The 134,418-nt window shown below is 39.5% G+C and overlaps 1 protein-coding gene across 1 annotated transcript; it reads right to left on the bottom strand.

The window, feature by feature from the left end:
• Positions 1 to 29,629: 29,629 nt before the first annotated feature.
• On the bottom strand, positions 29,630 to 78,268 carry LOC121464678 (vomeronasal type-2 receptor 26-like). Its single transcript, XM_041677701.1, has 6 exons — positions 78,048 to 78,268; positions 55,448 to 55,739; positions 53,381 to 54,190; positions 45,415 to 45,642; positions 42,546 to 42,669; positions 29,630 to 30,543 (listed from the first exon to the last, which is right to left on the bottom strand). The coding sequence occupies exons 1-6, from the start codon at positions 78,266 to 78,268 to the stop codon at positions 29,630 to 29,632; spliced, it is 2,589 nt and encodes an 862-aa protein (XP_041533635.1).
• Between the last annotated feature and the right edge of the window lie 56,150 nt (positions 78,269 to 134,418).

Genomic DNA, 134,418 nt, shown 5'->3' on the forward strand with positions numbered 1-134,418 from the left:
TGAATTGAACAATGTATGTTACTATTATTAGCAGTTCTATACCGAGTTTGAAGAATTTCTTTAAATTATCTGTTTTGTCACTGAAATTTGTTCTTTGACAAGCCATTCCACAATACCCTGATCTCCAGACTCTCACAGTCACCTTTCAAACTTATTTCAGGGGATTGACTCCTTAGGATCCAATTATGGTTGAGGTCAGACAACATTTGATTTCTGCTGATACCTATGTCACTGAATATAATTTCTGCACTGGTGTACATATTCAAAATAAAATATTGTCTTTCTTGAAAAGTTCAGTATCATTCATATGTATGTAGAAACCACATGGCTGGAGCTGCCAACTTCTGCTGCTTTTTGGGAAAAGAACATGGTACCCTCTTCAATTACAACTTTATAATCTTTATGTTTTAAATGGATATCCTAAGGTTGGATATTCTGGACCTTGATATGTAGATGAGGCTACCCTCAAACTCAAAGTTTCACCAGCCTCTGACTTCCAAGTGCTAGGATTAAATATTGGACCAACACACCTAGTTGTAAGCTTTTCTTTAATTGTTTTTCTCAAGTTTAAAACTTAGCTGGGTGGGATCTTGCCCCAAGGTCCATTATTCTTTTCCATTTCTAAATCTGTTTATCTCCTGTTCAGCATGCTCTAGTTTAGTAGAAATCCTCATAGGTTTTACCACTAATAACAGAGGAAAAAGCTTATACATGATGTTTACAGATTTCCTCTGCCAATGGAAATAATCCAAATTATTTTAAAATTCTTCACTTTAACCTCAAGCAGACTCTTTGGTCAAGATAAAAGTAACCATATTCTTTATCAAAGTATTACAAGCATGATCTACAGACCACATATTAATATTATTCTCCTCTCTATCATCTTGTGCAAGGCCCCCAAATTTCATCAAATCACATTCATCACCAATGTCTTCCATGCTACTGTTTCTGTGGCTAATTAATTAGTACTTCAAGCTTTCAACTGCAGAAACACAGCTTCCTACAATACAGAGAATATCAAGAGCTTAATGACCAGCTACCTGGTGGATACCCTACTTTCTAGGACCTCCTTAGTGGGGTAAAATCCAAGATCCCTACCCCATCTACCTCAGCTTCTATCGCCAGTCAGCAGGAGAATTTTCTGCAGGAAGGCTGCCTCAATACCAACCCCCCATTCACTGGATCCCACAAGCTACACGCCGCATTCCACATGATCATTGCATTAGATACTAAAAAATCACTCACAAAATCCAACACCACTTCATGATGAAGGTCATGGAGAAATCAGGAATACAAGGAACATATCTAAACATATAAAAGCAATATATAGCAAGCTTACAACCAATATCAAATTAAATGGAGAGAAAATCAAATTGATTCCACTAAAATAAGGAACAAGGCAAGGCTGTCTACTCTCTCCATATCTCTTCAATATAGTTTATATAGTTCTGGATAGAGCAATAAGAAAACAAAAGTATATCAAGGGGATTCAAATTAAAAAAAGAAGAAAACAAACTTTTCTTATTTGCCGATGATATAATAGTACATATGAGTAACACCAAAAACTCTACCTGGGAAATCCAACAGCTGATAAATATTTTCAGTAATGTGGCAGGATACAAGATCAGCTCAAAGAAATCAGTAGCTGTAACATGAGGGGCCTGCTTGTTGGAGTTTCTATTCTACCTGGTATCCTACAGCTGGCAAGTCTCAATTAAAAACACATAGAGTCTGCATTACTTATAAACTGATTGGCCCATTAGCTCAGGCTTCTTTTTAGCTCTTGTAGCTTATATTAACCCATTATTCTTTTATATGTCACCTTTTTCAGTGGGGCATGTCACATGTTGCTTCTTTGCTGGTCTGGGCTTCCTGTTTTCCAGAATACTCCTGTTTTCATCACCCCGCCTCTACTTCCTGCCTGGTCTGTCAGCTTTTATTTAAAACATGATTGACAGAATACAGACAATTCTCCCGCACCAAGTAACTCTCCAATATACAAATGAAAAAGAATCTGAAAAGAAATCAGAGAAACATCACCTTTCACACAGTCACTAATAACATAAGATATCTTGGGGCAACACTAACCAAAGAAGTGAAAGACCTATTCAGCAATAACTTTAAGTCTTTTAAGAAAGAAATTGAAGGAGATACCAGAAAATGAAAGGATAACCCATGTTCTTGGATAGGGAGCATCAACATAATAAAAAAGCCAATCCTACCAAAAGCAATCTTTAGATTCAATGCAATCCCCATTAAAATCTTAACACAATTCTCCACAGACCTTGAAAGAACAATACTCAACTTCATATGGAAAAACAAAAACCCAAAATAGCCAAAACAATCCTGCACAGAAAGGAACTTCTGGAGGCATCACCACCATAGACTTCAAGCTCTATTATAGAGCTACATACTGAAAACAGTTTGGTATTGGCATAAAAACAGAGGAGTTGGCCAATGAAACTGAATTAAAGACCTGGATATTAGTCCACACATCTATGAACATATGATTTTTGAAAAGAATTTAAAATTATACAATGGAGAAAAGGAAGTATCTTCAAGAAACAGTTCAAGTTCAACAAACTGGATGTCAACATGTAGAAAAATGTAAATAGATCCATATCTATTATGATGCACAAAACTCATGGTCAAATGGTTCAAAGACCTCATTGTAAATCAGCCCATACTGAACCTGAGAAAAGAGAAACTGGGAAGTAGTCTTCAATGCATGGGTACAGGAGACCAATTATTAAATATAACCTCAGTAGTACAGACACTGAGAGTAACAGTAAATAAATGGGACCTCCTGAAACTGAGAAGCTTCTGTAAAGCAAAGGACACAGTCAATACAACAAAGGCAGCCTACTGAATGAGAACATCTCCAACATCAGACAGAAGACCAATCCCCAAAATATATAAAGAACTCAAGAGCCTTCTTGAGTTCTCTGCAGGGCCTCCACTCCCTGCATACCTCCTCGTTCTTCCTAGCCCACCCAGCTTCCATCCAGAACCCTCCCCACTTTACCCCACCACCCTCTTTCTGCACATAACATCACCCAGCCCAGCCTGTCTGGGCACTGGGTCCGAATCCTCGGGGCACCCAAGCGGGTGGGAGTCTCTTTGTTTCTATGGTCTGCCTGCACCAAGCAGGGTATGCACTTTGTTTGCCACCTGCCCACCAGCATGGAGGCCTGATCTCTCGGCGCCAGGAGACCCAGCGTTGGGGGGAGTTTCTGGCCCCGCGGTGCCAGCCTGGGAAGGGGAGCTCAGAGGTTCCTTGGCCCCCTATCCCTCTTGAGCTCTCTGCAGGGCCTCCATTCCCTGCATACCGCCTCTTTCTTCCTAGCCCACCCAGCTTCCATCCAGAACCCTCCCCACTGCGGCACCACCGCCCTATTTCTGCACATAACATCACCCAGCCCAGCCTGTCTGGGCACTGGGTCCGAATCCTCGGGGCACCCAAGCGGGTGGGAGTTCCTTTGTTTCTTTGGCCTGCCTGCACCAAGCAGGGTAGGCACTTTGTTTGCCACCTGCCCATCAGCATGGAGGCCTGATCTCTCGGCGCCAGGAGACCCAGCATTGGGGATACACAGCGTTGGGGAGAGGCAATGTTGGGGAGAGCCAGCATTGGGTAGGCAAGGAGACCTGATCCGGTAAAGAAGATCCATAAGGGAGCATTTGGAAGAAGAGATGGGTAGACGCCAAGGCAAGAATTCACCCAACAAGCTGAAAAGCAACATGAAGCCACCAGAAACCAGCGACCTCACAACGGGAGGACATGAACACCTTAATCAAGAAGAAGTAGAAAAGATTGACTTCATGAAAGTGATTGACGCCCTTAAACAGCATGTAAAAAACACCCTTATAGAAATGGATGAGAAATATAACAGAAAGTTTGAAGAATTGAATAAATCAGTGAATGATACCCTAGAAAACCAAGGAAAAACAATCAAACAGATAATGGAAACGGTGCAAGACTTGAAAACTGAAATGGAGGCAAAGAAGAAAACACAAACAGAGTGCCGGCTGGACATGGAAAATTTAAGTAAACAAACAGAGTCTACAGAAACAAGCATAACCAACAGAATAAAAGAGTCAGAAGAAAGAATCTCAGATTCTGAAGATACCATAGAGAAAATAAACACACTGATCAAAGAAAACAGCAAGTCCAACAAACTCTCATCACAAAACATTCAGAAAATATGGGACACAATAAAAAGACCAAACCTAAGAATAATAGGAGTAGAAGAAGGAAAAGAAGTGCAGCTCAATGGTCCAGAAAATATATTTAATAAAATTATAGAAGAAAACTTTCCCAACCTAAAAAAAAGATATACCCATGAAGGTTCAAGAAGCATACAGAACACCGAATAGACTGAATCAAAAAAAAAAGAAAAAGAAAAACATCACCTTACCATATAATTGTCAAAACACAAAGCATACAGAATAAGGAAAGAATATTAAGAGCTGCAAAGGAAAAAGGCCAAATTACTTATAAAGGTAAACCTATCAGACTTACACTTGACTTCTCCATGGAAACCATGAAAGCCAGAAGGGCCTGGATAGATGTACTTCAGAAACAAAGAGACCATGGATGCAAGCCCAGATTACTATACCCAGCCAAGCTTTCGTTCACTATAAATGGAGAAAATAAAATTTTCCAGGATAAAAACAAATTTAAACAATATGCAGGGACAAGTCCAGCCTTAGAGAAAGTAATAGAAGGAAAATCACTAACCAAGGAGTCCAACAATGACCACAATAACTCAGACATCTAGAGACCCTTAACCAACACAAATCAAAGAAGGGAAACACACAAACTCTACTACTAAAAAAATGACCGGAGTTAACAACCACTGGTCATTAATATCACTTAATGTCAATGGACTCAACTCACATATAAAAAGGCACAGGCTAAGAGATTGGATACGAAAACAGGATCCAACATTCTGCTGTTTACGAGAAACACACCTCAACCACAAAGACAGGCACCTACTCAGAGTAAAGGGCTGGGAAAAGGCTTATCAAGCAAATGGACCTAAGAAACAAGCAGGTGTGGCCATACTAATCTCTAACAAAGTTGACTTCAAACTTAAATCAATCAGAAGAGATGGAGAGGGGCATTTTATACTCATAACAGGAACAGTTCAGCAGGATGAAGTCTCAATCCTGACCATCTATGCCCCTAATATAAAAGCACCCACGTACATAAAAGAAACATTGCTAAAACTCAAGGCAGCCATCAAACCGCACACACTAATAGTAGGAGACTTCAACACTCCTCTCTCACCAATGGACAGATCAATCAGACAGAAACCTAACAGAGAAATAAGAGAATTAATGGAGGTAATGAATCAAATGGACTTAACAGACATCTATAGAACATTCCACCCAAATAGGAAAGAATATACCTTCTTCTCTGCAGCTCATGGAACCTTATCAAAAATCAACCACATAGTCGGTAACAAAGCAAACATCCACAGTTACAAAAAAATATTAGTAACCACCTGTGTCTTATCAGATCACGACGGATTAAAGTTAGAATTCAACAACAAGGCTACCCTGAGAAAGCCTACTAATTCATGGAAACTGGACAGTCAACTACTGAACCATACCTGGATTAAGGAAGAAATTAAGAAAGAAATTAAAGTCTTCCTGGAATTCAATAAAAATAAAGAAACAACATACTTAAACTTATGGGACACTATGAAAGCAGTCGTAAGAGGAAAGTTCATAGCACTAAGTGCCCACTTAAAGAAAACAGAGAAAGCTCACATTGGAGACTTAACAGCCCACCTGAAAGCTCTAGAAAAAAAAAAGAAGCAGACTCACCTAGGAGGAGTAGAAGACTGGAAATAATCAAACTGAGGGCTGAAATCAACAAAATAGAAACACAGAAAACAATCCAAAGAATCAATGAAACAAAAAGCTGGTTCCTGGAGAAAATCAACAAGATTGACAAACCCCTATCCAAACTAATCAAACGGCAGAGAGAGAATTTGCAAATTAATAAGATCAGAAATGAAAAGGGGGACATAACCACAGACACAGAGGAAATTAAAGAATCATTAGATCTTACTACAAAAGCCTATATGCCACAAAACTGGAAAATGTAAAGGAAATGGACACTTTTTTAGATAAATACCATATACCAAAGTTAAACTAGGAACAGGTGAACAATCTAAATAGACCTGTTAGTTGCGAAGAATTAGAAGAGGTTATCAAAAACCTCCCTACCAAAAAAAGCCCAGGACCAGATGGTTTCAATGCGGAATTCTACCAGAACTTCCAAGAAGACCTAATACCTATACTCCTTAATGTATTTCACAATATAGAAACAGAAGAGGCATTGCCAAATTCCTTTTATGAAGCTACAGTTACTCTGATACCAAAACCGCACAAAGACTCAACCAAGAAAGAAAATTATAGACCAATCTCACTCATGAACATCGATGCAAAAATCCTCAACAAATTACTGGCAAACCGTATCCAAGAACACATTAGGAAAATTATCCATTATGATCAAGTAGGCCTCATCCCAGGGAAGCAGGGCTGGTTCAACATATGAAAATCTATCAATGTAATCCAGCATATAAATAAACTGAAAGAAAATAACCATATGATCATTTCATTAGATGCTGAAAAAGCATTCGACAAAATTCAATATCCATTTATGTTAAAAGTCTTGGAGAGATGAGGGATACAAGGGTCATACCTAAATATAATAAAAGCTATATACAGCAAGCCGACAGCTAACATTAAATTAAATGGAGAGAAACTTAAAGCCATCCCAGTAAACACAGAAACACGACAACGCTGTCCACTCTCACCATACCTCTTCAATATAGTACTTGAAGTTCTAGCAATAGCAATAAGACAACATAAGGGGATCAAGGGGATTCGAATAGGAAAGGAAGAAGTTAAACTTTCGTTATTTGCAGATGGTATGATAGTGTACATAAGCGACCCCCAAAACTCCACCAAAGAACTTTTACAGCTGATAAACACCTTTAGTAATGTGGCAGGATACAAGATCAACTCCAAAAAATCAGTTGCCCTCTTATACACAAAGGATATGGAAGCAGAGAGGGAAATCAGAGAAGCTTCAACTTTCACGATCGCCACAAACAGCATAAAATATCTTGGGGTAACTCTAACCAAGGAAGTGAAAGATCTATTTGACAAGAACTTTAAGGCATTGAAGAAAGAAACTGAGGAGTATACCAGAAAATGGAAGGACCTCCCTTGCTCTTGGATTGGGAGGATCAACATAGAAAAAATGGCAATTCTACCAAAGGCAATTTATAGATTCAATGCAATCTCCATCAGGGTCCCATCAAAATTCTTCATAGATCTTGAGAGGACAATAATCAACTTTATATGGAAAAACAAAAAACCCAGGATAGCCAAAACAATCCTATACAATAAAGGATTGTCTGGAGGCATTACCATCCCTGACTTCAAACTCTATTACAGAGCTACAGTGATGAAAACAGTGTGGTACTGGCATAAAAACAGAGAAGTCGACCAATGGAATCGTATAGAAGACCCGAATTTTAACTCACAAACCTATGAACACCTCATTTTTGATAAAGGAGCCAAAAGTATACAATGGAAGAAAGAAAGCATCTTTAACAAATGGTGCTGGCATAACTGCATGTCAACCTGTAGAAGAATGAAAATAGACCGATATCTGTCACCATGCACAAAACTCAAGTCCAAATGGATTAAAGACCTCACTATCAGTCAGAACACATTGAACCTGATCGAAGAGAATGTGGGAAGTACCCTATAGGAGATGGGCACAGGAGATCGCTTCCTATGTGTAACCCCAACAGCACAGACTTTAAGGGCAACATTGAATAAATGGGACCTACTAAAACTGAGAAGCTTCTGTAAAGCAAAGGACACTGTCACCAAGACAAAAAGGCAACCTACTGACTGGGAGAAGATCTTGACCAACCCCGCAACAGACAAAGGTCTGATCTCCAAAATATATAGAGAACTCAGAAAACTAGACTTTAAAATGCTAATTAACCCAATTAAAAAATGGGGCGCTGAACTGAACAGAGAATTCTCAGCAGAGGAAGTTCAAATGGCCAAAAGACACTTAATGTCATGCTCAACCTCCTTAGCAATCAGGGAAATGCAAATCAAAACAACTTTGAGATATCATCTTACACCTGTCAGAATGGCTAAAATAAAAAACTCCAATGATAGCCTTTGCTGGAGAGGCTGTGGAGGAAGGGGTACACTCATCCATTGCTGGTGGGAATGCAATCTTGTGCAACCACTTTGGAAATCGGTGTTTCAGTTTCTCAGGAAATTCGGGATCAACTTACTCCTGTACCCAGAAATACCACTTCTGGGAATAAACCCAAGAGATGCCCTATCATATGACAAGAGCATTTGGTCAACTATGTTCATAGCAGTATTATTTGTAATAGCCAGAAGCTGGAAACAACCTAGATGCCTTTCAATGGAAGAATGGATGAAGAAATTGTGGAATATCTACACATTAGAGTACTATGCTGTGGTAAAAAACAATGACTTCTCAAATTTTGCAAGCAAATGGATGGAAATAGAAAACACTATCCTGAGTGAGGTAACCCAGACCCAAAAAAATGAATATGGGATGTACTCACTCATAATTGGTATCTAGCCATAAACAAGGGTCACGGAGTGTACAATTGGTGATCCCAAAGAAGCTAAGTAAGAAGGTGAACCAAAGGAAAAGCATATAGTTGTCCTCTTGGCTATGAGAAGTAGACAAAATTGCCGGGGAGAAAATTGAGATCTTGGGGGTGGGGTGGGATGGGAGTAAAGGGAGATGGGGAGAGAAAAGGGAGAAGGGGAGAATGGGGGGAACTTGGGGAAAAAGGAGGATTGGGATAAAGGAAGGTTGGATAGGGGAGCACGGAATCACAATTCTTAGTTAAGGGAGCCACCTTAGGGTTGGCAAGAGAGTTGAACCTAGAGTGGCTCCCAGATGCCCAAGCCGAGGTCCCCAGTTAGTTCCTTGGGCAGCTGAGGATAGGGAACCTGAAATGACCATAACCTATAGCAATACTGACGAATATCTTGCATATCATCATAGAACCTTCATCTGGTGATGGATGGAGACAGAGACAGAGACCCACACTGGAGCACTGGACTGAGCTCCCAAGGTCCCAATGAGGAGCAGAAGGAGGGAGAACATGAGCAAAGAAGTCGGGACCACGAGGGGAGCAACCACCCACTGAGACAGTGGAGCTGATCTTTTGTGAGCTCACCAAGGCCAGCTGGACTGTGAGTGAAAAAGCATGGGATAAAACTGGACTCTCTGAACATGGCGAACAATGAGGGCTGATGAGAACCCAAGGACAATGGCACGGGGTTTTGAACCTACGTAATGTGCTGGCTTTGTGGGAGCCTAGCCAGTTTGGATGTTCACCTTCCTAGAAATGGACGGAGGGGGGAGGACCTAGGACTTACCACAGGGCAGGGAACCCTGACTGCTCTTTGGGCTGGAGAGGGAGGGGGAGAGGAGTGGGGGAGGAGGAGAAGGGTGGGAGGAGGGGGAGGGAAATGCGAGGCTGGGAGGAGGAGGAAATTTGGGTTTTTTTCTCCTTTTCTCAATAAAAAAAAGTTAAAAAAATAAATAAACTCCATGTTCACAGTCAAAAAATAAAATTAAATAAAATAAAATTAGAGGGTACCTAAAAAAGAAAAAAAAGAACTCAAGAAATTAATCATCAAAATTATAAATAACCAAATTTAAAAATGGTAGGTAGAACGTAACAGTATTCTCAACAGAAGAATCTCAAATGGCCAAAAGAAACTTAAGAAAATGGTCAGCATCCTTATACATCAGGCAAATGCAAATTAAAACAATTCTGAGATACCATCTTACACCTGTCAGAATGGCTAAGATAAAAAACACTAATGATAGTTTATGCTGAATATCTTATGGAGTAATGGGAACACTCATCAATTGCTGGTGTGAATGCAAACTTGTACAACCACTTTAGAAATCAGTATGGTGGTTTCTCAGAAAATTGGGAATCAACCTATCTCAGGATCCAGCAATAACACTCTTGTGCATATACCCAAAAGACACTCAATCACACTACAAAGACATTTGTGCAACAATGTTCATAGGAGCATTATTTGTAATATCCAGAACCTGGAAACAACCTAGATGCCCCCTATCCAAATAATGGATTAAAAAATATGGCATATTTACACATTAGAGTACTACTCAGAGGTAAAACACAATGATATCTTGAATTTTGCCTGTAAATGGATAGAATTAGAAAACACTATCCTGAATGAGGTAACTCAGACCCAAAAAGATAATAACGGTATGTACTCACTCATATGTGGATACTAGGCATAAACAAAGGCTATTAAGCCTATAATTCCTGATCCTAGAAAAGCTAAATAATAAGGTGAATCCTAAGGAAAAAAATATAGATCCACCTGAAAAGTTGAAATAGACAAGATAGATGGGCAAAATTGGGATCATGGGTGTGGGGTGAAAAGGGAGGATGGAAGTGGAAGAGGAGGGATAAGGGGAGTGGTGAGGGGATAACTTGAGGGAATTTTATAGTCAAGATGGAGGAGAGACAGATATGAGAGCAAGGAAAGAGATATTTTGATTGAGGGAGACATTATGGGTTTAGCAAGAAACGTGGCTCTAGAGAAATTCTTAGGAATTCACAAGGATGATCCCGGCTAAGACCCTAAGCAATATAGGAGAGGGTTGCCTGAATTGGCCTTGTCCAGTAATCAGTCTGATGAATTTCTTAAATATCACCCTAGAACCTTCATCCTGTAACTGATGGAAACAGAGAGAGAGACCTTCATTGGAGCACTGGACTGAGTTCCCAAATTCCAGTTGAAAAATGGGAGAAATGAGAAAGTGAGTAGAGAGGTCAAGACCATGACGGGTTAACTCACTCAACAGACTACCTGAGTTAATGGGAGCTCTCCAACACCAGCTGGACTAGGAAAGAACAAGCATAGGACCAAATTGGTCCATCTGAATGTGGTTCACTTTGCATGACTTGGGGAGACTGAGTGGTACCAGAATTTATTCCTACTGCTTTCTTTTTTTTAATTTTTATTTTTTACTTTATAAATAATACCAATCAAAATTTCCACTTCCTTCCCTCCTCATACTTCTCCCCTCTCCCTCCCTCTCCCCTTTCCCCTCCAGTCCTAAGAGAGGGCAGGGTACCCTGCCCTGTGGGAAGTCCAAGGCCCTCCTCCCTCTGCCCAGGCTTAGGAAGGTATGCATCCAAATAGAATAGGATCCCAAAAAGCCAGTACATGCAGTAGAGACAAATCCCTGTGCCATTATCATTGGCTTCTCAGTCTGCCCCAATTGTCAGCCATATTCAGAGTGTCCAGTTTGATCCCATGGTTGTTCAGTCCCAGTCCAGCTGGATTTGGTGAGCTCCCATTAGCTCACACACAATGTCTCAGTGGGTGGACCCATCCCTCGTGGTCCTGACTTCCTTGCTCATATTCTCCCTCCTTCTGCTCTTCAACTGGACCTTGGGAGCTCAGTCCAGTGCTCCAACGTGGGTCTCTGTTTCTATCTCTATCCATTGCCAGACAAAGGTTCTCTAGTGATATTCAAGATAGTCATCAGTCTGACTACAGGTCAGAGCCAATTCAGTTACCCTCTCCTACACTGCCCAGGGTCCTAGCTGGGGTCATCCCCATGAACTTCTTTGGATGAATACCTTGCTCAACCTAGATATAGTCAAGAGTGCCTCGGACCTGCCCTAAAGCAATATGCCTTATCATCTCTGAAGAGTGGATGGAGGTGGGGTGGAGAGTACATGGAGTAAATGAGAGGAGAGGATAGAGGGGGAACTTGGATTGCTATATATAATGAAAAAAAAGTTTCCTTTTTTAAAAATAAAATAAAAAAGAAAGAAAATTTATTAACAAGTAAGAGAAGAAAACAGGTTTCTCAAAGCTTGCTGATTAAAAACTAAGTGGAGACTCTTGTGTAAGGCAGTGAAAAAAGTCAAAATAAGCAAAAATAAAATATTAAAATGAGAAAAAGATCCCAAATCCATGATGGTGGTAAAAGCATGCTCAAAACAAGAGGAAAGGAAACTTTGGAAGCAAGTAGGTTGCCTGAATTTTCTCACTCATTGCATTCAGTGGTTCAGGAGGGGTCCTCAGGAGTTACTTTCAACCCGTAGAAGATGAAAGCCTGGATAGCCCCATTGGAGGCAAAAATGAGCACATGAGACTCCAGGCTGCTGGGTTTTGTTGAAGCAGAGATTCTGTCATGAGATGTGTGGACAGCATACAATGACATTTGGTTACATTGTGTTAAATTAAGGTCTATTGCTAAATGCCATGTTAAGAGAGAATCTGTTGTTTAAAAACCTGGCAATAAGCCATAACTGAAAGATGGAGAAATTCGTCTTTCCCAGGTATTATTCAATATTAAATGTTCTATGGTGTAAATTCATAAATGTGTAGAAATGCATACATGTGTATAAATGTGTACATAGGTGTAAATGTATATATGTGTAAGTGCATACATGTGTATAAGTATATACATATTTATAAATGTCTAAATGTGTATAAGTACCTATATGTGTATAATTCCCTACATGTGTATAAATGCATGCATTTGTTAAATTTGAAAGTGTGTATAATTATGTAATTTTGTATAAAAGCATGCATGTGTATAAATGTGTGTGACTGCATAGATAAATATTAATGAATGAATGTGTATAAAAGTATGCATTGTATAAATGCATATATGTATACAAACGTTTACATTTTATTAACGTATACATGTGTACAGTTATATGGCATTATTTTAAGATGTGCTACATTTGTTTATGCTATGGAAAATTTGTTTAATGGTACAAAGATGTTTTGCATTCTTTTATGTTGCATATGTTTAACTATGTGAAGCTGTCTTACTTTTCCTGTCTAAAACACATGATGTTATAGCAAAAAGCTTAGTGGACAATAGCAAGTCAAGAAAAAAGATAGGTAGGGCTGGCAGGCATAGACAATAAATAGAGAAATCTGGAAAGAAAGAAGGAGCAAAAAATCAAGGAGAGGAAAATGCTAGGGATCAGTCACCTAGGCACACAGCCAGAGATGAGGTAAGAAGTAAAGAAGTGAGATTAGGTAGTACAATTCATGGGCAAATTTTTATGGCTCCATCCAATGTGACATAGGTAAGATGCTCTTGGCCATGTTTCCCCCAGAATATCTCTCATTCTCCCATTTTCAATAAACTTCCAGTAGTTCCTCAGCTATCAAGAGGGATTTCAGGAGGTACCTCCTCAACCATATTGGAGTTTTGACCTACATGATCTTATATAATCATTCTATAGACAATCATTCCTTCTGTGAATTGATTTATATCTCTCATGTCATGGCCAGGATAAAGAATTTTAGTTCTCTATGTGCCCCTGACTTACTACATTATTCTTTTAGTTTTTATTTCCTTATTCTTAATTCATAATTTAGAGTTCTTTTGATCATTCAACGCACACACACACACAAAACACACACACACACACATATATATACATATATGATTTATTTTGATAATATTCACCTCCATTGTCTTTTCCTATTTACTTAAAAATCCAGTTGATAAACTTTTGTGCAACTAGTATGTTGTCATATGCTCATGTCTTTTTGGTGACCCACTGAATTTTAAAAGATTGTTTATATGAAAATGATTCAGGCATGATTTACTGGAGTATGACAAATATATCAATGACTTTTTGACTGAAAAAAAAATGGCGCCTCCTTTACATGCAGCCATCTAAGGTCAATTCTTTCTCAATGAAGTACAAGTCCTTTTAAGCCCCTCTTCTATCCAGAAGAGAATATTTAAAACTGGAATTTTGCACAGTAATTTTTTGGCTGTTGGTTTAAAGTTCATATTTGTATTAACTGTCTCATATCCAGAACACAGTATTTATATTTACCCCACCCAAATCCTTTTGCTCTTATATGATTTCTGATGTCTCTCTTGCAATGTTCCCTGGTCTTTAGAGGTAATATAGATATCCCACATAGAAATGAGCTCCCCGGCTATTCTCTTTCTTTCTTTCTTTCTTTCTTCCTTCCTTCCTTTCTTTCTTTTTTTAAAAAAGAGGAGGAAGTTGATTCCTCCCACTCCTTCCCAGAACACCAAAGCCACAGGATGTGACATGCCCCACTGAAAAAATGTACTGAGCCACATGGCTAACATAGATCAGAAAAATGGGTTAATCAAGGTGTGAGACTTAGCCAGGGAAAGGCTAGAGCTAATGGGCCAATAAGCTTTATAAATTTATAGAGATCTATGTGTATTTTTCTTTGGGGCTAAACAGTTGTGGGTACTGGGCAAGACAGAACAACAACAACAAATAAGCCGGCCCCCCTCGTGATACAGTTTTCTTTTGCATGTTATATCTATATTGAAATTTATTTGGAGAAGAAAATTGTTATATCTAAAATATTTTACTTTTAATACATTTATTAATGATTTAAGAATACCTTACAGTGTCATTTGACCAAGTTCAGCTTGCCACCTTTTCCATGTTTCATTTCCTACAGACTTCTTTGTTTTTTTTCTCTTCTTTTTGTTTTTACACTCACACAGTTCAATCTGTAATTCCCATAGAATCCTGAGTGTTGAGCATAGTATGCAATATAGTTGAACTATCAGGAGTTGCACATTATTGAAATAAACTTTATTCCCTTCACTAAGCATTTTTTTAGATGATAGGAGCTTGTCAGCAAGGCATGGGTCTCCACGTGCTCTTACACTTTTTTCCTAGGGTTACCATCTGATTTGAGCTTGCTCATATCTGATACATGCAATCCTAATAACTTGAGTTCACATGGACAACTGCCATGTTGTGTACATAAATACTATTTTCTTATAGTCATTCATGACTTCCTGACTAGGGGTGGTGCTGTAGTTGATTGTTAAGTTTCCATGTGTTTGTAGACTTTCTGGGAGTACTAATGTTGAATTCTTTTTTTTTTGGTTATTGAAGGTCCTTTACTATTACTTGTTTCCCCAAACAACATTCCTCTATTTTTTATTTTGCTTTTGTTTATTTTTTTTAGTTGTTGCAAAAAAAAAAAATTTCCGGGGTTATACATAGGAAGCGATCTCCTGTGCCCATCTGTTGTAGGGTATTTCCCACTTTCTCTTCTATCAGGTTCAGTGTGTTCAGGCTGATATTGAGGTCTTTAGGGTGGGCAGTTTAGGGTGGGCAAGAGACTTGACCCTAGAGGGGCTCCCAGGTGCCCAAGCTGAGGTCCCCAGTTAGTTCCTTGGGCAGTTGAGAATAGGGAACCTGAAATGACCCTATCCTTGAGCAATACTGACGAATATCTTGCATATCATCAAAGAATCTTCATCTGGTGATGGATGGAGAGAGAGACAGAGACCCACACTGGAGCACTGGACTGAGCTCCCAAAGTCCCAATGAGGAGCAGAAGGAGGGAGAACATGAGCAAAGAAGTCGGGACCACGAGGGATGCACCCACCCACTGAGACAGTGGAGCTGATCTATTGAGAGCTCAACAAGACCAGCTGGACTGTGACTGAAAAAGCATAAGATAAAACTGGACTCTCTGAACATGGCGAACTATGAGGGCTGATGAGACGCAAAGGACAATGGCACGGGGGTTTGATCCTACATAATGTGATGGCTTTGTGGGAGCCCAGCCAGTTTGGATGTTCACCTTCCTAGATATGGACGGAGGTGGGAGGTCCTAGGTCTTACCACAGTGCAGAAAACCCTGACTGCTCTTTGGACTGGAGAGGGAGGGGGAAAGGAGCAGGGGGAGGGGGAGAAGGGTAGGAGGAGGGTGTGTAGGGGGGGAGGAGGGGGAGGGAAATGGGAGGCTGGGAGGAGGTGGAAACTTGTTTTTTTTTTCTTCTTTTTTCTTCTTTTCTCAATAAAGTGTTTGTAGACTTTCTGGGAGTACTAATGTTGAATTCTTTTTTTTTTTTGGTTATTGAAGGTCCTTTACTATTACTTGTTTCCCCAAACAACATTCCTCTATTTTTTATTTTGTTTTTGTTTGTTTATTTTTTTTAGTTGTTGCAAAAAAATTTCCGCCTCCTCTCCATTTCCAATTTCCCTCCCCCTCCTCGCACACATTGCCCCCTCCCTCCACTGCCCTCCCCTCCCCCCCACTTCATTCCCCCTCCCTCTCGAGAATGAAGAGCAGTCCAGATTCCCTGCCCTGCAGGAAATCCAAGTTCCTCCCACTTCTATCCAGGATGAGGAAGGTGAGCATCCAAACAGGCTAGGCTCCCACAAAGCCAGTTCATGTATTAGGATCGAAACCTAGTGCCATTGTCCTTGGCTTCTCATCAGCCTTCATTGTCCGCCATATTCAGAAAGTCCAGTTTCATCCCATGCTTATTCAGTCCCAGTCCCACTGGCCTTGGTGAGCTCCCAATAGATCAGTTCCACTGTCACAGTGGGTGGGTGCACCCCTCGTGGTCCTGACTTCCTTGCTCTAAATTTCCATGTGTTTGTAGGCTTTCTGGGAGTACTAATGTTGAATTCTAACTTTACTCCATGGTGGTCCAATAAGACACATTGGATTACTCCAATTATTTTTTGCATTTGTAGATGTTTGCTTTGTTACTGAGTATCTGATCAATTTTAGAGAAGGTTCCATAAAATGCTGAGAAGGTTATTCGTTCTTTGGGTGGAATGTTCTATATATGTCTGTTAAGGCCATTTGATCATGACATCTGTTAGCTCTCTCATTTCTCTGTTAAGTTTCTGTCTGTTTGACCTGTCCATTGTCAAGAGTGGAGTGTTGAAATCTACTATTGGTGTGTGGGGTTTGATATGTGATTTAAGTTTTAGTAATGCTTCTTTTACATATGTGGATACTCTTATATTAAGGGTATAGATATTTGGGATTGAGACTTCATTTTGATGAATTGTTGCTGTTATGAATATAAAGTGTCCTTTTCCATCTCTTTTGTTTGATTTTAGTTTGAAATCAATTTGTGAGATATTAGTATAGCCACAAGCACTTGTTTCTAAGAACCATTTGATTGAAAAAGCATTTCCCAACCCTTTACTCTGAGGTATTACCTATCTTTGAGGTTAAAGTGTATGTCTTGGTAACGACAGAACATAGGATTCTGTTTTCATATCCATTTTATTAGCCTGTGTCTTTTTATAGGTGAATTCAGACCATTGATATTAAGTGATATTGATAACTAGTGGTTTTTTAACTTTGGTTATCTTTCAGTAGTAGTGTTTGTGTGTTTTGCTTCTTTGGGGTATATTGGTGGGGGTTTACCAGATGTATGTGTTATTGTGGGTGTAGTTAGTTTTCCTGAGTGGAGATTTTCCTTCTAATACTTTCTGTAAGGCTGGGTTTGTGTATATGTACTGTTTAAATCTGCTTTTTTTGCCATGGAATATCTTGTTTTCTCCATTGATGGTGAAAGAAAGCTTTGCTGGGTATAGTAGTCTGGACTTACATCCATGGTCTCTTACTGTCTGAAGCACATCTCTCCAAGACCTTCTGGCTTTCATGGTTTCCATAGAGACGTCAGGTGTAATTCTGATTGGTTTACCTTTATAGATTACTTGACCTTTTTCCTTTGTAGCTCTTAATATTCTTTCTTTATTCTGTATGTTTAGTGTTTTGGTTATTATGTGGTGAGGGGATTTTTTTTTTGATCCAGTCTATTTGGCGTTCTGTAAGCTTCTTGTACCTTCATAGGAATATTCTTGTTTAGGTTTGGAAAGTTTTTTCTATATATTTGTTGAATATATTTTCTGTGCCTTTGAGCTGTAGTTCTTTTCCTTCTCCTACACCTATGATTCTGAGGTTTGGTCTTTTCATGGTGTCCCAGATTTCCTGAATGTTTTGTGTTAGGAATTTGTTGGATTTAGTGTTTTCTTTGACCAATGAGTCTATTTACTCAATAGTATCATCAGCTCCTGAGATTCTTTCTTCTATATCTTGTATTTTGTTGGTTATACTTGTCTCTGTCATTCCTGTTCATTTTTCCAGATTTTCCATTTCCAGAGTTCCCTCGGTTTGTGTTTTCTTTATTACTTCTATTTCAGTCTTCAAGTCTTGAACTGTTTCCTTCACCTGTCTAATTGCTTTTTCTTGGGTTTCTTTGAGGGATTTATTAATTTCTTCCAGTTTTTAGTTTGTCTTCTCCTCGATTTCTTTTCTTTCTTTCCTTTTTTTTTTTTTTTGATTTTTGAGACAGGGTTTCTCTGTAGTTTTTGGTGCCTGTCCTGGAACTAGCTCTTGTAGACTAGGCTGGCCTCAAATTCACAGAGATCCTTCTGCCTCCGCCTCCCTAGTGGTGGGATTAAAGGCATGTGCCACCACCGCCTGGCCTCCTCCATTTCTTTAAGGAAGGTTTTCACTTTAAAGGTCTCCATCATTTTCATAAAGTTATATTTAAAGTTGTTTTCTTCTACATCTTCTGGTTTAGATAATCAAGTCTTCCTGTTGTGTGTCCTCTGGTTTTTGGTTTTACCCTGCTGTTTTTTTAGGATGTTCGAAGAATTATTGCATTGGTGCCTACCCATCTCTTCCTTCAATGAGGCCTATAGTGTCTTGGCTTCTTGGACCAATCCTTGCTGTGGCTGTCTCTTAGGTCCACTCAGTATTGTAGCAGGCTCTTAGGTATACTCAGTATTGGCACAGGCTGTGTAGTAAGGTTCTAAGGAGCTCACAGGGAAAAGCATGTTGGGGTCTGGGTGGTTTGAGTGCTAGCAGGAAAGCTCCCTACTGTCAGCTAGAAATGACGAGGGAGCTTGTGAGGGGCCCCTGGTTTTTCTCCCATGTAGAGGTCCTAGGGTGCCACATCCATGGCTGTCTCACCTGTGTGACAAATTGCCTCTCAGGTGGTGGCCGTCTCAAAATGAGGGGCTCGTGCTTCTTGGAGCTTGGCCCCCAGCGGTTCCCTGGCAGTCTGCTTGAGTTGAGGTGCCTGATTAGCCTCAACGACCTCATTCACTTTGTTCCTGGCAGTGGTTTCTTGCATTGACTCTGCTATCCTTTCTTCTGTTCTATTTTTCTCTTGACAAAAACTTAATCTGTTCAAGGAACCAGGAAACACTTCCAACGGCTCCTTGAATATGGAGGAACTGATATGTCAGTTCCCTCCCTTGATTCATGCCATTAATGTTATGATTAAGACTCTGGCTCACTCTCTGGGGGAATTTACAGATACCCTAGAACAGAAAGAGCTCATGATAGGAGATTTGGTAGAAGATGGGTAAATTATGAAGGAAAATGTGTGGAATGGCATGAGTTACCATTTATGGAGAGGCTAGCCAGAATGAGAAACCCCTGGTACATTTTAGATAGGAAAGAAAGGCAAGATGTTCTTGATAACATGAAGTCAGCCATTCAATATTGGAACAAACCCTGGGGGTGGAATCCTAAAGAATGGTGTTTGGGTTTCCTTGGTTACCTTGAGGGCAGATATGATTTAGGGCCATGAGAAAGCACAGTTAGTTAGTGGTGTGAGATGAATTTCAAAGAACAGCTCTGCCCACCTGGCCCTGACCACAAGACTTGTTAAGAATAATCAATTGTCTGTAATCATTTTTCTATGGAAACTTTTATGTCTGCCAACTTCCTTCTGTAATCTCTTAAAAGTGATGCTTGAATTTTAGTAAAGTTGCATCAGATTCAAATCTCATTAGAGTTGTATCTGTCTGTCATTCGCCGAATCCTGGATTCTCCTAAGCCTTCACCCCTGTTCTCCCTCGGTCTTTGATCTCCAAGAGAGTCAGTTCCCGGCACTAGGACAAGGGGCATCCAGGGTTACAGGCCACTGCTGACTCATGTCTTAGGTCCACTCAGTATTGGCTGAGGCTGTGTGGCAGGGTTCCACAGAGCTTGCCTTCAATTACATCTTCACCAAATTCCTGTCCTTCACTGCTAAGCTTGAATGCCCTGAACCTTGCTCTGTATATCAGACCAGGCTGGCCTCAAATTCAGAGATCTGCCAGCTTCTTCCTTCTCAGTGTGTGCCCCACCATACTGGCTCTAAGCTATTCCTTAGCTCCTTTTTACAAGTTGGAACCTTAGGTACATGGAATCTTGCCTGAGGTTACCACTCCCTTTATTCTATTTCTTAATCTGTTTATCTCCTTGAACACAGAATTTTGTCAGAGGCCATAGAAATACACAGCCTATGGCAATTGATAATTCAGATGTCAACCTAACAGAGGAGTGATTCTGATGGAGAGTGATCCTGTCCAGGCAAGGCCTACAGGATCATTGACTCTGGAACTGTTGCTCACTTTTGCTAAAGCAGCTTGGTGTCTACCCAATATCCACACTATAATGTGTAATCTCATGTAATGTTTACATGTAATCTCATTTTTATGTCTCAATCTTATGGGCACATATATCTGTTCAAAATCAAGAAGATGGCTGTTCATTTAGCTATATAATTTTGGTGTATAGAATGTGTTGGAACGTGCTTCATAACTAGATCTATTTGTCCTACAAGGATTGTAGACACTTAAAAGCCTTCTTTGTTCTTTTTTTCAGACTAACTACACCCAATTTGCTCACTTTGACCTCAGAATAATTTCTTAGGAGAATAACAGCTTTTTGTAAATAGATCATAAGTTTGGAACTTGATAGATTTATCCAAGGTCAGAGTCACAGATGTTCAACCAAGGTTGCAACACAAAAGCATCCTAGAAAAAACATGTCAAATTTTCACTTACCAGATTGCTGACAATAAACCAATGTCTTAAAATTTGTCAATGGCCACTGTGCCTCCCCTCCAATCTGGTCACACTCTTACTCCTGCAACATTGGAACCTTGTGTTGCTATGACAATGGCTCAGCTCCCAGTTGCTAACCTTGGGAAGTGCTCTTGATCAATGAGAGCTAACTCTTGTAATTCTTTTTATAGCTTCAAGACTCCTGTAAGAAGAGAGAGAGATTTTAGGCTAGAGTGGAGGAAGAAAAGATGAAGCTAGGGAAAATTAGAAGTAAGACAGGAAAATTAGAATAGAAGAAGAGAAATGAAGAGACTGATTTGGAAATGCACACAGTGAAAGAGTTCATTCATTTACCCCCAAATATCCCAAGAAAAACGTCCCTTTTGGCTGTTGTAGCATCCAATCTGAACCCTGAAGAGAGTCTTTCGGCTGGACCTCAAAGTCCCTCATTAGAATTTACCTTCATTCCACTTCCTAGGCTCTCTTTTTCTCCTCAAAATTTATATTTTGTATTTACCCTGATCAGCATGCTCATTTTTATTATAAATCTTTATAAGCATTAACATTGATAACCACACGACAGAGTCTAAGCTAGGTGGACTTGAGATTTCTTCTGCCAACAGAATTAATCCAAAACTCTTCACTTTAGTTTATTATCCCAAGACCTCCCTGGGTGACTGACATCATGATTGGGAAGTTGAGACATGAATGTGGGACAAGGCACCCAACCACAGTTGAATAAACCAACCAATGAGAACAGGATAAGTGGACCACAAACAAATGTTCTCAAGAAAGGCCCCTATCTCTGAATTACCTGTGGAAATTGTAACTGTAACTTGCACAAATGTTTGTGGCATTTGTGATTTCTATGCCTAAAAACTTGGTAGCATTCTGGCTCAGGGTCACAGTTCAGCTCCCAGGTCTGTTCTGCAGCCATAATTGAACAGTAGTGGCTTGATTACAATGAGGTTTTCCTTTCTTGTTCACTTGGTGTTTGAGTTGTGTTAGAGCCAAGCAGACCCCATAACATGTCTAGTTCCCTTCCCACCTTCTCTCCTTGTCTCTCATTAGAAAACAAATAGGCATTTAAGGGATATACTAAAACATAATAAAATAAAGCAGAACAAACACATAAGAATAGGACAAAAAAATAAGTAAAAAAAAAACCAAGAAAACTCACAAGGAACAGATATAGACAGAAAAACCCACTGATTTACACACTAAATAATCCAAAAAAAAATAAAAATTAAAGCCATAATATACAAAATCTTGTAGGGTAAAATGTATACATACATACACACATACATATGTGTCAAATAAAAGGATATTTTAGAAAGGAAGGAAGAAAAAAGAGAAAGAAACATAGAAAGAAAGGAATGAAGGAAGGAAGAAAGGAAATGAGGAAGAAATAAAGGAAGGAAGGAAGGAAATAGAAAGTCCAGATAGGACATTATGAGACTGGAACCTCCAAAGATACTACAGGGTTCATTTTCTGTTGACCATCTACTGTTGGGCATGCAGTCCACCTGTAGGAGTAATTTGTTACCCAGTGTGACTCCCTTGGAGAACATAAAATTTTCAAGTGCTTATCAGTTGGAGATAGCTTCTGGAATAGGGATAAAAGCCTGTGTTCACTTCTCATTTCATCTCTAGGATTCCATCTGGTGCAAACATGTGCAGACCGTACCTATGCTGTCACTTAACTGCAAATTTCATGATTTCATTTTTTTAACATCTGAGTAATGTTCTGATGTGTAAATGAACCACATTTTCTTTAATCATTTATTTGTTGGCATTTAGATTGTTTCCAGTTCCTGGCTGTAATGAATAGCGCATCTATGAACATGGTTGAGCAAATTTTTCTTGGTAAGATGAAGCATCCTTTGGGTATCTGCCTAAGAGTAGTATAGCTGGATCATGAGGTAGATCCATTCAAGGCTTATGGAGGAACTGCTACACTAATTTCTATAATGGATGCACAAGTTATAGCTCCAAGAGTGTTTGATGAGTGTTTCCCTTACTCCATATCCTCTCCAAAATGAGCTGGTATTTCTTATATTCATCTTGACCATTTTGACTGGTGTAGGATGGAATCTCAAAGTAGTTTTGCTTTGCATTTCCCTGATGACTAATGATGATTAAAGCCAGTTGAGTTTTCTCTTTTGAAAATTCTGTTTAGATCTATACCCCATTTACAACTGAATTATTTGTTTCCTTGATATCTCAATTTTTTGTTCTTTGTATATTTTGGATATCTATCAGATATGCAGGTGGTAGAAGTCTTTCCCAGTCTGTAGGCTGCTGCTTTGTCTGAATGATGGTGCCCTTTGCTGCACAGAAGCTTTTCAGTTTCATGAGGTTCCATTTATTAATTGTTAATCTTAGTGCCTGTACTACTAGTTTTCTGTTTAAAAAGTTTTTTACCTGTACCAATGAGTTCAAGACTATTTTCCACTTGCCCCTCATCACGTTCAGTGTATGTGATTTTATCTTGAGATATTTGATCTCTCTGGAGTAGAATTTTGTGCAGAGTGATAAGAATGGATTTTTTTTTGCATTCTTCCACATGCAATTTTACCAGCACCATTATTTGGAGATGCTGTCTTTTTTCTCATTTTTACATTATTTGTGTATTTGTGTCTTCTCTGTCAAAAATCAGGTGTTTAAAGATGTGTGGACTTATGTCTAGGTTTAAAGCTCAATTGCAATGATCAAAATGTCTGCTTTTGTGTCAATACCATGTTTCATTTTTTATTAATATAATGGCTATTTTATAATATGGCTATTTTTTAGTAATGGCTATTTTTAAAATATATTAATCCTACTGATTCTTGAGCTTAGAACATCATTCCACCTTCTGATATCTTCTTCAATCTCTTTTTTCAATCAATGTTTTACAATTTTTATTATATATGCATTTTTCTTGCTTAGTTAAAATTATCCTAGATCCTTTATATTATTTGAGGCCATTGTGAAAGTTTTTGTTTCCATGGCTTGTCGTTTGTGTATGGGAGAGCTACTGATATTTGTGATTGTATTTTGTATCCAGTTACTTTGTTAAAAGGTTTATACGCTGAAGGAGTTTCCCAGTAGAATTTTGGGATCATTAATGTGTACTACCATATCACCTGCAAATAATGATACATGGATTTATTATTTCCCATTTGTATTTTAAAGTCTAGTTTCTTGAGTTCTCTATATATTTTGGAGATCAGACCTTTGTCTGTTGCGGGGTTGGTGAAGATCTTCTCCCAGTCAGTAGGTTGCCTTTGTGTCTTAGTGACAGTGTCCTTTGCTTTGCAGAAGCTTCTCAGTTTTAGTAGGTCCCATTTATTCAATGTTGCTCTTAATGTCTGTGCTTCCGGGGTTATACATAGGAAGCGATCTCCTGTGCCCATCTGTTGTAGGGTATTTCCCACTTTCTCTTCTATCAGGTTCAGTGTGTTCGGGCTGATATTGAGGTCTTTAATCCATTTGGACTTGAGTTTTGTAACCCCTTGATCTCCTCAGTTGTCTTATTGCTCTTTGTTTTCTTGGGTTTCTTTGAGGGATTTATTAATTTCTTCCAATTTTTCATTTGTCTTCTCTTCCATTTTTTAAGGATGTTTTTCACTTCCTCTTTATAGGTCTTCATCATTTTCATAAAGTTACATTTAGAGTCATTTTATTCTACTTCTGGGTTAGTATGATCAAGTCTTCCTGTTGTGTGCTGGATTCTGGTGTTACCATGTTGCTTTTTAGGTGTTTGGAGGAATTCTTGCATTGGTGCCTACCCATCTCTTTCTTCTAATGAGGCCAGCAGTGTCTTTTCATCTTGGTCCAATCCTTGCTGTGACTGTCTGAGTATTTAGAGTTTTTCTTGTTCTGCTCTGTACTTTTAATGTCTGTCTCAGAAAGCCTCTAAGCTCTCTATATATCTGCTCTCTTGGTCTTCTCTTCTGGTTTGCTCTCTTGATGTTCTCTCTTAATCCCCTCAGTGTTGTAGCATGTTCTTCCTTGCCTCAATATTTTAGCAAGTGCTCAGCTCTTAGTTGGGGTGTGGTTAGTAGCTTGAGGGTTCCAGTGGATGGGTTTGGGTTTTGGGGTACCTAGATGCAGGAAACTCCATTCTGGCTGGCTAGAAAACCAAGGGTGTTGGTGAAGGTCCCCTGGGTTTTGTCCTACTGGGGAGGTACTAGAGAGTGGGGCATCTGTCTGTGTGACTGTTCACTCACTTCTTAAGTTTTCTCAGTATTTGTGCAAGCAGTGTTTCAGACTTCCACTGTGATTGCAGGCAAATAGTCAGGTTTGGAGATGTGGAGTAGCTAGTAGCTTGGATGGCTTCTGGATGGGTTGGGGGTGCGCCTAGCCACAGGAAACTTCCTGCCGTCTGGCTAGAAAAACCAAGGGAGTTAGGAAAGGGGCCCTGGGTTTTGTTCTGATGGGGAGGTCCTAGAGAGTGGGGCATTTTGCCATGTTCACTCCCCTCTTGGGTACCCTCAGTATTGGAGCAAGCTGTGTTACAGAGTTCCACTGAGATTGCAGGCAAATAGGCGGGTTTGGGACTGGGGTGTAGCTAGTAGTTTGGATGAAAGCTGGATGGGTGGGGGGGTTCCTAGACAGAGGAAACTCCCTCCTGGCTGGCTAGAAAACCAAGGGAGTTGGGGTTCCAGTTTTGATTTATAAAGCCATAAGCAGTCATCCCGAAGGCCCTAGGTTCTTCATAAACTTTATTCATCATAGCCAAGTTCTTTTCTGTTTCAGTTTGATTCTTTTGCCGAATCAGATAATCAGGTAAATTTTATAATCAGGTAAAAAAAAACCAATTTCTGCATTTTCCCCAAATTTCCCCAATTCGTTCATCAGTCAGGTTTTTTTCCCATAACTTGCTTTACAACTTCAATGCCTGCCCACTCTATCAGATCATATTATCATGCAGCACATCCATATTTTCAGAAGCCACTGGTGTGGAAGGAGAAAAAGAAAATGAAGAACAAGTACACTAGTAGAATTGTTATAACGAGAATCATCTGTATCATTGCCAAATGTGTAGGCAGATGCCATAGAAGCAGTACTCAGCACACTTTGGTGTTTTCCCCTTGACCCTCAAGGTAACATGCTCAGCTCATTTAGCTGCCACTGGGTTCCCTGGAGGGAATTGCTTCCTGCATCTCAGGAACCACATGTGGATGGGAGTTATCTATTGCCATCTCTGGCAAAAAAAAAAAAACAGTGAAAATGCAAGAGCAACCAGCAGAATCATTATCTCCCAGGTTCTTGTCTTTCTTTTCTCCAGAGGTTCAGAGTAGATCAGTAATTAGAAGAAAACTTACTTTATATCACTCTTTAAAACAAGTAATAAAGTTCTTTTAGCCTGAAAAAAATGAAATGTAAAGGGGGACACTGAGGAAATCTAGAGACTCATTAGATCATACTTCAAAAACCTGTACTCCACAAAATTGGAAAATCTGAAAGAAACCAGATAAAAAACTTAAATAGACTTATAACCCCTAAGGAAATAGAGGCAGTTATTAAAAGTCTTCCAACCAAACACGTTTGGGGCCAGATGATTGCAACATGGAAATCTACCAGAATTTTAATTAATACCTCATACCAATACTTCTCAGCTATTTCCATACAATAGTAACACAGGGGGCATTGTCAATTTCTTTTTATGAGGCTACACTAAAGCTGATATGTAAACCATACAAAGATGCAATGAAGAAAAAGAATTACAGACCAATCTTCCTCATAAACATTGATGTAAAAATACTCAGTAAGATACTAGCAAACAGAATCCATCAAAAAATCATCCACCCTAATCAAGTAGGCTTCATTTCAGAGATGCAGGGATGGTTCAACATACAAAAATCTGTCAATGTAACCCATCATTTAAACAAACTGAATGAAAGAAATAACTTGATCATCTCATTAGATGTTGAAAAAAACCTTTGACAAAATCTGACACTCCTTCATGGTAAAGGTCTTAGAGAGATCAGGTATACAAGGAACATACCTAAACACCATAAAGGCATTACACAACAAGCTGACAAAGTAAATGGAGATAAACTCAAAGCGATTCCACTAAAATCAGCAACAAGATAAGGAAGTCTACTTTTTCCATATCTATTCTATATAGTACTAGAAGTTCTAGCTAGAGTAGTAAGACACCAAAAGGAGATTGAGGGGATACAAATTGAAAAGAAAGATGTCACTTTCACTATTTGCAGATGACAAGGTAATATATATAAGAGACACCAAAAATTCTACCAGGTAACATCTACAACTGATAAACACCTTCAGCAATGAGGGGTAGTGGTGGATGTAGAATTAACTAAAAAACCAATTGTATTTCTTTATACAAATGATAAATGGGTTGGAAAAGAAATCAAAAAAGCATCAACCTTTACCCTAGCCACAAATATCATAAAATATCTTGGGCTTAACCCTAAGCAAACCTGTATGATAAGAACTTTTTGTCTCTGACAAAAAAAATTTAAGAAGATATCAGAAAATAAAAACGATATCCCATGTTTTAGAATAGGTAGAATCAACAGAAGAAAAAATGGCCATCCCATAAAATACTATATAGAGATTCAATGCAATCACCATGACAATTCTTCAAAGACTTTGAAAGAAACAAATTCAATTTCATAAGAAAAAAAAACCAAAATAACAAGGACAGTCAAAACACTCTTGAACAACTTGGGAACCTCTAGAGGCGTAACCATCCCTGATGTCAAGCTTTGCCACAGAACTATAGTAATAAAAACAACTTGGTATTGGCATAAAAACAGACACATAGATCAATGAAATTGAATTATGACACCAAAATTAATCCACATACTTATGAACACTTGATTTTTGCCAAAGGAGCCATAATTGTATAATGAATAAAAAGGCGTCTTCAATACATTGTGCTGGCATAAATGGATATTGACATGTAGAAGAAATCAAATAGATCTATATCTAATAGAATGCACAAAACTGAAGTCCAAGAGGATCAAAGACTGCAACATAAATCCAGGTACAGTAAACCTTGTAGAAGAGAAAGTGGAAGAGGCTTGAATACATTGGCACAGGGGATCACTTCCTAAATATAACCTCAGTAGCACAACACTGAGAACAACAACAATAAATGGAACCTTCTGAAACTGAGATGCTTCAGTGAGGCAAAAGATGTAGTAAATAAGACAAAATGGGAGCCTACTGAATGGGAAAAGATCTCAACTCCACATCTGGCAGAGGGTTGAACTCAAAACATGGAAAGAATTCAAGAAACTTGGCATCAAAATACCAAATAATCCTATTAAAAATTGGCCTTTGACATACCTGCAGCTTGATTTTTATGGAGGCATTTTCTCAAATGAGATTTTCTTTTCTCTGATGGCTCTGGCTTCTGACAAGTTGAGATAAAAACTAGCCAGTACAGTGCCTCTATTTGACTCTTATTTTATCAAATTAGGTCGAATTCTCTTTCTTTGAGTTTATTAGTCTAAAGTTTGTGAAGATCCTTAATCTTTTCAAAGAACTAATCTAAGTTTATGTCTATCATTGATATATTGAAGTGAGTGTCTTGAAGGCAGCAAAAATCCTAATTGAATTTATTATCAAATAATATTTGACATTTTGTTGTAGAATTGAATCTATTACCAGTGAGTTATTACTGAAAGATATTTATAAATTCCCATTATTTTGTTGTTTTGTGATATTTCTTTCAATTTTTAAAAATTGATTAATATTGGTTACCTTTTATTTCTTTATTTAACTTTGAGCATTTAATCTTGTTTTAAAAAGAAATATGATGCTCAGTCCTGAAAACATATATACTGGTAGCATTTTACAAACCAAACAGGTTATCTTTAAAAATAGATGTATGTATAAAGCATGAAATAACAGTTTAAAAAAGCCATGAGTTCCTATTGCTTATATTCCCAACTCCACTGGCCACCAGTTTACCGAGGAGATCTCTTTTATTTCCTCTTTCCAGGGATCTATGAATCCCTGTCTCTACGTATGTATAACAGTTGTGTAGCTCTATCTACTTGTGGGACTCCTAGTGGTGGAATCTGGGCCTGTCCCTAACACTTTGGCTATCTTCCAGGAACTTATTCCTCATACTTGCCCAGCCTTAATGCTTAGGGAGGAACTCAGTCTGACCTCAATATGCCATGCTTTGTTGACACCCATGGGAGGCCTGCCTCTTTCTGAACAGAAGTATATACTCCTACATATAAGTTTCTCCATCTTATCATATTATTGTTTCTGTTTTCAGAGCTGATCATTTGGTGTTGGATAACTAACTCATTATTGTGCTCCCCCCCGGGGAAGACTATTTCTTCCATTCTCAGCCGTGTAGATTTTTGTGTAAGGTTGAAGCCTGATGGTCTCTTCCTAGTCCAGTTCAGCATCTGTATAATCATTTCCTTTGTTCAGTTCATGTTCATGCAGTCATATTGGTAACACTTATGGGTGTTGCTTCTGACATTATTAGGATACACAGTTTCAGTGTAAACTCTGATCCTCTGCCTTTTACAATATTTTAGCTCTATGTTGTGCATGTCTGTGAGCCATAAATGTTATCACATAAAGCTCTGCTATACTCCAAAACTAAAAGATTTAGAGGAAAATCATTTAGTTAATGTGTTATTTATCTAGGTTAGTATCATATAATGTATATTGAATATTTATAATGGCTACAAGTTAATAAGTGACATGCATGACTTAATAACATGCATTTTTCATTAGTAGTTGCTATTCTGAAATAGATTGTCTCTATGTGAGATACAGCAAGGGACTCTTTCACTTTTGTTTAAACAACATTTCAGAAAAACACACTGAGAAGTAGGTAATAGTTTCACCTGACTATACTAAGATTTTATGAGAGAGACTTAGTTAATTCATCAAAATGATCAGTTTTTCCTAGATCGTGTTTTGTTCTTAAAACTTTTCAAAGAGTTCTTATCAGGTCTTAGGAGTATTATGTAGCACTTTGGGAAAAAGATGCACCCTAGCAGCCCTGCACTGGAAGCCAAGATGGAGAAGACTTCCACAGCCACCATGGTCTTGTTCTTGGTGCTGTGGTAGACAGGGAGGAAGGTGACCCAGACACTGCAAAACACCAGCATGCTGAATGTCAGAAATTTGGCTTCATTGAAGGTATCAGGCAGGTTCCTTGCTAGAAAAGCAACAGAGAAGCTGACTAGGGCCAGGATCCCCAAGAATGCCAGCACACAGTAGAGAGCAGTGACTGAACCCTTGTTGCACAAATTGATGATGTGACCATGTTCAGAGTGTACATCTTCTTCAATATAGGGAGGCGAGGTTCCCAGCCAGAGTCCAAGGAGAATAAGCTGGATCAGGATACAGATGGGGATGACAGAATTATAGAAGCCTGAGACAAAGAGTCTTCTCATTGTTTTTCCTGGTGTCATGGCTCGAAAGGCCAAAATTACAGTTACAGTTTTGGTCAAAACAGTGGAAAGAACTAGAGTGAACACCAGAGCAAATGTAATTTGTTGCAATATGCAAGAGGCGGTGTTTGGCTGGCCAATGAAGAGAAATGGGCACAGGAAGCAGAGGAGGAGGGAGATGAGCAGGATGAAGCTGAGAGTCCGATTATTGGCCTTAACTATGGGTGAGTCTTGGTGCTTGAGAAAGATTCCGAAAACTACAGCTGTGCTGACAGACAAGCACAGAGCTGTGCAGGCCAGAGCCATGCCTAGAGAGTCATCAAAGGACAGGAATGTCACTGACTTGGGCAGGCAGCTGTTTCTCTCAGGGTTTGGGTACTCTTGAATTGGGCAAGGGATACACTCCTGCTGATCTATGGGAAGAAATGAACCAACATGTCAGCTTCGACAATTATTTACCCATTTTACATGCATGCCACAAAGAATGTCTTCTACTATTGTCCTTTGTAGCCTGGCACATTCTGCTTTATGCCAGTGCCAAGAAGGATAATAACTATTTAAAAAGCTATTTCTACTATTTGTCATGTCTACCTCAAAATAAGCCATGTGCTGTCAAGTTTATTACTGTTTTTCTAGGGCAATGAGAGCAAAATAGTAATCTCCTTATTTAGAAGAAGTAAAACTGTCAAGCAATCCTTTAAATAATTATAAAATTAAGCCACACCCGCTTGTTCAAACTGTTGGTGCACAGGTTCAGGCCAAACCAGTCAGAAGAACACAAACCCCCTTCTGCAAGTAGAAACTAACCTCCAGAGATCACACCAGCCACCAGAAATCTAGGGCATAAAAAATAACAGAGAGGAAATAAAAATAAAAAAACACCCACCCAAGAAAGACAAACTCAGAAATCAGTAACTAGAGCTAACCATCCCAAACCCAGATGCCTAAATGTCCAGGTAAAAATAGAATCAATGACAGCCAGGGCAATATGACACCTCCACAGCCCATCTACTTTATGACAGCAAACATGAGTATTCCAGCACAGACAAAGCACAATAAAATGAACTTGAAGCAACTTTAATGAGGATGATAGATATCCTCAAAGGTAAAATGAAAAACTCCCTTAAAAAATCAAGAAAAAGCTAACCAAAGAATTAGAGAAAATCAACTAATGCATAAAAAATACCAAGAAAAGATGAGAAAAAGAATCAATTGAAGGAAATTATTCATGACATAAAAATCAAAATAGAAGCAATAAAAAACCACAATGTGATGGAATTCAGGAAATGAAAAATGGGTTCATGAACAGGAACTACAGATGCAAGCATCACCCACGAAATACAAGAGATAGAAGAGAGGTGTGGCTTTCTCAAACCCAGAGAGATAAAACATTTGCCCATCCAGGTGCTTGCTCTCTCTGGAGTATTCCTGAAGGATGCAGCAGAAGTTGGAATTCTTGTTTTCTGTTTTGTGAGTTTTCCCCTTATAATAACTAAAAATCTAATTGTTTTATCCTTTAACTAGCCTAGTTAGTTTTACACTTGGAGCCCAAAGTTTAGTATACAATTCATGGTCCTGTGTGCCCTCACATCCTCTGTTGGGCTAGATGTGTATTTAGCCCATGCCCCCTCTATCAGCCCACCTCAACCTTGGCCTGTGCTCAGAGCCAGCAGTTTATTTGGGTATAGAATTCTTGCACAGTGTTTTGTCTTGCTACAGATTGGCCTCAGTTCTTTATATGTCCTCATTACACACCTCAGACCAAGGTGCCCGAGGTCTTAGAGCTGCTTTGGGCTTCCCCTGTCTGAGCCTACTGTTCCACTGTTCCTAACAATTTGTCTGCATTTGCTATTCTACTGCTTGGGTGACCACCAACCAATCAGGGACATCCACAGAGCACACAGTCTGTGATGAACATCAAAGAACTGTTTTTAATTTGAACATAGTTCATCATTTAGCACCAGAATCAGATTCAAACCAACTACACAACTACAAGTGGGCTGACACCTACTGAGAGTTAACAGTTACTGCACCTACTTCAGTTAACTAACTAAACCTCAAGTAAGATTTAGTATCAAAAATATAAATTATAAATTTATAATTTACAAGATCAAAATGATGGACAATTTAACCATCCAGGAATTCACTAGCTTTTTTACTTATACTATGTATTATGTCATGCAAGGTTTATATTATTTTCCTCCTACATCATTATATTTGGTTCTGGGTATTAGTGCTGTTTTCCATAGTTTTTCCTTAAAAACATGGTATGACAATGGGCCCACGAATGAGGCACTTTTAGAAATAATACAGTCTTTACAGACTGACACTGATCAATTAAAAGGAAAATTCAAAATTCTGGAGAAGGATACAAACAAAACTCAGTCGAATGAGTTGCTTTTAGAAATGGTACAATCTTTACAGACTTATAGTAATTTACTAAAAGGAAAATTTAACACTCTGGAGAAGGATACGGCCAATTTGACAAACAAAACTCAGTCTGTGACAGAGGGTGTTGACATATGGAGAAAACTTGTACTGTTGAATGTATTATTTGGACTCTGTCAAAGGGATATGATAGACTGACTGATAGAATGTTTCTCCAGGAAGGTAATATGCATGCTATAAAAATTAGTTCAAGGATCATATATTATTTCTACTAGACATACTTCACATCTTGGAATCCTCAATGAGGGCATTAGAACTGAACAGTGGACAGGACATCCATACTTTACAAAAGGCCGTGGTAAATAGATTTGAAAAGATTGAAGAATTTATTGAATTTGAAGACCAGGGACAAATGGTACAAAGACAAAAAAATTAGCCTCATCAGTATGTACCAAACTTACCCAGATTTCTACCTGTCTTTCTGGTGATATCATCAGAAATATCATCTGGCACAAAATACCCTAAGGTAATCAAAGAATATGCATGGGAGCCCCCATGTATGACTGATCTAAAAGAAATTAAATAAGCCATTGTATTTTACAAAATACTTTTGTACTTTGTTACAGAAATGGTCAAAACATGGGCTTCCAGTAACAAAACATCACCACAAGACTGGACTCAGTTAATTTTAGTGGTCTTAGAAAATGGACCCCAGTTGCTTTGGTGGTGCTACTTTAGGGGAGAGGTTAAAATTTTAGAGCAACGGGGAAAAGCAAAATGACTTGAAATTTCCCAAGATCAAATTTTGGGCAAGGGACTTTACTCTGATCCCCAGGATAAGGCTCTTTACAATGAGCACACCTTCTCCCTATGTATCACAGCAGCTTTAAATGCTTGGGACAGGATTTAGAAACTAGGAAATAGAGTTGAATCATATGTTAAAGTTAAATAGGTTCAGAGAGAAACTTTTAGTGACTTTTTACAAAGATTAACTAAGGCTGTACAAGTAGGGGTATTTGACCCAGAAGCTAAATGTATACTAATTAAATCTTTGGTTTATAAGAATGCCAACTCAGTATGCAAAAGGATCCTTGGACCTTTAAAAAACAGATCAGTACCCATGGTTGAATGGGTCTTGCATACAATGGATGTTGAGACACTTTACTATGGTATAGACACATGGGTAGGAGAAGCAATATCCAATGGTAAAAGGAGACATAAAAATACCAAATGTTTTAAATGTGGTGGAATGGGGCATCTGAGAAGGGATTATAGACAATAAATTTCTAGGAATAATGTCTCCTCTGGAAATGGCAAGAATATGAAGACTCATCCTTCAGGTATATGTAAGATGTGTGGCAAAGGCCAACATTAGTCCAATGAATTTAAGTCAACAAAAGACAGTCAAGGCAACCCAATACCATTGGGAAACTTTTGCAGGTCCCCCATGATCAATGTGGTCTATTCATTCCCAGTTACTGTGGAGAACCTGTCTCACCAGGAAAATTAAAAAGTCCACGGCCTACTTTAAAAAACAATACTGGTCTGGATGACAGAATAAATGTAGATGACGAGTCAAAAACTTCAATAGGATATAGGAAACATATATTCTGGCAGACTTCTATAAATGATCAAACACCAAAGCTAAGAGTGTGTATGAATGGCATTTTTATTGAAGGCTTACTAGACATTGGTGCTGATATATTATTACTCCAGAATCTTGTTTAGACAAAAGAGGGGAGATGACGGGCAAGCTTGTTAGCCAATTATCTTTAAGAGGTGGGTCTTAGTTAAGGTGTGGCTTTCTGGAACCCAGAGACAAAAACATGTGCATGGCAAGGTGCTTACTCTTTCTGGGTGATTCCCGTGGCATGCAGTGGAACTTGTACTTCTAGTTTCCTGTTTTGTGAGTTTTCCCCTTATAATATAAAAATATAATTGTTTTATCCTTTAGCTAGCCTGCTTTTTTCTACAGATAAGGTCCCTACAAGCCTCCCTCCAGGCTGTGCCCAAACCCCTACCACCAACTGGACAGTGTTCCACCATCAGCCACTCCACCACCCAACCCCACTCACCTGAGCAGCCTTCTCATGGCCAGGCCTTACCTGTAGTCCCATCAGACTACATAGGCAAAGGCTTCAACCACACCAATTGGAAAATCATGTGAGTGACTGGCCTGTCAACTGTACTGACCCAAGTCGAGAACCTAATTTAACCCAAGGGCAAATACTATGCCCCTTTTCCTTCTATCCAGGACCAGCAAGGCAGCTGGACCATGCCACCACCTCCGATGAAATTCCCCATGCTCTAGTGAAATCCCTAACAGCCTGCAGGCAGATGAGAAACCTGTCTTCAGGCTGCATGCAAAGCACACCACCTACTACATGCTATGCCATGAAGACACACCCTACCGTGCAACCCCATGCACCTGAACATTCTAACCATGGTCAGCCCACTTCTGTAGCTCCAGCAGATTACACAGGCACAGGCACAAACCACACCAGGTGGAATATTAGGTGAGAGTCCAGGAACTCTCAACTGGACTGCTCCAAATCCAGTGTATAACTCAAACCCAGGGTACATTCTGTGCCCCTTCATATCTCATCACCAGCAAGGGAGCATGAACCTGTTCCCACCACCAGTGGAAGTCCCTGCTCTAGTATAGTTCCTGACAACCTGCAGACTGGTGAGCAGGCTGCACCAAAACCTCTGATAGCCACTAGATGTTGTCTACCATGACTCACTCTGCTGCCCAACCCCATGAGCCTAAACATCCTCCCCATAGCTAGTTTTCCCCCTCAGACCCATCAGATTATGTAGGCATAGGCTCAAATCACACCATTTGGAAAATCAGGCACAAGAATGAACCACAACAGTTGGAAGAACAGACATAGGCACAAGCCACATTGGTTGGAAGAAAAGATTAGTAAACACCAATGTTAGAATGCATGCAATAGCCAAAAAAGCAATTTTGCACCATCACCAGAACTCAGTGATCCTACAACAGCAACACCTGAAGATTACAATACAGCCAAACACAAGAAAGCAAAATTAAAATTACTTAAAGGAAGATGATAGAAGTTCTTAAAGAGGAAATGAAAAATTCTCTTAAAGAAGTCAAGGAAAAGACAAACAAAAAATTGGAAGAAATCAATAAATTTCTGAAAGAAAGCCAAGAATAAAAAACAAAAGAAGGAAATGGTTCAAGGCTTGAAAACTGATATAGAAGCAATGAAGAAAACACAAATCAGAGATATTCTGGAAATAGAAAATGTGAGAAAGAAAGAAGGAACAACAGATACCTCAGTAACAAAACACAAGAGATGGAAGAGAGAATATCAAGTGCTGAGGATATGATGGAAGAAATAGATTCATCAGTCAAAGAAAATGATGTTAAATCTAATAAATTCCTAACACAAAATATCCAGGAAATCTGGTATGCCTGAAAGACCAAACCTAAGAATAAGAGTGACAGAATGCTGTGGGAGCTACTTCCGCTCCTTCAGCCAATAGCCTTTAATATACCAGCCAACTTGGGTGTGGTCTCTTTTGTTTTAAAAAGAAGTGGTAGCCACGTGTTCACTCTCTTGCTTCTGGCTCTGCTTCTGGCTGTTAGACTTCGATCCTGATCACGCAGAGAGCTGTTTTCTGGAATGGTGATATGTAAGTTTTTCTCTCTTTATATAAATAACCCTTTTATTAATCATAATTCCAAACTGGTGTGGGATTGTTGTGTGACTTACTCCTTCAATAGAATAAGAAGAATCCCAACTCAAAGGCACCGAAAATATATTCACCAAAGTCCAAGAAGAAAACTTTCTTAACTTAAAGATGGACACACTTATAAAGGTATGAGAAGCTTACAGAACACCAAATAGGCAGGACCAAAAAAGTACCCTCACCACATAATAATAAAAACACTAAACATATAGAATAATGAAAGAATTCTATTGTTCAAAAGAAAAAGACCAAGTAATGTATAAAAGCAGACCTATCAGAATTATACCAGAGTTCTTTTTTTATTATTTAATTAAAATTTTCCACCTCCTCCCCTCCTCCCATTTTCCTCCCACTCCCCCGATCTCCCTTCCGCTCCCTCTCCAGTCCAAAGAGCAGTCGGGGTTCCCTGCCCTGTGGGAAATCCAAGATCCTCCCCACACCATCAAGGACAAGGAAGGTGAGCATCCAAACAGACTAAGCTCCCAAAAAGTTATTACATGCAGTATGATGAAAACTCAGTGCCATTGTCCTTGGCTTCTCAGTCAGCCCTCCTTGTCAGACACATTCAGGGAGTCTGGTTTGATCACATGCTCCATCATCCAGCTGGCCTTGGTGAGCTCCCATTAGATCAGCCCCAAAGTCTCAGTGGGTGGGTGCACCCTCACGGACCTAACTTCCTTGCTCATGTTCTCCCTCCATCTGCTCCTCATTTGGACCTTAGGAGTTCAGTCCAGTGTTCCAATGTGGGTCTCTATCTCTAATTTCATCCATCACCAGATGAAGGTTCTATGGTGATATGCAAGATATTCATCAGTATGGCTATAGGATAGGGCCATTGCAGGCTTCCCCTACTCAGCTGCCCAAGGATCTAGCTGGGGACATCTCCTTGGACACCTGGGAACACCTATAGAGTCAAGTCTCCCTCTGACCCTAAAATGGCTCCCTTAAATAAGATATAGACTTCCCTACACCCATATCCACCCTGCCTCCATCCCAATCATCCCATTACCCCAAGCTCTCCCCATCCTCCCCTTCTCATTTTTTCCCCATTTCCCCTTACCCCCACCCCATTTCCACCCCCAAGTTTCCAATTTTTGCCTGGCAATCTTGTCTCCTTCCAATATCAGGAGGATAACTATATGTTTTTCTTTGGGATCACCTTCTTATTTAGCTTCTCTAGGATCTCATATTATAGGCTCAATGTCATTTATTTATGGCTAGAATCCACTTATGAGTGAGTACATACCATATTCATCTTTTTGGGTCTGGGTTACTTCACTCAGTATAGTGTTTTCTATTTCCATCCATTTGCATGCAAAATTCAAGATGTCATTGTTTTTTACTGATGAGTAGTACTCTAATGCCTACATATTCCACATTTTCTTTATCCACTCTTCCGTTGAGGGGCATCTAGGTTGTTTCCAGGTTCTGGCTATTAGAAATGATGCTGCTATGAACATAGTTGAACAAATGCTCTTGTCATATGATAGAGCATCTTTTGGGTATATTCCCAAGAGTGGTATTGCTGGGTCCTGGGGTAGGTTGATCCCGAATTTCCTGAGAAACTGCCACACTGATTTGCAGAGTGGTTGCACAAGTTTGCATTCCCACCAGCAATGGATGAGTGTTCCTCTTACTCCACATCCTCTCCAGCAAAGGCTATCATTGGTTTTTTTGATTTTAGTCATTCTGACAGGTGTAAGATTATACCAGAGTTCTTTTTTTTTCATGGTAAAGAACTTGTGCCAATTTATTTGGAGAAATTAATAGCAATTATTCCAAAAGTGATAGACTTAAGCTTATAATAAGATTTTTTTTGGATTCTTCCCCAAATTATACGTGATGCTTTAATAACTGGAGCTTGTGTATTTTATACTGATGCAAATAAATCAGGTAAGGCGGTTTACAAATCAGGAGACTTAAGTAAGATGGAACAAAATCCTGAGGGGGGCACCCACCCACTGAGATGGTGGGCTGATCTATTGGGAGCTCACCAAGGCCAGCTGGACTGGGACTGAAAAAGTATGGGATAAAACTGGACTCTCTGAAAATTCTGGACAATGAGGGCTGTTGAGAAGCCAAGGACAATGGCACTGGGTTTTGATCCTACTGCATGTTCTGGCTTTGTGGGAACCTAGCCTGTTTGGATGCTCACCTTCCTAGACATGGATGGAGGAAGGAGGACCTTGGACTGCCCACAGGGCAGGGAACCCTGACTGCTCTTTGGACTGAAGAGGGAGGAGGAGGGGAGTGGGGTGTGGGGAGTAGGGGGAGGGGGAGGAAAAAGGGAGGTGGGGAGGAGGCAGAAATTTTTAATAAAAAATAAATTAAATAAATAAAAATCAATAAAAATATAAAATAAAAAATCTATCCTATACAAAAAATAATATGCAAGACAACTCTTTCTGCATATTGTAAATCAGTAAGTATATTAGGAGGTTCTTTAAAATCCCTAATCACCATGAGAATAGCATATAATTCTGCCTTCTGGACAGAATTATAAGGATTTTATGCCAGAGTTCTTAATGGAGTCTCTGAGAGCCAGAAGGTTCTGGACAGACATTTCACAGGTAATAAGAGAACATGGATACTAGCCCAGCAAAATTTTCAGTCACCATAGAGACAGAAAGCAAGATATTTCATGACAAAACTTGATTTAATCATGAATAAAAGATGAAATTTATGCCCTGGTAATGCTGAAACATGCATGGGTAGTTCACATATGGTAGTTCTGCTGAACTTGTCCATGTTCGGTTTCATGGTCTAAGTTGATGATGATGACTGACCTGGTCTCTTCCTCAAGAGGGCACCAGATCTCATTACAAATGATTATAAGCTACCATGTGGTTGCTGGGAATTGAATTTAGGACCTCTGGAAGAGCAGACAGTGCTCTTTATTGCTGAGACATCTCTCCATCCACAAATGCAGCACAAAAGAAAGTACTAGAAGGAAACTCCAACCCAAGAAACTCAGCTACATTCATGAAAACAAGGCAATAAATAATCTCACAACATCTAAACCCAAAGAAGGAAAACACAAATATTAGTATCACTACCACCAAAATCCAAAATAAGAAAAAATAACAATCACTGATCAATCATACCAGCTAGTATCAATGGACTCAATTCACCATAATAGAGACAGACTAACAGAATATATATGAAAAGAGGATATCTCCTTCTATTGTAGGCAAAAAACACACCTCAATCTCAAAGACAGACATTATCTCATAGTATAGGGTTTGATTTTCCAATCAAATTGTCTGAAGAAAGAAGTCAGTGTAGTTACTCTAATATCTAACAAAATAAGAATTTCAACTAAAATTAATCAAAAGAGATGGAAAAGTACACTGTATGCTGATAAGAGGATAAACCCATCAAGATGAAGTCTCAATTCTGAACATCTATGCCCAATATACAAGAGCACCCATATTTGTAAAAGAAACATTTCTAAAGTTTAAATCAAACATCAAACCCCATACATTAACAGTAGGAGATTTCAACACCCAGCTTCTACCAATGGACAGGTCTGATCAACAGAAATTTAACAGGGAAATAAGGGAATTAACAGATGTCATGACTCAAATGGATGTAATGAACATCTACCAAACATTTCACCCAAACACAAAAGAATATACCTTCTTCTTAGCACATACTCAGGAATCAGGAAAATCACAGAAGATACAAAAAATAGAATAACACCTTGTTATCAGATCACCAAGATTTAAAGTTAGAGTTCAATAACAACACAAACTACAGAAACCCTACAAACTCATGGAAATGGAATAATTCTCAACTGAATCACCAGTGGGTCAAGAAGAAATAAAGAAGGAAATCAAAGAATTCTTAGAATGCAAAGAAAATGAATCCACAACATACTCAAACTTATGGGACACTGTGAAAGCATTGCTATGAGGAAAGTTCATAACACTAATTACCTATATAAAGAATTTTATAAGCAACTTAACAACACACCTGAAAGCTCTAGAACAAAAAGAGTTAAACTCATCCAGGAGTATGGACTACAAGGAAATAGCCAAACTGAATGTTGAAATTAATAAAATGGAATCATGGAGAACATATAGAATCATTGAAACAAAGAGTTGGTTCTTTGAGAAAATGAACAAGATAGACAAACCTTTATCCAAAATAATGAAAAGGCAGAGAAAACATGCTCAAATTAAGAAAATCAGAAATGAAAAGGAGGATATAACACAGACACTGAGGAAATCCTGAGAATCAGTGTCATACTTCAAAAACCCTCTAGTCCACTAAATTGAAAAACCTAAAAGAAATGGACAGCTTCCTTGATAGGTACAACATACCAAAGTGAAATCAAGACCAGGTAAACAATTTAAACAGACATATAACTTCTAAGGAAATAGAAACAATTATTAAAATTCTCCCAACCAAGCCGGGCGGTGGTGGCACATGCCTTTAATCCCAGCACTTGGGAGGCAGAGGCAGGCAGATATCTGTGAGTTTGAGACCCGCCTGGTATACAAGAGCTAGTTCCAGGACAGGCTCCAAAACCACAGAGAAACCCTGTCTTGAAACACCAAAAAAAAATAAATAAATAAAATAAAATAAAATAAAAATTCTCCCAATCAAATAAGGCCAGGATGAGATGGTTTCAGTATAGAATTTTTCTAGAAATTCAAAGAGAAGCTATTATCAATACTCTTCAAATTGTTGCACACAACAGAAACAGAAGGAATATTGCCAAATTCTTTTTATGAGGCTGTAGATGTCTTGATACCCAAACCAAACAAATATGCAATAAAGAAAGAGACCAATCTCCCTCATGAACATTGATGCAAAAATACTGAAAAAGACACTGGCAAATAGAATCCAAGAATATAAAACAAATCCACTATGATCAAGTAGGCATGATCAAGAGATGCAGGTATGGTTCAATATACAAAAATATGTCATTGAAATTGACCATATAGTCAAACTGAAAGAAAAAAAAATCACATGAACATTTCATTAGATGTTGAAAAAGCCTTGATAAAATCTAACACCTCCTCATGATAAACGTTCTGGAGAGTGCATGGATACAAGGAACACACCTAAACCTAAAAAAAAGCAATAGACAGCAAACTGACAGACAACATCAAACTAAACAGAGAGAAATTCTAAGCAATTCCTCTAAAACTTAGGACAAGATAATGCTGTCCACTGTCTCCATATCTATTCAACATAGTACTTGAAGTTCTAGCTAGAGCAATAAGAATATAAAAGGATTACCTCACTCAATATGATTGTAATATTTTTCCCAACCATTTACTCTGAGACAATGTCTGTCTTTGAGGTTGAGGTGTGTTTCTTTTATGCAGAAGAAGGATGAATTCTGTTTTTGTGTTCAACCTGTTAGCCTGTGCCTGTTTATAGGTGAGTTGAGTCCATTTATATTAAGGGATAATAATGACCAGTGATTGCTATCTCCCATTAATTTAAATTTCATTGTTGGTGATGTTAATTTGTGCATTTTCCCCTTCTTTGGAATGTGCTGCTATGAGACCATCAATTGTCAGTGTTTTTGTTGATGTAGCCAACTTCGTTGGGTTGGAGTTTTTCTTCTAGATATTGAGTGAGGTAACGCAGACACAGAAAGACAATTATTACATGTACTCACTCACAAGTGGGTTTTAAACATAAAGCAAAGAAAACCAGCCCACAAATCACAATCCCAGAGAACCTAAACAACAATGAGGACCTTAAGAGAGACATACATAGATCTAATCTACATGGGAAGTAGAAAAAGACAAGATCTCCTGATTAAATTTGGAAATATGTGGACCTTTGGAAAGGGCTAAAAGGGAAGGGAGAGTCAGGAAGAGGAGCCGAGAAAAATGTAGAGCTCAAAAAATAAATAAAAGTAGTGTTGTATACTTTAATTCTATTTGTGGTATATTTTGCTAACAGCCCCACATGTTCTTGTCTTCCCAGGGATTATTTTCAGGAAAGAATTATTGAATTCATTTATTTAAGGAACACACAGGTAGCATGGTCATGTGCACACCTCACATTGCCTGAGCAGCCTCTAGTATGGATCACAGCTAGAGCTGAGGTGAAACTACCGTGTAAAGAAAGAAAGGTTTTGGGAAAATGGATGCAGATGACACAATAACATGAGGACTGCCACACAAATGTTCACACCTTGTGTGGAATCAGCAGTGATTACTATTGACTATGGGGATGAAGAAAAGAGACATGTTTCTCCATGCTGCATTACAAATCATGGTTACTTCTTATCTTTCTCCTTCTACATTAACAAGCAATTTGAGGAAAAGTATTTTATTACCAGTTTGATTGGAAATGTGTCTCTCTGGAAAAAACAAACAAGAAAAACAGCAGATAGGTTTGTCTTCTTCTAGAATTTTCCAGAAACCTGGACCACAGCTCTGTGTACATACAGATTCAGGAGTCTAATGGAAAAACAGAAAACCTGGTCATAATTTTGTACCTCAGTCACAGGCTTAAGGTAATTTTAAGCCAAGCAATTTAAACTGCATGAAGACTATGAAAGTTGTGCATATTTATGAGGCACGATGAAGTGTCCATACGGAAATGTAGAATGTAGAGTTGAAGTTGGCACACTTCAAGATGCTAAATGTTCAAAGTTTCTTTATGCTGACCAAACTGTGACTCACTTCTGCTAGCTTTTGTGAAATGTGTAGAACATTCATATAGTCTCTCCTGTGAAAGTGCAAGCCAAAACTCCTTCCTTGTATGAATTACAAATCAGTTGAATTGTCAAGCAGAAACCCAGTCACTCTTGCCTATCTGCTTCTACTTTTAGCTTCCCAAGTTTGTAGTCACAAGCATTCACTCTGATTGACATGTCCCATGAAAGAGAGTTTGGCCATTGGTAGGTGATCAAAGTTTCTCCTGACTTCATCACATGTTGATGTTCCAGAGAAACTGAATTATGATCCATTACTGTGAGTTTCATCCTTCACCCCCTGTGCTCAGAATAATACCATGCTTTTTCTTTCAAACATTAGTGACATAATCATTTAGCATTTTTAAACCATTTTACTTCTAAGTTAATTACATTAATCACTATACTTTTAACAAAACTTCAGTTTGTTGATATTTTTGGAAAATGTGTATGCAAAAAATATTTCTATCTTTCCTTTAGATATAATTTATCTAATATCTTTCTTCTTGTCATAATTTAGACTCAGTGTCTGCCTCATAAATATCTACATATTGGGATGGAGAACTTGCCCAGCATTTAAGAGTGCATATTACTTTTGCAGAGAAACCCTGAGGCCAGCTCCCAGCACACAAAAAGGTACTTTACAAACATTGGCTATAGAGATGATTTATTTATATATTCACAATTTACTTCTTTATGAGAACAATGGGCAAGTTTGAGTATGAATTGTGTTCAATGGAGAGATGCACTGAGCATCTACATGCATGTATAATAAAATGTGTATGTGTATACACATGGAAATATACATACAATCATATATATATACAAATATATAGCCATAAATACTGATCTATTCATTCATTATAATATGAATAAATGCATAAAAGTTCAAATTCAATTCAAACTAATTCTACCTACAGGAATTAGCTAATAATAAGTTCTTGTTTGTTTGTATATGCCTATGCATATGTTCATGTATATACATATAAATGACTTTGATATACAATATCACAGTCAAATTTAAAAGATTTATTTATTTTTAAATTAAAAATATCAAATAGAACAAAAGAGGTAGCCCAGTATTTAATGTGCTTCCCGCATAAGCACACAGTCCTGGATTTGATTATGCAGAATGGAGGTATAGAAAATTCAGGTGCCAAACTGTATGCCTGTTATCCAATTTTGGCAGTAATGGAGACAAGAATACAGCCTGTGGTATGGTGAACAGAAAGGAAAGCTAAATCAGAAGGCAAGGAGTTCAAAGAGAGATTGTGTTTATAATAAAATGGAGGGTGTTTGCAAATGGTATCCACTCTGACTATGGTTTCAGCGGGCACATGCACTCACATGCATAAGCATTCACACACAAGTTCACAACAGAGCTAAGAACTTATAATATTGGCAAAATATATACATAGATCCACCTCAAAAAAAGGAAATAGATAAGATTGACTGACAAAATTGGGAGCATGTGGATGGGGGAGAAGAGAGGGTGGAAGGGGAAGAGGAGGAGAGGAGAGTGTGAGGAGAACTTGAGGGAATGGGATAGTTGAGATGGAGGAAGGACAGAGATGAAAGGAAAAAAGATATCTTGATTGAGGGAGATACTATGGGGCTAGCAAGAAACCTGGCTCTAGAGAAAATCTCAGGAATTTACAAGGATAACCCCAGCTAAGATTCTGAACAATAGAGGAGAGGGTGTCCTAACTGGTCTTGACCTCTAGTCATATTGATGAGTACCTTAAATATCACCATAGAACTTTCCATTCAGCAACTGATGAAAACAGAGGCAGAGATCAGCAGTGGAGCACTGGCCTGAGCTCCCAAAGTTCAGTTGAAGAGTGGGAGGAGTAAGAATATAAGAAAAGATGTCAATACCATAATAGTGACACTCACTGAAAAAGCTTACCTGTGCTAATGGGAGCTCACCAACTCCAGCCAGACAGGAAGGGAAGCAGCATAGGACCAATCTAGACTCTTTTCTTGCTCTCATCTCTATTTTTCCTCCATCTCATCTATCCTGTTCCCTCCAGTTCTCCTCCTCTCTCCCCTTCTCCCATTCTCTTCCTCTTCCACTGTCACTTCTCCCCCGACCCCATACAACAATGACAGCTATATGGCTGAGGCAGACTGCGGGGCCACTGGCAGTGGCACCATGATTTATCCCTACTGCTTGTACTGGCTTTTTGGGAGCCTATTCTCTTTGGATGGATACCTTGCTCATCCTAGGTATAGTAGGGAGAACCTTGGATCTTCCCCAAAATAATAAACATTACTCTCTCTGAGGAGTGCATGGGGGTAGTGTTTAGGGTTAGGTGAAAGAAATGGGAAGAGGGGAGTAAGTGGGAACTGGGATTGATATGTAAAATGAAAAAAGATTGTTTTCTTTTTTAAAAATAAAATAAATTATAAAAAAGAATTATTTGAAAATTTCATAGAGACATAATACAATTCACAGAACACTTTGTACATATTTTTCAATATATTAAAGGTTGAAATTTTGTCAGACCTGATTGTAGTGGCTTGGCCATTTGATCATAACTTCATTAATAAACAAGCCTTGATCTTGTGGACTCTTGGAGACAAACTCTCCTACTTTAACTAGAAATGTATAATGATTAGAATGTTCCATAAAATTTTGTATGTCATATTTTTCCACATGATTCTTGTTCTCATTAAAGCATATTTGTTCTCCATCAGTGCTTGTAAATTGAATTTTTCTCAGGAATGGATGAAGCTGGAGAGAGACATCATTTGGACTTGAGTGGTGCGTACCAGTGTCTCACTGATGGTTCCTCAGAACAAGCCTCCTTCTCTCTCCCTATTGCGGCTTTCTTTTGAAAAGACTTCATTTGAGTCATTGTCTCCCAAGTAGTTCCAGGGAGATAAACTTTGCTCCTCATGAAACTAAAGTAGGAGTAGCTGAACATAAATAGAAATGGCATCTAAGGGGTAAAACATAGCATAGTTGGAAGCATGTTCTTAGTGGAACAAAGGCCCTGTGTCTCCAGTTAGAAAATATGCATGTTTTCAGAGCTAAACTGAAGTAAAAATGTAAACAACACTATGTATTTTGGTGTATAGGTATTAAAATATTTATATTTTTATAGCACACAATGAACATATGTGTGTACAGTTAGTTAAGTAGATAGGTATATGGGCAGATATACAGAGTATCTTGACCTTATAATATCAGCAGGAGTTCATGCAAAGTTCTTAATTTATAAAAATATATATTAAATATGCAGCAATTTTGTGTGTCACTTATGCTTCGGGCAACTGTAAAGAGACCCACTAACTGCCTCCATTCTTTCTTTATTTAGTTTGAATCACATAATTTTCTTTTTATATTTGGTATGAACATTACTGGGTGCAAATTAAAACCCAAATATTCAGTGCTTTAACCTGAATTTTAAAAGATTTATTCTTAGATTAATTCCTTTTAATTTTGTGTTGAGTTGCTTGCTGAAGAATAGAAGATGGTGCTGGAGCCTCCATAACCAGAGTTACAGACAGCTATAAGCTGCTTTGTGGATACTTGGAACTGAACCTGGGTCTTCCATAGAACAGAAAGTATGCTTAACCACTGAGCAATCTCTGGCCCCTAGATTTGTGTTCTTTTTATTTCTGTGTACTGTCTATATATGGATGCATATACACAAACTACATGTATGATTCCTACAGGGGACATAGTGTGTCACATTCCTTAGAATGGAACTTACACATAGTTGAGAGCCACCAGGTGGGTATGATCAACCCTGTAAGCTACACATCATGCTCCACTCCCATCCCCCCATCCAAAGAGCCGTGTGAGACACAGAAAGTGACTGCACAGAGCAGACAAAGAGCAGCTTCCTAGGACACACACAGCAACTGCAGCGGTTGGTCTAAGAGAGGATCCCTGAGACACATATACCAACTGCAAGGATTGTAGAAAGAGGCAAAGACACTGCTGACACCATTTTGAGGGAGAGATGGGTAGTTGTCAATGCAAAAATGCATTTAACAACCTAAAAGCAACATGGTAACACCAGAACCCAGTGGTCATAAAACAGGAAAACTTGAACAACCTAACACAGAAGATGTAGAAGAAAACAACCTTAAATATAATTTTATGAAGATGATGGAGACACTTAAAGTGGAAATAAAAATATTCTTAAAGAAATGGAGAAAAAGATGAAAATAATTGAAAAAAAATCAATAAATTTCTTTAAAAAAAAACCCAAACAGGTGAAGCAAATAGTCCAAGCTATTCATGATTTAAAAACTTAAAAAGAGGCAATAAAGAAAGACAAACTAAGGGAATTCTGGAAATGGAAAATCTAGGTAAGCAAACAGGAACTACAGATGCAAGCAAAACCAACACAATACAAGAGATGGAAGAGAGAATGTCAGAATCTGAAGATACAATAGATGAAATAGATTCATTGGTTAAAGAAAATGTTAAATCCAACAAATTCTTAATTCAAAACATCTCAGAAATCTAAGACACAATGAAAAGATCAAAACTAAGAATATTAGGGTAGAAGAAGAGGAATTCCAGTGCAAAAGAGCAGAAAATATATTCAATAAAATCATATAGAAAACTTTCACAACCTAAAGAATGACATGCCTATGAAGGTGCAAAAAGCTTACAGAACACCAAATATACTGGACAAAAAAGTCCCCTCACCATATAATAATAAAAACACTTAAATATAAGAATAAAGAAAGAATATTAAGAGTTGTAAAGGAAAAGGGCCAAGTAACATATAAAGGCAGACCTATCAGAATTACGCACTTGACTTCTTAATGGAAATCCTGAAAGAAAGAAGATCCTGGACAGACATGCTCCAGACATTAAGAGGTCATGGTTGCAAGCACAGTCTACTGTATCCAGCAAAACTTTGAATCACCATAGATGGAGAAAGCAAAATATTCCATGACAAAACCAGATTTAAACAACACCTATCCACAAACCCAGTCTTTTAGAAAGTATTAGAAGGAAAACTTCAACCCGAAAAAGCAAGCTACACCCATGAGAACACAGGGAACAGGTAACTTCATACCATCAAAATACAAAGAAATAATAGAACTAACAGATGTAAAAAAGCAAATGGACATAAGAGACATCTGATGGAGGAAGGTCATTGGCTAATAAAGGAACTGCCTTGGCCCATTTTATTGGTTAGAAGATAGGTGGGAGGAGTAAACAGAACAGAAAGCTGGGAGGAAGAGGAAGTGAGCTCAGACTCCACAGCTCTCCTCTTGGGAGCAGACGCCTGAGAGAGACGCCATGCCCCGCTCCTGGGCAGACACACGCCATGAAGCTCCGATCCAGGATGGACTAGGCTAGAATCTTCCCGGTAAGACCGGTTCTCACAGATTATTAGAGATGGGTTGATTGGGATGTGAGAATTAGCCTGTAAGTGCTAAAGCTAAAGGGCCAAGCAGTGTTTAAAAGAACACAGTGTCCGTGTAATTATTTCGGGGCATAAGCTAGCGGAGCAGGCAGCCAAGGTGCTGGGGACGCAGCCCCGCCACCCCTTATTACTACAGACATCTATAGAACATTCCACCCAAACAGAAAAGAATATACCTTCTTCTCAGAACCTCATGGAACCTTCTCTAAAATTGATCACATTCTCGGTAACAAAGCAAACATCCACAAATGCAAAAAAAAAAAAATGGAGTAACTACCTGTCTTATTGGATCACCATGGAGCAAAGTTCAAATTTAACAACAATACTGCCCCCCCCCCCCGCCGAAAGCCCACAAACTCATGGGATCTGAACAGTCAACTACTGAACCACCCCTGGGTCAAGGAAGAAATAAAGAAAGAATAAAAGTCTTCTTTGAATTCAATGAAAATGAAGGTACAACATATCCAAAACTATGGGATACAATGAAAGCAGTGCTAAGAGGAATGTTTATAGCACTAAGTGCCCACATAAAGAAAATGGAGAAAACTCACATTAGCAACTTAGCAGCACACCTCAGAGATCTACAAAAAAATGAAGCAGACTCAACCTCAGTAGAATACTGGAAGTAATCAAACTGAGGGCTGAAGTCAACAAAATAGAAACACAGAAAACAATATAAAGAATCAGTGAAACAAAGTGCTGGTTCTTTGAGAAAATCAACAAGATTGACAAACCCTTATTCAAACTAATCAAAAGGCAGAGAGATAACATCCAAATTAACAAAATCAGAAATGAAAAGGGGGACAAAACAAAAGGAAATTCAGAGAGTCATTAGAGCTTACTACAAAAGTCTTTACTCCACAAAAATGGAAAATGTAAAAGAAATGGACAATTTTTTAGATAGATACCACATACCAAAATTAAATCAAGACCAAGTGAACAATCTTAACAGACCTATAAGTCATGAGGAAATAGAAGCTGTCATCAAAAACCTCCCAACCAAAAAATGCCCAGGGCTGGATTTTTTTAGTGCAGAATTCCACCAGAACTTCTAAGAAGAGCTAATAATGATACTCTTCAATATGGTCCATAACAGATACAGAAGGGTCATTGCCAAACTCTTTTTTTATGAGGCTACAGTTACCCTGACACCAAAACCCACAAAGACTCAACCAAAGAGAATTACAGAACAATCTCACTCATAAATATCTATGCAAAATTTCTCAATAAAATACTGGCAAAAAAATCCAAGATCACATCAAAAAATTCATCATTATGATCAAGTAGGCTTCATCCCAGAGATACAGAGCTGACTTAACATACAGAAATCTATCAATGTAATTCATCATATAAAAACTGAGAGAAAAAAAACAGGTACTAATTTCATTAGATGTGAAAAAACATTTGACAAAATTCACCAGTCCTTCATGATAAATGTCTTGGAGAGATTAGGGATACACAGATCATATCTAAATATAATAAAAGTAATATACAGCAAGCCAACAGCTAACAACAAATTAAATGGAGAGAAACTCAAAGAGATTCCACGAGAATTAGGAAGAAGACAAGGCTGTTCACTCTCTTCATATCTCTTCAACATACTGGTTGAATTTCTAGCAATAGCAATAAGACAACATGAGATCAAGGGGATTCAAATTGGAAAGGAAGAAATCAAACTTTTGTTATTTGCAGATGATATGATAGTGAACATAAATGTCCCCAAAAACTCTACCAGAAAACTCCTATAGCTGATAATTAGCTTCAGTAAAGTGGCAGGATACAAGATCAACTCAAAAAAATCAGTAGCCTACCTATATACAAAGGATAAAGAAACTGTGTAGAAGGAGCTGCGGGCTGCTTCCCATCTCCCAGCTCCAGGCCACTGGCTAGCTTTACCCAAAATAATTACATGGAAACTGTATTCTTTTAAACACTGCCTGGCCCATTATTTCTAGCCTCTTCTTGGCTAACTCTCATAGCTTGACTAACCCATTTCTAATAATCTGTGTAGCACCACAAGGTGGTGGATTACTGGGTAGATTCTAGTGTACATCCATCTTGGGCTGGAGCTTCATCATGTCTGACCCAGAGAGGAGAGGCATGGCAATTGCCTCACTTTCTCCCAGCATTCTGTTCTGTCTACTCCACCCACCTAAGGGCCAAGCCAAGGCAGTTTCTTTATTAACCAATGAAATCATCACAAAAAAGAAGACCCTTCCACATCAAAACTGAGAAGGAAATCAGAGAAATCTCACCTTTCACAATAGCTGCAAATAACATAAAGTGTCTTGAGTTAACACTAACCAAGGAAGTAAAAGACCTATTTGACAAGAAATTTAAGCCTTTGTAGAAAGAAATTGAAAGAAGATATCAGAAAAATGGAAAGATCCCCCATGCTCTTGGATAGGAATGATCAACATAGTAAAAATAAAAAAAAACATAGTAAAAATAAAATGCTACCAAAAGCAATCAATAGATTTAAATCAGTTCCCATCAAAATCTCAACACAATTCTTCACAGACCTTGAAAGATCAATAATCAGATTCATATGGAAAAACAAAACACCCATAATAGCCAAACAATCCTATACAATAAAGGAACTTCTGGGGGCATTACTATCCATGACAGAAAACTCTATTACTGAGCTACAGTAATGAAAACAGCTTGGTATTGGCAAAAAAATAGAGATGTTGACCAATGGAATCAAACTGAAGACACAGATATTAATCCACACACCTATGAACACCTGAATTTTGAAAAAGAAACTAAAATTATGCAAATTATGCAATGGAAAAAAGAAAGTATCTTCATCAAATGGTAATAGCATAACTGGAGGTCTGTAGAATAATTAAAATTGATTCATATCTATCACCATACAGCAAAATTAAGTCCAAATACATCAAAGACCTCAATATAAACCCAACCACACTGAACTTAATAGAGGAGAAAGTGGAAAGTATTTTGCAATGCATGGGCACAAGAGACCACTTCCTGTGTATAAACACAGTATCACAGACAATAAGAGCAACAATGAATAAATGGGACTTCCTAAAACTGAGAACTTTCTGTAAAGCAAAGGACACAGTCAATCAGACAAAAAGTTAACCTACTGAATGGGAGAAGATCTTGACCAACCTCACATCAGACAAATGAATGATCTCCAAAATATATAAAGAACTCAAGAAATTAGTCATTAAAAATCTAAATAATCCAATTAAAATGGTGTACTGAATTAAACAGATTTCTCAACAGAAGAATTTCAAATGATAAAAAAATACTTAAGGGCATGTTCAACTTCCTTAGCTATCAGGGAAATGCAAATCAAAACAACTTTGAGATACCATCTTCCACCTGTCAGAATGGCTAAAAGCAAAAACACCAATGATAGCTCATGCTGGAGAGGCTGTGGAGTAAGAGGAACACTCATAGTAACACAACCTTGTGCAACCACTTTGGAAATCACCGTAGCAATTTCTCAGAAAATTGGGAATCTACCTACCTTAGCATCCAGCAATATCACTCTTGGGCATATACTCAAAAGATGCCCAATCATACTATAAGAGCATTTGTTCAACTATGTTCAAAACAGGATTATTTGTAATAGCCAGAACATAAACAACCTAGATGCCCGTCAATGGAAGAGTGGATAAAGAAAGTGTGATACATCTATACATTAGAGTACTACTCAGTGGTAAAAATCAATGTCATCTTGAATTTTGCATGCAAATGGATGGAGTTAGAAAACACTATCCTGAGTGAGGTAACCCAGAATCAAAAAATGAATATAGTATGTAATAACTCATAAGTAGATTCTAGCCATAAACAAAGGATATTGAGCATATAGCTTCTGATCCTAGAAAAACTAATAAGTTTAACTCAAAGAAAAGCATACGTAGATTCACCTGGAAATTGGAATCAGACAAGATTGCCTAACAAAACTTTGTAGCATAGGGTATGGGGGTAGAAGGAAGTGGAGAAGAGGAACGGGAGGGGAGAAGGAGAGGGTTGGGGAAAGCTTGAGGAAATGGGATAGTTGAGATGAAGGAAGGACAGATATGAGAACAAGAAAAGAGATATCTTTATTGTGGGAGCCTTTTGGGGTTTAGCAAGAAAACTGGCTCTAGAAAATTTCCCAGGAATCTACAAGGATGACCCCAGCTAAGACCCTAAGCAATAGAGGAAAGGGTGCCCAAACTGGCTTTTCCCTGTATTCAGACTGATGATTATCTTAAATATCACCGTAGAACCTTCATCCGACAACAGATGGAAAAAGATGCAGAGACCCACATCGAAGTACTGAACTAAGCTCCCAAGGTCCGGTAGAAAAGTGGAAGGAGTAAGATTATGAGCAAGGGGGTCAATACCACAAGGAGTTGACCCACTGAAAAAAATGTGCCTGAGCTAATGGGAGCTCACCAACTCCAACTGTCCTGGGAATGATGATCATGGGATCAAACTAGTCCCTTTGAATGTGGTTTACAGTTGGGTCAGATTGTGTGGCCAATGACAACAGCACTGGGATTTGTCTCTACTCCATGTACTGGTGTTTTGGGATCCTATTCTCTTTGGATGTATACCTTGCTCAACCTAGATGTAGTGAGGGGGTATCCTTGGACTTTCCAGAGGACAGGGTACCTTACCCTCTCTTAAGATTGCCTAGGGGAGAGGGGCAGGTGTATGGAGGATGCGTGAAGGGAGGGCAAGGAGTGGAGGAAGTGGTAATTTGTATTGGTATTTTTTAAGTTATAATAAAAAAAGAAAAGAGAAAAAATTGACTATTGAACTTAAAAATTTTGAGATTAATTGTTTTTGGATATCTTGCAGAATTTCAGGTCATACTATGAAAGCATTTGTTGAAATTTGTACAGAATTAATATCTTCAAAGCAAAGCTACCATCTCCCAAAGCGTGCACCATATTACAGACACATACACACACATTGTGAAAGAACCCCTTTACACTTTGCCTTACTCTTTTAATTATAAGGTGAAAATGTGTTATACGCTTGTGTACCATGAATTACTTACTAATAATGTAAGTGCCCAGTGCTTCCCTTAGTTATGAGTTGGCTTACCTGCCAAGGTAGAAGACTGTCCTTGTTTGCCGCTTTGTGAGGTGCTATTTCTGTTTTACTCAAAAGCATTTTATGGAGGGCATGGGCCACTGCATACACTGCATTCCATATGGAAACTCTGGGTTCAGAAGTGATCATCACAACCTTTTCTTCTTTAGTCTCTAGGGATATATTTGGTGGGCAGGGTATATATTTTCCACAGTGTAAAGGAGGAGGTGTGCAAGCAAATGTGTCAATCCAGAATTTACGGAAGTAAAGATCTTCTGGGTATTGGGAGGGCATAAGTGCTTTGATAAAGTGCTTGAAGCCAGGAATATTTTCATTTTTTGAAAATGAAAAGCTTCCTCCAAAAATGTACATCAAAATATTTAACTCATATTCAGACTCCAAGTGAAATAATTGTGGCTTTGTCATGATCCACACTTTCCTTCTGTTTGATATGAGTCCATTTTTGAAGCAGAAAAACAATATGTCATTTATATCACCATAGAATATATGTACATTTACTTGTGTATCTTGATTTAAACTCAGCAACCCAACTTCAGATACTAACTGAATCTTCCAATTAGTTGGGAGTTTTACTGTAAAAGCTACACAGATATCTTCTGATGCGATCTCCGCTTTCAAGTCAGAGATGAACTCCTTACCTTTTACATCATCAGACACAATGAGCCCCACCCATTTCCAGGAAAAGTGCAGCAATAAAGAGATCACACCTTGGATTAGTGCTGTGTCTTTTGGAGACATCTGGTAAAGGGATGGGAATGTATCTTTGTCAGTTAGTGCAGAATCAAAATTTCCATATGAGATCTGATGAAGCAAACAAAAAAAGTCATTCAGAGATTCTGGGTGTTGGAGTCATCACCCTTAGAGAGGAAATGAGTTTATTATTCACAGAAGAGAATCAGGAAACTGAAGGTTGGTGAAGAGAGTGTCTTCTGTGAGATTAGCTTTTCTCTCTCATCATGTGATGGCATATGGTCACTTTCAAGTACTATGGGCTCCAAAGTTACTAAGAGTTTTTGAAGCACCTAAAAAGTGACTGATATCATTTTCATGGCAGTTTTGAAAGGGACAATTGAATTCTATTGTTCAAATAACAATTGAACAGAGCATCTGTTGTAGAGAAAGACTGCAGAAGCATTACCAAGTGCTGTAGTCTGACTACATATCAATATCTTTACTAGAATCTTTAGTTTTAGGAAAGTAAATGACAAATTTGTTCATAGATTTAGCTCCTGCATTTAGAAAAGAGCAAGGCCTGAAGATCTGGGGGAACATCAGCAAGTTTTGTTGCCTTCTCCTTCCCTAATGATAGATTTGATGAGTCATCACTGAGCAACTGATATAAAATGTGAGTACCTGAAAATTACCATGTTTATCATTTTTTATATCAGGATCCATCACATTAATCATTTTTAACTGAGTGATAATAATCAGTGTTGCACTGTCCGATGTTCTAATCTTGTTTATTCCTGAGCATGGTCCACATCTAAGGTTTTTCTGTTTGTAGTGATGCCTTAATGATGGCTGTTTTGCTTCAATAGTGCCTGGTAAGAGCCCCTTGTGCGGATTTATCTAAGCAGTTCTTCTCTGTGAGTGCTATTCAGAGATCTACTTTTCTGAATGAGAAAATAAATTCCTTGTAACACTTTTATTAATAATATCTTTGAGGATTGTCCAAATTTATTTAAATGTCCCAAACTTTCTGTTGCTCTATCTGTCAGTAATAAACCATTGGAGGAACTATGAGATATTTATGACCTAGCTTGGGCAGTTATCTGTGCTGTAGACTCTGACTTGTGAGCAGCACTCAGCTATAATCTACCACAGTACATACTGCCAATGTTTGGACATAGAATCATAAATACTAGTAATTGATCTGTTTGGAAATTCAAGTACTTGCTGCTCACATTTTTCACCACACTCTTTCCCCTGTTGATTATAGCAAAATCCAGGTAATTCATTTACTTTTATTTTAAATTACTGGAGGTAAATATAGCAACTTCATCTTCTTTTGGTCAGGTCTCCTATGTGAGTATAGTCACCAGAACATTATTAACTTACTTGTGGAACTTTGTAGAGTTCCAAAAGTGTTCCAATTGCAGCAGAAAATTCAGGCCTGACTCCTGCAATGATTGCAAGAGCTTTGTATTGAGTTTTGCATTTGTAGTTAGGGATAAACTCACTCCTTCCAGACAGCCACATCTGAGGTCCTTCTAAGGTTCTGTAGTGATAGTCAAAAGCATTGTAGAGGTGGAAACCCAAGGTCACATTGGGAAGCAGTTGTGCATCTTTATTGATCTCCTCAATGGCAAAGTATAAGGTCAGCAAATAATGATAGTTCTTCCATTTCTCTCTAAACAGGAGGAGCAGAATGATGAGTACAATCAGGCCATTATTCTCAGAAACTCCATAACAGATTCAGGAAGAGGCCTTTAAGCCTTGACTTCTATTCTAACACATAAAGCTTGTATGAATGAGCTGCTGACAGCTCAGGAACATCATGGCATGGCTCATGAAGTTCTTGGTATTTGAATTATATTTTAGTATTTGTTTCTGGAATTACTTGCTACTCCTGTGTAGTATTCTGATTCAGGTTACAGAAGCCACTCTTTGGGCGACTATAGTTTGCAACACCTGTTTTCTGGGGATCCATGTCCTCCTCTGGCCTCTGTAGGCACCAGGCACACATGTAGACAAAACAATCTACAAACAATAGACAAAAAAATAAAAAAAAATATATTTCTAAAATTTCAGAAACTTGTAAACAAAGAAAAAATTGTTCTCTAAACTTGCAGATTAAATGACTGAATAGAGTCTCCTGCCAGGGAAGAAGAAATGTAAGTAAAATAATAAGTAAAATTAGAATATGAAAAATAGTAAAAGCTCCCAAATTCAAGACAGTACTAAAAGAATTCTCAAAATGAGAGGAAAAGAAACCTTGGAAGCAGGAAGGTGAGCTAAACTGTTTCACTCACTTATGATATTCAGTGATTGGAGAGGGGATTTTAGGAGATACTTTCAAAACCTGGGTTAGATGAGAGCCTGGTCAGCCCTACTGGAGCAAGCAAGAGAAATCATGTATCCACTGAGTTCTCTTAAAGGAGAGATTCTACATAGAGATCTGTTGGCAGCAGAAAAAAAAATATGACTTTTGTTTACATCATGTGACTGTGAGGTCTATAGCTAGATGCTATGTTAAGAGAGAATCTGTTGTTCATAACCAATGAATAGTCACTATTGAGAAAAGGAGAAATCCCTTCCTGCGGATTATTCAATACTGAGTGTTCAGCAGTATAAATGTACACATGTATATAAATGTATACACGTGTAAATGTGTGTATATGATTAACATGTGTATAAATGTATTCATGTGTATAAATCATACATGAGAACTCCTGGAAAGATCCGTGTCTACAGAGACTGGCTGATATCAACTTTAGTGATGTGGAGATGTTGGAATTTTGCAGATCTAGAAACTCATTACCTTACTCCAGGCTAACTGCACCAACATGAACAGCCATCTATGGACAACTTTGGAGGTGAGTTATTCTCCTATAACGAAGGTGAAATTCCCTTGAAATCTAGGAACTTAGTAGAGCACTGTCTTCCAACAACCTAAAAGCTAACCATGACATCAGATATCATATTGGTCCTGTAGCATGTATTTTTCTGACTTGCCTGTGACCTCCTGGCTGATGTATCCACTAATTTACTTGATTTACAACTTGCTTTATATTTTACTATGAAATCTTCATGAAACTGTCTCCTCAATGGAACATGGATCTTGGGTCACCTAAATCTGTGTTCACTGGCCATGATCACACTAATTTGATTCTAGAATAAATTTTTTCTTTTTCCATTTGAGTTCAGGGCTGAGGTTTTTGCAATGACACAAAACAATAGTATACAGCAAATAATTGATTAAGTTGGTTATATATGTAAACTTATTTATTTATATGTGCGGAATTTGTTAACTAACAATAATTATAAAAATGAATTTGATAGAAAATGGCTCTAAGAGACAAGACAGAGTTTGATGTAGGTAAAGAGGAGGAAATAAGAGAATTATATTTTAAATGTGGAGGTGTTGGAGAGAAAAAATGATCAATATAAATTGTCTGCAATTTTTTAGTAAAATAGAAAAAGTGTATAAAAATTTCAGTATACAAAAATTTTAAAGATTTAGCAATATAACACACCGACATGAAGGAAAACCCACAGGGTGTGGGTACTGTACTTAGTCTTCCACAAATTCTGAGTGGAAAGAACAAAATGTGGATTTTAGAAAACAGGCAATAGGAAAGTTATATACCAGATGATCAGGCAGCATATAAGCTAGTCTAGAAAGGACATAAGAAATAGAGTCCAGCCATGGGCAACCACAAATCAAGTTTCTTACTAGAGAATTATGCTGGAGTTTTTAATGAAACCTCTGAGCCTTAGCCCACTGAGGTAGTAAAAATATAAATCTATGAATCTGTTGATCATTACAGTGAAGCCGGATACCGAAAGATTATTGTGGTGTTTCTGAGATCCACACAGCATCCTCCTGCCTGTTGTTTAACAACCAACAGGTTTTCAAAGTGTCAACACCTGTACTGTTCTCATGCTAAAGTGGCTTTCCAGACTCATGTCAATATGGAGTCACCCAGTGGTTATACAGCATTGAGAGCAGTATGGTCAGGGGTAGTCCCAAAGAGTGAGAGAATCTAGCCAGCCCTTAGAATTCACAGCTCAATGTGGCTATAGAGTTCTGATGTTCAAAGAAGAAAAATGGCTCCCATTAACACAGGCTGGTGGACATCAGACCCTCATTCAGTATAGACACAGGAACAAGATAAGCCAAAGAAGGAGAAGTGTTCACACTGTTAACTGAACTCCTTCCATATGCACAAGTGGAAGTTTGCAATTACTGAAAACAGGGATATCCCTTTCTGCTAACCCTTAGCTTCTTTTTTTTATTTTAAAACTCGATTTAAATTTTCCCATAACATTTAAAAGAGTTTGTATGTCCCTTTTTCTTTTGCGAGGTCCTTCGAACCCCCAACACAGCTTGCTTCAGGGCTGAGGGGAGCAGAGAGCCAGCAGGGTCTTCTGCCACTGGGTCTTCTTTTTTCCATCATACCCTGCCCCCAAGCAGGCCTTTTCATCTGCAAGGTTCTTGGAACCGTGCAAGAGACCAAGCTCTCCTGCTGAGGGGACCAGAGAGATGAGTTGATGGCCACAAGACCAACAGCAAGAAGTGCCACTCTCTGGGACCTTCCAAGGGAGACAGAATCCAGCCTTCCCCAGTTCCCTAAGCTTTTCTGGCCATCCAGTGAGGTGTGTTTCTACTTCTGATTTCATTACCCCATCCCACCCTGCCCCCAAGCCCACCTTTTCTTCCACACGGTCCTTGGATCCCTCAACACAGCCTGCTTCAGGTCTGAGGGGACTGGAGAGCCAGAAGGGAATGCTCCTGCCACTGGGTCTTCTATCTCCCATCCACCCTGCCCAAAATCCTGCCTTTTCATCTGCAAGGTCCTTGGAACCCTGATAGAGAGGGGACTGGAGAGCCTGCCTTTTTGCCTGCAAAATCCTTGAAACCCTGCATCACAGCCTGCTCCAGTGGTGAGGGAACCTAAGAGACAATAGACCATGAAAAACTCCCAAGCAATCAGTCAGCCACAGCAAAGATTGGATACAGGTGCCAAGACTCTGCTGGCCTAATTAGAAGGAAGAGATGGGTAGGTGCCAATGCCTACATTACTCCAACACACTGAAAGCAACATGGTAACATCAGAATCCAGTGAACATACAACAAGAAAACTTGAACATCCTAACCCAGAAGAAGTAGAAGAAAAGAACTTTAACCACAACTTTATGAAAATGATGGAGACCTTTAAAAATGAAGTAAAAAACTCTTTTAAAGATATGAAGGAGAGGACAAAGAAAAAATTAGAAGAAATTAATAAATCCCTCAAAGATACTCAAGAAAATAAAGAAGCTTTTTCTTTCGCACGACCCAGCCCCCCCAGCACCCCTCCCCAACCCTGCCCTGCTGTATGCTAGGACCAGTGCTCAAGTACAGTTTTAAGCTCCTAAACTAAGGCTACCCACCCAGAGCGGTGAGTGCCTGCCTACCGGGCAGGCCTCAGGGTCCCCTGTAAGGGAGCCTGGCACCTTCAGCTTGCTCCATTCATCCTGTTGGCCCTGGATCATTGGGCTACCGGCGGCCCTGTTTAGTTGCTGAGGAATCCCATCAGGATGGGTGAGTGTGTGCTATCCAGGGGCAGACTGTCCCAGAAGAGAGCACAAAACCCCCTCCCCCAGCTCCTTCTGCAGGGCTGTCTTTCTTTCGCACGACCCAGCCCCCCCAGCACCCCTCCCAACCCTGGCCTGCTGTATGCTAGGACCAGTGCTCAAGTACAGTTTTAAGCTCCTAAACTAAGGCTACCCACCCAGAGCAGTGAGTGCCTGCCTACCTGGCAGGCCTCAGGGTCCCCTGTAAGGGAGCGGGGCAACTTCAGCTCCTGCGCTAGGCTTCCTGAGCGCACCTGGATACTGCTCCCCCCCCTTGCTCCATTCATCCTGTTGGCCCTGGATCACTGGGCTACCAGTGGCCCTGTTTAGTTGCTGAGGAATCCCATCAGGACGGGAACGGTTCATGCTTCTACACTGAAGAGATACCCAGAGAGTCAATCACAGCAAAGACTGGACCAAGACACCAGGCCTCTCCTGGCTCCATTTGAAGGAAGTGATGGGAAGGCGCCAATGCAAGAATTCCTCCAACAACCTGAAAGGCAACATGACACCACCAGAACCCAGGGATCCCGAAATAAGAAGAATTGTACACCCTACTCCTGAAGAAATAGAAGAAATCGACTCAAAAGTGAACTATATGAAAATAATAGAGGACCTTAAACAGGAGGTGAAAAACTGTCATAAACAATTAGAGATTACAAACAAAAAGGTAGAGGAAATGAATAAATCGCTCAAAGACACAGAAGAAAACCAAGAGAAACAAGAAAAAGGAATCAAACAGGTTAGGGAAGTGGTTCAAGACATGAAGAATGAAATGGAAACAATGAAGAAAGCACAAACCGAGGTAAGAATGGAGATGGAAAATCTGGGTAAATGAACAGGAACGACAGAGACAAGTACTAACAACAGATTACAAGAGATAGAAGAGATAATATCAGACACTGAAGATACCATAGAGAAAATAAACACACTGATCAAAGAAAACAGCAAAACCAACAATTCTCATCACAAAACATTCAGGAAATTTGGGACACAATAAAACGACCAAACCTAAGAATAATTGGAGTAGAAGAAGGAGAAGAAGTGCAGCTCAACGGTACAGAAAATATACTTAATAAAATTATAGAAGAAAACTTTCCCAACCTGAAGAAAGAGGTACATATGAAGGTTCAAGAAGCATGCAGAACACCAAATAGGCTGGATCAAAAAAAAATCCCCTCGCCATATAATAATCAAAACACAAAATATACAGAATAAAGAAAGAATATTAAGAGCCGCAAAGGAAAAAGGCCAAGTTCCTTATAAAGGTAAACCTATCAGACTTACACCTGACTTCTCTATGGAAACCATGAAAGCCAGAAGGTCCTGGATAGACGTACTGCAAAAACTAAGAGATCATGGATGCAAGCCCAGACTACTATATCCAGCCAAGCTTTCGTTCACTATAAATGGAGAAAACAAAATTTTCCAGGATAAAAACAAATTTAAACAATACGTAGCCACAAATCCAGCCTTACAGAAAATTATAGAAGGAAAATCACTAACCAAGGAGTCCAACAATGCCCACAATAACTCAGTCATCTAGAGACCTTTCACCAGCGCAACTCAAAGAAGGGAAGCACACAAACCCTATTACTAAAAAAGTGACTGGAGTAAACAACCACTGGTCATTAATATCACTTAATGTCAATGGGCTCAACTCACATATAAAAAGGCACAGGCTAAGAGATTGGATACGAAAACAGGATCCAACATTCTGCTGTCTACAAGAAACACACCTCAACCACAAAGACAGGCACCTACTCAGAGTAAAGGGCTGGGAAAAGGCTTATCAAGCAAATGGACCTAAGAAACAAGCAGGTGTGGCCATACTAATTTCTAACAAAGTTGACTTCAAACTTAAATCAATCAGAAGAGATGGAGAGGGACATTTTATACTCATAACAGGAACAATTCATCAGGAAGAAGTCTCAATCCTGAATATCTACGCCCCTAATATAAAACCGCTCACGTATGTAAAAGAAACATTACTAAAACTCAAGGCAGCCATCAAACCACACACAATGATAGTAGGAGACTTCAACACTCCTCTCTCACCAATGGACAGGTCAATCAAACAGAAACCTAACAGAGAAATTAGAGAATTAATGGAGGTAATGAAGCAAATGGACTTTACAGACATCTATAGATTATTCCACCCAAAGAGGAAAGAATATACCTTCTTCTCTGCAGCTCATGGAACCTTCTCGAAAATTGACCACATACTCGGTAGCAAAGCTAACTTACACAGTTACAAAAAATATTAGTAACCACCTGCGTCTTATTAGATCACCATGGATTAAAGTTAGAATTCAACAACAATGCTACCCGCAGAAAGCCTACAAACTCATGGAAACTGAACAGTCAACTACTGAACCATACGTGGATTAAGAAAGAAATAAAGAAAGAAATTAAAGTCTTCCTTGAATTCAATGAACATAAAGAAACAACATACTCGAACTTATGGGACACTATGAAAGCAGTGCTAAGAGGAAAGTTCATCGCACTAAGTGCCCACTTAAAGAAAACAGAGAAAGCACATTTTGAAGACTTAACAGCCCAACTGAAAGCTCTAGAAAAAAAAGAAGCAGACTCACCTAGGAGGAGTAGAAGATTGGAAATAATCAAACTGAGGGCTGAAATCAACAAAATAGAAACACAGAAAACAATCCAAAGAATCAATGAAACAAAAAGCTGATTCCTGGACAAAATCAACAAGAAAGATAAACCCCTATCCAAACTAATCAAACGGCAGAGAGAGAATACGCAAATTAATATATCAGGAATGAAAAAAGGAACATAACCACAGACACAGAGGAAATTCAGAGAATCATCAGATCTTATTACTAAAGCCTGTATAACACAAAACTGGAAAATGTAAAAGAAATGACACTTTTTTAGATAAATACCATATACCAAAGTTAAACCAGGACCAGGTGAACAATCTAAACAGACCTGTTGGTCGTGAAGAATTAGAAGCTGTTATCAAAAACCTCCCTACCAAAAAAAGCCCAGGACCAGATGGTTTCAATGCAGAATTCTACCAGAACTTCCAAGAAGAGCTAATACCTATACTCCTTAATGTATTCCACAATATAGAAACAGAAGGGTCATTAACTAATTCCTTTTATGAAGCTACATTTACTCTGATAGCAAAACCACACAAAGACTCAAGCAGGAAAGAGAATTACAGGCCAATCTCACTCATGAACATCGACGCAAAAATCCTCAACAAAATACTGGCAAACCGAATCCAAGAACACATCTGAAAAATTATCCATTATGATCAAGTAGGCTTCATTCCTGAGATGCAGGGCTGGTTCAACATACGAAAATCTATCAATGTAATCCAGCATATAAATAAACTGAAAGAAAATAACCATATGATCATCTCATTAGATGCTGAAAAAGCATTCGACAAAATTCAACATCCATTTATGTTAAAAGTCTTGGAGAGATTAAGGATACAAGGGTCATACCTAAATATAATAAAAGCTATATACAGCAAGCCGACAGCTAACATCAAATTAAATGGAGAGAAACTCAAAGCCATCCTGCTTAACTCAGGAACACGACAAAGCTGTCCACTCTCGCCATACCTCTTCAAAATAGTACTTGAAGTTCTAGCAATAGCAATAAGACAATATAATGGGATCAAGGGGATTCAAATTGGAAAGGAAGAAGTTAAACTTTTGTTATTCGCAGATGATATGATAGTGTACTTAAGCGACACCCAAAACTCCACCAAAGAACTTTTACAGCTGATAAACAGCTTCAGTAATGTGTCAGGATACAAGATCAACTCCAAAAAATCAGTCGCCCTCTTATACACAAAGGATATGGAAGCAGAGAGGGAAATCAGAGAAGCTTCACAAATCACGATAGCCACAAACAGCATAAAATATCTTGGGGTAAATCTAACCAAGGAAGTGAAAGATCTATTTGACAAGAACTTTAAGGCATTGAAGAAAGAAATTGAAGAGGATACCAAAAAATGGATGGATCTCCCTTGCTCTTGGATTGGGAGGATCAACATAGTAAAAATGGCAATTCTACCTAAGGCAATTTATAGATTCAATGCAATCCCCATCAAGATCCCATCAAAATTCTTCACAGATCTGGAGAGGACAATAATCAACTTTATATGGAAAAACAAAAAACCCAGGATAGCCAAAACAATCCTATACAATAAAGGATCTTCTGGAGGCATTACCATCCCTGACTTCAAACTCTATTACAGAGCTACAGTAATGAAAACAGTGTGGTACTGGCATAAAAACAGAGAAGTCGACCAATGGAATCGTATAGAAGACCCGGATTTTAACCCACAAACCTATGAACACCGCATTTTTGATAAAGGAGCTAAAAGTATACAATGGAAGAAAGAAAGCATCTTCAACAAATGGTGCTGGCACAACTGGATGTCAACCTGTAGAAGAATGAAAATAGACCCATATCTATCACCGTGCACAAAACTCAAGTCCAAATAGATTAAAGACCTCAATATCAGCCTGAGCACACTGAAAAGGATAGAAGAGAAAGTTGGAAATACCCTACAACAGATGGGCACAGGAAATCGCTTCCTATGTATAACACCAGAAGCACAGACATTAAGGGCAACATTGAATAAATGGGACCTACTAAAACTGAGAAACTTCTGTAAAGCAAAGGACACTGTCACTAAGACACAAAGGCCACCTACTGACTGGGAGAAGATCTTCACTAACCCCGCAACAGACAAAGGTCTGTTCTCCAAAATATATAGAGAACTCAAGAAACTAGACTTTAAAATGCTAATTAAACCAATTAAATAATGGGGCACTGATCTGAACAGAGAATTCTCAACAGAAGAATTTCAAATGGCCAAAAGACACTTAAGGTCATGCACAACCTCCTTAGCGATCAGGGAAATGCAAATCAAAACAACTCTGAGATATCATCTTACACTTGTCACAATGGCTAAAGCCAAAAACACCAACGATAGCCTTTGCTGGAGAGGCTGTGGAGGAAGGGGTACCCTCGTCCATTGCTGGTGGGAATGCAATCTTGTGTAACCACTATGTAAGTCAGTGTTTCGGTTTCTCAGGAAATTCGGAATCAACCTACCCCTGGACCCAGCAATACCACTCTTGGGAATATACCCAAGAGATGCCCTACCATATGACAAAAGCATTTGTTCAACTATGTTCATGGCAGTATTATTTGTAATAGCCAGAACCTGGAAACAACCTAGATGCCCTTCAATGGAAGAATGGATGAAGAAAGTATGGAATATCTACACATTAGAGTACTACGCTGCGGTAAAAAACAATGACTTCTCGAATTTTGCATGCAAATGGATGGAAATAGAAAACACTATCCTGAGTGAGGTATCCCAGACCCAAAAAGATGAACATGGGATGTACTCACTCATAATTGGTTTCTAGCCATAAATAAGGGTCACGAAGTCTACAATAGGTGAATCTAAAGAAGCTAAGTAAGAAGGGGAACCCAAGGAAAAACATATAGTTATCCTCTTGGCTAAGGGAAGTAGACAAAATTGCCGGGGAGAAAATTGGGATCTTGGGGGTGGGGTGGGATGGGGGTAAGGGGAGATGGGGAGAGAAAAGTTAGAAGCGAAGGAGGTCGGGCCTTGGGAAAACAGGAGGATTGGGATAAAGGAAGGTTGGACAGGGGAGCACAGAACCAAAATTCATAGTTAACGGAGCCACTTTAGGGTGGGCAAGAGACCTGACCCTAGAGGGGCTCCCAAGTGCCCAAGCCGAGGTCCCCAGTTAGTTCCTTGGGCAGCTGAGGATAGGGAACCTGAAATGACCCTATCCTAGAGCAATACTGACGAATATCTTGCATGTCATCATAGAACCTTCATCTGGTGATGGATGGAGATAGAGACAGAGACCCACACTGGAGCACTGGACTGAGCTCCCAAGGTCCCAATGAGGAGCAGAAGGAGGGAGAACATGAGCAAAGAAGTCGGGACCACGAGGGATGCACCCACCCACTGAGACAGTGGAGCTGATCTACTGGGAGCTCACCAAGACCAGCTGGACTGTGACTGAAAAAGCATGGGATAAAACTGGACTCTCTGAACATGGCGAACAATGAGGGCTGATGAGACACAAAGGACAATGGCACGGAGTTTTGATCCTACGTAATGTGATGGTTTTGTGGGAGTCTAGCCAGTTTGGATGTTCACCTTCCTAGATATGGACGGAGGGGGGAGGTTCTAGGTCTTACCACAGTGCAGAAAACCCTGACTGCTCTTTGGACAGGAGAGGGAGGGGGGAAAGAGTGGGGGGAGGGGGAGAAGGGTGGGAGGAGGGGGCGTAGGGTGGGAAGAGGGGGAGGGAAATGGGAGGCTGGGAAGTTGTGGAAACTTGTTTTTTTTTCTCCTTTTCTCAATTAAAAAAAAAGAAAATAAAGAAAAAGCAATCAAACAGGTGAAGGAAACAGTTCAAGATATGAAGGCCGAAATTGAGGTAATAAAGAAAACACAAACTGGGGGAAGATAGGATATGAAAAACCTGGTAAACAAATAGGAACTACAGAGGGAAATATTACTAACAGAATACAAAAGATAGAAGAAAAAATCTCAGGCACAGAGGATACAATAGAGGAAATAGAATCATTGGTCAAAGAAAATCCAACAAATTCTTAGCACAAACATCCAAGAAATTTCGGACACCATGAAAAGACTAAACCTAAGAATAATACAGTAGAACAAGGGAACAAATTACAGCTCAAAGGTCCAGAAAATATATTCAACAAAATTACTGAAGAAAACTTTCCCAATCTAAAGAAGGATATTCCTATAAAGGTACAAGAAACTTACAGAACTCTAAAGAGGATGAATCAAAAAAACACCCTCACTATAAAATAATCAAGACACAAAACATACAGAATAAAGAAAGAATTTTAAGATTTGCGAAGGAAAATGTCAAGTAACATATAAAGGTAAGCCTATCAGAATTACATTTGATTTATCAATGAAAAAGTTGAAAATCAAAAGATCTTGGAGATGTGCTGCAGACATAAAGAGACCATGGATGCAAGCCCAGACTAGTATACTCAGCAAAGCTTTCTTACACCATCAAGAGAAAATACAAGATATTCCATGACAAAAACAGATTTAAACAATATGTATACACAAACCCAGCCTTACAGAAAGTACTAGAAGGAAAACCTCAACCAATGGAAGCCAACAACACCCACAATAGCGCAGACATCTGATAACCCTCCACCAACACAACTCAAAGAAGGGAAACACACAAACACTACCACCAAAAAATAACCACTGGTCATTAATATCACTTAATATCAATGGACTCAATTCACCTATAAAAAGACGCAGGCTAAGAGAATGGTTATGAAAATAGGATCCAACATTATGCTGTCTACAGGAAACACACCTCAACCTCAAAGACAGACACTACCTCAGAGTAAAGGGTTGGGAAAAGATTTTCCAATCAAACAGACCTAAGAAACAAGCGGGTGAGGCTATCTTAATATCTAACATAATTGGTTTCAAACTAAAATCAATCAGAAGAGATGGAGAAGTACACTTTATACTCATAACAGGAACAATTCATCAAAATGAAGTCTCAACCCTGAATATCTATGCCCCTAATATAAAAGCACCCACATATGTAAAAGAAACATTACTAAAACTCAAATCACACATCAAACCCCACACATTAATAGTAGGAAATATCAACAGTCCTCTCTCACCAAGAGACAGTTCAACCAGACAGAAACCTAACAGAAAAATAAGAGAACTAACAGATGTAATGAATCAAATAGACATCTATAGAACATTCCACACAAAGAAGAAAGAATATACCTTCTTCTCAGAACCTCATGGAACCTTCTCTAAAATTGAACACATACTCGGTAACAATGCAAACATCCACAAATTCAAAAGAATTTGGAGTAATCACCTGTGTCTTATCAGATCACCATGGAGAAAAGTAAGAATTTAACAACAATACTACCCCCAGCAAGCCTACAAACTCATGGAAACCGAACAGTCAACAACTGAATTACACTTGGTTCAAGGAACAAATAAAGAAAGAAATGAAAGTCTTTCTTAAATTAAATGAAAATGAAGACACAACATACCCAAAACTATGGGACACATTGAAAACAGTGCTAAGAGGAAAGTTCATAGCACTAAGTGCCCACATAAAGAAAACAAAGAAAGCTCACTTTAGAGACTTAACAGCATACCTAAATGCTCTAGAAAAATAAGAGGCAGACTCAACAAGGAGGAGTAGAAGACTGGAAGTAATCAAACTGAGGGCTGAAATCAACAAAATAGAAACACAGAAAACAATACAAAGATTCAATGAAACAAAGAGCTTATTCTTTGAGAAAATCAACAAAATTGACAAACCCCTATCCAAACTAATCAAAAGGCAGAGATAGAACATCCAAATTAAAATAAGAAATGAAAAGGGGACATAACAACAGACACTGAGGAAATTCAGATAATCATTAGGTCTTACTACAAATGCATGTACTCCAAAAAATAGAAAAATGTAAAAGAAACGGACAGTTTTTTTGATAGATACCACATACTAAAATTAAACCAAGACAGGTGAGCAATTTAAATAGAACTATATGTCTCAAGGAAATAGAAGCTGTCATCAAAAAACTCCCAATCAAACAAAGCTCAGGGCCTCATGAGTTTAGTGCAAATTCTACTAGAACTTTCAAGAAGACCTAATAATTATACTCCTTAATGTGTTACACATAAAAGAAACAGAGGGTCATTGCCAAACTCTTTTTGTGAAGCTACAGTTACCCTAATAACAAAACCACACAAAGACTCAACCAAGAAAGAGAATTACAGACCAATCTTGCTCATGAACAAGGATGCAAAAATTCTCAATAAAATTCTGTCAAACCAAATCCAAGTTCACATATAAAAAAAATCATCCATTACAATCAAGTAGGCTTCATCCCAGAGATTCAGGTCTGGTTTAACATACAAAAATTTATCAGTGTAATCAATCATATGAATAAACTGAAAGAAAAAACCTTACAATCATTTCACTTGATGTCAAAAAAGCATTTGACAAAATATAACACCCCTTAAAGATAAAGATCTTGGAGAGATTCAGGATAAAAGAATCATATCTAAATATCAAAAAAGTAATGTACAGCATGCCAGAAGCTAACATCAAATTAAATGGAGAGAAACTCAATGAGATTCCACTAGAATTAGGAACAAGACAAGGCTGTCCACTCTCTCCATATCTCTTCAACATAGTGCTTAAAGTTCTAGCAATAGAAATATGAAAACATAAGTAGATCAAAGGGATTAGAATTGGAAATGAAGAGGTCAAACTTTTGTTATTTGCAGATGATATGATAGTGTACATAAGTGACCCCAAAACCTCTACCAGAGAATTCCTATAGCTGATAAATACCTTCAGTGATGTGGTAGGATACAAGATAAACTGAAAAAATCAGTAGCCCTTCTATACACAAAGGATAAAGAAGCTGAGAGTAAAATCAGAGAAACCTCACCTTTCACAATCGCCAAAGATAGCATAAGGTATCTTGGGTTTACACTAACCAAGGAAGTGAAAGACCTATTTGACAAGAACTTTAAGTCTTTTAAAGAAAGAAAATGAAGAGGATACCAGAAATGGAAAGATCTCCCATGGTCTTGGGTTTGTAGAATCAACATAGTAAAAATGGAAATCCTACAAAAGGCAATCTATAAATTAAATGCAATCCCCATCAAAATCCCAACAAAATTCTTCACAGACCTTGAGAGAACAAAAGTCAACTTTATATGGAAAAAAAAACAGGATAGTCAAAACAATTTTATACAATACAGGAACTTCCAGAGGCATTGCCATCCCTGACATCAAACTCTATTACAGAGCTATAGTAATGAAAACAGCCTGGTATTGGTATAAAAACAGATATTTTGACCAATGGAATTGAACTGAAGTCCCAGATATTAATCGACACACCTATGAAAACCTGATTTTTAACAAAGAAACTAAAATTATACAACGGAAAAAAGAAAGCATCTTTAATAAATGGTGCTGGCATAACTGGATGTCAACCTGTTGAAGAGTGAAAATAGATCCATATATCACCATGCACAAAACTGAAGTCCAAATGGATTAAAGACCTCAATATAAATCTGAACACACAGAACCTGATAGAAGAGAAAGTTGGAAGTAGCCTGCAATGCTTGGGAACAGGAGATCACTTCGTATGTATAACCCCAGTACCACAGACAAAAAGAAAAACAATGATTAAATGGGACCTCCTAAAACTGAGAATCTTCTGTAAATCAAAGGACACTGTCATTAAGACAAATGACAACCTATGAATGGGAGAAGATCTTCACCAACCCCACTCAGACAAAGGACTAATCTCCAAAATATTTAAATAAGTCAAGAAACTAGACATTAAAATTCTAAATAACCCAATTAAAAATGGTGTACTTGGTTTATGGCTAGAAACCAAATATGAGTGAGTACATCCCATGTTCCTCTTTTTGGGTCTGGCTTACCTCACTCAGGAGAGTGTTTTCTATTTCCATCCATTTGTATGCAAAATTCAAGAAGTCCTTGTTTCTTACTGCTGAGTAGTACTCTAATATGTATATATTCCATACTTTCTTCATCCATTCTTCCATTGAAGGGCATCTAGGTTGTTTCCAGGTTCTGGCTATCACAAACAATGCTGCTATGAGCATCGTAGAGCATACACTTTTGTTGGATGATAAGGCCTCTCTTGGGTATATTCCCAAGAGTGGTATTGCTGGGTCCAGGGGTAAGTTGATCCCGAATTTCCTGAGAAACCGACATACTGCTTTCCAAAGTGGTTGCACAAGTTTGCATTCCCACCAGCAATGGATGCGTGTACCCCTTTCTCCACAACCTCTCCAGCAAAGGCTATCATTGGTGTTTTTTTTTATTTTAGCCATTCTGCCATTGAGCCTATTATTAGTGATCCTAGAGAAGTTAAATAAGGAGAAACCAAAGAAAAACATATAGGTATCCTCCTGAATATTAACCTTCAGCAAGTGATGAAAGGAGACAGAGACAGAGACCCACATTGGAGCACAGGACTGAAATCTCAAGGTCCAAATCAGGAGCAGAAGGAGAGAGAGCACGAGCAAGGAACTCAGGACCGTGAGGGGTACACCCACACACTTAGACAATGGGGATGTTCTACTGGGAACTCACCAAGACCAGCTGGCCTGGGTCTGGAAAAGCCTGGGATAATACCAGACTCTCTGAACATAGAGGACAATGAGGACTACTGAGAACTCAAGAACAATGGCAATGGGTTTCTGATCATACTGCACGCACTGGCTTTGTGGGAGCCTAGGCAGTTTGGATGCTCAACTTACTAGGCCTGGATGGAGGTGGGGGTTCCTTGGACTTCCCACAGGACAGGGAACACTGATTGCTTTTCGGGCTGAGGGGGGGGACTTAATTGGGGGAGGGGGAGGGAAATGGGAGGCGGTGGTGGGGAAGAGACAGAAATCTTTAATAAATAAATGAATTAAAAAATTAAAAAATATAAATAAAAAATAAAAATAAAAATGGTGTACTGAACTAAACTGAGAATGACCAAAAGATACTTAAGGACATGTTCAACTTCCTTAGCTATGAGGGAATGCAAATCGCAAGAACTCTGAGATACCATCTTACACATGTCAGAATGGCTAAAATCAAAAACACCAATTATAGCTCATGCTGAAGTAAAGGTAACATTTATCCATTGCTGGTGGTAATGCAAACTTGTGCAAACAGTTTGAAAATCAATGTGGCAGTTTCTTAGAAAATTGGGAGTCAACATACCTCAGGATCTAGCAATATAACTCTTGGGAATATACCCAAAAGATGCCCAATCCTACTACAAAAGCATTTGTTCAACTATGTTCATAGCAGCACTATTTGTAATATCCTGGACCTGGAAACAACCTAGATGTCCCTCAACTGAAGAATGGATAAAGAAAGTGTGGCACATCTACACATTAGAGTACTACTCAATGGTAAAAGGCAATGATATTTTAAATTTTGCATGCAAATAGATGGAAGTAGAAAACACTATCCCGAGTAAGATAACCCAAAACCAAAAATATGAATATGGTATATACTCACTAATTAGTGGATTCTAGCCATAAACAAAGGACATTGAGCCTATAGTTCATGATCTCAGAGAAGCTAAGTAATAAGTTGTACCCAAAGAAAAACACATAAAGAACCTTCAGGAAATTGGAAGCAAACAAGATTGCCAGGCAAAAATTGGTACATGGGGCACTGGGTGGGAGTAGCTAGAGTGAAGGGGAGAAGGGGAGAGGAAACAAGGGAAGGGGAGGGGAGAGCTTGGGTGAGTGGGATGGTTGAGATGTAGGAAGGATGGATATGGAAGCAGGGGAGGAGATATCTTAATTGAGGGAGCCATTTTGGAGTTTGCAAGAGGCTTGGCTCTGCAGGATTTCCCAGGAGTCCATGGGGATGACCTTAGCTAGGACCCTGGGCAGTGGAAAAGAGGGTGCCTGTACTGGCCTTGTCCCATAGTCAGACTGATGACTACGTGTGGTGAAGGATGGAGACAATGACAAAGACCCACATAGGAACACTGGACTGAGCTCCCAAAGTCCTGTTGACAAGTGGAAGGAGGAAGATTATGAGCAAGGAAGTCAGGACCCGAGGGTTTGGTCCACCTGCTGAGACAATATGTCTGAGCTAATGGGAGCTCACCAACACTAGCTGGACTGGGAATGGACGAGCATGGGATCAAATTGTACCCTCTGAATGTGGTTGACGGTTGGGGCAGACAAAGGGGACAATGATAATGGCACTGGAATTTGTCTCTACTGCATGTGGCTCTTGGGGACCCTATTCTTTTTGGATACATACCTTCCTAAGCCTGGATAATGGGGGGAGGGCCTTGGACATCCCACAGTCCAAGGTGCCTTGCTCTCTCTTAAGACTGAAGGGGGTGGGAGAGAGGGTGTTTGGAGGAGCTTGAAGGAAGTGGGAGGAGGGGAGGAAGTGGAAATTTTCACGGGTATTATTTATAAAGAAATAAAAAATAGCATATGTCTTTATTATTTGAGAATATCTTACATGCATAGAATGTGTTTTCATCAAATCCATATTGCCCCTTAACCACTTTTTGTTCCCTTATCATTCCTGACACTTTCACCACCTAAATTCAAGTGCATTCTCTGTAAATCCCCATAGAGGGCACTCTGCATTACCTGCACATACATGGGAGGGAGGCCTTCTGCTGAAGAATGGGAATCCTCTCCGTGATCACATCCTGAAGAAAACCGATTTTCCTACCTTGAGCAGCTACAAACTGTCAATGGCTCCTTAGGCAGGAGCAGTATTCGTGATCCTCTCTCCCATTAATGCAGGGATTTTATTCATTTCTTGATGGTCCTGTGCAGTCAGTCCATGTGTGCCATGGCCATGTCATTTAATGAACAAACAATTTCAACCCAATTATGCACTACCTCTGACTCTTAGAAAGTTCTACCCTCTCTTCTGAGTTTTGAGGGGAAAGAGTATATGATAAACGTGCCCCATGCAGATCTGGGTACTCCACAATCTCTCATTATCTGGTTGGTGACTACTTATAGGTTTATATATTGAACAACATCTATTGGAAAATAAAGCCTCCCTGAGAAGGTATAAGGAAAGTATGCACTTACCACTTAAAGGTAAGAACTGAGCAGGTAGGTAACATTTTGCTCTATTTAGCCTAATAATATTATTAGGCTCTCATTTAGGACAAATGACACAACTAACCATAGTTTCTTATGTCAATGGGACATGATATTTGACTATTGGAGCTGGACTTAAACCTGAGAAGAATGTTGTGGGTTACTCCCATAATATTCATGCCAGTATAAAGAAATGTCATCAGTGGGCATATGTTTTCCTGCCAGTCATAATTGTTGGTTTCAGGGATTGCTGGTGTGTTAAACAGTTTATTACATTTTTTATTAATGTGTATAACACTTTTAATTACTGTGGATGCTGCAGGTACGAATGAAATTTCCATGTCAGCCACAGCTTAATTACTCCATGTCCTGTGACTCAACTATGTGATGTTCCCATTAAACAGGTCCTTCCATCAGATTCTGGAGGGTAACCAAGAGCAAAGGAAAAGCTGTTAATGTTTGTGTGTATAGCGACAAATATTTGCAAACAACGTAAGACAGTTAACTCATACCTAGCACTTGTATTTTGCTTAATGGTTCATGATCTTTGGGAGATGCATTCTCCCCCAGCAATAGTGCTTTATAAGTGTATGTATTTAGGAAGCTTCTATAGGAGTACATTTCCATGAGCTTTTTCCAAAGTCTTAGAGTTAGTTATTCCTTCACACACTTTCTCTGGTCTGCTCCCCATCACTTGCTACTTAACCCTTCCTGCTCCAGTATTTCCCTTCCCCTCTTCATATCACATGTGTTCTATTTTCCTGCTAGTGAAATCCCCTCTCCTTTGCACCTTAGTAGTTTCCTGGCTAATATGTGTACTCCAGTCAAGTAGAGACACCGGAAGATTCAAAACTAGCATCTGCATATAAGAGAAAGCATTTGACTTTGTCTTCTTGTGTCTGGGTTACCTCATTCAGAATGGTAATTCCAGCTCCATCCGTTACATATAGATTCCATAATTCTATTTGTATTTGCACCAAATAAAATTTAGTTGTATACATGTACCACAGTTAAAATATTCATTCATCAGTTGATTGACATTGAGGCTGCTTCCATTTCAAGACTATTGTGAATAGAGCAACAATGAACATAGATGTTCAAGAATTTCTATCTCTTGTATTCTGCTGAACAGAGAATTCTCAGCAGAGGAAGTTCAAATGGCCAAAAGACACTTAAAGTCGTGCTCAACTTCCTTAGCAATCAGGGAAATGCAAATCAAAACAACTTTGAGATATCATCTTACACCTGTCAGAATGGCTAAAGTCAAAAACACCAAGGATAACCTTTGCTGGAGAGGCTGTGGAGGAACGGGTACCCTCATCCATTGCTGGTGGGAATGCAATCTTGTGCAACCACTGTGGAAGTCAGTGTTTTGGTTTCTCAGGAAATTCGGGATCAATTTACCCCTGGACCCAGCAATACCACTCCTGGGAATATACCCAAGAGATGCTCTATCATATGACAAAAGCATTTGATCAACTATGTTCATAGCAGTATTATTTGTAATAGCCAGAACCTGGAAACAACCTAGATGCCCTTCAATGGAAGAATGGATGAAGAAAGTATGGAATATATACACGCTAGAGTACTACGCTGCGGTAAAAAACAATGACTTCTCGAATTTTGCATGCAAATGGATGGAAATAGAAAACACTATCCTGAGTGAGGTGTCCCAGACCCAAAAAGATGAACATGGGATGTACTCGCTCATAATTGGTTTCTAGCCATAAATAAGGGCCACGGAGTCTACAATAGGTGAACCTAAAGAAACTAAGTAAGAAGGTGAACCCAAGGAAAAACATATAGTTATCCTCTTGGCTAAGGGAAGTAGACCAAATTGCCGGGGAGAAAATTAGGATCTTGGGGGTGGGGTGGGATGGGGGTAAGGGGAGATGGGGAGAGAAAAGGTAAAAGGGAAGGAGGGGGGACTTGGGGAATCAGGAGAATTGGGATAAAGGAAAGGTGGATAGGGGAGCACAGAACCACAATTCTTAGTTAAGGGAGCCACTTTAGGGTGGGCAAGAGATTTGACCCTAGAGGGGCTCCCAAGTGCCCAAGATGAGGTTCCCAGTTAGTTCCTTGGGCAGCTGAGGATTGGGAACCTGAAATGACCCTATCCTAGAGCAATACTGACGAATATCTTGCATATCATCATAGAACCTTCATCTGGTGATGGATAGAGATAGAGACAGAGACCCACACATGAGCACTGGACTGAGCTCCCAAGGTTCCAATGAGGAGCAGAAGGAGGGAGAACATGAGCAAAGAAGTCGGGACCACGAGGCGTGCACCCACCCACTGAGACAGTGGAGCTGATCTACTGGGAGCTCACCAAGACCAGCTGGACTGTGACCGAAAAAGCATGGGATAAAACCGGACTCTCTGAACATGGCGAACAATGAGGGCTGATGAGACGCCAAGGACAATGGCACGGGGTTTTGATCCTACTTAATGTGCTGGCTTTGTGGAAGCCTAGCCAGTATGGATGTTCACCTTCCTAGATATGGACGGAGGGGGGAGGACCTAGGACTTACCACACGGCAGGGAACCCGGACTGCTCTGTGGACTGGAGAGGGAGGGGGAGAGGAGTGGGAGGAGGGGGAGAAGGGTGGGAGGAGGGGGAGGGAAATGGGAGGCTGGGAGGAGGTGGAAACTTGTTTTTTGTTTATGTGTTTTTTTCTTCTTTTCTCAATAAAAAAAAAAGAATTTCTACAGTTGGATACGCAGTCTTTTACACATATGCCCAGGACTGATAGACATAGAGAATAGTGTAGATATCTTTCCACACTTTTAGAAATCCTCCACACTAATTTTCATAGGGCTTACCAGTTTGTAATCCCCATAACTCATATATATATTCCTGCATTTCTTGTGATTTATGTTCTTGTGAAATTTAAAATATCAAAGAAGTTTTGATTTATATTTCACTAATTGATAAGGAGCTTGAGCATATTTATGTTCTTTCTCAGTCACTAAACTGAATTCTCAGTTTAGGCCCATGTGTTTTATATTGGATTGTTTGTTTTATCAATAGTAAGGTCAATGTTGTTAAGACATTGGAACCTCTAGTTTCTGTTATTCCAACTTCTCTGGTTTTAGATCAAGGGAGGACTTTTGAGATGCAGTCTTGAAACCACTCAGCTATAAACAGACACTGACTATCTGCTTCTTCTACAATAAGGTTTCAGTACAGATTACAGAGAGTGGAAATATTAATATATCTAAGTCTTTCATCTTCATCTGTAAACTAAAACAAATTAATGCAAGATTCAGTGAGTTGCGACTGGAATTCACCTATGACACATCAGGCAGATAAGTACTGCTGTCAGTTAACAGTTAAAGCTTTCCTGCCCATTGCCTCTCCTTGAGGACGGGCTCTCTCTCCTCCTAGTCTTGGAACTCCTTCCATCTCCTGCTGTAGTGGGCTACTGAACTGTAGCCCTTCCATCCTGTGAAAGCATTCCTAGGAGTAGTGTATGTAACAAATAAATCTAGCATCTAGGAATTTTTTTCTTCACATATTCCATAACACCACAAGTACCAGGAGTATAGGCCTGGAAGTTTGTTTCCTTCTTACAGAGCAATGAATAGGTTGGACATTTAAGAAGAAACTTCATAGTATAGGACCATATAAACCTAGAATTGATGCTCAAATGAACAAAGGTACTGTTAAAACAATAAAAGCAAACAACAAAAATAACTATAAAAAGCAAAATTATTACTCCAAAATATAACTAACCAACAAATGAACCAAGAAATATTCAGAAACATCAAATGTCAGATTAGTAGTTCAAACAGTAAAAAGATGGATGACCTAAAAGAAAATAGAAACAAGAAAGTAAATTCAACTGGGCATTGAGACAAATACAACACTGTACAGGAAAATAATGGCTGAAGGGTGAAAAAAATATGTATCAAAGACTCAGTACCAAGAAAGTCAAATCCTAAAAGGAAATGGAGATTCTGGGGTAAGGGAGGAAGAGATAGAAATGTTGGAAATAAAATCAAGAAACTGCCAGTAAAACTTAGTGGAAAGTGACTCCAGCAACACTGACTAAGCAGAAGACAGAGTATCAGGAATGAAGAATGGGATTTGCAGACACTACATTAAAATATCAATGAGAAGTAAATAAGTAATAAACATGATCACAATGTCAAAATCTTGAGATATTTAAATAAACTAACGCAAGAATATGTGGGGTCGGAGATGCTAAGGTATGCACTAAAGACATGGGGATTTAACAGAAACTTTACTGGTCTATAGAAAGAAAGAAACATTCAAACACAACACATTTAGAGTCCAAAAGATATGTGAGCGGGGTGCAACCACTCCTGACACATTAAAGTCGATCTGTGAAAATAATATAAGCCTTACCATGAACTCACAATATGGACAGACACAAAAGTTGGTGATTTCCCTCTTTTGATCTCTACTTGACTAGAGAAATAAAGAGGAGGAGAGTAAAGATCTCTAGAAGCATAATGAATGAGGAAAGTTTCCAACTGAGTTTCACATTTCTGTGTATACAGTTCATTATTCTTAAAGGAATTACATGTGTGCAGATGAGCATGCACTGTCGTACAGCTAGAACAGCCTTAGCACAGGGCACAAGTACTTACATTAAGTTTGAGAATAATCCTTAGCACAGGGGCACAAGTACTTACATTAAACTTTTGATTAGTGGATTCTCTTTTTTCTCAAAAAATATCTGGATTTCCTTGGGTCCTTCTAGTGTGAAGAAAATGGGGATAAACGCACCTAGGATTAAGTCAGCCTTCATGTATGTGGTGGGCTTCCCATACTCAAAACACTTCCGATTAGTTATTTTCATTAACGCATACATAGATTGCAAGATTAGAAAGAGGCAAAGCAAAGAAAGAGACATGTCAGGGTCTGCACTACCCAGACAAAATCCCCTGCAACTAGGATGAGCCAAGAAGATTATTGGCTTAGTTCATGGAACAGGTTCAGACCTTGACAGTGTCAGAGAAGACTGTTAGCTACAGGTGGTTCCTGATGTTGCATAGTCTATGGTTCTCATGCAAGACAAGGACACAGAAGAAAGTCCAGAAAACCAAGGGTAAGTGAATGTTGACATTTTCCTCTAAATAATCAGAGTGAACATGAATGCACTGGCTTTTCTTGCTTTTCACTCTTGTATGTGTGCTCTGGGGATATCATTGCCCTGGGACTCTGCACCTGCATCCTCTACACTGGAGAAAAACATGTTTGCTTCTTTCCTTATTTCCCTACCTCTATGATTTCATAATCATCCACAGTGACTTTGGAGAACAGCATAGCATGAGACAGAATTATAGGTCAAGCATATTTGATTTGGATTGCTGTTTTGGAAGACACTTGGAAGTGTGAACATATGAGAGAAAAAGCCATAGCCGGACTCCACATTGCAAACACTTGAAATATTTCATACAATGTTTTCACATGAAGGTGAAGTGGTGATGTAGTTTTTAGTGTCTGTCATTCACAGACACATTGACCTCGTATCTATCCTGACTCTCTGATCTGCTCTCTCCTCCTTGTAGCAATGATTGTAAAGATGTAGAAATGAGTAAGGACATTCCAGACAAATACATAAGATAATTTCCTACCTCGTCATTTCACAGTATTGTTTCCAAGCAGTAATCTGTGTTCTGCTATTAAGTGCACTCTGGTACAGCTCCTGCCAAGTACACTTGTAAAAAATCAATAAATAGAATAATTTTTCATCTCTATACTTCTTTCCGGTAATACCACTTATCAGAAATACTCTTTTATTTTATTTATTTATTTATTTAAAATAAAGCAAACTATCTTTTTTATTTTACATACCAGTCCCAGTTCCCAACCCCTCTACTCCTCCCATTCCTTCCACCTTTCCCCCATACTACACCCCATCCACTCCTCAAAGAGAATAAGGCATGTTGCTTTGTGGAAGGTTCAAGTCTTCCCTACTGTATTTAGGCCAAGCAAGGTATCCATTCCAAAGAGAATGGGTTCCAAAAAACAAAAACAAAAAAATTAGTGCAGAATTCTACCAGAACTTCAAAGAAGAGCTAATACCTATACTCCTCAAAGTGTTCCACATAATAGACACAGAAGGAACATTGACAAACTCTTGTTATGAGGCTGAAGTTATCCTGATATCAAAACAACAGAAATACTTTTGTTTTAGATATAATTTCATCCTTTCATTATGCACTACTGCGAATTATAATATAGCATAAAACAAATCAATTTTTATTTTAATTTATTTTAAAAATCTACCTTTCTTCATTTTACATGCCAAATACATTTTCCATCCCTCTAATCTTCATGGTCCCTCCACTTTCCCCCTTGCCAAATCTTAGCCTACCCTCCCTCCTGTCCTCAGAGAGGATATGCTTCCCACGGAGAGTCAACAAAGTCTAACACATTGTTTGAGGTAGGACCAAGGCCCTTCATACTGTATCTAGGCTGAGCAAGGTATCCCTCCAGGAAGAATAGGTTCCAAAAAAGCCAGAACAAGCAGTAGGGATAAATCCTGGTCTCACTGCCAGTGGCCCCACCGTCTGCCCCAGCCATATTCAGAAGGCCTAGTTTGTTCCTATGTAGGCTCCCTTGCTGTCAGGTCAGTAAGGTAGTTCAGGTAAGCTCTTTTAGTGGGTAACCCCATCACGGTCTTGACCTCTTTGCTCATATTCTCACTCCTCCTTATTTTCAACTGGACTTTTTTAGTTCAGCCCAGTGCTCTGCTATGGTTCTCTGCATCTGTCTCCATCAGTTGCTAGATGTAAGTCCTTGGAAGACATTTAAGATATTCATCAATCTGACGGCAAGGCAAGGCCAGTTCAGACACCATCTTTACTATTGGTTACGTTCTTAGCTGGGGTCATCCTTGTGGGTTTCTGGGAATTTCTCTAGTGTTAGGCTTTTTGCTAGACTCATAATGGCTCTCTCAATCAAGATATATCTTTCCTTGTTCTCCCTCTCTGTCCTTCACCCATGTTGAACAACCCTCTAGTTCTCTTCCTCCCTCCTCTTCTACTTTCCTCCTCCCCTTCTGCCTTGCCTAATCTCCCCTCCACATTCCCAATTTTCTCAGGAGATCTTTCCTATTTCTCCTTCCCAGGGGGGATGTATGCATGTTTCTCTTAGGGTTCTTCTTTTTACTTAGCTTCTCTAGGATTATGGAGTAAAGCCTTATCCTTGGCTTTACAGCTAGTATTCACCTATGAGTGGGTCCATACCATGCTTATCTTTGCAGTATGGGTTACCTCACTCAGGATTACTTTTTCTAGTTCCATCCATTTTCTTGCAAATGATGTTTTCTTGGATATGATTTTCCAGTATTTTATTGAGTATTTTTGCATCAATGTTCATGAATGAGATTGGTCTGTAATTCTCTTTCTTAGTAATATCTTTATGTGGTTTGGGTATCAGGCTAATTATAGTCTCATAAAAAGAGTCTGACAATGTTCCTTCTGTTTCTATTGTGTGGAACAATTTTAAGAGTATTAGTATTATTACTTTGTTGAAAATTTTGCAGAATTCTGAGCTGAAACCATCTGGTCCTGAGCTTTTTTTTGGGGGGTGGGGAGAATTTTGGTGACTGTTTCTATTTCTTTAGCAGTTATAGCTCTCTTTAATTTGCTTATCTGGTCTTGATTTAATTTTGGTAAGTGATATTTATCCAGAGCGTTGTCCATTTCCTTTAAGTTTTCCAATTTTTTTAGAATACAGGTTTTCAAAACATGACCTAATGATTCTCTGAATTTCTTCCATGTCTGTTATTATGTGCCTTTTTCATTTTGGATTTTGCTAGTTTGGATATTCTCTCTCTGCCTTTTGGTTAGTTTGGATGAGTACTTGTCGATTTTGTTGATTTTCTTGAACTCTTTGTTTCATTGATTCTTTAAATTGTTTTCTTTGTTTCTATTTTGTTGGTTTCAGCTCTCAATTTGATTATTTCCTACTTTCTAGTTGTCTTGGATGAGTTTGCTTTTTTTTTTTTGTTCTAAAATTTTCAAATGTTCTGTTAAAACACTAGTGTGGGATTTTGCCAACTTCTTTATGTAGGCATTTAGTGCTATGAACTTTCCTTTTAACACTGATTTCATTGTCTTTCCTAAATTTTGGTATGTTTTGTGGTCATTTTCTTTAATTTTAGGAAGTCTTTAAATTCGTCTTTTATTTCTTCCTTGACCCATTGATGCTTCAGGTGAGCATTGTTTAATTTCCATGTTTTTGTGGATTTTCTGCAATTAGTGTTGTTGTTGAATTCTAATTTTAAGTCACAGTGATCTTATATGATACATGGGGTTATTCCAATTTTTTTGAATCTGTTAAGATTTGTTTAGTTATCTAGTATATAGTCAATTTTTGAGAAGGTTCCATGAGGTGCTGAGAAGAAGGTAGACTCTTTTATCGTTGGATGGAATGCTCTATAGCTTTCTGTTAAGTCTATTTGTGTCACAACATCTATTAGTTCCCTTATTTTTCTGTTACGTTTTTGTCTGACACACATGTCCAATGGTGTGAGTGAAGTGTTGAAATATCCCACTCTTAGTGTGTGGGGTTTAATGTGTAATATAAGCTTTAGAGGTGTTTCTTTTACATATGAGGATGCCTTTGTATTTGGGGAATAGATGTTTAGTATTAAGATTTCCTCTTGCTGGATTTTTCCGCTGACTAACATAAAATGTCTTTCGTTGTCTATTTTACTTCGAAGTCTATTTTGTTAGATATTAGGATAGCTAAACCAGCTTGTTTCTTAGGTCCATTTGATTGGAAAAATATTTACCAACCTTTTGCTGTGAGGCGATATCTGTCTTTGAGTTTGAGGAGTGTTTCTTGTATGCAGCAGAAGGATGGATTCTGTTTTCATATCCAATCTGTTAGATTGTGTCTCTTCATGGGTGCGTTAAGTCCATTTATATTAAGGGATATTAATGATCAGTGATTGCTATCTCTTTTTATTTTAATTTTCATTGTTAGTGATGTTATTGTGCGTAGTTTTCCCTTCTATGGGAATTGCTGCTGTGAGATCATTTATTGTCTGTGTTTTTGTTGATGTAGACAACTTCTTTGCATTGAAGTTTTCCTTCTGGTACTTTGTGTAGGACTGGGTTTGTCACTAGGTATTGGTTAAATCAGGTTCTGTCATAGAATATCTTATTTTATCCTTCTGTGGTGATCGAAAATTTTGCTGGGTATAGTTGACTGGGATGGCATCCGTGGTCTCTTAATGTCTGCATAACATGAGACTAGTACCTTCTGGCTTTCATTGTTACCAATGAGAAGGAAGGTGAAATTCTGAAAGGCCTGCCTTTATATGTTACTTGGCTTTTTCTGTAACTCTTAATATTCTTTCTTTATTCTGTATATTTAATGTTTTGATAATTATGTGGAAAGGGGACTTTTTTGATTCAGTCCTTTTGTTATTCTCTCAGCTTCTTTTATCTTCATAGGCATATTTTTCTTTAAGTTGAGAAAGTTTTCTTCTATGATGTTGTTAAATATATTTTCTGTGTTTTTGAGTTGGACTTCTCCTTCTTCTAAATATATTGTTTTTAGATTTGGTCTTTTTATGGTGTCTCATATTTTCCAGATACTTTGTGTTTAGCTTTCATTAGATTTAATGTTTTCTTTGACTGATGAGTCTATTTCCTCTATTGTATCTTCAGCGCTTGAGATTCTCTTTTCCATCCCTTGTAATCTGCTGTTTGTGCTTGCATTTGTGATTCCTGATTATTTTCTCGTGATTTCTGTTTCTCCAGTTCCCTCAGCTTGTATTTTATTTATTGTTTCTATTTTGGTTTTCAAGTCTTGAATAGTTTTTTTTCATCTGTTTGATTGTATTTTTCATTTTTCTTTAAGGGATTTATTGATGTCTTCCAATTTTTGTTTTTCTTTTCCTCCATTTCTTTGATGAAAATTTTCATTTCCTCTTTAAGGTCCTCTAACATTCTCCTAAAGTTATTTTTAGGTCATTTTCTTCTGCTTCATCTTGTCTACCCATCTTTTCCTCTGATTGGTGTAGTAAGGGCTGTCTGTGACTCTGGTAATCAAACTTCCAGGTACCAGTGTATCCGAGGCTCAGTGTGGTCCTCCCTGTGTACAGTCAGAGCTACAGTTACAGTCAAGCTGTTGGTCATTCCATGTTCCTGGAGGTCACTCGACACTCCCGGGATCATTCTGCAATAGCAGGGGTCATTTGGGCCTTTTCCCACAGAGATTTCTTGCTTGGGGCTCTTTCTGATGAGGTTGCTGCCTTGGGCCTACTCTGGCAGAAGTCTCTGGTTCCTGCCTACTCTCTCATAGGTCCCAGACTCATGACTGGATGCAGAGATCCTGGTTCAGGTTTACTTACTTGGAGGTCCCAGACTCACACCCAGACCTGCAGAGGTCATTGGTTCTGGCCTACTCCCTCAGTGGAGGCTCCCTTATTCCTGTTTCTGTGGAGTTTGCTGTCTCAGGCTTGCTCTGGCCTACCTCACTGGATGTGACCTATTTCTGTAAATGTGTCTTGCCTGGGCCTACTCCTGAAGAAGTTCCTGAGTTGGGCCCAGTCCTGCAAAGGTTTCTGGCTCTGCTCTACTCACTCAAAGGTCCTACACTCAGGCCTGGACCTGCAAAGTTCTCCAGTTCTTCCTCCATTTCTTTTTTTTTTATTTTTCCATTCAAAAAATTTACACTTCCTCCCCTCCTCCCTCCCCTCCCTCCTTAAAAGAGGACAGGGAATCCTGCCCTGTGAGCAGTCCAACCCCCCCCCCACACACACACACACACACATCCAGTCCTAGGAAGCTTTGCATCCAAATAGACAAATAGACTAGGGTCCCAAAAAGCCAGTACATGCAGTAGAAACAAGTCCCAGTGCCTTTATCAATGGTTTCTCAGTCAGCCCCCATTTTCAGCCACATTCAGAGAGTCTGGTTTGATCACATGGTCATTCAGTCCTAGTCCAGCTAGACTTGGTGAGCTCCCATTAGAACAGGCACACTGGGGACCTCGCCTTGGGCACCTGGAAGCCCTGCTAGGTCCAAGTCTCTTCCCAACCCTAAAATGGCTCCCTTAATTAAGATATGTGCTTCCCTGCTCCCCTATCCAACCTTCCTTTATCCCAATCATCCCGTTGCCCCAAGTTCTCCCCATCCTACCCTTCTCACTTTTCTCTCCCCATCTCCCCTTACCCCCCTCCCCCCCACACCCTTAAGATCCCGATTTTTGCCTGGCAGTCTTGTCTACTTCCCCGACCCAAGAGGATAGCTATATGTTTTTCTTTGGGTTCACCTTCTTATTTAGCTTCTTTAGGATATCCAATTATAGACTCACTGACCTTTATTTAAGGCTAGAAACCAATTATGAGTGAGTACATCCCTTGTTCATCTTTTTGGGTCTGGGTTACCTCACTCAGGATAGTATTTTCTATTACCATCCATTTGCATGCAAAATTTGAGAAGTCATTGTTTTTTACCGCTGAGTAGTACTCTAATGTGTAGATATTCCACACTTTCTTCATCCATTCTTCCATTGAAGGACATCTAGGTTGTTTCCAGGTTCTGGCTATTACAAATAATGCTGCTATGAACATAGTTGAACAAATGCCCTTGTCAGATGATCGGGCATCTCTTGGGTATTCCTGGGGCAGCTGAAGAAAGGGAACCTGAAATGATCCTATCCTATAGCCATACTGATGAATATTTTGCATATCACCATAGAACCTTCATCTGGCAATGGATGGAGATAGAGACAGAGACCCACACTGGAGTACAGGGCTGAGCTTCCAAAGTCCCAATGAGGAACAGAAGGAGGGAGAAGATGAGCAAGGAAGTCAGGACCAGGAGGGGTGCACCCACCCACGGAGACAGTGGGGCTGATCTATTGGGAGCTCACCGAGGCCAGCTGGACTGTGACTGAAAAAGCAGGGGATAAAACCGGACTCTCTGAATACGGCGGACAATGAGGTCTGCTGAGAAGCCAAGGACAATGGCACTGAGTTTTGATCCTACTTCATGTTCTGGCTGTGTGGGAGCCTAGCCAGTTTGGATGTTCACCTTCCTAGACCAGGATGGGGGGGAGGACTTTGGATTTTCCACAGGGCAAGGAACCCTGACTGCTCTTCAGACTTGAGAGGGAGGGGGAGAGGAGTGGGGGGAGAGGGAGAGGAGTGGGGGGACGGGGAGAGAAGTGGGGGGGAGGAGTGGGAGGCTGGGAGGAGGCGGAAATTGTTTTTTTCTCAATAAAACAAAAAGAAAGTTAAAAAAAAAGAACAGGCACACTGTCTCAATAGGTGGACCAACCCCTCGCATTCCAGATTTCCTTGCTCATCTTCTCCCTCCTTCTGCTTTTCAGCTGGACCTTGGGGGCTCAGTTCGTTGCTCTGATGAGGGACTTTGTCTCTATCTCCATCCATTGCAGGATGAAGACTCTATGGTGATATTCGAGATAATCATCAGTGTGATAGTGGGGCAAGGCCAGTTCAGGCACCCTCTACTCTGCTGCCAAGAACCTAGCTGGGGACAACCCCATGGACACCTGGGATCCCCTCTAGAGCCAAGTCTCTTGCTAACCCCCAAATGGCTCCCTTAATGTAGATATCTTCTTCCCTGCTCCTATTTCTGTCCTTCCTCCACCTCCACCCTCCCACTCCCCCAAGCACTCTCCATGGGGTAGGGTTGGGGGAGGGGGAGAGAGAAGGGAAAAAGGAAAGACTTCCTCCATTTCTTTAAGGGGGGGGGGGTTTCATTTCCCCTTTAAAGGTCTCCATCATCTTCACAAAGTTACATTTAAAAACACTTTCTTATGCTTCTCCTGGGTAAGGATGATCAAATCTTCCCATTGTATGACCACGGGGTTCTGGTGTTACCATGTTGCTTTTTAGGTTGTTGGATGATTTTTGCATTGTCGCCCTACCCATCTCTTCCTTTAATTGTGCCCGCAGTGTCTTTGCATCTTGCTCCAGTTCTTGCAGTGGCTGTCTGCATTTTGGAAATTGTTCTTGGTCTGCTCTGTATTGTCGATGTCTGTGTTTTAGCTAGCCACTGAGATCTTCCTTAGCCTTCTCTCTTAGTCTGGTTTCCTAGTTTGCTCTCTTGGTCCTCTCTGTGTGGTTGCATCTTGTGTTTCAGCACTCCTCTGAGGTTGAGGTGGGTTGTAGGGTTTGGGGGCAGAGGGGAACTTGGAGCTTCCAGGGTCTGATGGATAGAATGAGGGTGTTGGAGCAGCCTCCATCTTGATCTTCTCTTTGTAGTAGCTGGCTGTGTTTCAGAGGTCCGCTGAGGTTGCCGGAGTATAGGTGTGTTTGTGGGGGTGGGACTTGTAGATTGCACTGTCTGATGGATGGGATGGGGTATTGGGACAGCCTAGATAAAGGAAAATCTCCTGCTGGCTGGCTGGAGAAGCTAAGGCTGGTGAGGAAGGGCCTGGAGTTTTGTCTATAGATGGAGGGCCTAGAAAGTGGGGTGTCCCACTGGGTGGCTGACAACTCACCTCTTAGTCCTCTCTGTAATGTAGCAAGCTGTTTTTCAGCGTTCCACTGAGGTTGCAGGAGGATAGGCAAGTTTGGGGGTGGTGTGGTGCTTGTAGCTTACAGGGTTTGGTGAATGGGAGAAGTATTGGGGCAGCCTACCTGCTGGAAACTACTGCTGGCTGACTTGTGAAGCTGAGGCAGGAGCAAGAGGGTCACAGGGTTTTGTCCCCATGTGGAGAGCCTAGAGAGTGGGATGTCCCTTCAGGTGGCTGGTCACTCACCTCTTGGTCCTCTCTGTATTGTAGCAGACTGTGTTTCCAACAAAGTCAAATTTCAATAATATCAGTCCACAAATCCATTTCTACAAAATGTAGTAGAGGGAAGACTCTAACCCTAAGAAGTGAACTGCACCCATGTAAACACAAGTAATAGATAATCTCACACCAGCACATCTCAAAGAAGTGAAACACTCACACAACTCTCTCTCTCTCTCTCTCTCTCTCTCTCTCTCTCTCTCTCTCTCTTTCTCTCTCTCTCCCTCTCTCCCTCTCTCCCTCTCTCTCTCTCTTTCTCTCCACACACACACAAGCACACATACAATCATCACCACCATCATTATAACAAGAATTAACAATCACTTGTCATTAATATCTGTCAATATCAACGGGCTATGTTCCCTCCAAAAGACACAATTTAACACAAGGTGTACAAAAACAGGATCTATACTTATACTGCATACAAGAAACACACTTCAGCAGCAAAGACAGACATTGCCTCCAAGGATTAGAAAAAGATTTTCTAATCAAATGAACCTAACATGCAAGCAAAACAGTGTAGCTATCCTGATATCTAACAAAATAAGCTTCAAACCAAAATCAATCTCAAGAGATTGAGTAGGATATCTCATACATACTGTAGAAAAATTCCACCAGGATGGCATCTCCATTCTGAACCTCTATGCCCCAAATGCAAGGGTAAGCACATTAGTGAAAGAAACATTACTGAAGTGTAATCATATACGAAACCTTAAATTTTAAAAGTGGAAGATTTAAACTCCCCCATTATCATTCATGGATAGGTCAATCACACAGAAACTAAATAGAGAAGTAGTGGAATTTAAAGTTATTATGACTCAAATGAACCTATCAGATATGTACAGAACATTCACTCAAACATGAAACAATATACCTTCTCAGCACCTTATGGAACCTTCTTGAACACTGACCAGATACTCAGTCAAAAAGCAATATTCCACTGATATGATAATTGAAATAACCTCCCATATTCTATGACTACCAAGGATTAAATCTGGATTTCAACAACAACATAAACAATGGAAAGCCTACAAACTGTTGGAAACTGAACAACCCTCTCCTGAATAAACACCAGGCCAAGGAAGATATAAAGAAAGAAATTAATGTCTTCCTATAACTTAGTAAAAATGATTGAACAACATAGGCAAACTTATGGGACACAATAAAAGTGGTGCTCAGAGTAAAATTCATAGCACTAAGGGCCTATATACAGAATTTAGAGATTTCTCATATCAGAGACTTAAGAGCACAATTGAAAATTTTAGAATCAAAAGAAGCAGACAAGCCCAAAAGGAGCAGATGCAGGTGGTATTTAAAGTCAGGACTGAGATCAATAAAATAGCAACAAAGAACAATATAAAAAATCAACAAAACAAAGAATTATTTCTTTGAGAAAATCAACAAGATAGCTAATGCTTATCAAACTGACTATAAGGCAAAGAGAGAATATCATAATTTATAAAATTAAAAATCCAAATGGAGAAATAACACCAGACAACAAGGAAATAAAGAGTCATTAGGCCATACTTCCAAATCCTGTACAGGTTACTGTAAGATATAGCTTCTCAGGAAATGTCAAATTTCTATATTTTATAAAGTTTCATCTAATTGCAACATTCCTTTCATGTAATAATATTATTACATATTCACAAAGGCTCATGACCTGTATGCTATCAGGCTCTTGACCACATTGGCAGTGTCAGATATGGGTTCCCTCTCATGGAACCTTAAATCCAGCATGAAAGTGGTTGATTCTAACAATAAAACTTGTGCACTTTCACCTATTTTTCTTGCAGGAAGATCACTGCTATAGGTCACAGAATTTGTATCTGGGATATTGATGATTGCTTTTCCCTTCCAGTAGCATGTAAAGGAACTTCCAGTACCATAAATGCTAATCAGTAAGGTGAAACATCTATTAGACACCATCTTGATTTCCCTATGTTGGATTACAAATGTAAGTGTTGCCTTCAACAGTACAACCTTACAGCAGGTTGTAGAGAGTAAACAATAGCCTTGTCAAGAGTCTGTGATGCTTTGAGGTTTCCATATTGGCCTCATTTGGCTAACAACTCAACAAGATAAAAGTCATCCCTGGTAGGCAAGGAGACCTGATCCAGTAAAAGAAGATCCATAAGGGAGCATTTGGAAGAAGAGATGGGCAGACGCCAAGGCAAGAATTCACCCAACAAGCTGAAAAGCAACATGAAGCCACCAGAAACCAGCGACCTCACAACGGGAGGACATGAACACCTTAATCAAGAAGAAGTAGAAAAGATTGACTTCATGAAAGTGATTGACGCCCTTAAACAGCATGAAAAAACGCCCTTGTAGAAATGGAGGAGAAATATAAAAGAAAGTTTGAAGAATTGAATAAATCAGTGAATGATACCCTAGAAAATCAAGGAAAAACAATCAAACAGATAATGGAAACAGTTCAAGACTTGAAAACTGAAATGGAGGCAAAAAGGAAACACAAACAGAGGGCCGGCCGACATGGAAAATCTAGGTAAACAAACAGAGTCTACAGAAACAAGCATAACCAACAGAATACAAGAGTTAGAAGAAAGAATCTCAGATTCTGAAGATACCATAGAGAAAATAAACACACTGATCAAAGAAAACAGCAAGTCCAACAAATTCTCATCACAAAACATTCAGGAAATATGGAAAACAATAAAAAGACCAAACCTAAGAATAATAGGAGTAGAAGAAGGAGAAGAAGTGCAGCTCAATGGTCCAGAACATGAATTTAATAAAATTATAGAAGAAAACTTTCCCAACCTAAAGAAAGATATAACCATGAAGGTTCAAGAAGCATACAGAACAGCGAATAGACTGAATCAAAAAAAAAATCACCTTACCATATAATTGTCAAAACACAAAGCATACAGAATAAGGAAAGAATATTAAGAGCTTCAAAGGAAAAAGGCCAAATTACTTATAAAGGTAAACCTATCAGACTTACACCTGACTTCTCCATGGAAACCATGAAAGCCAGAAGGGCCTGGATAGATGTAGTTCAGAAACTAAGAGACCATGGATGCAAGCCCAGATTACTATACCCAGCCAAGCTTTCATTCACTATAAATGGAGAAAATAAAATTTTTCAAGATAAAAACAAATTTAAACAATACACAGCCACAAATCCAGCTTTACAAAAAGTCATAGAAGGAAAATCACTAACCAAGGAGTCCAACAATGACCACAATAACTCAGACATCTAGAGACCCTTCAACAACACAAATCAATGAAGGGAAACACACAAACTCTATGACTAAAAAAGTGACTGGAGTTAACAACCACTGGTCATTAATATCACTTAATGTCAATGGACTCAACTCACATATAAAAAGGCACAGGCTAAGAGATTGGATAAGAAAACAGGATCCAACATTCTGCTGTTTACAAGAAACACACCTCAACCACAAAAACAGGCACCTACTCAGAGTAAAGGGCTGGGAAAAGGCTTATCAAGCAAATGGACCTAAGAAACAAGCAGGTGTGGCCATACTAATTTCTAACAAAGTTGACTTCAAACTTAAATCAATCAGAAGAGATGGAGAGGGACATTTTATACTCATAACAGGAACAGTTCAGCAGGATGAAGTCTCAATCCTGAATATCTATGCCCCGAATATAAAAGCGCCCACGTATGTAAAAGAAACATTACTAAAACTCAAGGCAGCCATCAAACCACACACACTAATAGTAGGAGACTTCAACACTCCTCTCTCACCAATGGACAGGTCAATCAGACAGAAACCTAACAGAGAAATAAGAGAATTAATGGAGGTAATGAATCAAATGGACTTAACAGACATGTATAGAACATTCCACCCAAATAGGAAAGAATATACCTTCTTCTCTGCAGCTCATGGAACTTTCTCAAAAATCAAACACATAGTCGGTAACAAAGCAAAAATCCACAGTTACAAAAAAATATTAGTAACCACCTTTGTCTTATCAGATCACCATGGATTAAAGTTAGAATTCAACAACAATGCTACCCCCAGAAAGCCTACAAATTCATGGAAACTGAACAGTCAACTACTGAACCATACCTGGATTAAGGAAGAAATAAAGAAAGAAATTAAAGTCTTCCTGGAAGTCAATGAAAATAAAGAAACAACATACTCAAACTTATGGGACACTATGAAAGCAATCCTAAGAGGAAAGTTCATAGCACTAAGTGCCCACTTAAAGAAAACAGAGAAAGCTCACATTGGAGACTTAAAAGCCCACCTGAAAGCTCTAGAAAAAAAAGAAGCAGATTCACCTAGGAGGAGTAGAAGACTGGAAATAATCAAACTGAGGGCTGAAATCAACAAAATAGAAACACAGAAAACAATCCAAAGAATCAATGAAACAAAAAGCTGGTTCCTGGAGAAAATCAACAAGATTGACAAACCCCTATCCAAACTAATCAAACGGCAGAGAGCGAATTTGCAAATTAATAAGATCAGAAATGAAAAGGGGGACATAACCACAGACACAGAGGAAATTAAGACAATCATTAGAGGTTACCACAAAAGCATATATGCCACAAAACTGGGAAATGTAAAGGTAATGGACACTTTTTTAGATAAATACCATATACCAAAGTTAAACCAGGACCAGGTGAACAATCTAAATAGACCTGTTAGTCGCGAAGAATTAGAAGAGGTTATCAAAAACCTCCCTACCAAAAACAGCCCAGGACCAGATGGTTTCAATGCGAAATTCTACCAGAACTTCCAAGAAGACCTAATACCTATACTCCTTAATGTATTTCACAATATAGAAACAGAAGAGGCATTGCCAAATTCCTTTTATGAAGCTACAGTTACTATGATACCAAAACCGCACAAAGACTCAACCAAGAAAGAGAATTATAGACCAATCTCACTCATGAACATCGATGCAAAAATCCTCAACAAAATACTGGCAAACCGAATCCAAGAACACATCCGAAAAATTATCCATTATGATCAATTAGGCTTCATCCCAGGGATGCAGGGCTGGTTCAACATATGAAAATCTATCAATGTAATCCATCATATAAATAAACTGAAAGAAAAAACTCATATGATCATTTCATTATATGCTGAGAAAGCATTTGACAAAATTCAACATCCCTTTATGATAAAAGTATTGGAGAGATTAGGGATACAAGGGTCATATCTAAATATAATAAAAGCTATATACAGCAAGCTGACAGCTAACATCAAATTAAATGGAGAGAAACTCAAAGCCATCCCACTAAACTGAGGAACACAACAAGGCTGTCCACTCTCGCTATAACTCTTCAATATAGTGCTTGAAGATCTAGCAATAGCAATAAGACAACATAAGGGGATCAAGGGGATTCGAATTGGAAAGGAAGAAGTGAAACTTTCGTTATGTGCAGATGATATGATAGTGTACATAAGCGACCCCCAAAACTCCACCAAAGAATTTTACAGTTGATAAACACCTTTAGGAATGTGGCAGGATACAAGATCAACTCCAAAAAATCAGTTGCCCTCTTATACACAAAGGATAGGGAAGCAGAGAGGGAAATCAGAGAAGCTTCACCTTTCACGATCGCCACAAACAGCATAAAATATCTTGGGGTAACTCTAACCAAGGAAGTGAAAGATCTATTTGACAAGAACTTTAAGGCATTGAAGAAAGAAATTGAAGAGGATACCAGAAAATGGAAGGACCTCCCTTGCTCTTGGATTGGGAGGATCAACATAGAAAAATGGCAATTCTACCAAAGGCAATTAATAGATTCAATGCAATCCCCATCAAGGTCCCATCAAAATTCTTCACAGATTTTGAGAGGACAATAATCAACTTTGTATGGAAAAAGAAAAAATCCAGGATAGCCAAAACAATCCTATACAATAAAGGATTGTCTGGAGGCATTACCATCCCTGACTTAAATCTCTATTACAGAGCTACAGTGATGAAAACAGTGTGGTACTGGCATAAAAACAGAGAAGTCGACCAATGGAATCATATAGAAGACCCGAATTTTAACTCACAAACCTATGAACACCTCATTTTTGATAAAGGAGCCAAAAGTATACAATGGAAGAAAGAAAGCATCTCCAACAAATGGTGCTGGCATAACTGGATGTCAACCTGTAGAAGAATGAAAATAGACCCATACCTTTCACCATGCACTAAACTCAAGTCCAAATGGATTAAAGTCCTCACTATCAGTCAGAACACATTGAACCTAATAGAAGAGAAAGTGGGAAGTACCCTACAGCAGATGGGCACAGGAGATCGCTTCCTATGTTTAACCCCAGAAGCACAGACATTAAGAGCAACATCTAATAAATCGGCCCTACTAAAACTGAGTAGCTTCTGTAAAGCAAAGGACACTGTCACCAAGACAAAAAGGCAACCTACTGACTGGGAGAAGATCTTCACCAACCCCGCAACAGACAAAGGTCTGATCTCCAAAATATATAGAGAACTCAGAAAACTAGACTTTAAAATGCTAATTAACCCAATTAAAAAATGGGGCACTGAACTGAACAGAGAATTCTCAACAGAAGAAGTTCAAATGGCCAAAGACACTTAAAGTCATGCTCAACCTCCTTAGCGATCAGGGAAATGCAAATCAAAACAACTCTGAGATATCATCTTACACCTGTGAGAATGGCTAAAATCAAAAACACCAATGATAGCCTTTGCTGGAGAGGTTGTGGAGGAAGGGGTACCCTCATCCATTGCTGGTGGGAATGCAATCTTGTGCAACCACTTTGGAAATCAGTGTTTCTGTTTCTCAGAAAATTCGGGATCAACCTACCCCTGGACCCAACAATACCACTCCTGGGAATATACCCAAGAGATGCCCTATCATATGACAAGAGCATTTGTTCAACCATGTTCATAGCAGTATTATTTGTAATAGCCAGAACCTGGAAACAACCTAGATGCCCCTCAATGGAAGAATTGATGAAGAAAGTGTGGAATATATACACATTAGAGTACTACGCTGCGGTAAAAAACAATGACTTCTCGAATTTTGCATGCAAATGGATGGAAATAGAAAACACTATTCTGAGTGAGGTAACCCAGACCCAAAAAGATGAATATGGGATGTACTCACTCATAATTGGTTTCTAGCCATAAATAAGGGTCACGGAGTTTACAATTGGTGATCCTAAAGAAGCTAAGTAAGAAGGTGAACCAAAGGAAAAACATATAGTTACCCTCTTGGCTAAGGGAAGTAGACAAAATTGCCGGGGAGAAAATTGGGATCTTGGGGGTGGGGTGGGATAGCGGTAAGGGGAGATGGGGAGAGAAAAGGGAGAAGGGGAGGATAGGGGGAACTTGGGGGAAAAGGAGGATTGGGACAAAGGAAGGTTGGATAGGGTAGCATGGAAGCACAATTCTTAGTTAAGGGAGCCACTTTAGGGTTGGCAAGAGACTTGAACCTAGAGTGGCTCCCAGGAGCCCAAGGCGATGTCCCTTAGTTCCTTGGGCAGCTGAGGATAGGGAACCTGAAATGACCCTAGCCTATAGCAATACTGACGAATATCTTGTATATCATCATAGAATCTTCATCTGGTGATGGATGGAGATAGAGACAGAGACCCACACTGGAGCACTGGACTGAGCTCCCAAGGGCCCAATGAGGAGCAGAAGGAGGGAGAACATGAGCAAAGAAGTCGGGACCACGAGGGGTGCACCCACCCACTGAGACAGTGGAGCTGATCTACTGGGAGCTCACCAAGACCAGCTGGACTGTGATTGAAAAAGCATGGTTTAAAACTGGACTCTCTGAACATGGCGAACAATGAGGGCTGATGAGAAGCCTAGGACAATGGCACGGGGTTTTGATCCTATGCAATATGCTGGCTTTGTGGGAGCCTAGCCAGTTTGGATGTTCACCTTCATAGATATGGACAGAGGGGGGAGGACCTAGGACTTACCACAGGGCAGGCAACCCTGACTGCTCTTTGGACTGGAGAGGGGGGGGGGAGAGGAGTGGAAGGAGGGGGAGAAGGGTGGGAGGATGGGGAGGGAAATGGGAGGCTGGGAGGAGGTGGAAACTTGGTTTTTTTTCTTCCTTTTCTCAATAAAAAAAAGTCATCCCTGGTAATCTTGATGTCATAATTTGGGGAACTCTCACTCTTAATATTTTTTTACTCTATTTAGAATTTTCATATATGTTATCTTTTTAAGCAGTATATACAGTAGTAAGTTTCCAACTTCCCTTTAATGACTGTTATTGTTAGTTGTCCCTCCCTAAAATCAGTCTTTTTACCCACTCTCTTCAATCCTCCTCTCCACCTAATTCCCCATGTGTCTCAATTATGATATATCTTATTAGCCTTTTGGGGTGGGGAGATCCTCTGGTTCCTACTATTCTCTTATCAGAGACATAACCTCAATGGTTGTTTTATTTTAGCACACATATCAAATGCATGAGAGCCAGGAAACTTTATCTGTATTTTGAGGTCTGGGTTGCTTCGTGTTTTTCTAGTACCATCCATTTATTTGAGACTTTTATGATTTCATTTTTAATAGCTGAATACTATTTCATTGTGTAAATGTAACATATTTGCATTATTCACTCATTCATTGAAGGACATATATACTGTTTCCAGGTTTGGCTATTCAGGGTAGAGCAGCAATTAACATGATTGAGCAAGTTTCTCTTTGGTAGGCTATAAATTTCTTCTGATTAGCACAAGAGTAGTGCAGTTGGATTTTGAAGTAGATCATGAGGAACTCACACGGTTATTTCCATAGTGAATACACAGGTTTGCCCTCCAACCAGCAATGGAACACATTTCCTTTTTCCCCACCTGCTTGCCAGTAAGTACTTGGTGCAAGAGAATTGTCTGTATTCTGTCAATCATGTTTTAAATAAACACTGATTGGCCAGGCAGGAAGTATAGGTGGGTCAACCATACTGAAGTAGGTGAAGGGGCCATGAGAACAGGAGTATTCTGGGAAGCAGGAAGCTTCCTCTGCACTCCTGCCCAGACCACCAAATAAGCAGGATGTGATATGCACCACCAAAAGGTACCAAGCCCTGTGGCTAACATAGATAAGAATAATGGGTTAACATAAGACACAGAGCTAATAAGAAGACTGAGCTAATGGGCCAATCGGTTTATAATTAATGCAGACTCTCTGTGTGATTTTCTTTGGGACTTGCCAGCTATGGGGTACCGGGTGGGACAGAAACCCCAACAAGGAGGCCCCTCATGTTACAAGTACTGTTGTTTCTTTTACTGTCTCAGCCATTCTGACTGGTGTAAGATGAAATCTCAATGTAGTTTTTATTTGCATTTCATGATAACCAAAGATGTTGGACAGTTTTTCAGAGTTTCCCAGTCAATTGAATTTCATCTTTTGAGAAATCTGCTTCCTTCTGTACCCTATTTTAATTGTATTATTTGATTTCTTTTTTTAAATATTTATTTATTTATTATTTATACAGTTAGCCAGAAGAGGGTACCAGACCTCATTACAGATGGGTGTGGGCCACCATGTGGTTGCTGGGAATTGAACTCAAGACCTTTGGAAGAGCGGGCAATGCTCTTAACCGCTGAGCCATCTTTCCAGCCCCCTATTATTTGATTTCTTGATGTTAATTTTCTTTTAAGTTCTTTATACATTTGAGATCTTAGTAATCTATCAGATGTATAATTGGTAAAAATATTTTCCCACTCAGTAAGATGTAACTTCGCACAGATTCTGATGTCCTTGCTGTACAGAATCATTTCAGCATCACGAGGCCCCATTTATTAATTGCTGTTCTTAATGCTTGTCCTAATAATGTTCTCTTCAGAATGTGATTTCTTATGAAAATGAGTTTAGGAGCATTTGCCACTTTCTTCCCTGTGATATTGTACTCAGTGATCAATTTGGAGTTCAGTTTTGTGCAGAATAGTGAGTATGTGTCTATTTGCATTCTTCGACATGCAGCTATCCAGTTAGTCCAACACCATTTCCTGATGATGCTATCTTTTTCCATTTTGTCTTCCTTGATTATTTATTAAAGAATTCAGCTGTTCATATCTGTGTAGATTTATGTAAGATTATTCCATTCCCTTGACCAATGTGTCAGCTTTTATGAAAATACTATGCTGTTTTTATTATTATAACTCTATTGTAAAACCTGCAATTTGGAATGATAATGCCTTCAGCACATTTTGCTTATTCATAACTCTTTCAGCTACCATAAAATTTTTTGCATGTATTTTTATATGAAGTCATTTTTTTCTATTTAATTGGGAAATTGTGCTGTTATTGTCATGGGGACTACAATGAATCTGTACATTATTAGTAGTAGAATGAGTATTTTTCTGTAATAATCCTACAGATCCATGGATATGCATGATTTTTCCATCTTATGGTGTCTTTTGCAATAACTTAAAATATTTAATGTATAAGACTTTAACATACTTCAAAGTTATCACAAAATATTCTGTTTTTTGAGACTACTGTTGATTTTTATTTTAATTCAAACTTTGTGAATGCTGTCGAAGACCAGCTTTGATAAAAAACTCATACATTCCAGGGTAGGAGCACAAGGATTAAAATTATTATGCAAAAGTGACAGAGGTATAATGAAATAAGAGAAAGAAACACAGAGCAGCATCAGGAGAAACATTCAGTGATTAATGAGTCTGCCTCATATATTTCCAACATGTGTAGTGATATTTCATTTGTATTTTAATAACAAAAGCTTGCCGAAAGATTAGAGAGTAAAATAGCACTGATAAGCCTTACCAACCAGCCAGTGGTGATACATACCTTTAATTGCAGTAGACAGACTAGTTTGCCATGGAAACTGGAAGGTAGTGGTGCATGCCTTTAAACCCAGCCCTATGGAGGAACAAAAGATGGAAGGAGACAGCTCTCAGAAACAGTCTCATTTTGAGGATTCCTGGAAGCAGAATCAACATTTCTGACTGAGGTAGAGGCAAGAGCCAGTGCCTAGCTGTTCTGCTTTTCTGACCTTTAGGTTGAACCTCAATATCTGCTTCTGGGCTTTTATTAATCACGCTGCACACAAGCTTACATACTTAACTCCAAAAGGGGGAATGCAACAGACTTCATTAACATTAGTAAAAGGAATAGACCTGAATTCTCTGAGCTTTGGTCCGGGTGTAGTGAATCCACCTCTATACCCAAAATAGTAATTAAGCACATCCTGGATCAGAATCGCTTGTTTGTAGACAAACTTTGAGAGAACATAAATAAGCTCAAACTCTGTGACCTCCAGTCAAGGTAGAACAGTCTCAAACTGTTGAACCCCAAACAGTGCAAGGTATATACAATATCTTTTGATCACATCAGTGACCATTTTCCTTCCACCACTTGCATGACTCCACCCTCATGTTTCCTTTGTATTGCATTTCTCCTTTCATAAGCACCAGGTCTAATTGAAGCTGCATATGTGTATGTGCATGTAGGGACATTTACTGTTCATGGGAAACCTAGCTACTACTATCCAGCAGTCATCAACTCCCCAAGCCTCTTAGGTATTGATGGGTATCAATTTTTTTCTTTACCTCTCATACTATTGTTTTCTCTCATATATATTCTGTAGTTGGGTTCAGAATGTTCTTTGCAATTCTATATAGATTCATTTTTGTGGCTGTAATAATATCCCTGAGTGCTACTGAAGAAAAAAAAAACTTTAAAGAAAAGCATTTTGGTTCTGACTTATTTGAATATTGTGTGATACACTTAAATCAAAGCATTACATTTTCAAGCGTCCTTATTGATTTACTGTTGAAAATTCAGATTTTGGTGTTTTATTTTATTTAATGATTAGATTTGTTTTAAAAAAATGCAATCAAAGTTCCTACTCCCTCTGCTCCTTTCATTCCCTCCACACACTCTCCCATCCCACCCCCATCCAATTCTCAGAGAAAGTAAGACTTTGGGGACATTCCAAGGCCCTTCCTACTATATCTAGATTGAGCAAAGTATACATCCAAAGAGAATAGTTTCCCACAAAGTCAGTACATGCAGTAGGGATAAATCCTGGTAACACTGTCAGTGGCCCCTCAATCTGCCCCAGCCATGCAACTGTCAATCACATTCAGAGGGAATAGTTTGATCCTATGTTTGTTCCTTCCCAGTCCAGCTGGAGTTGGTGAGCTCCAATTCCCTCAGTTAGTCTGTTTCAGTGGGTGAACCCATTATGATTTTGACATGTTTGCTCATATCCTCATTCTTCCCATTCTTCAACTGGACTTTGGGAGCTCAGTCCAGTGCTCCAAGGTGGGTCTCTGCCTCTGTTTCCATCAGTTGCCGAATGAAGGGTCTATGATGATATTTAAGATATTCATAAGTCTGACAACAGGGCAAATCAAGATCAGATCTACTCTACTCTATTGCTTAGGTTCTTAGCTGGAGTCAGCCTTGTGGATTGCTGGCAATTTCTGATGAACCAGGGTTCTGCTAACCCTATAATGGCTCCCTCAATCAAGATATCTTTTTCCTTGTTCTCATCTGTTCTTACTACATCTCCACTATCCCTCTTCCTTTCACATCCTATTTCTCTTTGAACTTCCTCTCTACTCCCACCCCCGTCCTCCCAATTTTGTCAGGCAATCTTGTCTGTTTCCAGTTTCCAGGAAGATCTATATATATTTGCATTCACCGTATTACTTAACTTCTCTAGAATAGGGAACTATACACTCAATGTCCTTTGTTTATAGCAAATATTTATTCATGAGTGAATACATACCATATTCATCTTTTGTGGTCTGGGTTACCTCACTCAGGATAGTGTTTTCTGATTCCATCCATTTGCATGCAAAATTCAAGATGTCAGTGCTTTTTACCACTGAGTAGTGCTCTAATGTGTAAATGTGCTACAATTTCTTTATTAATTATTTGGTTGAGGATCATCTTGATTGTTTCCAAGTTCTGGCTATTAAAAATAATCCTGCTATAAACACAGTTGAACATATGTCTTTGCAGTATGATTGAACAACTTTTGGATATAGGCCTAAGAGTGGCATTGCTGGATCCTGCGGTGGGTTGATTCCCAATTTTCTGAGAAACTGTCATACTGAATTCCAAAGTGGTTGCACAAGTTTGCATTCCCACCAGCAATGGATAAGTGTTCCCCTTATTCCACATCCTCTCCAGAATAAACTGTCATTGTTGGTTTTGATCTTATCCATTCTGACAGGTATCTGAGAGTTGTTTTGATTTGTGTTTCTCTGATGGCTAAAGATGTTGAACATTTCCTTAAGTATCTTTTGGTCATTTAAGATTCTTCTGTTGAGAATTCTCTGTTCAGTTCAGTACCTCATTTTAATTGGGTTATTTAGAATTGTAATGTCTAATTTCTCAGGTCCTATATATATTTTGGAAATCAGTCCTTTGTCTGATGTGGAGTTGGTGAAGAACTTTTACCATTCAATAGGCTGCCTTTTGTCTTATTGACTGTGCCCTTTGCTTTACAGAAGCTTCTCAGTTTCAGGAAGTCTCATTTATTCATTGTTGCTCTAAGTGTGTGTATCACTGGGGTTATATTTAGGAAGGGGTTTCCTTTCTCTTCTATCAGATTAAGTATGCTCCAATTTATTTTTTTTTCTTTTTGCAAGTATGTATTTATTTCTTTTAAATAACAATAAATTCTTATCATATTAGGTAAGTTTTCTGTAACAAATCATATATCAATTGTACTAAATCCATGATTAAAAAATGGCTTACTCCTTAAGAACACTTGCTTCTTATTCAAGGACCTGGCTTATTTTTGAGACTCTTTGACAGCTTATAAACAACTGAAGTTACAGATTTATGGCATCTAATATTCTCTTCTGTCTCTATGGGCACAGAGAACACAGGTGGTAAATATATGCAAGTAAACTATATGCAAATACATATATGCAAGTAAAACACTCATACACATAACATGAAAATAAGAATAATAAACCAATGTTGCCTTTTTGATATATAGTTTTCTACATATATTTGTACATTCATATTTCAGATATCTTATTACATTTGCCTAATTTAATCAACCAATCAAGCCTTCAAGAGGAAATCTTATTTCTATGACCAATAAGACACTAAGGTTTTTTTTTTAATTTATTTATTTATTAAGGATTTCTGCCTCGTCCCCACAACCGCTTCCCATTTCCCTCCCCCTCCCCCGATCAAGTCCCCCTCCCTCATCTGCTCGAAGAGCAATCAGGGTTCCCTGACCTGTGGGAAGCCCAAGGACTGCCCACCTCTATCCAGGTCTCGTAAGGTGTATGCTCCAATTTATATTGAGGTCTTTAATCTATTTGTACTTGAGTTTTGTGTATGGTAATAGATATGGATCTATTTTCATTCTTCTGTATGTTGACTTCCAGATATGCTAGCACCATTTGTTGAAGATGCTTTCTTTCTTCCATTGAATAATTTTAGATTCTTTGTCAAAAATCAGGTGTTCATAGATGTGTAGATTCATATCTGGACCTTTGATTTGATTTCATTGTTCAACCTCTCTGTTTTTATGCCAGTATCAAACTGTTTTCATTACTGTAGCTCTGAAATAGAGCTTGAAGACAGGAATGGTGATGCCTTCGGATGTTCCTTTACTGTACAGAATTGTTTTGGCTATCCTTGGTATTTTGTTCTCCATATGAAGTTGATTATTATTTTTTTAAGGTCTGTGAAGAATTGTGTTGGGATTTTGATGGGAAATGTATTGAATATATAGATTGCTTTTAGTAAGATTGCCATTTTTACTATGTTGATCCTACCTATCCAAGAGCATAAGAGATTTTTCCATTTTCTGTTATCTTCTTCAATTTCTTTCTTCAAAGACTTAAAGTTCTTATCAAATAGGTCTTTCACTTCTTTGTTTAGTGTTACTCCAAGATATTTTATGTGCTTTGTGGATATTGTGAAAGGTTATGTTTCTCTGATTTCCATCTCAGCTTCTTTATCATTTGTGAATAGGAGGACTACTGATTTTTTGAGTTGCTCTTGTATCCTGCCACATCACTGAAGGTATTTATCTATGTTGAAGAGATATGGAGAGAGTGGACAGCCTTGTCTTGTTTCTGATTTTAGTAGAATCACTTTGAGTTTCTCTCCTTTTAATTTAATGTTGGTTGTCAGCTTACTGTATATTGCTTTTATTATATTTAGATATGTTCCTCGTATCACTGATCTCTTCAAGACCTTTACCATGAAGAGCTGTTTGATTTTGTCAAGTGTTTTTTTTTTAGCATCTAATGAAATGATCATATGTTTTTTTCTTTAAGTTTATTTATATGATGGAGTACATCGATAGATTTTCGTTTGTTAAACCATCCCTGCATCTCTGGAATGAAGCCAACTTGATCATGGTAGATGATTTTTTAAATTTATTTGTTTAGTTTATTTATTAAAAATTTCTACCTTCTCCACTCTTCCCCTTTTCTTCCCACTTCCCCACTCTCCCTTCCCCTCTCCCTCCTTCTCCAGTCCCAAGAGAAGTCAGGGTGCACTGCCCTGTTCAAAGTCCAAGGCCCTCTCCCCTCCATCCAAGTCTAGGAAGGTGTGCATCCAAGCAGACTAGGCTCCCACAAAGCCAGTACATGCAGTAGAATCAAAACCCAGTGGGATTATCTTTGGCTTCTCAGTCAGCCCTCATTGGCAGCCACATTCAGAGAGTCTGGTTTGATGACATGCTCGTTCAGTCCCAGTCCAGTGAGCTCCAATTAGATCAGTCCCACCATCTCCGTGGGTGGACACACTCCTCATGGTCCTGACTTCCTTGCTCATGTTCTCCCTCATTCTGCCCTTCATCTGGACCTTGGGAGCTCAGTCCAGTGCTCCAGTGTGGGTCTCTGTCTCTATCTCCATCCATTGCCAGATGAAGGTTCTATGGTGATATGCAAGATATTCATTAGTGTGGCTGTGGGATAAGGCCAGTTCAGAGGTCCTGAACTGAACAGAGAATTCTCAACTAAAGAAGTTTAAATGACCAAAAGACACTTAAGGTCATGCTCAGCCTCCTTAGCAATCAGGGAAATGCAAATCAAAACAACTTTGAGATACCATCTTATACCTGTCAGAATGGTAGATGATTTTTTGATATATTCTTGGATTCAGTTTGCCCATAGTTTATTGATTATTTTTGCATACATGTTCATGAGTGAAATTGGTCTGTAATTCTCTTTGTTGGGTGAGTCTTTGTGTTTTTGGTATTAGGGTAACTGTAGCCTCTTAAAAAATATTTGACAATGTCTCTTCTGTTTTTATTATGTGATACACTTTGAGGAGTATAGGTATTAACTCTTCCTGAAAGTTCTGGTAGAATTCTGCACTAAAACTATTTGACTCTGAGCTTTCTTTGTTTGGGAGGGTTTTGATGACAGCTTTTATTCCCATGCAGTTTAGATGCATATTTAAATTGCTCACCTGGTATTCATTTAATTTTGGTACACGGTATCTATCTTAAAAACTTATCCATTTCTTTTAAATTATCCAATTTTGTGAAATACAACTTTTGTAGTATGACCGAATGATTCTCTCGATTTCATCAGTATCTATTGTTATGTCCCCCTTTTCATTTCTGATTTTGTTAATTTAGATGGTCTCTCTGCCTTTTGATTAGTTTGGATAAGGGTTAGTCTTTCTTGTTGATTTTCTTAAAGAACCAGCTCTTTGTTTTATTGATTCTTTGTATTAATTTCATTGTTTCTATTTTGTTGATTTCAGCCCTCAATTTTATTTTTTAATGTCTTCTCTTCCTCCTGGTTGAGTCTGCTTCTTTTTGTTCTAGAGCTTTCATGTTTGCTGTTAGTTAAGTCACTAATGTTTGCTTTCTCTTTTCTTTATGTGGGCACTTAGTGCTATGACCTTTCCTTTTAGCTCTTCTTTCATAGTATCCCATAGGTTTGAATATGTTGTGCCTTCATTTTCATTGAATTCAAGGAAGTCTTTAATTTTTTTATTTCTTTTTTGACCCAGGGATGGTTCAGTAGTTCACTGTTCAATTTCCATGAGTTTGTTGGTTTTCTGAGAGTAGTATTGTTGTTAACTTCTAACTTTAATCAATGGTGATCCGATAAGACACAGGGCATTACTCCAATTTTTTGTACCTGTGGGGGTTTACTTTGTTACTGAGTATGTGGTCAAATTTAGAGAAGGTTTCATGAAGTGCTGAGAAGAAGGTATATTCTTTTTTATTTGGGTGGAATGTTCAAAAGATGTCTATTAAATCCATTTGATTCATGATATCTGTTAATTCTTTTATTTCTCTGTTAAGTTTCCTTCTGGTTGACCTGTCCATTGGTGAGAATGAAGTGTTGAAGTGTTTGATGTGTAATTTAAGTTTCAGTAATTCTTTCACATATGAGTGTGCTCTTGTATTAGAAGCATAAATTTTCAGATTTGAGACTAAATCTTGATGAATTGTTCCTGTTATGAGTATAGGGTGTCCTTCTTCATCTCCTCAGACTGAATGTAGTTTGAAATCAATTTTGTTAATTATTAAAATAGTCACACCCACTTGTTTCTTAAGTCCATTTGATCTGAAAACTTTTTCCCAACCTTTTACTCTGAGGTAGTGCCTGTCTTTGAGGTTGAGGTGGAGAGCAAGGTTGGAGAGTAAGGACAGCATATGCTGGGTGAAGGGATGTGGGGAAGAGAATTTGAAGGAATACAATGATGAGATGGGGGAAGGGCACAGAGGGAGAGCAAAAAAGGAAATATCTTGATTGATGGAGCCATTATGGGAATATCAAGAAACCTGGCACAAGGTAAATTCCCCAGAATTCACAAGGATAAGCACAGCTAAGACCCTAAGCAATAGTAGGAACAGTGTCTAAATTGGCCTTCCCCTGTGATCAGATTGATGACTACCTTAATTTACATTATAGAAAATTTATGTAGCACTTAATAGAAGCAGATGCAGAAATCCACAGGTAAGCACTTGGCTGACCTTCCATAGTCCTGTCAAAGAGAGGGAAGAGGAATAACATGAGCAAAGTGATCAGCACCATAATACAACATCACTGGAACAGCTGACCTGAACTAGCATGTTGTTGGCAGGCTGCTTGTTAGTTCCTGGCTGCTCAGCCCCAAAATAACCGCACAGAAACTGTATTAATTAAATCACTGCTAGGTCTATTAGGTCTAGTTTTTTATTGGCTACCTCTTACATCTCAATTTAACCCATTTAATTCATCTGTATATCATCATGTGGCTGTGGCTTATTAGCAATTTTCATTCCAGTGTTTGTCTCTGGCAGGGCTACATGGTGTCTCCTGAATCCTCCTTCCTTTTTTCAGCATTCAGATTAGTTTTCCCTGCCTACCTCTATTCTGCCCTGCCAGGCCCAAGAAATATTCTTTATTAAACAATTGTATTCACAGCATACAGAGGGGAATCCCACATCACCTCCCCTTTTCTGTCTAAAAGGAAAGTTTTAATTTTAACATAGTAAAACTACATATAACAAAACAAGTATCAAGCAAGAATTAGTTACAATATTTATATCTTCTTTATTTTTATCATAACTAAGAAAACTATAAATATTACTATTTAATCTTCAACTCCATCAAAGATTCCAGAAGTTTATAATATTACATTTGTTTGTTGTAATATGAGCGGCGGGGCTGCGTCCCCAGCACCCCGGCCGCCTGGCTAGCTTATGCCCCCAAATAACAACACACAAACTGTATTCATTTAAACACTGCTTGGCCCATTTCTATCAAGCCTCTTCTAGGCTAATTCTCGAACCTGGACTAGCCCATTTCTAATCATCTGTGTTGCACAGCTAGGTGCGCTTACCGGGAGATTCTAACCGCGTGTGTCTGCCTGGGAGCGGGGAGCATGGTGTCTCTGCTCCAGAGAGCAGAGCTGTCGAGTCTGAGCTCACTTCCTCTTCCTCCTAGCATTCTCTTCTGTTTACTCCACCCACCTATGTTTTAACCTATGAGGGCAAAGCGGTTTCTTTATTGTTTAACCAATGAAATCAACAGATTGATATATGACACTCCCACATCATTTGTTAACAGAAAGTGTATTGTAAGCAGCTTCCAAAACTCTAGAATTTTGTCTGGGCAGTCACCAAAAGTTTTTCTGTACTGTTGGGGCATCCATCTTCAGCCACTTCAGTCCATAGTGTCTAGCAGACTTTTCCATGAAGCAGGAAATTTCAAAGACAGTTCTGCTTATATTGGCAGTTTGTCATTGACTTTCTTCTGTGTTCTGCAGAATGCCTGTGTACTGCAGACTCTTTTATGAAGCAGGAACCTGAAGGATCTTCTCACCTTTAGGCAAGTTCAGCAGTAATTTTCCTGTGGGTCCTTCATGTCCAGTTCATACAGCATAACATCAAGCAGTCCAGGCAAGAGCAGTTTCTTGCCCAGATGGCTGGTAAACACCATAAGGAATCTCTTTGATACCCATCATCCTCTTGAAATAATTGGTGCTGCCAGAGGCAGATGTGTCTCTGGTGTGCCAACATGGGGCACTAAATCCATGTAAGACCTGAGAGGGCTTAAAGAGATTCTAGATTCTAAAAAAAATGTTTAGCCACATTTTCTTCTAAATGGGCTTTGCTTGAGGTGGCTTGCTGTTTGTAACTCCTTTAAGAGAGGTCTTGCTGATTCAGAAGTAGCAGTCACATGGTTTCAAAATGGCAGCTTCCCAGCCATGGTACATGCTGCTATTATGAACTCCTGGGTATTGGAAGGAGACAAGATTGCCAGGCAAAAATTGGAAACATGGGGCTGGGAGTGGGGTTGGGGTAAGGGAAGATGGGGAGAAAAATGTGAGAAGAGGAGGATGGGGAGAGCTTGGGGCAATGGGATGGTTGGGATAGAGGAAGGGTGGATATGGGAGCAGGGAAATATATATCCTAATTAAGGGAGCCATTATAGTGTTTGCAAGAGACTTGACTCTAGAGATGTTCCATGGAGATGTCTTCAGCGAGATCCTTGGGCAGCTGAGGAGAGGGAGCCTGAAATAGCCCTATCCTATAGCCATACTGATGAATATCTTGCATATCACCATAGAACCTTCATCTGGTGATGGATGAATCTAGAAACAAAGACCCACATTGGAGCACTGGACTTGGCTCCCAAGTTCCAAATGAGGAGCAGAAGGAGGGAGAACATGAGCAAGGAAGTCAGGACTGTGAGGGGTGTGCCCACCCACTGAGATTGTGGGGCCGATCTAATGGGAGCTCACCAAAGCCAGCTGGACTGGGACTGATGGAGCATGTGATCAAACCAGACTCTCTGAATTTGGTGGACAAGGAGGGCTGACTGAGAAGCCAAAGACAATGACACTGGGTTTTCATCCTACTGCATGTTCTGGCTTTGTGGGAGCCTAGTCTGTTTTGATGCTTACCTTCCTTGACCTGGATGGAGGGAAAAGGACCTTGGACTTCCCACAGGGCAGGGAACCCTGACTGCTCTTTGGTCTGCAGAGGCAAGGGGGGGGGGAATGGGAGGAGGGGAGGAGGTGGAAATTTTTTATTAAAAATAAATAAATAAATATTTTAAAAAAGATGTAAGAATTAAACAATACGAAATTAGAGCTAATGGTCCAAGAAGTGATTTAATTAGTACAATTTCTGTGTGGTTATTTTGGAACTAAGCTAGCCAGGCGGCCAACACGAACAAGTGGGCCATCCTCCTATAATCATGCTGATACTTTGTGTGGTTCATAGCTTGGTAAGACTCTTGGTGGGTTTGTTTCTTTGGAAACTTATATAGCAATGAATATAAAAATAGAAACACTTGGTTTAATTAATATTAATAGCAGAAAGAGTGATTTATTATACTTTACCTTTCCTGCACTTTTATTTTTGCATTTTACCTGTTTATTTTCTTTCCTTTTTATTGAAATTACATTCCTCCCTCATACAATATACCCAGGCCATAGGTTCCCATCTCCAATCCTGGCAGCTCACCCACGCCAATATTCTCCCTCTGTTCTACTCTCCTTCTATTTTCTCTTCAGAAAAAGATCAGGCCTGTAAGAGTCAAACAGTCCAATAGCACAAAACCTGAGACAAGGCAAAAGTGTTTGCATAGAGGCAGATATGTGCTCATATGGTTTGGAGTTAGAAACTTCAAAATATAAAGAATACATAAAGTTTGTATTTCTAGATCTAGGTTACCATATTAAATACCCTTTTTTAAATTCTCTCAGATTATCTGAAAATTTTTGTTTTTAAACAACTGAGTATCCTCTATTTCTTTTTTTTGGGGGGGGTCTTTTCCTTGATCTTTTTTTTTCTTTTTTTATTGAGAAAAGGAGAAAAAAACAAGTTTCCACCTCCTCCCAGCCTCCCATTTCCCTCCCCCTCCTCCCACCCAACGCCCCCTCCTCCCACCCTTCTCCCCCTCCCCCCACTCCTTTCCCCCTCCCTCTCCAGTCCAAAGAGCAGTCAGGGTTTTCTGCCCTGTGGTAAGACCTAGGACCTCCCACCTCTGTCCATATCTAGGAAGGTGAACATCCAAACTGGCTAGGCTCCCACAAAGCCATCACATTACGTAGGATCAAAACCCCATGCCATTGTCCTTTGCGTCTCATCAGCCCTCATTGTTCACCATGTTCAGAGAGTCCAGTTTTATCCCATGCTTTTTCAGTCACAGTCCAGCTGGTCTTGGTGAGCTCTCAATAGGTCAGCTCCACTGTCTCAGTGGGTGGGTGCACCCCTCGTGGTCCCGACTTCTTTGCTCATGTTCTCCCTCCTTCTGCTCCTCATTGGGACATAGGGAGCTCAATCCAGTGCTCCTGTGTGGGTCTCTGTCTCTATCTCCATCCATCACCAGATGAAGGTTCTATGATGATATGCAAGGTATTCGTCAGTATTGCTCTAGGATAGGGTCATTTCAGGTTCCCTATCCTCAACTGCCCAAGGAACTAACTGGGGACCTCAGCTTGGGCACCTGGGAGCCCCTCTAGGGTTAGGTCTCTTGCCAACCCTAAAGTGGCTCCCTTAACTAAGAATTGTGGTTCCGTGCTCCCCTGTCCAACCTTCCTTTATCCCAATCCTCCTGTTTTCCCAAGGCCTGACCTCCTTCCCTTCTAACTTTTCTCTCCCCATCTCCCCTTACCCCCATCCCACCCCACCCCCAAGATCCCAATTTTCTCCCTGGCAATTTTGTCTACTTCCCTTAGCCAAGAGGATAACTATATGTTTTTCCTTGGGTTCCCCTTCTTACTTAGCTTCTTTAGATTCACCTATTGTAGACTCCGTGACCCTTATTTATGGCTAGAAACCAATTATGAGTGAGTACATCCCATGTTCATCTTTTTGGGTCTGGGATACCTCACTCAGGATAGTGTTTTCTATTTCTATCCATTTGCATGCAAAATTCGAGAAGTCATTGTTTTTTACCGCAGCGTAGTACTCTAATGTGTAGATATTCCATACTTTCTTCATCCATTCTTCCATTGAAGGGCATCTAGGTTGTTTCCAGGTCCTGGCTATTACAAATAATACTGCTATGAACATAGTTGAACAAATGCTTTTGTCATATGATAGGGCATCTCTTGGGTATATTCCCAAGAGTGGTATTGCTGGGTCCAGGGGTAGGTTGATCCCGAATTTCCTGAGAAACCGAAACACTGACTTCCATAGTGGTTGCACAAGATTGCATTCCCACCAGCAATGGATGAGGGTACCCCTTCCTCCACAGCCTCTCCAGGAAAGGTTATCGTTGTGGTTTTTGACTTTAGCCATTCTGACAGGTGTAAGATGATATCTCAAAGTTGTTTTGATTTGCATTTCCCTGATTGCTAAGGAAGTTGAGCATGACCTTAAGTGTCTTTTGGCCATTTGAACTTCTTCTGTTGATAATTCTCTGTTCTGATCAGTGCCCCATTTTTTAATTGGGTTAATTAGCATTTTAAAGTCTAGTTTCTTGAGTTCTCTATATATTTTGGAGATCAGACCTTTGTCTGTTGCGGGGTTGGTGAAGATCTTCTCCCAGTCTGTAGGTTGCCTTTGTGTCTTAGTGACAGTGTCCTTTGCTTTACAGAAGCTTCTCAGTTTTAGTAGGTCCCATTTATTCAATGTTGCCCTTAATGTCTGTGCTTTTGGGGTTATACATAGGAAGTGATCTCCTGTGCCCATCTGTTGTAGGGTATTTCCCACTTTCTCTTCTATCAGGTTCAGTGTGTTCGGGCTGATATTGTGGTCTTTAATCCATTTGGACTTGAGTTTTGTGCACGGTGAAAGATGTGGGTCTATTTTCATTCTTCTACAGGTTGACATCCAGTTGTGCCAGCACCATTTGTTGAAGATGCTGTCTTTCTTCCATTGTTTACTTTTAGCTCCTTTATCAAAAATGAGGTTTTCATAGGTTTGTGGGTTAAACTCTATTTCTTTTTTTGAAGTTGTAATATAATTCCATCATTTTATACCTTACTTTTCTTCCCTATAAACTTTCATAAACAACTTTTCTGGGTTTTTCAAATCTATAGCCTCTTTGTTCATTAAAACTTATTACATGCATATATATATATATATATATATATATATATATATTTCTCAGTCTTTATAATGTTACTTGTGTATATTTGTTCAGGTTTACATTTGGTGTTGGGTAATCAATGGATGTGCTCTTCCATGGAGAAAACTATTTCTCCCACTCACAGCCTTTACTCATTCCATGTAGATTTTTGTATAAGACTTATGGTTTCTTCTTGAACCATTTTTGCATGACTATTATCATTTACCTGTTCAGTTCATTTTTCATCAGACATATTGCTAAGGCTTATGGGTGTAGCTGCTGACAATATTACGAGACACATTTGGAGCGAAATCTCTGATACTTTGCCCTTTACAATCTTAGGACTCTATGTTGTGCATGTTCTCTGAGCCTTAGATGTGGGACTTGTTTTGTAGTTGTGTCAGATGTGACTGGGCTCCAATATTCTGACATTTTTTTTCAAACAGAACCTCCTCCTGGCCAGAACTAATTCTTGAGGGTATTGAACAGACTGCCTAATAGTTCTGAACACAATCAAACAGAAGAATATAAAATATATTTCTCTTCTGCCTAGTAGGATAGAAAACCTTATCCAAACTTAGGTTAATCTACAGGAATCTCTGGGATATTTATGGAAATGAAGTATTACTTCCCTGTAACTCTGAGAATCTGAATTGGGAAATGGAATCCATATCATAGCATATGTGAAAATAAAAGGATTAGCTAGCTTAAGTTCATAGTACTGAAATTCTTTCCTATGAATAAAGCTTCTCCTCCTGGTGTGGGAAGTCCTTCTGTCTGTGTGATGCTTTTATTGGTTAATGAATAAAGAAGCCGTTTTGGCCTGTGATAAGACAGAATAAAGGTAGGCAGGCAGAACTAAACTGAATGCTGGTGGAAATAAGGCTGAGTCAGGAAGAAGCCATGTAGTCCAACTGGAGACAGACACCAGACAGGACCATACTGGTAAGCCACCATCACGTGGCAATATACAGATTAATGGAGATGGATTAATTTAAGATATGAGAATAAGCCAGAAATACACTTAAGCTATTGGCCAAATGTATTACAAATAATATAGGTTCTGAGTGATTATTTTATAGTCTGGGTAGCCAGGACTGAACAAGCAGCCTCCAACCACATCCTCCATCTATTAAAAACACATGGAAAGTCATGTCATGCATAATGATTCATGCCTTAAATTCCAGAACTCGGTAGGTATAGACATGTAGATCTCTGAGAGTTCAAAGTCAACCTAGTCAACATAGTGAAATTTAGGATAGTTTGGCTATCAAGTGAGATTCTGTCTCATTGACAAAACAAAAACAATAAAATGAAGTTACCCAAAAAGGTGGAGCATGAATGGTGATTCACACTTGTAATCCCAACATGAGGGATGCAGAAGCATTTGGATATTTTTAGGCCAGCACAGTCTACATGGTGAGTTCCAGGACAGCCAGGAATACATATGGAGAGCCTGTCTTACACATCATCAAGCGCAAACATGTTACCAGAAAATACATAATACATGGACCTACACATTAGAATAGTACATAAGTGTGTCAGGAAGGTTATAATATCTAGGTCAATTAAAAACTCTCTTCACTTTCATTTTACATGTGTGGGTGTTGGTGTTTTGCCTGAATGTATATCTCTGGTGCACATGTTTGCACTGCCCAAAGAGATCACAAGAGGGCATAATATCTTCTGCAACTGGAGTCACAGATGGCTGTGAGCCCCCATTTGCCTGAGTGTACTGCAACCTGGGTACTCTCCAAGAGCAATCATACAGTAAAAATTTTACTAAAATATCTGAGTAATGTGTCCCAGTGATGCATCATTTGTACTTTGAATTATGCCTTGCAGAATATTCCATGGTCAGTGGTTGCTCTGTACTGTCAGCAGAGGTTATCATTTCTAATGGGAGCAGCATTCATTAACCACCTGATAAATGAACATTTATACTTTTGTACACGCACTCCAGGTATTTCTGGTTCCTAACTATGTGGAAAGATGCTCATATATATGTACATGTTACATCATTTATACAAGGTTCACATTTTTATTTGAAATATTGTAGTAATTTAGTTTTATATGCAGAGTTTTGTTTTAAATTCTTCTCTGAGATAATTGTATTCCTGGAAGTATGTCTTAAGTTCAGCCCAAGTTGAGGGCTGCAAGCATCAAGAATGAAGCATTTGCAGACTTAATGGTAAATATGCATATAACCCTTAAGGACCCTTTTGACTGAAGAGGAGTGGGCAGGTAATTCTGTTAGTGAGATCTCTGAAAGCTTTTTAGAAAATAGAGGTGCAGGAAACAAAAAGACTTGTTGTTTTTAGGGCGCATCCCTCAATAATTTTAAAGTAAAGTGAATGGATGATGAATGCTTTATTAGTCAATTCTTGATGAGAGTGAAGTCTATTTGTGTGGGAGAATGGTGAGATTAGAGGCAGGCACATGCAGAATGTTTTTGTGCATATTTGGCTGGGGTGGATAAGTATGTCTCCTGAGTTGGAGAAGTGTGTTCATGGAAGTGTGATATCTCACAATTAATTATTGAAAAGGCCAAGCTGTGTGGCATAATAACCAGGCTAGCTTAATGTGAAATAGTAAACTTTAATGAGGGAATAGCTTACAACACTAGAGATCCAGTGATGAACAGGAAGTACAAAAAGGGACCAGCGGGGCTCACACCCGCCAGATTTATGCCTAAACATTAGCCCAAGGCTAACACATCCCCTTGGGCGGGGTGTCCCCTACACAGGCCTCTTTCTTAGTTGCTGGAATTTGCTGGTAATCCATTATACCTTGTTTTCTAGATCTTGTCACATCTCAGATTGATTTGCAAACCATATTCTCTCTCTCTCTCTCTCTCTCTCTATATATATATATATATATATATATGTATGTATATATATATATATATATATATATATATATATATATATATATCACTTCTGCTTTTTACCACAGCACCACTCTGTATGTTCATAAAACTTTTTCATACCAGTTTTGCCAGATGTTTGGTTCTCAACTTGTCTCTATTTGACCCTATTTAGAAAAAAAGTTGCTAATCACATTCACCTGCTTAGGGCTTCCATATCTGAAATGGCACAGATCACCTGACAGACTTCATCAGTCCTAAGTTCTAAGGAACATGCTTCTGTTGAGAAAGTCCAGAGATCTGGAGAAAATGAATTTCAGCCTAACGATGGGCTGGATCCTCTTTACAAGAACTGTCAGAAATAGAAAATTGAGGTTAGGCTATCACCAAACTCTTTGATTTAATAACCCCAAGCCTCTCCAAATGCCTGTCCTTCTCATGATCTCCTAATGGGTATTGTACCCAAAGCCATTAACAAGCACATATATCATAACACCTGGCTCTAGGCCAAGGAATTTGGCTTTTATCTGCTGATAGAAGGACCATAGCCGTGATGTGCATCATATTCTATCCCATGATTGTGTGCCTCTTCTATCTTTATGCGTGTGCATGTGCATGTGTGTTTCCAACTTAGGGTGCATCTACACAGCCCCGACAGACCTCTCACTTGTCACTGCTCTTGCCTCAGTATATTGATTCAAGGTTTGGACCATCATATTGTTTCTAGGACTGTTTTTTCTAAATATCTGAGGGATCATCTGGCCTCATGTGACTCCAACCAGACACGTCAAGAGTGAATCACATCTTCACTCACAACCTTCAAGCCTGAGTGAGCTCTGCTGATTCTCCAGGGGAAATTTTTTATTACTACCTGTATAAGAGCTTCCTTTTCCCTTTTTGACCCCAGAGAGGCTCCTGATATGGCTGCTTGGTTTAAGGTCATTTTGGAGTGAGGAAAAGAGCCAGAGGTAATGGCTGTACCATGGACAGCAGCAGACCCCTCCCTGGACATTCTATTGTATCCTGGAGAGCCCTGATTCTCTGTGATGTCATCAGTGTTGTGGCAACACCAACTGCCTGTGGGGCATCTGTTCATTGCCTACGGGTTTTGGACGTAGCCATGTTGGCAAGAGTGAGCAGGCTCCTTGGGAGACAGAAAGGAGAACATAACAAGACTAGAGGGAGGCAGAAGGAAGATGGCCTTCAACCTCAGTGTCGCACATCAAGACATAAATGGTTCTGGGGAAAACGCAGTGAGTCCTGGGGAGGGAGTGGGGAGTTTCTTGATGGTGGAAGGCTTCAGCTTGGTTTTTCATAGTGAGTCACAGGATCTTAGAGCTTCGTGGAGGTAATGAATCTATCCTGCTTCTCTCTGTTACTAAAGAGTAGACCTGGAGTTTAGGGTTTCTGATGCTTAGATTGGCAGAGAGCCAGTAATGGTCAACCCTGCAGCTGCTGTGCTAGGGCCCTCTGCTTTGACTCTGAGTGGAAGGAAGGAAAGAGGGATGAATGAGGTTTCAGTTACAGCACTGAGCTTCACCCACACTGGATTTCTTTTGGTTGTGGGTCACTAATAACAGGGAGAGTAAAATCCTCTGGCCAAAGCTGGAGGATCTCAAATTTTACCTCACATCCACTTGCAGGGTAGGAACCATTGGGTATTGCTGCATGTCAGTGACCCCTAAGGTTTCTGAGTTCCTGAATCTCAATAGCCAGTCATCTTTAACTTGACTTTTTTTTTTATTTTTTTTTAATAATTTTTTTCTTATTTTTTTTTTGAGGCAGACCTTCGATGTCATCATCTGGTGGTGGACACTGATATTGGCTTCTGAGAATCTAAACGAAGCTCTCAGACAGCTATTTTTCTCTTTTTTTAACTTTCTTTTTATTTATTCTCTGTGTCTTTCACATCATGCCTCCCAATCCGACCCATGTCTTGTACCCTTGCATCCACCCTGCCCCTGAAAATTCCCCCCAAATAAAACAAAATAAAATTAAAGAAGAAAAAGGAAGAAAAGAAGGAAGGAAGGAAGGAAGGAAGGAAGGAAGGAAGGAAGGGAAATCTCACCCTGGAAGCTGCAGTGTGACACAGTGTCACACAGTAAACCCCTCCACCCATAGATCTTTACTTGCAGGCATTCATCACAAAGAATCAAATGCCTGGTTTGAGGCCGCTGGTCTCTGCTCCACCCTAAGCGCTGGGTCCGTCCCCCAACAGGACTCTTCCTGGATACCCTGTTTCAGTCAACTGTTTACAAGCACTCAACTCTGTTCTTTCTTAAAGGACAAAACCAAAAGCCAAACAAGCAAAAGAAAAGCCTACTAAATGTATTCTTTGATAACCTCATACATGCATATGGTACATTCTCCTCTTTAACTTTAACTTGAGTGCAGGAATGAGCCATCACTCTCCCTGCAAGTGTCTGTTCTTGGTGAGTGAGGGCTCACCTGTGGATGCCCTTAGGTGTCTCCAGTCTGTCCTGTCACTAGGTGATCTCACTTTTGCTAACATCATTATGGATGGAATGTATTCTGCTGAAGTTTGGGGAAAATTTTCCTCATTACCCATGTGACTCATCTTTGGTCTGACGGGTCACCCACAATCTCCATCACCCCCACACACTGTAACAGCCCCGTGGATATTTTCTGAGGTACTCATTCACTTCATGAAACTGAACTTCATTCCACATCAACATGAGCTAATTTCGTAGTATCCTTCACTTCCCATCTTTTTGATTGGGAGGGGAAGAGCCGTTCCTTGGGAATGTTTAGAAAATGAGTCTTGACCTCCATAAATGATGAAGTATTAAATTATAATTAATTAGAGTCTAACTATCAGAGAGCTGCTGACGAGCTTCCCCTGTGTCTCAGGGAAGGCACCTGAAAAAGCCAGCTTGGCTTTTGGTGAACTGGGGAAGAGACGGTTATGAGATAAGTGATGGCAGTTGGCAGTGACCCTAACAGTCTGTTCTCTGAACATTCTGCTGTATCCTAAAGAGGCGTTGGCATCTTTTTTTGAATGCAACAGTGTTGTGTTCTTGGGGCACTCATTATGTGTTGAAATAGGAGTGGCAGGACTGAGTCCCTGGCACCCAGCCGCCCGCATGGCTAGCTTTACCCAAAATAATTACACGGAAACTGTATTCTTTTAAACACTGCCTGACCCTTTAGTTTCAGCTTCTTATTGGCTAGCTCTTACATATCGATCTAACCCATTTCTATTAATCTGTGTAGCCCACAAGCTCGCTTACCAGGAAAGATCTTAACCTGCATCTGCCTGGAGTGGGAGAATCATGGCGACTCCTGATTCAGCTTCTTTCTCCAAGCATTCTGTTCTGTTTTCTCCGCCTACCTAAGGGTTGGTCTATCAAATGGGTCTAGGCAGTTTCTTTATTAATAAGAAATCACTCCCACATCAATTACGTGCATATAGGGTTCACGAGAAGAGACAATGGCAAGATTGAGCACACTGGTTGGCAGAGAGATCTGACTTTCGAAGGAGGAGGTTGGGGGTTGAGTTGGACCTTACGGAAATGGGGTTTAGTAGCTGGGATCTTGGAAGAGATGGTTCTATATTGCTTCTCTGGGTTACTAAAGTGCAGACCCATAGTAAGGATTGCTGCTAGTTAGTTTGGCAGAGATCCAGGAGTTGTCAAGGTTATAGCTGCTGTTCTGTGAGTTCCTTAATTTTATTTTGAGTGGCAAAGACCAGCTGGAGGCACAGACTAATGGGGTGAGAGTAAGTTGTTGCTACAACTCAGCATCAGTGATTTCTTTAGGTTCTGTGAGTATCTCATGGGAAATTCCCCATCTATGCACCAGGGTCTCAGACATTCAGTTACTTCTACACCAGGCCACACTAAGAGACTGAGAGTCTCTAAGCACTGGAGACCCCAGGAATTTTCTGTGTCATATCAGAAATGAGTTGATATTATCAAAGCAGCATGGCTGGGTGACATATGCCTTTCAGGGCCAGAGGGGCAGCAGTAGGGGCTGATACACATAGCTAGCCACAGTGAGTGGAGACAGAGGCATAGCTTATGGGCTCCCAGTTTGAGGAGTTGTCCTGATCCTTCACTGTGTTCCATGCATTCACTCTTCCTTGGCCTCTTCTTCGAACTCAACATGATCTCTCCTGGTCCTGTGCCATACTACTGCATAAATTCACTAATATTTATCTACCTGCAGGGAGTACTGGAAAAACATCAACCCCAAACTCTGTTACTGGGCAGGAGCAGCGGATGAACAAGGTGGCTACACTGACCCTGCAGCTTCAGATGATGACCCAAGAAAGGAATGAACTTCGTGAAATTCTGGCTAATTATACCAACAAGGATTTGAACAACAGGTAGCCATTTTGTCTAGTTCCTGGGTAACTGTCTTGACCCTACCGAGTCAACCCCAGCATTCCTCAGGTCACTGGAGGCTGCACCTCCAGAGTGTTCTGCCTAAACTAAATATCCTGAAGGCATCTGAGAGGCATAGCTGAAATCTGGGAAGGAGTGATATCAGGACACAGGCTGTGTGATTCCTCTAAATGAGAAGCAGAGACTGTGGCCTGGATCAGTCTGGGGATGGGGCAATAGTTTGTGAGCTCTCAGCATACATTTCATGAGGCCTTGACAGGTGTTGGCTTGTGGACGATGCTAGGTGCTGTGAGTTTATGGTGAGTCTTTGTGCTTAACCAGCAGGTGCTTGAGTACTGGCTGCTCCTGGGAGCAGCTGCAGGGGCCTAGTCGTCTTGGTGCATCTCAGTGTGTGACTTGAGGTCTGAACTTCATCACTGCTCCTCTCTAGTCTGGTTTCTTATATTCTGAGATAATTCTGCCTGCCTACATTTATTTGGCATCCTCCGTGTGTGTGTGTGTGTGTGTGTGTGTGTGTGTGTGTGTGTGTGTGTCCTAGCAGTTGGGGGTCTGTGGCATGTGGTTCTTTCTGTGCCACAGTTTCCAGGTGATCCCACTAAGTTCCCTTAGGGTCAGGGAACTCGACTATGACCAGTGATGGTGCTCCTGGCCCGTGTGCTCACCTTGGCAGCCCATTGGAATCCACTGGAGACTTATATATCTATCCTTAAGTCAGGTCTGCTTGCTGGAAACACTGATTTTGTGCTTTAGACATCCATGTAGCAATAGGAACCTGGGATCAAAAATCCCCGTTCTGAAGACAGGAAAAACATTATCATAGATTTCTGGTGGGATCAGACTTGTGACACAGGCTCCCCAGGACTTAACTATTCTATTCCTCCAGGCCCATTAATGGAACTCATGCAGCTCTGGATCACTCCCTTTGCACCCCTGACTGCTGGTCTGGGGCCAGGTCAGCAAGTTTAAACAGCACCAGGTTGTCCTGGTTCATAGCTCTCAGAATGTGACATTGACTGTGCTGGGTTGTTTAGGGCACAGCCTGAAATCATAGGATCATTAAGGCCAGAATTCACGGGGTTCTTTGCTCTGGGGCTATGCCCTAATACAGGCTAAATTTTGAGTTGGAGATGCTGAATATGGAGCATAAGAAAGTGATGTTGGATCTACAGAAATTCCCCATGGAGATGAGAGAGGCCTTGTACAAGTGCAAGGAGCTGACTGAGGAAGCTGTCTCTTACAGGTGAGTGACTGCCTTCACTGGGACTCTATTCCTTGGCAGTGACTGCTTTTGCCATGTTTTTGTCTTTGAACCAAAGTGAGGACTTTCCTTTTGGCCTGTCTCCCTATAAAAAGCATTCTGTCTTATTCTCTTGACTTGGAGCTACTGGACTAGTTTTGCTAAGACTGAAGTATCTGTGATCCCATCACAACATTGTCCTGCCAGCCCCAGGAGCCTCTAGATAGAAAATCTATTTGTACCATGATAAAGGTGTCAGGCATTTGTGGGTCTTGGGGGCTCTGGTAGGGGTTTACAGAGGTGATCCCATCCTACCCATACATAGAATATATTTCAATAGGGTCTGCTGTCCTCCCTCACAGAATGTTTGTCTTCTACCTCTCGACCTGCTGATGCTTTCCCCGTACCGTGGACAGTTAAGTACATGTGGTAGGAGGCAAACCCTGCTCTCAGAAGTACATGCATTTCTTTTATTGTAACAGTTTTCAAATGCAGTCTGAGTCTTTCTGTAATTTGGCCATTCTCTGACATTTGACAGCCATTAGGGTATCCTGGCATGGTGACTGTGGGCTCTGGTCTAGGACTGTCTGGGGACATGGGAGTTTGCATGGGTGATGTGGGAGATGGAGGCTAGGTAGGTCTCATGGTGTTTTTGTGATGGTTCAACATCCTCCACAACCAGCTCCTGAGTGAGCGAACTCAGCTGAAGAAAAAAGTGAGCATGTTGAGAGAGGAGAACCAAAAGCTACGGAGGGAGCAGATTTCTCTGCTAGTGGCCTGTGAGAAGGTGAAGAATCTCTATGAAAAGACCGATGAGAAGTTCTGTGAGCTATGTGATGAGGGGGATAAGGTAGGCTGCAGCAATGTGGGCAGGCTGTCCACCATCAGTAGTAATACACACACACACACACACACACACACACACACACACACACACACACGATCATCCACCCACTTTTCCAGTAGCTCACTAACATTCTGTCCAATTGTTGATTTCTGTGATTATTCCAAGACTTTCTAAGGATTTAGCATCTTGTGAGATCAATGGCTTGAAACAGCTTTGAAGGAAAAAATCCCCGTGCAAATGACAAAGGGGTGGTTCTTGTCTACATTTTTTATCTTCTCTCATGTTTCATCAGTTCAACCTCCTTCCCTCCTCCCAGTCATTCACCCCCTGCTCCCCGGACCCCGGGTCCACTCCTCCTTAATTTCCCTTCAGAAAATAGCAGTTCTCCCATGGTTATTTGATCTAATTATTAAAATAACATTAAACCTGGGCTTTGCTCATGTTTGTTACACATTCTAACAATGAGATATATCACCAAAACCTTTTAAAGACTTGAGATATGATCACACTACATTCCAAAGATTAGCTTTCAACTCACAGTGGATTTCAGTCCAGACTTTAATGTTCAGTCCTTCTGTCTCAGTCTCTGAGTAGCTAGGATTAAGGGTTTGCATCACAAGCTCAAACTTAGTCTAAATACTTAAATTAAAATTGATGCTTAAACCAAAAGTCCAAGGTCAGTAGATTATACGTTTGTGCTTTTTTTGTTTTTGTTTTTTTGTTTTTTATTTCCTTTGGTTTTTTCGAAACAGGGTTTCTCTGTGGTTTTGGAGCCTGTCCTGGAACTAGCTCTTATAGATTAGGCTGGTCTCGAACTCACAGAGATCCGCCTGCCTCTGCCTCCCGAGTGCTGGGATTAATGGTGTGCGCCACCACCGCCCGGCTTACATTTGTGTTTTTAAGACATAGATGCTAAATTATAGTCATCTCAAAAGCATCTGTGAAAATATAATTTAAGATGCTTTATCATTAGTAGACAGGTAGCTTTAAGATGAATAACATAAAGGTAGCTTTCATTCATTTAACCATTCAACAGTCTATGTTGGGAGTCCCATAAATGCCAGGAAGTAAGCTTTACCTGCAGCAAACAGATAAGATGTCTGTCCTGAAGGAACTGATGAAGTTATTACCTTTAATTCATCTCTTACATTATAGCTGGTGTCTGCTCGGTGCAACCCTCCAGCTCTCATTGTGTTTGAGACCTCCAGGAGCAGAGGATTTTCCTGCATGAGGCAGAATCTAACCCTTATTAAGGATCTGTCCATAAATTTTGCTCTTCACAGAAAAGGCAATTTTACCTCCTTCCCATTACCCATGGCCTATGAATTCCAACTATAAGTGAAAAATATTATATGCCATCGAATCATAGGGATTCCTGCTCCTTGTTAATATTTTAGAGGAAGAAAATGTTAAGCTCTCCTTTTGGGTAGAGATTACACAGTTAATAACTCTGTTTTAAAGTGTTGTGAATCTTCAACGATTCACATTTTTTTATTGAGTGAATATTTCCTTTTATTGACAATAAATTATTCTCACATACCATAGTTTTCTCTACCGCCACTTCTCTCAGCTCCTATAAACCTCTCTTTTTCCAGATCTGCTACCCTTTGTTTTCTTTCCAGAAAAGAACAGGCAAGCATGACAAAACAGGAAAAAGGCCTTCATACAGAGGCTGGACAAAGCTTTCCAATAGGAGGAAAGGCATCCCAAGAGCAGACAAAAGAGTCAGAGACACACCACACCCACTCCCACTATTAAGAGTCCCACCAAAACACCAACATATATGCACAGAACATGGTGCAGACCCATGCAGGCCCCATACATAACTCTGTGAGCCTATGTGAGCCCTGTTTACTTGATTCAGTGGGCCATGTTCTCCGAGTGTCCTCCAGCCCATCATTCCCGCTTACTCCTAAAATCCGCACCCCCCCCCCAAACACTTCTTCCGAAAGGTTTCCTGAGCTCCAAAGGATAGGACTGATAGAAAGTTCAAATTTAGATACTCACTTCCACACAACTACTGCTAGAGAAATACTCTCTGATGAGGACCAGCAAGGCACCAATCTATGAGTATAGCAGAACATTGATAGAAATATTAGTAATCAGTTCATTGATTCTTTTTAGTTATGTTTGCTTCTGTGCTATGTCTCTGGGCTATTTGGTCTTCAGATTTTAGCCATCCAGGGATTATAGGGCATGGACTGCCTCACCTTGCATGAGCCTCAAGTTAAGCCAGATATTGTATGGCCACTCTCTCAAGTTCTGCACCAACAGTGCCCCAGCATAACTTGCAGGGAGGACAGACTGTAAGTCAAGGTTTTTGTGGCTGAGTTGATGTCATGTTTCTCTTTCTGTAACCTGCAGAGTATCATCCCATGCCAAAGAGACTAGAGCATATGGGTGAAGGCTCCATGCAGGCAACAGCTTGCTCTCTCTAGGTTCAATGATGTGTAGATGTTGTCCACAACAATGGGACCCCACTGTTAGTTTTCAGAGAGCAACACTCTGTCCTAGCATGAGCCAGAGCTGTATAGGGATCTCCACAGAATCCCCTCCAGGCAAATATTCAACTGAATGCAATCCAGTCTCAGCACTGGAAGCCTTTCTTGGCTACAGAAGATGGTCAGTTCAGACTCTGTATGTTCCACTACTAGGATTCCTCACTAGGATCCCCCATATAGATTACAGGAAGTTTTATCTGTACTAGCTTTCCATAGCAGCCTCTGGGAGCCCCCCAACTCCAACACTCTCTCTCCACACTCTCTCCCTCCATCCCTCCCCCCTACAGGATCCCTTTCAATTCCCTCCCCACCCAACCAAAGTATACTGGCAAAATCTAATCGATTTTCTTTTCCCAGGGAAATTCTTCTGTTTCCTCTAGTGACCTTCTCTTTACCTAATTTTTCTGGGTTGTGGAAAGTGGATTGATTATCAATTACTTAACAACTGATGCCCACTTATAAGTAAATACATATAATATGTGTTTTTTAGGATCTCAGATATCTCTGTCAGCATGAGTTTTTTCTAGCTCCACCCATTTGCTTATAATAGCAATTGGATATCACTTTTCACACAGCCAAGTAATATTCTCTTCTGTAAATGTACTGCCTGTTCTTTATCCATTCTTTCATTGAGGGACATCAAGGTTGTTTCCAGTTTCTGGTTATTATGAATAAAGCCAGAGTGAAGATATTTGAGCAAGTGTTCTTGTGATAGGATAGAGCATCCTTTAGATATATGTCCAAGAACGGTGTACCTAGATTTTGAGGTAAATCAGTTCCCAATTTTCTTAGGAATCGTCATGTTGATGCCATAGAGGCTGTACAACTCTGGACTCCCACTAGAAATGGAGGAGTGTTTCTTTTGCTACAAATCCACACCACCATAAGCTGTCATTCGTGCCATTGATCTTAGCCATTCTGACAGGTGTAAGGTGGAATCTCAAAGGAGTTTTTGGTTCAAATTCCCCTGAAGGGTAGGAATGTTGAACATTTCTTTAAGTGTTTCTCACCTATTTGTGATTCTTCTTTTTTTTCTGTTTCTATCTGTACCACGTTTCATAATTGAACGATTTGGATGGTTGATGTCTAGTCTATTGAATGCTTTATATATTTTGGATATTAGCCCTCTGTCTGATGCGAGTTGATGAAAATCATTTCCCATTCTGTAAACCTCCATTTTCTCCTACTCATGGTGTTCCTTGCCTTTAAGTTCCCTGAGGTGCTTTATTAAATTGTGGATCTTAGTGCCAGTGTTCTCTTCAGAAATCGTCTCCTTTCTGGCATGTTGCAGCTATTCCTTATATTCTCTCCTGTCTGTTTTTGTGTTGAAGTCTTTCTTCATGAAAGGGTCAAAGATTTTTTGGTATCTAGTAGGATGATCACCATATGTTTTTTCTTCATTTTATATGGTAGATTACATTGACTAATTTTCATATGCTGAACTATCACTACATCTCTAGGTTAAAGACTGCTTGATCATAATAGATGATCTTTTTGAAATATTCTTGGATTTATTTGCAAGTATTTTATTGAGTACTTTTTCATCTATGTCCATTAGGGAAATTGGTCTGTAAGTATCTTTGTTGAGTCTTTCTGTGGTTTGGGTATCAAGGTAACTGTGACCTTATAAAATGATTGGGGCACTGTTTCTTCTGTTTTTATTTTGCAAACTAATTTGAGGAGTATTGCCATTAACTATTCTTTTAAAGTATGGTAGAATTCTGTGCGATAGCCATTTGACCCTGGGTTTTTTTTTTTTGTGGGGTGGAGGGAGGCTTTTAACAATGGCTTCTATTTCACTGGGGAATGTATGTATATTTACTTATCTGATTTTAATTTAACTTTGGTAAATGTATCCTATTGAGAAAATTATTCATTTCTTATAGATATTCCAGTTTGATGAAGTACATGATTTAAAGTATGTCCTTGTGATTCTCTGGATTTCCTCGGTATCCGTTGTTATATCCCCATACGGTTTCTGATTTTATTAATTGGGATATTCTTTGCCTGTCTTTATTTAGCTTGGATGAGGGTTTATCTATCTTGTTGATTTTCTCAAAGAACCAATTCTTTCTTTCACTTATTTTTGTACAATTATCTTTATTTCTATTTTATTGGTTTAGCTGTCAGTTTGATTATTTCTTCTGGTCTAATCCTCTTGGACATATTTCCTTTTGTTCAATAGCTTTGAGGTGTTACTATTAAGTATGATATCTTCCCATTTTTTAATGTAGGCACTTAGTGCTCTTAGCACTACTTTCATTGTGTCCCATACGTTTGCGGAGGTTATGTATTCATTTTCATTGAATTCTAGAAAGTCTTTAATTTCTTTCTTTCTTTATTTTTTGGTCCACTTTTCATTCAATATAGAGATCTTCAATTTCCATGAACTTATATATGCTTTCCTTTCTTTAGTTGTTGATATACAGTTGTATCCTCTAATTGTCTGATAAATATCTGTTAAGTTTATTTGTTTTAAAACTTCAGTTAATCCAGAGTTTATTAATTTTTGTCTGCATGACCTGCACACTGATGACATGCACATTGGTGAGACTGAGATTATTATTGGTAATAATTTCCATATTAGCATGTGGAAATCAATATGTGTTTTAAGCTATTGTAATGTTTATCTTAAAAATTTACTTAGGGCATAGATGTTAAGAATTGAAATGATGGCCAGGTGGTGGTGCTGCAGACTTTTAATCCCAGGTCTTGAAAAACAGAGGGAAGCAGATGTCCTTGTGCTCAAGGCGAGCCTAGTCTACAAGAGCTAGTTCCAGGACAAGCTCCAAAGCTATGGAAAAACCCTGTCTCGAAAAATTTTTAAAAACTTAAAATGTTATCTTTGTGGTGTGTAATTCCCCATATCTTTTCATTAATTTTGGTTTGAGGTCGATTTTGTAAGGTATTAAAATAGCTACACCAGCTTATGTTTTAGGTACATTTGCTTGGATGATTTTTTTCCAATTCTTTACCCAGAGGTAATGTCTATAATTGATGTTGAAGTTTGTTTCTTGTATGCAGAGGAAAAATGGATCCTGTTTGTGCATCCATTCTGTCATTCTGTGTATTTATATTAAGGAAATGAGACCATTGATACAGAGAAATATCAAATGATTAATTCTTGTTATTTTGCTGAATGTGTATGTTCTTGTACATGTATATCCAAAAGTGTGCGTTGAGGAGTGTGTGTGTGTGTGTGTGTGTGTGTGTGTGTGTGTGTGCATTTGAGTGTTCAACCCTCCACTAAGAACATAATCTTCTAATGAACAGAAACAGGATATATTGGTGGAAAGACGACAATTCCTGCTGAAGCTGAGGGATCTGGTCACCAAACATATAGAAATGGCAGAAAACATGCAGAATCCCTTTGCTGTCTCCCAGATGAGGTAGGATCCCAGGCCACGAAGAGGGAGTTATATCAAGTAGTTCCCAGTACCTGAATCTCTGTCCTATTTGGGTTCCTGGACATTTGCATGACTTTCATTCAAAGCCAGGAAAAGAACATCTGAGAGTATTGGGCTGGCTCAGTCAACAGAAATGTCTGCACAGGAAGCAATATGTGTTATCTTTAATCTTTCTCAATTGTGTGCACGTCTTCAATTCTGAGTGCTCTCGTGTGTTCTGAGTGCATTGATCCTTCCTATGGTAGTCCCAGACCTAATATCGGCAGTGTTAATTGTGGAAGACGGTGTCTCCTCCTGCCACTTTATTTTCCTCCAGGAGTATCACCTTTAGAGACAAATTCCTTCACTTGGTCAGATTAGCAGACAGCACCTTCTTATTGATTATGAGTTCTCTGCAGTTTGCATCTGTTTCCTGTAAGAAGGTTTCTCTGGAATTAAAATCACATTTAGAATTTGACATGTTGAATCCAAGGAAGTTTCTGTGCTGAAGGAATAAGCCCAGCCTTCACTGCAGTGTTGTGTTTGCTCCTCTTCAGGGCCTCATACAGTTAATTTCCCAGGTCGCTCACAGTTTCCTGGCATCTATTCAAGGCCTGTGACCCAGACATTGCTATACTGCTGTTTTTTCAAAAGAATATATCTAAACTATTGGAGTAATGGCCTATTTTTCTAGTTCACCACAGTGTGTATTTCTCAGCTCACTTTCTAGCAGTTTTAAAGGTGGAGAATAAAAGAAACTCAGGTGCTGTCTTATCCTTGAAGAAGCAAGGAGTGAATGAGCCCAGCTCAAATGTAATGCTGGATTTCCCAGTTGAGTAGAGCTGGTGGGAGCTCAAAAGCTGACAGGGAGATCCTTAACAGACCTGTGTCCCAGCTGTTTTCCTCCCCTAATATGAAAACCTCCAGCATGATCTGGCCACATTCCAGGATGAGAGCCTCCTGCAGACAGACCTGCTGCAGCAGGAGCCCTGAGTGTGCTAGGCCAATGAGCCACCATTGATTGACTCCTGTCCCCTGCAACCTTGGCATTCATGGGGTGGGTTTTCTTCCTTGTTGTTTGTTTCCCATGTGTGGACAGTCCCTGGTTTTGTCTAGGCTGTGGTCCAATGAGGCTTCCTATGCATCTGATTGCCTTTCCTTCTCTGACAGCTCCGCTTTGGAGAACTGAGGAGGCTGAAGGAAGCTTCACACATTCTCCACTTGAGCAGCAACACCTACTGAGAAGCAGACCCCTCCTTGTAGCTGTGAACAAACGAGTAAGAAAAATCTCCACCTCCTGCAGTGGATCCATCGCCAATCTGATTCATGTTCTGTTGGCCCACCATTCCTGGAGAAATGAAATCATGAGAAAGAAGCCTGACATTCAGAGGACCCACCAAGAATGACTCCAAATCCCGACATTGGTCAGCAGGTGAACCCTGAGTGGCACACAGCAGCATGGAGAGGATATGCTGCTGAGCAAGGCTTCCTCTGCCAGTTTACTCTCCATATCTTTAGTAAGCCGGCTGAGCCCTCCATATGTGGTGAGGACTCTCACGAGAAAGACTGTACTGATGCCATGCTGTAATCTGTACACACCACAGGGAAAAGAACAGGATTCCCTCTCCTGTGAGTGCTGAGGGAGACTCCATGTCACAGGAAAGTGTTGGTGAAGATAACGCAGTACAGAGACTACAGCATCCCTCACCTGTGTTAGTCATTGATCATCCATAAAGAAAATGTCAGGGGATTCTCCAGTTTCACATCCTGGACTGGCATGTCAGTCCTGAGAAAGGGTCTATAGAGGAGGTTCAGTCACCTTTGGTGTCTTTAGGGAGCCAGATGCTCTCGATTGATTTTTTGGATCTAGAGCTAGAGACTATTTTTAGCTTAATTTGGGGGAGAGGTTCTGGTTTTGGTTTGGGTTTTGGTTGCCTGGGTATTTTTTTTTCTTTGCTTTGGTTTAAATTTTGTTGTTGGTGTTTAAATAATTTACTCTTGTTGTTTTAATAGTTGGCTAAGGCTCTACCCTGTATATACTGACTACCCTTTCTAAAGTTCCTATTGAGTATAATGAGTATTTTTATGAATAAAATCAATTTTCGACTCCTCAGTTTTACAGCCTTTCTTGAGTCAGATGTGGGGTTGCTCTCCTGTGACTACAGAACTCATGGGCAGAGATGGATTTCAGCATGTTCCAGGAGCCTTGGTTACACGGTGGTTTCGCATCCAGGCAGGTCTACACAGGACTACACAGGAGGGTAGTACCTTGGATGTGGATGGCATGACCTACTCCTGTCTTTACTACCAAGATTTTCTGTTACAGTCAGATTTAAGAGAATGTCATGAAGAAGGGATCTCGAAAGGAAGTATCTCCTCGTTCTGCACTACATTAGTTCTATCCTGGTGTCCAATCACAATTGCACATTGTGTTCCTGGGATAGCAAACCACTGAAAGTTGCCTTTGAAATGCATGAGCAAAGGGTGCCCACAGCAGAGGGGAACTGCTGAGCTGCAAGTTTGGATTCTGGAGATGCCTTCCAACCTCTCACTCCTAAACCATGTATATCACATGGGGAAGCTGTAGAGTAAGGGCCTGCTCCAACACTGTCATCTACTTACAGTAGGAATATTGGGAACAGAGTCAGAAGGATTCATTCAAAGCTCTGAAATGGTCCCACCCAATGGTTTATGTCACAAAACAGTTGATAAAATTCCATAAGACTGTTTCATATAGGTTACTCAAAACATCATTTCATCTGCTAAATTTAAGAAGTGTGAGTTTAGGGTTTAGAGAGATTGTTCGGTAGTTAAGGACACTTGGGTTGGTTCCCAGCTTCATAAGGGGGCTTACATCCTTTTGAATCTAAAATTCCAGGGGACCCAATACCTTCTGACCTCAGCACCAAGCATGCATGTAGAGCATATACATGCAACGAAAACATTCACACACAGGCATACATGTAAAAATAAATGTGAGTGGTACAAACTAACTTAATGCTACAATGCAGGTGAGAAACCTCATCTACTTTTACTATTAAATAATATCTCCAGCTTTTTCTCAGGCTATCTCAGAATTTAGCATACTACATTTGCATCAAATACCAAGGTTGCTGATTTTATTTTTTCTAATAAGACCCTAGAGTAAAAGCTTGATTATAAATATACAACAGTATAAAAAGTATTATAAAAAAAGTACAAGAAAAGGGAGGGGAATGGAGAAAAATGTATAGCTCAAAAAAAAACAATAAAAAAGAAAAAAAGGTACAGTTATCGTAAATGCTTCCTCTTTTTATTCAATGTTAACTTGTAGAGTAGTTTCAATGCTAATTTTCAGTGTGAATTACAATAAAGAGTAGGACAGATCTGAGTCATCAGAACTCCGGTAATGCTGTAGCATTTCAAAATATTTCGCTATCTCTAGCAGAAGGTCATGCTGCTGAATTATGACAAATTGTCATGAGAAGTAATAGTGTACCCAGACATTTTAAAATGCGTAACCACTGCCTCTCCACAGAAAGACTAGACATGTGCTTTATCATACAACAATCCCAACTCTGTCCCCGGAAATCCTCCTAATTTCATTTATTTGGTGGTGTTAAACAATTAAAAAGACTCTTTACAGCACTTTCCAGCTCTCCTATGAAATACTCAGCATCCTAAATATTCTGTACACTTTTTTCTTGCAGTAAACTAAGCACTGGCTTAGAGTTTGGTGGGTGGGCAGACGGGTATCCAATTTAAAACTGCAATAAAAACTGTCTTTTGGCAGGATGGTAGGTATCCAAGTCAAAAATAGAAAGGTCAGGTGTTGCGGGAGGTCCTCCCACTCCTCCAGCCTATCACCGCTGAGGTACCAGCCCATTGGGGCGTGGTTTCTTTCCCTTTAAAAAAGTGGCCACTTCCCTCTCCTCTCTCTCTTCACTTCCTGCTCCTCCAGCAACTAGACTCCTTTCCTGGTTGCGTAGAGGGCTGTTGCCTGGGACAGTGATCTGTAAGTTTTTTCCCCTTTAAATAAATACCACCCTAATAATCATAACCCAGAATTGGTGTGGCATTGTTTGTGACTTACGCCTTCAGTCAGGGTGTTATTTTGTAGTCTTTTCAAGGTTTAAATTGTTCTTTGTCCCCTTCTACATGATGCTCAGTCACCACTCCTGAGTGGAGATGGCAGAGGCTTCTCATGAGCTGCTTTCTACTGCAGCAGCAAGACTTGAAGACATATGTAACATTGCGGACTTCCCCAATTTGGCCCTTACACAGAATCCCACAACACATTATCTGTCTTTTCCAGTAGGTAATATACAAAATGTAAAACCTTGAGTATTATTAGAGCTAGAAGTCATCTCTGTATCTGAAATGTCATCTCACTGGTTACTGTAGCAGGGAAACTGAATTGCAGAGCACTTGAACTGTGTTGGGATTTTGATGGGGATTGCATTGAATCTCTAGATGGCGTTTGGTAGGATTGCCATTTTTATTATGCTGAGCGTAACTATCCAAGAGCATGGGAATTCTTCTCATTTTCTGGTATCTTCTTCAATTTCTTCAAAGACTTTCTCAAATAGGTCTTTCAGTTCTTTGTTTAGGGATACCTCCAATATATTTTATGTTATTTGTGGCTATTATGAAGGGTGATGTTTCTCTGGTTTCTTTCTCAGCTTCTTTATCATTTGTATATAGGAGGGCTACTGATTTTTCTGAGTTGATCTTGGATCCCCCCACATTACTGAAGGTATTTATAAACTGTAGAAGTCCCCTAGTAAAGTTTTGGGGTCACTTATGTAAACTATCATATCACCTGCAAATAACAAAAGTTTGACTTCTTTCTTTCCAATTTGCATCCCCTGTTCTTTTCGTTGTTGATGATGATGAATTATTGCTCTAGCCAGAACTTCAAGAACTATGTTGAATAGTTATGAAGAGAGTGGGCAGCCTTGTCTTGTTTCTGATTTTAGTGGAATCGCTTTGAGTTTCTCACCATTAATTTGATGTTGACTATCTGCTTGTTGTCTATTGCTTTTATTGTGTTTAGATATGTTTAAAATCATTTTATTTTGCTTCTTCTGGGGTAGGTTGATCTTAGTCTTCCTGATGTATGGCTACTGGGTTCTGGTGTTACCATGTTGATTTCTAGGCTGTTGGATGAATTCTTGCATTGGCACCTACCATCTCTTCCTTCAATTGATGCCGTTATTGACTTTACATATTGGTCTAATTCTTACAGTGGCTGTTTGTGTCTTGGAAACTGTTCTTTGTCTGTTCTGTACTGTCACTGTCTGTGTTGCAGGGGTATTTGTGCAGCCTACCTGTAGAAAACTGTCCTGCTGGCTGGCAAGAAAAGCTGAGGCAGGTGGCAGAGGCTTCCAGGGATTTGCCCTGGTTTGGAGAGCGTAGATAGTTTGGTGTCCTTCTGGGGGGCTGCCAATCACCTGATTGCTTCTGTATAGTAGCAGGCTGTGTTTCACCTTTCCACTGAGGTTGCATGGGGGATATGGCAGTTTGGGGGCAGGGTGGGATTTGTAGCTTACAGGATCTGATGATCGGGGTGGGGATAATAGAGAAGCCTACTTGCAGGAACCTCTCCTGTCTACTGGCTAATGAAGCAGAGGCAGGTGTGGGAGGGGCCTAGGGTTTTGCCCCAGTATGGAGGTCCTGGAGAGAGGATGTCCTGCCAGCTGGCTGGTCACTCACTTCTTGGTCTTCTCTCTGTAGCAGCAGGCTGGGCTTCATTATGTTCTGATATTTATCTTCTTCTCTCTATTTGCTTTTTTCTCAGGCTACTTCGTCTATAGTTCTCCATATATCTGTTTCTTCTGAGGTCTCTTTGTGCAGATGATATGATAGTTTACATAAGCGACCACAAAAACTCCACCAAAGAACTCCTACAGCTGATAAATACCTTTAGTAATGAGGCAGGATACAAGATCAACTCCAAAAAATCAGTCGCCCTCTTATACACAAAGGATATGGAAGCTGAGAGGGAAATAAGAGAAGCTTCACATTTCATGATAGCCACAAACAGCATAAAATATCTTGGGGTAAATCTAAGCAAGGAAGTGAAAGATCTATTTGACAAGAACTTTAAGGCATTGAAGAAAGAAATTGAAGAGGATACCAGAAAATGGAAGGACCTCCCTTGCTCTTGGATTGGGAGGATCAACATAGTAAAAATGGCAATTCTACCAAAGGCAGTTTATAGATTCAATACAATCCTCATCAAGATGCCATCAAAATTCTTCACAGATCTTGAGAGGACATAATCAACTTTATATGGAAAAACAAAAAACCCCAGGATAGCCAAAACAATCATATACAATAAAGGATCTTCTGGAGGCATTACCATCCCTGACTTCAAACTCTATTACAGAGCTACAGTATTGAAAACAGTGTGGTACTGGCATAAAAACAGAGAAGTCGACGAATGAAATCGTATAGAAACCCGGATTTTAACCCACAAACCTATGAACACCTCATTTTCGATAAAGGAGCTAAAAGTATACAATGGAAGAAAGAAAGCATCTTCAACAAATGGTGCTGGCACAACTGGATGTCAACCTGTAGAAGAATGAAAATAGACCCATATCTATCACCATGCACAAAACTCAAGTCCAAATGGATCAAAGACCTCAATATCAATCTGAACACACTGAACCTGATAGAAGAGAAAGTGGGAAGTACCCTACAACATATGGGCACAGGCGATCGCTTCCTATGTATAACCCCAGCAGCACAGACCTTAAGGGTAACATTGAATAAATGGGACCTACTAAAACTGAGAAGCTTCTGTAAAGCAAAGGACACTGTCACTAAGACAAAAAGGCAACCCACTGACTGGGAGATCTTCACCAACCCCGCAACAGACAAAGGTCTGATCTCCAAAATATATAGAGAACTCAAGAAACTAGACTTTAAAATGCTAATTAACCTTGATTCACTCAGGAAGATTTTTTTGATCAGAGAATTGAGCTTGTTGATATTTAACAGCATTATTATCATATTGTAGGATCTGGATGGGTCAATGGCACCAGAAGAACATTACACATAGAACCAAATGAGCAGGGTCCATCAGAACTCACAGAGAACAAAGTGGCAATCATTGATCCTGCCGTGGATTGGCACTAAGTTTTCGGCATACATATATGTCATGGTTGTTTAGATTGGGTATTTGTAGGACTCCTAGAAGTGGCAGTAGCTGTATTGGTGACTTTTTTGCCTGCTCTTGGGACACTCTTGCTCCAACTTGTCTCTTCCATGCTTAACATGAAAGTTTGTGTCTTATCTTGTTGCATCTTGATATGCTGTGTTTGGTCCTATCCTTGGGAAGCCTGTTCTTATGTAAACAGAAATGGAGAAACAGTATATCTGGGTGAGGGGAGATGGGGAAAGACTAAGAATGGTGGGATGGGAGGCTGTAGTCAAAATGTCTTGCGTGATAGAAAAGTAAATAAAAATGAAAACAGAAAATAATAAATAATTATGTTATATTGGTCATCTTGTTGATTTTTGTGTTTTTATTTTCAATGTCATGTTTAAATGCATAAGCACAGCTTTGTTTCCTCTCTATAGTCCCTTCAATATGCTCATTCCTCACTTTAGTCAGAGATGTTTGTTCCTATTATTTCTTTATATTTAGTTGATAGTAATTTACTTCAGGCTGCTTAAAATGTGGCAAAAAGATTCACTGGGAACAGAGAGGCAGGGACAGAGAGATCAAAGGGATCCTGAAGAAATGCAAAAAGTGTTAGTATCTCAGACAGAACCAAGAAGAGCCATGGGGAGTCCCTGGCGTTGCATCAGAAACTATGATGTTCCATTTGGCCCAGGGAAAAGCACGTGCTCCCTTGAGATTTTAACATGCAATCATTTGCCAGGCAAGTGCAAAGAATCACCACCAACTCACAGTAGCCAGCATCTCACATAAACAAACACTTCTCAAGGGCTGTTCAAATACATCCTGGGAGCTCACATATGAATGCCTCAATGCCTGAATTTTGCGACTCTGGCCACAGGCTCAAGATTTCTACTGGAGATAGTACAATTGTATGAGTACCTATCTCCCTCCTGCCCAGGCATCAGATTTTGCTCTGGGAAGCACTGAGAGACATAAGTAGGGAAACAAAGAAATCCGGTAGGTTTAGCCTCCTAGAACACATGATCTTACAGGAATGAAGGTGGGGGTGGAAACATGAATGCTAAGGTTTGGAACAGTGTGTGCTGAACTTTTCTTTCAGTTCTGATGGTTTCTCTTATCCTTCAGCCTCAGTTTACAGTCAGTCAACCTGTCAGAAGCTACATGCCCAGAAAGTCACTTGATGGTCTACTCAATACCAGGTTCTTGAATGGGGCCTCCAAACCCCAAATCCAAATATTTGTGTTTATTTGTTCTTTGCCTTTGAGACTCTGGTGCCAAGCCAAGTGCCTGCAAGGGTCAGAACTCAATCTGTGTAATTAACTCATGAATACTTTTAAACCAAATAAAGGAAGAAGAAAAGTGACATCCTTTGTACTAGTGGTAAAGGTAAGAGTAGTGGGCAGGAGGGCACTTGCAGCTTCCCTGGGCCAGCTTTCAATTTGTGAATTAGTCCTTTCAGTCCTAGTGAAGGTGATCTATCCCCAAACAAAACCTGGTCAAAGT

The sequence above is a fragment of the Microtus oregoni genome, unplaced genomic scaffold, assembly GCF_018167655.1.
Source record: "Microtus oregoni isolate MIOR12 unplaced genomic scaffold, Mior012 000029F_ref0000214, whole genome shotgun sequence".
NCBI lineage: Eukaryota > Metazoa > Chordata > Mammalia > Rodentia > Cricetidae > Microtus > Microtus oregoni.

Bases quoted from the DNA above. Each gene is read 5' to 3' on its own strand.
- LOC121464678 (XM_041677701.1), bottom strand. From the start codon at position 78,268: ATGTCTCTTTCTTTGCTTTGCCTCTTTCTAATCTTGCAATCTATGTAT. The intron at 45,643-53,380 runs GTAAGCCAACTC...GTCTCTCTCCAG, and splicing joins ACAGTCTTCTACCTTGGCAG to CTTCATCCATTCCTGAGAAA. The intron at 42,670-45,414 runs GTCTGACAAAAT...TTTTTCCATTAG, and splicing joins GGCCAAGCCACTACAATCAG to ACTCCTGAATCTGTATGTAC.